This window comes from Rhinolophus sinicus, linkage group LG10 (assembly GCF_036562045.2).
Source record: "Rhinolophus sinicus isolate RSC01 linkage group LG10, ASM3656204v1, whole genome shotgun sequence".
NCBI lineage: Eukaryota > Metazoa > Chordata > Mammalia > Chiroptera > Rhinolophidae > Rhinolophus > Rhinolophus sinicus.
Window position 1 is genome coordinate 37,339,413 of NC_133759.1, and position 144,179 is coordinate 37,483,591.

Genomic DNA, 144,179 nt, shown 5'->3' on the forward strand with positions numbered 1-144,179 from the left:
CTCCAAAGTCAAATAACTTTGGAAAACTGTTCTGTGTCTCCCCCTTGGAGATCCACAAAGCACAATAGTATATTAAATTCTCTACGAAGTCCTATAGTGAAAAAACTTATTTGGTTCTTTGCAGCATTTCCAAAACTTGACTACAATAGAACCTTTGGTTATGAAGCTCTTATTTCATCTCTAAAAAGTTTTACATCAAACAAAGTCTTGGGAAAGGTGAAATAAGGGGAAAAGAACATGGGCATGGTTTGCAAGTAAAAGACTTGGTTCTGACTCACATTTAATAGTTATTTGACCCAGGCAAGTTACTTAAGGACCTATTGGAGTAGCCTTTGAACATGGGTATAAGCAAGAAGTGATGGCAACTTTCAGGTGTTTCTCAGAAGTAAAATGAAGTTATGAAAACAGTGTTTTTTAAAGTACCAGTAAGACATTTGTAAAACTTACATACACTGAGGCCTAAAGCAAATCTGAAAAATTTTAAAGGATTTAGTGTTTTTGACCACAATGCAATTGAGCTATAAATCAATAGTAAAAGGATAACTATATTTGGAAATTAACTAATGTTATTCTACACAAAATAAAATCTACAATGGAAATTAAATAAAATATCTTGAACTGAACGATAACAATATTTCATTCAAAACTTGTGGAAGGCAGTTAAACATCTATTTATAGAGAAATGTATTTCCTTAGAAGAATATAAAGAATGAAATTGATGAACTTAACATCTCAAGACACTAGGAAAACATAGTCATCAACAGCAACAACAAAATAAACCCAAGGAAGTAGAAAGAAAAGCTTGTATAGTAAAGATAAGAGTGGAAATTAATGAAAGAGACACCAAACATAAAATAGAAGGGGTCAGCAAAGCTAAATTTGGATATTGAAAAGACTAATAAAATTGATACTGCCCTAGTTTTTATGCAAGTACACATAAGCAATGTTAGGAATGAAAAAGAGGGTATCAACTTCAGAGCCACAGACATGAGAAGAAAAAAGAGGGAAGATATCATGAACAACTTTATGATAAAATATTTGAAAGTTTAAACAGAATGTATGAATTCTTATAAAAACACAACTTTTCAAAATGGATATAAGAAATAGAAATTCTAAGAGTCATATAATGATTTTAAAAATTGAATAAAAAATATTTCCATAAAGAAAACACCACAGACAATGTCTACTAAAAATTTAAGCAAGAAATTACATTAATCTTATGCAAGCTCTTCCAGAGTATAGAAAAAGGGTGGAGTCTCCAACTCATTTTAACAAGGCTAGCATAAACTTGATAGTAAAGCCTGACACACCATGAAAAATGAAAATAACAGGCTGATTCCACTAATAATCATAAATTAGAAAACTATAAAACGTAGTATTAACAAGCTGAGTCCAGCAATGTATAGTAAGTATAAAACATCTTGATGGAGTTGGGCTTATTCCAAAAATGCAACATTATTTTAAAATTTGAAAACCAGTCAATGTAATTCACTAAATTAACAGAAAAGAGGAAAACCATATGATTATCTCAATAGATACAGATACTGTACAAAAGATACATAAAATTCCATTTATAATTTGAAAAACTATCAGCACACTAAGGGAACTCAATCTGATGAGAGGCATCTACTCAAACTCTTTAATAAACACCATACTTAATGATGAAATATTGAATCCTTTCATCCCCTTTCCCAAAGATCAGGAATGAGGCAAAGATATCCACTCTCCCCACTTCTATTCAACATTGTTTTGGAAGTCCTAGCCAGAGCAGTAGGGTAAGAAAATAAATAGAATGTATAAAAGGAATAAATAAAACTCAGTATTTAAAGAGGATAGGATAGTATATATAGAATATCCAAAATAATCTGCAGGTAAAATATTAGACTTAATAACAGAGTTTAGTTGCCACAACGTACAAAAATTAATCATGTTTCTATATACCAGCAGCAAACAAAATATAAAAAGATACTACTTTAAATGTATCAAGAAATATCAAATACCTAGAAGTAAATCTAACAAAATATGTGCAAAAGCCTCTATGGAGAAAGCTATAAAATATTATTGAAAGAAAATAAAGAAGTTCTAAATAAATAGAGAGACATATAATATTGGAAGACGCAATATTGAAAAATTATTAGTTTTCAAAGTGATCTATAGATTTAATTCAATTCTAATGAAAGGCCTAAGCGTTTTGCTTTTGTGGTTCTAAAATGTATATGGAAATGCAAAGGGACAAGAGCAACAAAGACTGTCTTGGAGAAAAACACCAAGTATACAGTGCTTCCTCGAGCCTTATTATAGAGCTACTGATATTAAGACAATGTGGTACTGGCACGAGGATAGACAGATACAGTGATGGGAGAGATTTGAGACTGTGCATATGTGGACATTGATTTATGAAAAAGGTGGAGAAAGGTCTCTTCACAATAAATGGTGTTGGGAAAATTGGGTATTTATATGAAGGAAAAAAAGAGAAACTTTTACCTCATGTTATGCACAAAAATTAAATCCAGATGTGCTGTGTATCTAAATGAGAAATGTAAAACAATGAAGCTTTGGGAAGATAAGATAGGACAATGTCTTTATGAATTTGGGGATAGTGAGAGTTTTCTACATAGGCCATAAAAATCACTAAACATAAAGAAGAAGAGACTACATTAAAATTAAGGACTTCATGGCTGTCCCCTGGCACCTCTGCTTTTCAACATAGTGTTGGAAGTCCTAGCCAGAGCAATCAGGCAAGAGAAAGAAATAAAAGGCATCCAAATTGGGAATGAAGAAGTTAAACTGTCACTTTTTGCAGATGACATGATGCTATATATAGAAAACCCTAAAGACTCCACCAAAAAGCTATTAGAAACAGTAAGTGAACACAGTCAAGTTGCCGGCTACAAAATCAACGTACAAAAGTCCATTGCATTCCTATATACTAACAATGAAATCTCAGAAAAAGAAATTAAAAAAAACAACAACCCAAATTCCTTTAGCAATTGCAACAAAAAGAATAAAATACCTAGGAATAAACTTAAAACTGAGGATGTGAAAGATTTATATACAGAAAACTATAAGACATTTTAAAAAGAAATTGAAGAAGACACAAAGAAATGGAAAGACATTCCGTGTTCATGGATTGGAAGAATCAACATAGTTAAAATGGCCATATTACCCTAAGCGATATACAGATTTAATGCAATCCCCATCAAAATCCCAATGGCATTTTTTAAAGAAATAAAACACAAAATAATCAGATTTGAATGGAACCACAAAAGACCCCGAATAGCCAAAGCAATCCTGAAAAAAAGAACAATGCTGGAGGTATCACACTCCCTGACTTTAGCTTGTACTACAGGGCAACAATAATCAAAACAGCATGGTATTGGCAGAAAAACACACACACAGACCAATGGAATACAATTGAGAACCCAGAAATAAACCCACATAAATATGGACAGGTAACTTTCAACAAAGAAGCCGAAAACATACAATGGAGAAAAGACAGCCTCTTCAATAAATGGTGCTGGGAGAATTAGAAAGCCACGTGCAAAAGAATGAAACTAGACTGCTGTCTGTCACCATGTACCAAAGTTAATTCAAAATGGATCAAAGACCTAAACATAAGACCTGAAACAATAAACTGCATGGAAGAAAACATAGGTACTAAACTTATGGACCTTGAGTTCAAGAGCATTTTATGAATTTGACCCCAAAGGCAAGGGAAGTAAAAGCTAAAATAAATGAATGGGAATATATCAAACTAAAAAGCTGCTGCACAGCAAAAGAAACCACTGACAAAATAAAGAGGCAATCAACTGAATGGGAGAAGATTTTTGCAAACAATGCCTCTGATAAGGGACTAATATCTAAAATATATAAGGAACTCATACAACTCAACAACAACAACAAAACAAACAATCCATTTAAAAAATGAGCAGAGGACCTGAAGGAACATTCCTCCAAAGAAGACATAGAAATGGCAAATAGACATATGAAAAATGTTTAACATCACTAATCATCAGAGAAATGCAAATAAAAACCACAATGAGCTATCACCTCACCCCAGTGGGAATGGCTATCATCAACAAGACAAATAGTAACAAGTGTTGGAGAGGCTGTGGAGAAAAAGGAACCCTCAGACACTGTTGGTGGGAATGCAGACTGGTGCAGCCGCTATGGAAGGCAGTGGAGGTTCCTCAAAAAATTAAGAATAGAATTACCATATGACCCAGCAATCCCTCTCCTGGGTGTCTACCCCCAAAATCTGAAAACACTTATCTGTAAAGACATATGTGCTCCAGTGTTCATTGCAGCTTTATTTACAGTGGCCACAACATGGAAACAACTGAAGTGTCCTTCGATAGATGAATGGATAATCATCTCCTTGCACTTGACCTCGCCCTTTATACCTCTTCATCTGGCTATTCATTTGCATTTTTTACAATTTCTTTTATTTAGATAAACTGGTAACTATGTGTTGCCCTGAGTTCTGTGAGCCATTATAGCAAATTATTAGACCTGAGGAGGGGGTCTTGGTAACATTTGATTTGTAAATAAGTTGGACTAAGTGTGGGTAAGCTGGGGGACACACTATTTGCAATTAGCGTCTGAAGTGGGGACAGTCTCATGGGACTGAACCCTTATAGTGTCAGAAGTGAATTGGATTGTAAGACGCCCAACTGGTGTTGGAGAATTGGTTGCTGTGGGAAAAACACCTGCCTATTGGGTGGCCAGAAATGTTCCCTGAGTGTGTAGATGAAAAAGGGTTTCTCCTTTCACGGTGCTCTAGGGTAGATATAAGCATGCTTATTTACAGCTGTATAAGCAAATTGTGGTATAGTCACATACTGGGATATTATACAACAATGAGAATGAATGAAGTTATGTATAAGAAACAGAATCTATTTAAAACATACAAGGTGGTCGCTAGAAGCCATACGTACTGTATAATTCCATATATTAATACAGTTAGGGTGAATAAAAAGGAAGGCTATGATTGGAAAGTGATCTGTGGTGGTTTCTGAAGTCCAGGCAAGGTTCAACTTTTGGGTTTGGGGGAGACACATAGATCCTCACTTTATAGTAATTTGTTAAGTCAAACTTTGATGCTTTAAGCATTTCCTGAATGTGAGTCATATTTAACAATACAAATGTTTTAAAAGTCCCAGTATGTTAGAAATGCCTATTTGGTTGACTAAGCCAGGTGGATTGTAGAAAGTGAGAGGCTGGTGGATTGTAGGAGGTGGGGCCAGGGGATCTTGCACAAATTTGATCCTCACAACATCCTTATAAGCTGGGCATTGGCTGCCTGTTTTACAGGTGAGTTATCCGAGACTCAGAGAGGTTAAGTCACTTGTCTGCGTTCACACAGCTAGCTTGTAGCTGAAGCAGAATTTGAGTGTAGGTCTGGGTCTGTGCCGGTTCTGCTAAATAACACAAACTCCGCGGAAGCCTCTGTTTACAAGTACCAACAGTTGCCAGGAATGTCATGACTGCAGTTGACTCAACCTCTGCTAATGGTAGGTGGTCTGACAGTGCTATCGTTGTCTGTAGCATCCGGGCTCGGTGGAGGTTCTGCCTTCTCTTTTCCACCACGCCTGTGCCTGGTCTGTGGCAGGGCGCAGCGTGCCTCTCTGTCTCATTCCTCTCACTCCCCAGACTCAAGGTGAGGAACGTGCTGCCTTCCTAAATGGAGGCATCTTCCAATCCCCGTGGAGCCCCTACCTTCTAGAGCCGTTGTTTTGGAGATCCAACCTGACCATGTGTTTATAAACAACCTCGTGGCAGGTGGAGCCTCCCCTGGCTGGTGAGGCCTGCCTGACACGGATTATACCTGTACTTGCAACAACAGCTTCCTGCCCAGCAAAGCCTTCCACACAAACCCCTGCCCCTTGGCCCTTCTGTTTGTTTTGCTTTGCACTGACCTGAAATGGATACCTTCTTGGGTCCCTGCAGCAGGATGGACAGCAGTTGGGACTTGTGGGGACAATGGCTGTGCCCACCTGTAGGTCAGGGGTCAGGCTCAGCAGGGCAGCCCTGTCAGTATTTCAAAAGCTGGGGCCTCAGTCCTGTTGGGCTCCCCACAGGTGTGCCTGGCTATTCAAGCCCCTGTGACCAGGATGGGGGTGGGGCTGGCTGTGTGTGGTGGCTTATTGGGATTACAGCCCAGTCACAGGTGTCCACTCAATGCCAAGGCAGGGAGGTGGGGCTGGGGCCTCATATGGGTGAAGCAGTGTCGGGGAGCAGGCAGGGGAGCCTGGGTTTCCCCAGAAAGAACATCCACTTGTCACAGACTGTACCTGGGTGGCAGTTCATGGGACCACTTGCCAATTCTTGGTCAGTGTTTTTGAGATGAACTTCTGGAAACTTTATAAATTTGAATATATTCTCTTTAGTCTAATGAGTCAATACTTATGACGTGGTTCTTTTAGAAAAAGGGGAAGGAGAGGGTTGGAAGAGCCGTGTGTGTGTGTGTGTGTGTGTGTGTGTGTGTGTGTGTGTGTGTGTGTGTGTGTTTATGAGTCTGTATAGATTGGAAGGGGCTGGTGCTGAAAGAATCAGAGGCAAGGCCAGTGGAGAGACACCTTATTCATGTGTTCACACAAGAAACATTCACTGTGCCCCTACGAATTGCCAGGATTACTGAGGTACAGAGATCCTGCCATTCATTCATTCATTCATTTTGCCAAGGGACCAACCAACCAACCCGCATTTCTGAGTGACTTATGACCCAGCTTCTGGGGTAGGCACTGGTGATACAAAAAGAAACAGACAGTTGTAGCCCTCAAGGTGTCTCAGTCCTGTGGTAGAGAAAGAAAATATAAACAGATAATTGTAAGTGAGTATAAAACAGATCTATCAAGTGATAACACTGTCTGGGGAGGGGTGCCACAGAGTAGACCATAACTGAAGTAGGTCTTACAGGATGAAGACCTTTTCAGGGAGAAGGGCGCTGGAGGTAGAGTTGTATAGACTGGCGCGTTGGGGGGAGCTGCTGGCTGGTGGTTAAGGTGGGAAGGAGACTGGGGGAGATTATGCAGTTGTTGGAAGGCTAGGAACGTGAGTCTAGAGCTGACCGTGTAGGGTTTGGAAAGTAGTTGTGCTTAAAGTTTGGACTTTATCTGGAGGGTAAGTGCAGGCAGGACTAGGTTTTAAGGATAGAAGTGACCTGGCTGTATTTGAATGTTGAATGTGGAAGACTCTCTCGGGCAGAGGTGGAGAGGATAGGTTGGAGGGGGGGCTGACTGCAAAGGGATTGAGAATTGTTGGAAAGCAGAATTTCTCCAGGGAATGATATCTTTTTAGACCCCTGGGTGAGAAGGTGAGGTAGCAACAGGATGGTCTGTGTAGTCTCTGAGGAGCAGACTTCTGAGGCCCATACGAAGGCCTGAGGCAGGCCGATCGGGTGAGAATAATTGTGTCTGCAGCTGAGGAGTCTGTGGGGACAAGTCGGTGACCCTGGAACCTTAATAGCCTTAACTGGGTCTGCTTCCCAGCCTCCAGGTAGGACAGAAGGTCACTGCCTGCTTTTCAGGTGCCTTTGGGACCTTGAGAAGCCCCATGCCACAGCAGGACCAGCCCGTCCCTTCTGCCGGGTGTTTCATTCAGCAGGCCCTTTGCTAAGCACTGGGGCTATGGAATGAGCAAGGTTAATAATTTCCTGACCGTATAGACTGGCAGTCTAATTAGAAATACAGGTAATTAAAGGAGTGATAATGCTAATGCTAATACTGAAATTCATTAAGTGCTTACTGTGTGCCAGGCAGAACTCTAAACACTTTATAAGAATTAATTTTAATCCTTATAATAACCCTTTGAGGTAAGTACTGTTATTATGCCCATTTTACAGATGAGGTAAGTAAGGCACAGAGTAACTTTCCCATGTTCACACAGTTTGTAGGTGGCACGAGCTAAGATATGAACCCCAGTCTGTCTTACCCAGAGTCTGTGGTCTTAACTGTTGTGCAACACTACCACTTCCTTGGGAACCACCCCACTTAAACTTCCCCAGTGTTCCCCAACAGCTTCAGACTGATGTGCAAATTCCTTACCTGCCCGCCTGCCCCAAGCGTCTTTATGATCCAACTGAGCCTGGAATTTCAACCTCACTCTGCTCCTCCTCACTCAGCCCTCCTCCTCTCTGCTCTTGGTTCCCCATGCCTGCCATACTGTTCCACACAGCCCTGCCTTCATCCATGCTATTCTCTCAGGAGGGAGTGAGAGGCAAGTGAATTCATCTTCCCAGGCCCAGATCAAATATCCTGTCTCTGAGGAGGACCTACTGACCTCTCCGGTCAGAGTTAAGTCATCTCTTCCCTGAGTGCCAGCATGCTTGGTTCATTCATTGATTATAGCCCATTATGTAGATTTGCTGTGTCTTCCCCTATCAACTGTCAGCTTCGTGAAGGTAAGACAGAGTCTGACTTATCTCTGTATCCCACATGGGTTTCAGCAAGCTGCCAGGTAGCACATAATACTGAATAATTGCCGAATTAAATTAAACAATGAACATCTTTTTCCTGCGTGCCTACTGTGTACTCAGAAGAAATGACCACCCGATCGTCATGGACTTGTATGCATATTAAATAACTGATCAATCCTGGCACCTTGTTCTTCTAAGGGTTGTGGTGGCTGTGATCTTCCTGGGGGAAGATCTTTCTTACCTATGCCATTTTATAGGGAAGACGATTAAAGCACAGAAACCTTAACTAAAGCACACAGCTTGTCCTCTTTACACGCACACACACACACACACACACACGTATATAAAATTAAATTTATTGGAATTCCATTGGTCAATAAAATTATATAGGTTTCAAGTGTACATTTCTATAATGCACCATCTGTATATCACATTGTGTGTTCACCACCCAGAGTCAAATCTTTTCTTCCTTCACCATATATTTGACCCACTTTACCCTTTTCTACCCCCCCCCCCAACTTTTCCCTCTGGTAAGCACTAAACTGTTGTCTGTTTGTTTGTCTTGTTCGTTTGTTGCTTTCAGTTTTATATCCCACATATGACTAAAATCATATGGTTCTTAACTTTTTCTGTCTGACTTATTTCCCTTAGTATGATAATCTCAAGATCCATTCATGTTGTTGCAAATGGTAGTATTTCATCTTATAGCTAATTTATGTGCCACATATTCTTTATTCAATCATCTATCAAAGGACACTTTAGTTGTTTCCATGTCTTGGCCACTGTGAATAATGCTGCAATGAACATAGGGGAAAATGTGTCTTTGTGGGTAAATGTTTTCATATTTTTTTGGGTAGATACCCAGAAGAGCGATGGCTGAGCCATATGGTAATTCTATTCTTAATTTTTTGGGGAACCTCCATACTGTTTTTCATAGTGCCTGTACCAATTTACATTCCCACCAGCATTGTATGAGGGTTCCTTTTTTTCTCCACAGCCTCTCCAACGCTTGTTATTACATGTCTTGTTGATGATAGCCATTCTAGCAGATATGAGACGGTATCTCATTGTGGTGTTGATTTGCATTTCCCTAATAATTACTGAAAATGAGCATTTTTTTTTAATATATTTGTTGGCCGTTCATGTATCTTTTTGGGAGATGTGTCTATTCAGGTCCTTTGCCCCTTTTTAAACTGGGTTTTTTTGTTGTTGAGTTGTATGAGTTCTTTATATATTTTGGATATCAGCTCCTTATCGGAGGTGTTGTTTGCAAATATCTTCTCCCATTTGATAGGTTGCTTCTTTGTTTTGTTGATGGTTTCTTCTGTTGTGCAGAAGCTTTTTAGTTTGATATAGTCCCATTCATTTATTTCAGCTTTTACTTCCCTTGCCTTTGAGGTCAAATTCATAAAATCCTCTCTGAAGCCAAGGTCCATAGGTTTAGTACCTATGTTTTCTTCTATATCCTCTTTCCTTTTGAAGCAGCACCTGCCCCGAGGTGGCCAGCAGTTATCTGGCATACAGTAGGTGCTCAAAAAAGTTGAGGTTGAGAAGATAACAGAATCTATTCTCTTTGAGAAGATACTTTAATGTTGGAAAGCTCTCTTGGGCAGACATCTGGAGGATGGGATGGATGAGGCCTAACGGCCAAGGGATTGGGAATTGCCAGCTTGTTTGAACACTAGATGACAGACAAGCAGACGTTTCCCTGAGCAGATGATAGGACGGTGGCTTTGGGAGGACTGAAGAAGTGAAGGAGGGCCTCCTGGGAAGGCTCTTTCGGTGAACTCTGATGTTAACTCTGAGGTAGAAGAAAAGCAGGGCGAATGCTCAGAGCCCTTCTGCCTTGGGCTGGTCCACCCACTTGTATTCTCTTTCCTCTGTTACTGGAGGCAGCAGACATGGTTTGTGTCACACCCATATTCCTTGGGCCTTTCTAATGTCAGAGGGCTAGCAGGGACCAGACACTATAGGGCTCTGTAGGTCAAGGGTAGGGCTTTACTCTGAGATGGAAAGACTGGAGAGGTTTTGGCAGAGAGGAATGATTGGGTGGGATTTATGTGTTTCTGTGTGGATTCACACTGCAGAGGTCAAGGGTGGAAGGAGGGAGAGCTGGTGGGGGCAATTATAGTGATCAGGTGAGAGTGCTGTGTCGCTTGGGCCAGTCTGGTGGTGACGGAGGTGGTAGCAAAGTGGTTAGAGTCTGGATATATTTAGAAGATAGAGCCAGTGGAATTTAATGATTTCAAGGTTTTTGGCCTTAGCAATGGAGAGGTTATTTTTTATTATTATTATTTTTAATTTATTGGGGTGACAATTGTTATTGAAATTACATATATTTCAGGTGTACAATTCTGTATTACATCATCTATAAATCCCATTGTGTGTTCACCACCCAGAGTGAGTTCTCCTTCCATCACCATATATTTGATCCCCCTTATCCTCATCTCCCACCCCCCACCCCCTACCCCCCTTACCCTCTGGTAACCACTAAACTATTGTCTGTGTCTATGAGTTTTTGTTTCTCATTTGTTTGTCTTGTTCTTTTGTTGTTTTTGGTTCATATACCACATATCAGTGAAATCATATGGTTCTCTGCTTTTTCTGTCTGACTTATTTCGCTTAGAATATACTCTCAAGATCCACCCATGTTGTCACAAATGTTCCTATATCATCTTTTCTTATGAGAGGTTATTAACTTAAGATGAAAAGACTATGGAAATAACATGTTAAATTTGAGCTACCAATCATCTCATCAAATCTTCATAACTTCCTGCCAAGCATAATTATTTTCATTTTGCCAACAAGGAACTCAGAATTCTATTTTTCTCCAGGTCACACAGCTAGGGGGTGTGGAGATGAGACATTTTAGGCCTGCTTCACGTCAAAGTCCCTGTACCAGCCACCATGTTTATTCTATTCTGTGGGAAGTTGGCTTTCCTATTATTTGTTCTAAATCTCCCTCTCTCAAGCTTCTTCTCCCACCCTAGAGCCCCCCACATTATGGAAAACCTCTCATTTTACGGTACTGCTGTTGTTTCTCCCACCTCACTTCTCAGTGGCTTTACCCACGTCTTGATGAGTTTGAGACTTCACAGGCAGAGTTTTGTTTCCACTACTTTACATGCCTATCGTTGTTCTGTCTGGCTTTTCCCACCTCATTATTGGGCATGGATTTCTTGTCTTTAGTTCCTGGTTCCAGCACAGGAACTCACCCTGATTCTAACATTGTTTGTGGGGGAAATGCCATTTCCATTGCCATGGTCTGTTTTGCACCCAGTATCCAGAAATGCCCCAGGGATAAATGAAGGGCACAGGGGTATACAGAATCTCCTAAAGAATCTCCCAAAGAGGGGCCATGACCTCTTGGAGTAATGGCTGATTCCGGGTCTGGGGCAGGAAATGTACCAGATGATCCAGCATCATCTTACCACATCAGAAAGAAGGAAGGCATCAAAGATGAATGGAGTTGTGTCAAAAGTATAAATTAACATTTCAAATATTGCTATCAGGAAAGAAAGAAAAAATTCCTACGGTATGTGCTCCACTGGCTAATGGATAGGATGCTGTTGCAAAAAAATCTTAAAATTTGAAAACGTCAACTGAATTGCAGAGAACTGACATGCAAATGGACCTAGAGATTCAATTACACTCAGTTCCCCTGATCAACCCTCTTTATCCAACTCTGTAATTGCATTTTTATGGCAGCGATCATGGCAGTAAAATCATTTCTCAGCTGTGCCTTGCCGTTGTTGATTAAGAGTATTGAGCCTTGAAAAAGTATTCTAAATATAACATCTCTGAGGGCCACTTGTTGACACTTCAGTGAACAAAGGGTTTATTCACCTTAATGAGTTTTTTGCCCTTAGTCATGGCATGGTTGATATTTTCCTCTATGAAAACATCAACCTCAAGTTTGAAAACCTAGACCAACATCTTCTTCCTATTAACCAAGTACATATCTGTATGGTAAAGCAAACTTTCAAAACAACTGTTGATTTTATTGTAAGGTGGCCCTAAGAGACAAGTATTCAAACTGCTAAGTTTTCTATACTACATTTCAGTGAAAACTTTACCACTTAGAACTCAAGAGCAGATTTTTTAAAAGTACGCTCCATGTGTGACTCAGGTTCAAGAAATATTCGTTGTGTGCAATAGTCCACGGGGCCACTGTTTTCTGCTATTTTTCCCATCAGAGACTTGGCTCACCTGTTCCGGGATCTGAGCTGCTTATTTCCAGTTGATACTGATCTTTTCAGACCTACACATCTTGTTGAAGATACTTTCCCCTGTTATTTCACCATCAACCATTTTAGAAATTGACGTCTTCATGGACACTCAGAGTTATGGTGAACAAAAACAGTAAAAGGGCCAAATCATTCATATCTGTGTTTTCATAGCTGCAGTCTCCCCTAAGTCATTTAAACCTGTCTTTTTGAACCCACTAAAACACGTTGGTAGACTGAGCAGCTCTGTAAGGATACCCTTTGTAATTCAGCTGTATCAGCAGTGTGGTCCTATCTCCAATGAAGTACTTTCCCATCTCCTAGGACTCAAGCTGCAACTTCTGAGGCATTTCTGAAACAGACTAAAGAAATCTTTAGGCGACTCTTTAATTTGCTTTTTTAGTTGTGCTTTTCATTATATTGCTCTTAGTCAGGTCTTCTCTATTTTATGTTTTCAAATTATTTAGTGATTTTTCTTTTTTTTTTGCTTTGAAATTGCATACTTGACTTTTTTAATGTCTTTGCAGTAGAGATGGTTTTATATCATTATTTCGTGTGCTCATCTGTAACTCCTCTAAAATAAAACTCCACTAAAGCAAAACCCACTTCAGCTCACTGTTCGGGTATTTTAGGGAGTTGCTCACTACCAGTTCACTAGATGTGGTTGAGGAGGAGCGCTGGCTCTGCTAGCTGTTGTGGTCACGTGGTGGGCCTCAAGGTCAATAGCACATCTAGTCTGAAATTGCCCCAATCGCTTCATATTTTCAATGGTTATAAGTGTATGCTTCAGATCTTCTATTTTTAACCACTGATTCATGTTCTAAGTTGAAAACATAACTTAAAAATTACTGTACTTTAAAATAAGAAATAAAAAATAACCCAAACCTCCAAGACTTCTGGTTTCTTTGTGTTTGGGGAAAATTTGCTGTGGTGGAAAATGGAAAGATGCCCAGTGATGTTTGTAAACAGAATCCGTGATCAAGAGGAACAATAACAGGTGACTGAACAGATTTGGGAGGACCGTGGGTTTTTAAAAAATTTTTTTTCCTGTAGTCAAAGTGAAAATAAAACTGGTTTCTAAGTTGGCAAATTCCTTTTTCCGGACTATTTCAAAGACTTGCTGAGAAAACACGTGCCCTGCCCAGCCCTAGCCTATGGCTGAGACATTGGCCAAATCTGTTGTTGCTGATTTAATGAGAAGGCATCAGCTTTCTTCATAACCAAGACAACTGAATTGTTGTAGCTCTTACTGCACATACAGCTTTCCTGTTACTACATAACCTTTGGGAAAAATGACATGGATCAACAGAGATCAGCGGTGTCTCGCTGATTTTACCTGTGCCTATACAAGGTGTGACAATTAAGTTGGTGAACTTTGTTGCAACGATGTTGATAAACTTTTTTTGATATCAGACGGATTATTCATTATGAATTTGTACCAACTGGACAAGCAGTTAACCAAGTTTACTATTTGGAAGTGCTGAAAGTCTGCGTGAAAAAGTTGGATGATTTGAACTTTTCGCCAACAGTTCATGGCTCTTGCATCACGACAATGCACTAGCTTACACGGCACTGTCTGTGAGGGAGTTTTTAGCCAGTAAACAACTAACTGTATTGGAACACCCTCCCTGCTCACCTGATCTGGCCCCCAGTGACTTCTTTCTTTACTTGAAGATAAAGGAAATATTGAAAGGAAGACATTTTGATGACATTCAGGACATCAAGGGTAATACAATGACAGCTCTGATGGCCATTCAGAAAGAGTTCCAAAATTGCTTTGAAGGGTGGACTAGGCGCTGGTGACGGTGCCTAGCTTCCCAAGGGGAGTACTTCGAAGGTGATCATAGTGATATTCAGCAATGAGGTATTTGCACTTTTTCTGGGATGAATTTGTGAACTTAATTGTCTGACCTCGTATGACACAAACTCTTTTATTTGGGAATTTGCTTTAAACACATTTAAAAAATTTTAAAAATAACACATGCTCATTGTGAAAACTCAAACAATACAAAACTCTATAAGCAAAAAATGGAAACTTTTTTTTGTCCCATTGCTTTAAACACATTTAAAAAATTAAAAAAATAACACACGCTCATTGTGAAAACTCAAACAATACAAAACTCTATAAGCAAAAAATGGAAACTTTTTTTTGTCCCATGTGTACTCCTTAGGATTAACCACTATAAATAATTTGCTATTTATTTTTCCAGATCTTTCTTTCTATTTCTCTTTTTAAGACACACAGAAACATGAAAGTATGTAATTTTAACTTAAAAAATAAGTATAGAGTCATATTATTATTATTATCATTTTTTTTTTAAAATAAATTTTATTGGGGAATATTGGGGAACAGTGTGTTTCTCCAGGGCCCATCAGCTCCAAGTCATTGTCCCTCAATCCAGCTGTGGGGGGGCGCAGCTCAACTCTAAGTCCAGTTTCCATTTTCAATCTTTAGTTGCAGGGGGCACAGCCCATGTGGGAATTGAACCAGCAAACTTGTTGAGAGCTCGCGTGCTAACCAACTGAGCCATCTGGCCACCTCTCCGGAAGCTCAGTGGCAGCTCGTTGTCTTCAATCTAGTTGTGGAGGGTGCAGCTCACTGGCCCATGTGGGAATCGAACCGGCAACCCTGTGGTTCAGAGCTTGCGCTCTAACCAACTGAGCCACCTGGCCGCCCTAGAGTCATATTATTTTGCAACTTGCTTTTTTTTACTCAACTTTATGTCTTGGCAACTCTTTTTATTATCTGATTTATATCAGTGTACCAAAATGTAACCATTTATTTACTCATGTACACTTCTTTCCAATTTTTTACTGTCACAAAAAAATCCCCCAGTGAACATCCTTTGCGTGTATGTTTTTATGCATTTTCCTGAACAGTTGTGTGGGGTAGAGTCCAAAAATGGAATTGCTGGGTCAATGCTTGCAGATTTAAAAAACTAATAGATGCTGCTAGATTTTCTTCTATTAGGTTGATGCAAAAATAATTATGGTTAAAAGATTAAAAATAATTGCAAAAACCGCAATTACTTTTGCACCAACCTAATAAAATAGTTGTATCTATTTATGTTCCCACCAACAAAGAATGATAACATCATTGTTCCCAAACCCTTGCCTTCCAGGGTTATTATCAATGTTTAATATCACCAATCTGATAAGAGAAAAATGACATTTTTTGTATTGTTATTTTAATTTGCAATTATCTGTTCATTCAGGAGGCTGAACCTATTTTCATACGTTTATTAGCAGTCCTCAACTTGGGATGACTATACCCTCCCCCTGCCCCCCCCAGGACATTTGGCAGTGGTTGGAGACGTTTTTGATTGTTATAACCTGAGGGGTGGGTACTACTGACATTTGGTGTGTACAAAGGATTACTGGCCCCAAAAGTTAGTAGTGCTGAGGTTCAGAAATGCTGGTTTATTAGCCATTCGTGTTTTTTTTCTGTGAATTGCCTACTTCTCCCACACTATTTTTTAAAATTAAATTTATTGGGGTAACATTGATTAATAACATTATATAAATTTCAGCTGTACAACATTATAATTCTACATCTGTATAACCTATTGCATGCTCACTACCCAAAGTCTGTCTCCTTCCATCACCATGTATGTTCGACCCCCTTTACCTACTTTACCCTCCCCCAACCTCCATCCTTTCTGGTAACCATCATTCTGTTGTCTGTATCTAAGAGGTTTGTTTGTTTTGCTCATTTGTTGCTTTTGGTTTAATGTTCCACATCTGAGTGAAATCATATGGTTTTTGTTCTTTTCTGTCTGATTTATTTCACTTAGCTTAATACTCTCAAGATCCATTCATGTTGTCACAAATGTCAATATTTCATCTTTTTATGGCTGAGTAGTATTCCATTAGCTATGTACACTGCATCTTTTTTATCCAATCATCAATCAAAGGGCACTTGGGTTGTTTGCATGTCTTCGCTATTGTGAATAATGCTGCAATGAGTATATGGGTGCATATATCTTTACAAATAAGTGTTCATATTTTTGAAGTAAATATGTTGGGAACTGTTTAAATTCTGAAGATCTTAATCATTTTTTATTATGTATATTACAAACATTTCCCCCATCTGATATTTATACGTAATTCTGTTTTTGATATCTTTTGTACTGAAGAATTTAAAAATGTTATGTGGGCATATCTACTTGCTTTTTCCTTTAGGGCGTCTTAGTTTTGTACCATACTTGGAAAGTTTTCTTATCTCAAGCGTATCTAAATATACTCCTATATTTTTATTTTCGTATTTTCATAGTTTTATTTATTTCAATGTTTAGTTCTTTAATCTACCTGGAATTTGTTTTTGTGTAAGTATGACAAAACTTTTAAGAACTCTCTACTTAAAAACCTTTCCCTTTCAAATCTATAAGTAAGATAGAAGTATATTCTTATAAGTAAGTAAGAAGATAGGTTTATCCAATGGTGCCCTCTGAGTATACCTTCAGAGGGGACAAGTGAAGAACTAAGAGACAAATTTAAACTCTCAAGAAGAGCCTTGAAAGCCCTCCAAGATCTGTCTCCAAACCTTTTTTCTAATTCCTTCCTACTATCTCCTTCAGAAAGCCTTCCCGGATTCCCCAGCTTGCAAGGATGCTTTTTGCCTGTTGTCTCTCAGAGCACTTTATTAAGGCATGCTGCTTCCTGTTCCGCCCAGTCATTTTGCTTTGTTATTGTTATTTTTTAAGGAAACGCTTTCTGTTTCTCCAGCCAGCCAGCTTCTGGGGGGCGGTTCCAGTGTATCCCACGTCAGTGCTCCTGCACATGGTAGGTGTTCAAACACATGTTTTCTTTCTCAATGTTTTCTTAAAATTGGCAGGACATCTGAGTTTGTGTGTTGGGGGAATGGGGAGCTAAGACCCTTTTCTGTTTCTTTGAAGGAGGGAGGAGCTGGGAAGGGGTCAGTGGAGGAGCTCTAGCTGGTTTTGCCTTAACTCTCAGTATGGCCTTGGGAAGCTGTTTCCCTCTTTGTTTCCTACTCTGAAAAGGAAAAGGACTTTAGAGATGGTAAATGTGAACTTCAGGAGAACTGGAACTGTGCCTCGTTTTGCTCCACAGTTTCCCTAGCCCCTGGTACAGCACTTGACAATTACTAATCATTTGCAGGATGGATGGATGGATGGATGGATGGATGGATGGATGGATGGATGGATGGATGAATGGATAGGCGTGCCTCTTGTGCCTTCACACCCTGTCCCAATCCCCTGCCAGGCATTGCTTTTTTTCTTCTAATTCGGATGTAGCTGTGGTGTGTGTGTGTGTGTGTGTGTGTGTGTGTGTGTGTGTGTGTGTGTGTGTGTGTATGGCTGCAATAGACCTTGATAATCAGTTAGTGTTGGTGCCAGAGAGGAAACCTGTGTGCCAGCTCTGGTCAGGAGTCTCCCAGTTCCTGCAGGGTCCTGCCCAGGAGGCAGGGGATTGTTTTGTGTGTTCTGTTCCCTGCTCCCCCAGAGGGTAGAGGTGTGGGTTGGCACACACTGTCCCAGGTGATTTTGCAGGTGGGTGCTGCTCATCCCAGCAGGGACCGCTTTTCTTTATGAGCTTGGATTTCTCACAAAATCAACTTGCTTCAAGGGGCCCCCAGGCCTGGGCTTTTTGTAAGGAAATGGGAACAATTAATGGGCTTATCTGATGAAAAGTAATGCTGCTAATGATTTATTAATTATCATGATCCTTATCTTTCCGCTTCTTATTAATCAAAGATGTCCTGGAGCTCTGGGGCTCCACATGAGGGGAGCAGACCTAGATGCAGCCTTGGGGAGGGGGTGTGGGCTGGAGCCAGGTGCCCCTAGTTTCCCTTGATCCTACTCTGGACCACTCCATCCTGGAGTTAGGCCCCCTTGTACTGTGGGCAAGGAGAGATGAGAGGGGCAAGGGAGGATGGGCACCACATTGGATTGAGCACCTCCTGTGTGCCAGCCATCATGCAGGGTACTTTATATCTACATCCTCATTCCAAACCTACAAAGGAGGAATTATTGTTGTTATTGCTTTAGATGAGGAAACTGCGGCCAACAGATGGGAGGGAGGTTGCCCAAATTATACTGTTAGAAAGGGTGGAGCTGGGATTTGAACCTGGGTGTGTCTGAGCCCTGACTGATGCCTTTCAACTGGGAAGGCCTAGGTGAGAATATAATGTGTCTGGAGCAGCACCTCTGTGCAAAGCTGAGCTGAAGGGCCAGCTCAGCTCTGGGGTCACAAGAGGGTGGGGGTCAGACACAGTTCTTTCCTTGGGCCTCCAGCCTTTGCTATCTGATGAATGAATGAGACAAGATTCATCAGGTGTGCCCTGAGCCCACTGGCCCCCTGTGCTCAGGCGCCACTGTGCTCAGGGCACACCTGCATGGGTGACCACTCTTCCCAGGGTTCAAGCTTGTCCGCAGGAGGTCAGTGCTGGTGGCAATGCTTCCTGGGGACAGGGATGTGTTTGGATCTTGCAGGTTGAGTGGGATTGGATAGACGGGGCACTGTGAAGAGGGCAAGGGAAACAGCTTGACGAAAGTGAGACGGGGCAGAAATGACCATGCTCATTGAACAAAGAGGTAGCAAAGAGGAGCCCAGACTAACTGCCACTAGGGAAGGGAGGGAGTCCTGGGGGGAGGCAGCCATGGTAGGATGGGAGGAGGGTCCATTACCAAGTTGAGGCCTAGGAGCTGGCGGCTCCTGCCTCCTATGACCCTGTTCTGACTCCAGTGAAGCCAGCAGCAGATACATTATGTGGTCAAATGCTAACCTGTGAGGATGTGAGTGTGTGCGCGTGCGTGCGCACACATGCCTGAATGCTTACGTGTGTGAGTGTATGTATATGTGTGAGTACATGTGTTCATATGGATTCTATGCAAGCATTTGAATAACTGGCTGGGAATGTTTTATGTGTCTATGTGAATGTGCAAACGTGTGTGTTTGCAAGAGTGTGCATTTGGGTGTGTTTTGGTGTGAAAATAAGTGTTAGGGCGAGAGGGCACTCTGTGGATGTGTGTGAAAGTGTATGTGGATATGTTAGTGTCTGTCAGTCCTTGTTCTTGTATGAAGGTATCTTTGTGGTTTTGCTGTGGGCTTTGGGCAACATAAGTGCTTGTCTGTTGTGGCAGAAGAGGCAGGTGGAACTGCAGGTGGGCAAAGAGGAAAGTGAGAGGGTGCTGCGGGACCCTGGGGAGAGGAGCTAAGAGGCCTGCCCTTTATGGCACTTAGCTGACGGGTTGGACCTGGAGCCAGGGCAGTGCCACTCAGGCAGGGAGGACTTCAGGTGAGACCCCCTAGTCTGCCCGTGAACTGGGAGCCTCTGCGGCCTTGGCCTTCTGCTCGGCTGTTGGACACCCTGGGGGACCCCAGGGCAGGGAGAGAAGGCGACTCAGGTGCTCAGAACCACCATCTTTGGGCTGTGACTCAAGCTAGCCCTCCCTCCCTCCCTGTCGGCCCATGATGGCAGTGAGGCTCCCCTCCCTGCCTCTGTGGTGGGGTGTGAGTTACCACATGGCCTTCTTGGCAGAGGGGAGCTGTGTGGTGTTGGTGTGATGTGACACCCAGGACCCCTGGGTGGGGAGGTCAGCCATGGAACGGTGTGCTGGGTGATGTCCTCCTTAGCCTGCCTCAGTCCACCTGTGCTGGGTGACGGTCCTTCACTCCTGAGGTCACCTCTCTCAGCAAACCTCTGTCCCCCATGGAGGTCAGCTGGGCCAGACCCACATGGCTGAATCCCCCTTCCTCAGGAACACCAGTTGCCATAATGCCCAGCCATCAAAACATTCCCCAGGACAATAATCCCCTTTTATTCAGCAGAGTGCTTAAAAACTTCATGAGAACTCATCTTGTGGAGAAGTAGAAGGCGGGGTAAGAGAGGTGGTGGGAGCAGGACCCTGGGGCTTCTCCTCGTGGTCATGGGCAGGCCTGCCTTCTCTCCATCGAGGACCCTCTGGGCGTCTTTTCTTTCTTACCTCATCTGTCCTCCCTGCTGGCTCTGAGGCTGGCCCCGCACTTCTTGCATCCTGCTCTCAGCATTATTGACTCTGGTGGAGCGGCCCCATGGCCACTGATGTTCCCAGCCCAGGTCGGGTCCCCACCCCTGTAAGGCTCCCCACACTGCTTTGCCTCTGGCCCAGAGGTGGGGGTGGGAAGGGCTGCCGCCCCGCCTGCATCCGGGTGGGCCTGGCTCTCTTCAAGCAGTTGGGCTCCAGCTGCAAACTCCCAAACACATACTTTGGGAGGTCAGCCTAGCCTGCGGCTGGGGCATTCCATTATTCCGGTGACACATCTTTGAACATGCTGCAATTCCTGCACCCCCAGCTCCGGCCCCAGTCCCAGCCGCAAAGCCGTCTTAGTAGATACGAGCGGAGCGTTGGAGGAGTTCTTGGCCCTCGACTAGTTCCTGGGTAGAAACGGGAGGTGCCGGTGCAGGGGGACTGTGCCTGGAAGCCTCCCAGCACTGTCATTTGGCCAAAGCACTGCCCTCAGTTCTCATTTTCAAACACAGACATAGAGATTCTTAATACCTGAGCATGGGAGACATTTTCTATCATTTCCTCCAGTAGGGGGAAGACGAGGGAGCCCTGGAAAGGGATAAGCCAGTACTGGCCTCCTCTATGATTTGTATTTTTATTTTTCCTTGATTCATCCCTATCTCTACTTCTGAGTCCAGCAGCCCTATCTATAAGAAGTCCTTTCCAGATGGTTACTTTGAAGTATTAAAAATGGCACCCAGATCAGGTGGCCAGGGAAAAGGATCCCGGATGAAGATCGTTAAGTCTGTTTTTAGCCCTGCCTGCTTTATTCTGGGGGGCAATCAACAAGCTCCTTAACCTCTCTGAACCCCAGTTCCTCAAGCTACCACATCACCACTGTCAAGTTCCCTTCCTGTCTGTGCCTTGGGCCTTTGTATGCCGTCTCTCTGCACTCATGGGGACAGGGTGTTTGGGGACCCTGCTGCCTGATGAGCATGCAGATATGCTGATGTGAGGATCGCCAGCCCCAGCCGTGAGCCCCTGGCCAGACTGGCTGCTCCTACATCCATGGGATGCAGAGCTGAGGCTGGTTGGGAAGCAGCTCCTTCCCCAAAAACTCATCATCTGTTGTCTAATAAAAGGGCTAGACTTCTGGAGTTGACTCACTACAGTGGAGATGGTGTCTTTCTTCTTTCAAGCAAAGGGAACTCATTTAATAAACACTTGCTATCTCTTGGGTGCTTTACATGCTCATTTCATCTTCATCACCAAACAGGTATTTGTGCTTTCAGTTCACACGTAAGGAAAGTGAGGTTAAATCATTTGCCTGACATTGTCCACGACGGAACTGGCTGGAATAGGATTTGAACTCAGATCTGTCTCACTTTGTCCCTCATTGCTTCTTTGGGACTCTCTGATACCCTATGAAGCTGTCCCTTGAGAAGAGAGAGAGCACTTCTGTCTGCTCCCATGGTGTCTTTGCCTTCTCCATCAGTGCTCTGTGAGCACCCATTCCAGCACCTCTTCGGTCCCAACACATTAGGGTTTCCTTGAGAGCTGGTCCGCTGGACTGGGAGAAGTGTTGGCCAACTTCCTCCCATGTGGAATTAGGGGAAGAGAGGTCATTTCTGCCCACAGGAGTAGCGTTTTAAAAGAAAAGTCTGAAGAAGAAGGTAATTCTTAATCTAGGAGCAAGATACTCTTTACTGGTAGAATTTTAGGCAGCAGAAAAGGCAAAAGGGATTGATTCAGACAATGTGACCTTCCAAGGCTGTCACCTCCATCTTCATGGAAAGCCAATCTATTCCTGAACAGACTGGGTTGGCTTCCTCTAACTGAGTTCCAGGAAACTTCTTTCCACTGTTTCTTTCCCACCTAGAATTCTCATTCACATGCAAAAGTCATAGTCAGTCTTAACAAATAAAAAAGGACACGGGGAAGTTAAACAATGCATATATCATCATTTATGTAGAGAGTTGGGTCCTAGTGCTGCTTCCCAGCTGGGATTCTGGTGGCTTTGGGCAGTGCTCGTCCCCTCTCTGGGCTTTAGTGTCTTCACATGTGAAATATGATGGTTGGACCATTCAGGACTGTCTTATTGGCAAGTGATAAAAATCCAACCGAAGTAGCCGAGGCAGAGAAGGGAATTGTATTGGTTTGTGTGAGTGAGAAGTCCAGGGTAGCTCCGGCTCCGTGCATGGGCAGACCCAGGGGCTCCCACATGTGATGGGGTCTCAGTTTTTGTGTCTCTGCTTCCCTTCAACTGCCTATCCTCTGAGAAGACCTAACAGAGAAGAGAGCACACTCTCCTTGTCACTCTAGCAGAAGCCTGGGGACTAGGTCTAATTGACTGTGCTTGGTCACTTATCTCTGAATCAATCTCTGGCCGGAGGTGGAACATGCTGATTGCCAGGCCTGGGTCATGTGCCCTCTATTGGCTGGGCAGAGATGGGGCCCTCCTCATTCAAACCACATAGCCTGAGGGGAAGGGAAGATTGTTGGCAGAAAAGAGAATGGGTGTTGGGCAGACCCCAACCACTGACACCCAGCACTGCTAGGTTAGTGGTTTTTTATCTCTGCTCTGGGATCCTAGACCTCTGAGGAGGAACTTGAGGGATTTTTATAAATAGTAAAGTATTTTCCAAAAGTCAATAAAGATTTAAATGATTGGAGGAACCTGTTTATCACTTTTGGCTGCTTTCATATTGAGAGTTCACTGAAGTTTTCACTTTGATAAATCTTTTTGATTTTGCTGATAAAAGAAGCCAAGAAACCATTGGGCTAGAGGATGTCTAAGGTTTCTCTTTAGAACTTTTGAGTGGATTTTATGCCAAACAGAGCACTTTTCTTCAGTGAGGGGCACATTTAAACAGTGGATCTCCAGGCCTGCTTCCTGCTCCCTTGAGTGTCTCCTCTCTTCTTCTGCTGAATGACCCTTCTGGCTTGATTAGCTTGCTGTTGAGGTAGAGACAAAACTGCCCTCCCACTTCCCCCAGGACTCACCTACTTCTTGCTTCACAAATGTTCTTGTAGATGCAACAGGAAAATACTTTCAGTATAAGAAAAAATAAGGTGCTGGTTTTTGCCTTTGTCGTTCTAACTGCCGAGTTACTTGGGTATAGATGTACTTTGTAAATGCCATTTTCTTGTCTGCATAGCATGGGGCCTAAAGAAAGGAGCTGTTGGGTGGGCCGCTTCTAACATATGGAGGCCTAGGGCAACAGTACAAATGGAGGTCCTTATACCACATATCTACATAGTTATGTTATAAATTTAGTTAACAAAGTTAAGTAAAATATGTTTTTCCCCCCTCTATCTTCATAAATGCTCCTTTGTAATGATCTAGAAGCTGGATTTGAAATTAGAATTCTCAGACTCCTAGGAATTCTGGATTGGAACATAGCAGCATAGGGCGAGCCAGCCCCCATGGCCCACCCCTGTTCTCTTCCTACCTGGGCTTGGCCCTGCTCTAGTAGGGGTCTTGCATATAGGCATGTGGACACTCTAGTCGCTGTTCAGGCTCTGGAGACACCCTCACTAAACAGCCACTGTTGGTCATCTCACAGGCCAAGAGCTGCACACACAAGGGGCTCATCTTGCCTTCAGAGGACAGAACCAGGGAAGAAGGTCACTCAGGCCCTGCAAGGAGGCTCAGGGAATTTCAGAGCAGAGACCTGGGGACGTGGAGCGTGCTCTAGAGGGGCATCCTGTGTGGGTGATCATGTCCTGTTGGACCTATGGACTCCTCGCTCTGGTATCAGGGGTACTGCCAGAGAAGGGCCAGAGCCGCGCCATCTAAAGTAGGGGAATCAGGGTCCAGAGGAGGAGCCCCACTTGCCTGAGTCTTAGAGCAGTCTGCTCAGGTGGGTGGGAGGACTTGGGGTGACAGAGCCTTGTCCCTCAGAGAGCAGAGCCTCTGAAATGGAGACCCAGGAACTGCGATGACTGTCAATTTTGGGGGAGTGACCCCTGACGGTTGAGTGTTACCATTCATCGTTACCAGTTACGTCCAGGGCTTGGATTGTGTATTTACAGCTGTCCACAGTAGCTGGGTCTAAGTGAGCTGCTAACAGTCGTAGAGGAACAAGATGGTAGATTGGTGGCTTCAGCTGAGGTGCCAAAATCAAATGGAGGTTAAATACCAAAGTAAGTGGTGAGGCAGTCCAGGATACGTATATGTTTTTCAAAGGGAATATGGAGACCTGGTTTCATAGTCCATATTCATATGGAGACCTGGACTCTAAAAACTCTTCGTCCTGAAAGGAGTTAGAGAAGAAAGGTGTATTTTGATGAGGAGGATTTTAGAGAAAGTCGCTGGAGTCAGTGAGCCCTGAGCGGGTTGGTGGGGGATGTCTGCCCTCACCTCAGACTGGTGGGAAGGGCTTCTAGGCTCACTCAAACAGCCCAGAAGGATCAGGTGGCCTGTGGCAGTAATTGGAGGGTCTGGGAAATATCAGGTCAGGGTTTGTTAGTGCTTCCCATGGACTAGACTGGGCCACATGCACAGGAACCTGCCTGGAGCCATTTGGACTGCTGCCCAAGAGGTCTGCCTGAAAGAGGGCTCTGTAGCCAGCTTCACCACATGTGGAGTCCAGACCATAATCCCCTCAACGTGTCTGCGGGCAGAGGCTGCTAGTTGCCGCCACTTTCCACTCCACCCTTATTCCACAGCGATAAGATTTGTAGCTGGGCATATGACTGGAGAGTATATCTCTTAGCTTCCCTTGCAGCTAAGGAGTGACCTTGTCACTAAGTTCTCACCAATGGATTGTGAGCAGAAAGGATGTGTGAGGGCTGTGCTGGTAATTGTTTAACAACCAGCTCTTTAGGGAAACTAAAGCGTAGTGTTTGCCAGTGTTTATGGTGTAAATACTCTAACCACGGCTGCTTTCAAGCTACAAATATGAGTGGGGAAGAGATATGCACAATCATCTCTTGGGGCCAGTGGGATCCAGCTCCAGCACATGACTGGAGCGACTTTTGGCTCATACCCTTGAAGGACATGGGTGTGCCCTCTTTGCCCCTTCTTCCTCCGTGATGGCTGAAATGCAGACATGGTAGGCAGCCATCTTGTGCCAAGCAGATGAGGGCAACCCTCCAGGGATGGCCGACCAACAAGAAAGAAAGAACTCAGGCCCTAGTGACTTTGGAGAGCAGAGAGGCCATTCCGGTTCAGACGTTTATATCAGAGCAAAATAAACATCTATCTGAAGTCATTTCGATTTTAGGGTCTTCACAAAACACAACTAAAATTATTTAATTCACACAGGAGCTCATACAGACGGAAAGAAAAGTTGTCTTTAAGTATGTCTGCTTCCGCCTAGCAACACACACCTCTCCTGAGAATAGGAAGGGGACACCACGTTTAGGGGCCAGCATGCGAGAAGGGGAAATTGAATGAGAACAAAACATGGACTTTCTGTCTCAATAAGTCATGTTGCCCTAATTGCTTGTAGATTATATTTCCACTAGGCTTTAGGTTTCTAGAGAGACTCTGATCCTCAGAAAGTGTACCTGGTCACACCCTAGACATCAGAGATCAGTGACAGATGTGGGTTTGGCCTCATTTCGCTTCATGGTGAGAACAGGCTCGACCCTTTCTTTGTGTTAACAGAATTCAGGCGCTGTCCCTTTCCTGTCTGGGTCTGTCTTTTCCCCAGGGGATGGCATTCTTGACTGAGGTCTCAGGGCAGCTCCACAAACACAGCTCACGTTCACCCAGCAACCCTGTGAGGTTGGAGGACCACGGACCGTTCTTGCCACTTGGCAGATGAGCAAACCCAAGCTCAGACCATCCATCTTGCTCTGGCAATCTCTTGTTTAATAGTTTAACTTCCTTCACTGACTGTGGCAAGTGAAGATCTTGTTGGTGTGTTTGCTGTTAAGAGTCCCAGTGCCCAGCTCAATGCCTGCTTGGGGGCTGGCTCTCATGACTGTTCCCTGAATAAAATAAACCCTCGTTTGGTGGGGGGTGCAGAGGATTGCAGAGCTCAACCTAGAACTGTGGTTTGCAACCTGGTATGCTTTCAAATGCAAGAATTTTTGGCAGCATAGAGGAGATGTTCAGAGATTCAAAACAACACTGAACAAGCCAGCAGTCACGGTGTCAATTACTACAGCAGTGTCCTTGCAGGGCCCTGAGGCGCCCCGAGCAGACTGCTCTTGACATCTTTTGTGCCATGTTGCTTTATAGGTGTGCCTAATGGTGCCTGTAACTCACAGGCACACTTACTGTGGGGGTCAGTGGATGCTCCATCTTTCTTTCATGCCAGCTTGACAGACAACCTCCGCACCGCTTACAGCCCTTTCTACTTCTGGTCAGACAACCTACCCAATTCTGAACTCACCCAGAACTTGCTCTCTTTTTATAATTGAGCTATTTCTTAAGCAGGTTATGGGTTAGACCGGTGGTTCTCAATTGGTGCTGATTTTGCCTTCCCAGGGGACATAACGTTGTTGAGACACTTTTGGTTGTCATACCTTGGGAGCAGGTGCTATTGGCTTCTAGTGGGTAGAGGCCAGAGATGCTGCTAAACATTCTATAATGTACAGGACGACCCCTACAACGAAGAATTGTTCATCCTGCAATGTCCATGTACAGAGGGTGACAGAGCCTGGGCTGGATTTGCAGCCGTCGGGGATGGGAGCCTCAGCAGAAGCTACAGCAGCAGGGGCAGCAGCAGGCCCTTGGGTGGTCAGAACCAGCCCCTCCAAGCTTGGTCACGCGCGGACCTCCTTGCCAGGGCAATCCTGGGAACAGTCACCCTTAGTGGACAGTGGCGGACTCTGCTTTGGTTCAGGAAGTAGCCTGTAAGTGATTCTGACCTACCTGCAGCTGGTAGAAGTCTCTTTAGCACCACACTGCCTGCAAGACCATTTTGAAAGCTGTACCAAGAGGTGAAAAAATGAAACAAAACAAATAAACAAAAAATCCCCCAAACTACCTGCCCTTTGGACCAATAATTCCTTTTCTAGGAATAAAGCCAAAGTAAATAATTGGAAAAACACATAAAGATGTGCTGAGGGATAGTCATTGCATTGTTATTTATATTAGCAGTACATCTGTAGGGAATTTAAATATTACATTTCAATACCTCCGTGTGATAGAAGGCTATGCATTCATCGGCAGAGAGCTGAAAATGTGACTACTGTGGCTTTAACAGATGGGTTTATTTGTTACCCAATAACAAGAAGTCCATAAGTAGGCAATTCCAGGATGGTGCAGCCCAAGGATATTAAGAACCAAAATTTCACCTAGTTTTCTGTTTTCATCCTTAGGTCACAGGAGGGTTACTGCTCCTCCAGTATTACTCTAGCATCCCAGAAAGGAAGAAAGAAGAAAGGGCAAGAAAGGCATGAAGGAGTCTCTTCCTTTTTATAAACTCTACCAGAAGACTCACCTAGTGAGTTGTGCTTTAATCTATTGGCGAGAACTGTGTCACATGGCCATCCCTGGCTGCAAAGGACTGTGGGAAGGTAAGAATTTTTGCCTCTTTAATAAGGAAGTTAAGGGAGTAGGGGCTCATCAGACCAAATAACTATTGAGGAGACCGTCTGCTGTGTCTGCCACAGCAAAGAAGACTAGAAATTTTTAGGTAACATGAAAAATTTCAGGCAATGTAAAGTTTAGTGAAAAAAAAAATTGGATACAAAACTGTAGCTACAATATTATTCCAATTTCTAAAACAAATGATATCTACTCCCCACAGTTTTATTGAGATATAATTAACACAAAACATTGTATTAATTTAAGGTATACAACATAATGATTTGATATATGTATATATCATGATACGATCGCCTCAATAAGTTTAGTTAACATCCTTCACCTCACATAATTGCAAACTTTTTTGTGTGTGTGATGAGAGCTTTTAAGATCTACTCTCAGGAACTTTCAAATAAAAAGTTCAGTGTTATTAATTATAGTCCCCATGCTGTATATTACATCCCCAGGACTTATTTATCTTGAAACTGGAAGTTTGTACCTTTTGACCACCTTCAACCCTTTCACCCACCCCCAAACCCTACCTCTGGCAACCAACAATCTGTTCTCTGTTTCCATGAGTTCATTTTTTTTAGATTCCACATATAAATGAGGTAATACAGTATTTGTCTTTCTCTGTCTGACTTAATTTACTTAGCATAATGTCCTCAAGGTCCATCCATGTTGTTTCAAATGGCAGGATTTCCTTCTTTTTGATGGTCAAGTAATATTCCATTATGTGTATATATCACATTTTTTTTTTTATCCATTCATCTGTTGGTGCACATTTCAGTTGTTTCCATGTCTTGACTAGTGTTAACAATACCTGAATGAACATGGGGTGCAGATATCCTTTCGAGACAGTGATTTGATTTCCTTTGGGTATATACCCAGAAGTGGAATTGCTGGATCATATGGTAGTTCTAGTTTTAATTTCTTGAGGTTTACTTTTTATCATAGAACAAATCTGGAGAATTTACATGAAAATATTAAAGGGTGATTATGGGGATATATATATATATATATATATATATATATATATATATATATATATATATTTAAATTACCTTTTAAAACAAAATGAGGTGTTTTTTTATTTTAATCCCAAACTGGCCAATCTTTTTTTTTTTTAATTAAAGTTTATTGGGGTGACAATTGTTAGTAAAGTTACATAGATTTCAGGTGTACAATTCTGTATTACAGCATCTATAAATCCCATTGTTTGTTCACCACCCAGAGTCAGTTCTCCTTCTATCACCATATATTTGACCCCCCTTACCCTCATCTACCACCCCCTCCCCACTTACCCTCTGGTAACTACTAAACTATTGTCTGTGTCTATGAGTTTTTGTTTCTCATTTGTTTGTCTTGTTCTTTTGTTGTTTTTGGTTTATATACCACATATCAGTGAAATCACATGGTTCTCTGCTTTTTCTGTCTGACTTATTTCCCTTAGCATTATAATCTCAAGGTCCATCCATGTTGGCACAAATGGTCCTCTTTCATCTTTTCTTACCGCCGAATAGTATTCCATTATGTATATATACCACAAATTCTTTATCTGTTCATCTATCGAAGGACATTTTGGTTGTTTCCATGTCTTGGCCACCGTAAACAAAGCTGCAATGAACATTGGAGTCTTTATGCACACGTGTCTTTATGCATAAATATTTTCAGATTTTTTGGGTAGATACCCAGGAGAGGGATTGCTGGGTCATATGGTAATTCTATTCTTAATTTTTTGAGGAACCTCCACACTGCCTTTCATAATGGCTGCACCAATCTGCATTCCCACCAACAGTGTATGAGGGTTCCTTTTTCTCCACAGCCTCTCCAACACTTGTTACTATTTGTCTTGTTAATGATGGCCATTCTAACTGGGGTGAGGTGATATCTCATTGTGGTTTTTATTTGCATTTCTCTGATTATTAGTGATGTTGAGCATTTTTTCATATGTCTATTTGCCATTTGTATGTCCTCTTTGGAGAAACGTCTCTTCAGGTCTCTGCCCATTTTTCAATTGGGTTGGTTTTTTTGTTTGTTTGTTGAGTTGCATGAGTTCCTGTATGTTTGGGATATTAACCCCTTATCAGAGGCACTGTTTGCAAAAATCTTCTCCCATTCAGTTGGTGGCCTCTTTATTTTGTCGATGGTTTCTTTTGCTGTGCAGAAGCTTTTAAGTTTGATATAGTCCCATTCATCTATTTTAGCTTTTACTTCCCTTGTCTTTGGAGTCAAATTCATAAAATGTTCTTTGAACCCAAGGTCCATAAGTTTAGTACCTATGTTTTCTTCTATGCAGTTTATTGTGTCAGGTCTTATGCTTAAGTCTTTGATCCATTTTGAATTAATTTTGGTACATGGTGACAGATAGCAGTCCAGTTTCATTCTTTTGCACGTGGCTATCCAATTCTCCCAGCACCATTTATTGAGGAGTCTGTCTTTTTTCTGTTGTATGTTTCTTGCTTCTTTGTCAAAGATTATCTGTCCATATTTATGTGTTTTACTTCTGGGTCCTCAATTCTATTCCATTGATCTGTGTGTCTGTTTTTCTGCCAGTACCATGCTGTTTTGATTATTGTAGCCCTGTAGTACAAGCTAAAGTCAGGGAGTGTGATACCGCCAGCATTGTTCTTTTTTCTTAAGATTTCTTTGACCATTCAGGGTCTTTTGTGATTCCAAAAAAATCTTATGATTTTTTGTTCTATTTCTTTAAAAAATGCCATTGGGATTTTCATGGGGATTGCATTAAATCTTTGTATTGCTTTGGGTAATATGGCCATTTTAACTATGTTGATTCTTCCAATCCATGTGCACAGAATGTCTTTCCATTTCTTTGTGTCTTCTTCTACTTCTTTAAAAAATGTCTTAATAGTTTTCAGCGTATAGGTCTTTCACATCCTTGGTTAAGTATATTCCTAGGTATTTTATTCTTTTTGCTGCAATTGCAAAAGGAATTGTTTTTTTAATTTTTTATTTCTTTTTCTGAGATTTCATTGTTAGTATATAGGAATGCAATGGACTTTTGTACGTTGCTTTTGTAGCCAGCAACTTTACTGTATTCGTTGATTGTTTCTAATAGCTTTTTGGTGGAGTCTTTAGGGTTTTCTATATATAGCATCATGTCATCTACAAAGAGTGACAGTTTAACTTCTTCATTCCCAATTTGGATGCGTTTTATTTCTTTCTCTTGCCTGATTGCTCTGGCGAGGACTTCCAACACTATGTTGAAGAGCAGAGGTGATAGGGGACAGCTCTGTCATGTTAAACTGACCAATCTTTACCAAAAAGTCTGAGACCATATGCCTTCCCAGACTCATGGACTGCTGGGATTTGGGGTGTTGGCTGTGGGCATCAACACTCTCAGGAGCTGGGCTGGTCTGGGGATTCCAGAAAACTCCTCCACCGCCTCTGTCCTGTGCTGCTCCTGGGATCTCTCGTGTAGAACTGCACCCCTTTATTCTGTCCACAGACTGATGTGCCCCCGTGGAAATGTCTCACACTAAGCTGTGCTCAGGCACTATATTAGAAGGAGTAGGAATCCTGCATCTCCTTGAGAGGTACGGGCCTTTGACCTCGGGAAGAGGGAGTGAGTCCCGGAGGAATGGAGAAATTTGAAGACCAGGAATGAGGAAAGCAGGCAGGTAATGAATTGCCCTTTTGGTCTTGGCTGGGGCTGCCTTGAGTTGAATGAATGGAGGAAGCAGCAGGCAGGAGAGGTGGGGTGGGCACTTACGTCAGGGTTGGAGACCTGGGTCTGAGCCTTAGTTGGAAGGGGAAAATAATAGCAATAATAGTGAGGTGAAGAGGTCGCTCTCATTGAACATGTCTCGATGTTGCATGAATTTCTCTGCTACTCATCTGATGTTCACAACTCCCTGAAAGGATGCTTTTTTAATTTCCATGTCAAATAGAAACTACACAAGGCAACAGAAAAATGGCCATGTGCTCTATAGTTGTGCCACCTGGGTTCAAGTTCCCCATTAGTAGTATGACTTGGAAAGTTACCAGACTGCTCTGTGCCTCAGTTTCCTCTCTGTCACACAGAGATAATAATGCATCTACTTTGCTGTGGATAATAACCGCTTCATTCATTCCTGTATTTGATACATTATGAAACAGAATTTCCTGGCTTCTAGCAAAGACCAAGGTACATACAGTAAACCTTCCTAGAACATGTAAAGAAAGTCCAGGGGGGAACTTGGCAAAGCATCTGAGGGCAGGGGTCCCATACCACCCCAGGGTGGGAAATGGGCCCTAGGAAAGGCTGAGAAGGCACTTGCCTCCACATGGATGGACCCTTCCTTTCCCGAGGCCTCCCTCCCCCCCAATGCCTCCTTAGCTTCAGATGGACCTTCCCTGGGGACAGACCAGGTGTCTCTGAGCCATCCTAGACCTGGTCACTCCTGGAACGAAAGGAATGCTCCTTGCTGCCCTCAGGTCCCCCCAGTAGTTGCTGACTTTTGTTCTCCGCATCCTGTTCCCTTGGGCTCAGAGATGTCGGTCTGGATGACAGTCCCAGAGCCCCCCAACCTGGCCTTTCCCAGTGCCCTGGATAGGAAATCAGATGGAAAGGGACATTTAACAGTCATAGGCATCAAAGGTACCAAACTGATGGCGAGTGAGACAGCTCTGGGGAAGCCTGGGCTTGCCCCAGCCCGGTCCCAGGACTGAAGGCCACAGGGACAACTTCCTCTTGTAGGACACATGGCCACATGTGGGTCAGAGCTGCCATTCACAGTCTTAAATTGCCCTACAGGTGCTGGGCAGTCCCTGAGGTTGGTTAGGCCAGGCCCAAGATGCTTTTGAGTTGAATGAAAATAAATGTGGTGGGAAACTGTTTTTTTTTGCATTTTTGAGAAGCTGATCAGAAAGCCAATGTTTAACCCAAATGAGGAGTACCAGGTTATCGAAGGCAGTTTGGCATTTGGCTGAAATAGTACCAACTCTGCATGGTCCGAGGGTTTAGCCCATCATAGTCACCAGTGCTAATTAGTACTGATGCCATCCCGGATGTTGGGAGGAATAATAAGAAGGGCCCTTTATGCTGACAAGGTGATGACCCTTAGATTGAGTGACCCCTGAGATTCTTTCTGTTTCTGAGATTCTAGTACTGGTTCTGAGCTCTCTGAGGCACACACCTGAGCATGATGGGGTTCTAGAAACCAAGAGGTTAACATGACTCATCTGCTTCGGGTAGCATATATACCTGGGGATATCTGATTGAAAGTTAATTAACTGGAAAGTAATTAAAAACATGATTTTTCTTTTGAAACTTAACCCAAGTTCTACCTTGGATAGCTTGAAGACTTTGCCATTCTTTGTAAATATACTGGCCCCTCATTTCCCCCCTAACCCCTTCAAAATTACCATAACAAAAAGATCTAGCTAATTCACATTGCATTTAACCCAAAGGAAAGAATTTTGCATCATGGAATTTCATGCTCCCACCCCTCCTTTTTGCAGACCAAGGTGGTGTGGTTCCCACTAGTTGGGGAGGAGGTGGATGCCCCCGTCTTCCGATGGTGGTCCCTGTGAACACTGAAGGCATTAGCTAAGGCATGGCAGCAGTGGACCGGATTGTCACTGTTGTCACAGCCCTGGTCCTTCCCCCTGCCGGTGTCTCCTCCTTCAAACTGGCTTCCTTTCCCAGCACGGGTTGAGGAGCTCTAGGTGACCGTGAGGCAGCTCCTGACACAGGTAGAGAAGATCTCTTCTGTTTCTGGTCATGATCGGGTTTGGATGTGCTGCCTGGGATGATGGCAGCCACTTCTTGAGGCAGCTTCAGGACAAGGCAATGCCAAGAATGGATAAGCAGAGAATGCAAAAGCACCTGCTCCTTGATGTTGTGCTTTCCCACCTCCCCACATTTGCTCAGACCTTTCCTGCCACCTGGAATGCCATCCCTAGTCTCAGTTTGTTTAAAGCCTAGCTGTGGTCCAGATCTCAGTTCTAGCACTTTCTGACCTCCCAACAGAGGGGACCTCTGGGCTCCCCTACCACGGGCGTTCTCAGGAGGTCCATATCTAGATCTGATACCTTCCTGCATGCACTGAGACGTCCTGGAGGGCAGGGGCTCTCTAGCCCACTTTTCCCCTTTCTAAGGAACTGTATTTTATGTGACAACCTTACAGGGCAGGGAGGGTGAGAGTGGCTGTCCCAGAGCAGGGGGTTTGGACTTATACTGATGCTGTTGCCAGCCGGGGAGAAGGTACGCTAGAGGTGCTGGCTGCTATATTATTATGGGCCAATGACTACAGCCTGGATGTTTGAGAAAGTGTTTGACTAGGGAATCTCTTCTCCTACTCCCAAGCCACTCTCCTGTCCCAGAGTCTGCCCATGGGCTCCAGGCAAGAGTACTGAGGTGCATCCCAGCCTCCTCTGTGGCCCTAGCCGTAGCTGATGGGAGCTGACAGGCTGCCTAAAAACACACAGCAGCCTGACGCCCCACTAATCTCCGCATCATCTGTGGGCGAACATTTCCAACAGAGGTGGAGGAGACGATAAAAGGAGCAGTGTTCTTGCACGCAGCACTTCTAGTGAAGCGTGTTTGCATGGTGATTCACATCAGCTCAGTTTAATATCCATAAACCCATGCCGGCAAGGATGGGAGCAGCCTTGTGCCAAAGCTTTGCAAATGTTCTGGACTTAGGGGAGCGCGGCCAGTGAGCAGGCAGGCAGGCTGCCTTGCCGGCTGGATTCCTGCAGCTTTGTGCCAAATGCGATGTTTACACCGCACACCCTGTGGGGTTTCCTGAAGCCTCTGGCCCAGCTCCTCGAAGTTGCCACACCTAGGCAAAGTCTTATCCAAACAGCGACTCTTGGAGTTTGCTCCCAGGACAAAGTTGTTGGACTAACTGCTTCCCACTGCTTGATTGATGGGTCTGACAGTCAAAGGACCCTGCTGCCCAATGATAGTGGGTATCCACGGTGCTGGCCCGAAGGGCGTCCCAGGCATGATGAGGGGGCCAGGAGGGATCCAGGAGGCATCGCTTACTCCATCATTCTTCCCATAATGTCCCCAGAAATGTTCAAGAAGCAGAAAGTGCTCCCTGAAACAGTAAAAACGATCCCTGCTCTCAAGGAGCACTCCGGCCAGTTGAGGGAATAAAGGATAAAACAAACGGAGAGGACAGTTGCAGGACAATATGTGGTGTGGGAAGAGAATGGCATGGTCTCTGAATTCAAGGAGTGGGTTGGTGCCCCACTGAGGTTATCAGAGAAGCTTTGTGGAGAGAGGGACATTTGAAGGATGGGCTATTTTCCAGTGTTGAGGTGGAGGGGTGGGGCAGCAACCAGGTGGGCCCTTGACCGCATGTGAGCCTGGGGTTGGGATCTGAGAGAAGGGATGGTGGTAACGGAGGAAAATGTCCAGCCCAACGCTTTGAAGGTGGAAATATAAAACACATCTAGCAAGACTGTCTGCTCCAAGAGGAGCTGCTCATCCGGTTTGGTGCAGTTTGGACATCACCCTCTTTCCTGTGACACGCAGGTAGGAGCCACCTCATCCAGGCATAGTACTTAGCAGTGTCTAGAGGGAGAAGCTCTTTAGGTTGAGACTTTACAAAGACCACAAATGGCACAGTTGCTGAACATACCGCAGTCCGCTATGGGATTAATTCCCAATGGCTCAAAGTGATTTTATGTCCACATTCAGACCTTCCTCACTAGGAACTGGTGGTGGCCTTGAACTAGCCAAGCCCAGAAAAGAACTCTGATCTGGTCTGGGCAGGAGGTCTTGTCCTCCAACTTCTGCTGACCCTCTTTGGTTGGTCCTGTGATAATTTGTGCCTAGATTGCAGCATCTGAAGGTGTTAGTATGTTTATTAGTTTCAGCAGGTAATTCTCGAGCCCTGCTCATGAAGTTGTTTGAAGTTTCCTAAAGTATGGTGTGATCCCAGAGAAGAAAGGGTTCAGCTTCCTAGGTCTGGGCTGGGAGGGGCACCTTGTATGGTGGGCTTTCCTGGACTTCCACATTACTCAGCAAAACTCTCCACCCCAGTCTTGCCTCCCTTCCCCCCCCCATAAGTGATGTCCATCTTCTGTATCCGATTGTCAGTGGGAGGGAGGCGAGAGAGTAGGTGAATGGGGCCTGAAGGATCCATTCTGAAAGCTGAGGTGGCACCTGGAGGTCCTGGGGACCTGCTTGGAGGAAAGGGAGAGGAAGAGGAGGTCCTTTTCTGATTCTTTTCCAGGCACAGTTGAACCATCTGACGCTGGGGAGGCTGGCGATGGGGGGAGATCTGGGTTCCCAGAGAAGCCAGCAGCTTTTTTCACCAAGGGCAGGGAGACCAAGAAGTACAACTCTGGATTTAATGCCTAGGTAGCACCAACATTAACACAAAATGGGTAAATAAAAACTGACACCAAGATAATAATACCTGAAATTTTTTGATTGGAAAAAGGACACTTCCTCTCAATCTCTGGCAAGCTAAGTTATTTCAGTAAAAGACCTTCTCTGACACTCCACCAATCTCATCATATAGTGTTTCTGTTTCTACATAGACATTCCCAAGGGGTAATAACAATCCCCCACATCTTTCATGTTAAGCACCCTCCAGAGCATTCACTGTGATGTGAATTGTGGGATTACTTGTGCTCAGTAGATGTAGGAAAAGTATTTGATAAAATTCAGCATCTATTTATGATAAAAGCCCAAACTAAAAATGGAAAGAAATTTCCTCAATCTGATAAAGGTTATCTACAAAGATACCCATAGCTAATATAAAAAAACCCCTTTGAGATGTTGGAAACTTTCCTTTTGAGGTTGGAAGCAAGACAAGGATGTCCGCTATCACCATTTCTGTCGCCATTGTACTGAGAGGCCTCGCCAGTGCAAGAAGACATAAGGATTGGAAAGCAAGAAGTAGACAGATCTTTGTTTGCAGATGAAATGATTGCATATTGGAAAACCCAAACGAATATATAAACTATTAATAACCATTAATATAATTAATAAGCACATTTAGTAAGACTGCTGGGTAAAAGGCAATATACAAAAATCATTTGTATTTCTATAGCTAGTAACCAGAAATTGGAAAATGAAATTTAGAAAGTGATACTGTTTATAATTGCATCAAAAATTAAATATATAGAATAAGTACAGTTAAAGATGTATAAGACCTCTACACTGAAAACTATATAACAGTGTTGAGAAAACTTAAAGAAGAGCTAAATATTAATAAATGGAGAGATGTTTCATGTTTATGGATTAGAAAATTCATAGGCGGCCGGATGACTCAGTGGGTTAGAGCGTGAGCTCTGAACAACAGAGTTGCTGGTTCGATTCCCACATGGGCCAGTGAACTACGCCCTCCACAACTAGACTGAAGACAACAAGCTGCCACTGAGCTTCCGGAGGGGCGGCAGGATGGCTCAGTTGGTTAGAGCGCAGCTCTCAACAACAAGGTTGCCGGTTCAATTCCCACATGGGATGGTGGGCCGCACCCCCTACAACTAAAGACTGAAAACGGCAACTGGACTTGGAGCTGAGCTGCGCTTTCCACAACTAGATTGAAGGACAATGACTTGGAGCTGATGGGCCCTGGAGAAACACACTGTTCCCCAATAAAAAAATAAAAGTAAATAAATAAATACCTTATTTAAAAGAAAAAAAAAAGCCCTGATTCCAGCGTTATTGCGATCTGGTCTCAAATCCTGCTCTACTATCGACCTCAGGCACGTTGCTTCAACAATCTGAGCCTGGCTTTAAAAAAAAAAAGTACACTTGAAACCTATATAATTTTACTAACTAATGTCGCCGCAATAAATTTAATAAAAGTTTTTTAAAATGCACAAAAAAGCACATTTGTCAAAAAAAACCCCACAAACAAACCAGCATTTAAAAAGCAAATAAACAAGACTTTGATTGGGAGAAGATATTCACAATACATATATTATATAATAAAGGATTTGTATCTGGAATAGATAAAGAACTCCTTTAAATCAATAACAAAAGATAGACAATCCAATTATAAAACGAGCAAGTCTGCCATGGCAGACAAAGAGACACAAACAACAACTTGATAATTCCAAGTATTGACAAGGTTGTGGAGTGAATGGACACCTCCTATACTGCTCGGTAGGAGTATTAATTGGTTCAACCACTTTGGAAAACTATTTAGCATTATCTGCAACAGCTAAACATACGCATATGTATGGCCAACAATTTTACTCCAAGTTACATACGCAAGTTAAAGACAAGTACAAGGTGTGATCAAAACATATGGTGAATGCAACTGCTGAGGGCCATCCAATGGAAAGGCAGGGATCTTCAATACTGGAAGTGGCACATCGAACCTTAGTAACAGTGTGTGACAAGTTTCAACTTGTTCAGTGCAGTCAGTGGGGTGTGAGCTACAGTTAAGAGAGGTGTGTTTTAAAGTGTGTCGTAAATCATGGATCATGAACAATGCGTTAACATGAAATGGGCAAACGGTTTCATCCATGTCACACGTCGCTTCTGGTACGGCAATTTCTGTCAAATAAAAACATTATGGTGTGTCCTCATCCACCTTATTCACTGGATCTGGCACTGTGTGACTTCTGGCTCTTCCCCAAAGTCAAAATGACCATGAAAGGTAAATGTTTTGAATCGATTCAGGACATCGAGGCAGCCACGACAGTGCAACTAAAGACACGCGTGAAAGAGGACTTCCAGAACTGCTTCAGAAAGTGGCAAGAATGATAAGTATGTTTGAAGCAAGGGGGAGTGTTTTGAGGGAGATTAATGGCAATGTGTCTTTTACTGTAATACATTTTTAAAAATTTAAATATTCACCATAGTTTTTGATCACACCTCATATAACAACATTCATATCATAACATTCATGATAGTGCAAAATTCAAAAAACCCCTAACTATCCATCTACAAAGAAGATGGATAAATGAATCATAATATATTCATACAATGAAATACCATACATCAATAAAAAGAGAATGAGCTATTGATACACACAACAGCGTGGATGAATCTCATAGACGTTACCTTGAGCAAAGAAGCCAGACATTAGCATCCATGCAGTATGATTTCTATGAATGTCAAAGAACAAGAAAAACTGCTCCATGGTGATAGAAATAAAAGTAGTAGGTAGCTCCACTGGGACAGGGAGTGCTAACTGGGACAGAGCACGAGAGAACTTTCTGGGATGCTGGAAATGTTTTATATCCCCATCTGGATGGTTGTTCCACTGGGTGGACAAAATTCAAGAATAATGAACTAATCCCAAGACTTGCATTGCCGATGACAAAGCTCCAGGATGATATATTTGGGTATATGTGTAGGGGTGGTACATGATCCATGGTTAATTTTCATTATTCATAAAAGTGAACTTCTAAAATGTTAATAGATAATATCCAATTACCCCCACCCCCGCCACCCACAAAAGTCTACATATTTGCGCCTCCGCCTCCTGTGTGAGACTGGGTGACTCCAGTTAATAGTGATGATGCCTCGCTTAGGAGTGAACTGCCACAGGACTCCTGACAACATTCCTGATGGTTCATCTGCATGTGTGATCAGCCCCTGAGAGGGAATGAGGAAAGCAGGACAGGAATCAGACTCCATGGCCTGAAAATGTATCCCTTACATCAGTTTCAGATACATGAAACCTACATACCTGATGGATACCCCTAACAAGAAAGTGAGGGCTGGGCCTCTGAACAAAATGTCTCTTTGGGAAAGAAAAGCATTTTCTAAAGGGGAAAGAATGAAGAATGAGGGGTCACCCTTGGGATTAACAGAGATTTAAGCAAATGAAGAGTTTCGTTTATGTGTTTAAAGATTTACTTGCTCTCTTCTCAAAGAGACCTTAAACAATTTGACAAGATCTATTAAACTGAAAACTGCCTTTATCCATCAATTCAGGACTTCCATTTCTAAAAATACTTAAGGTGGTAAAATATATATACAAGTATGTATAGCATTTGTTGCAAAAATGAAAAGAACTTGAATAATCATAAATGTCCAACAATAGGAGAATAAATAAATAAATTTCAATACATCCATATACTGGAATACTATGCAACTATGAAAAATGTTGAAAAAATATTTGAAGTCAGGAAGTGGATGTCTTTAGTTTTGATCTTTCATAAGACTGATTTGGCTATTTATAGTCTTTTGTGGTTGAAATATGAATTGCCAAATTGCTTTTTTTCTATTTAAGAAATGCTGTTGGAATTTTGTAAGGATTGCATTGGATCTATAGAAATTTGGGTAGTATGGATATTTTAACAATATTAATTCTTGCAATCCATGAATGTGGGATGTCTTTCCATTTGTTTGTGTATTTTTTTATTTCTTTCATCAATATTTTATTGAAACAAGTTGTCCATGTTCTAGTCTTTCATTTCCTAGCTAAGTTTATTCCTATTTTATTCTTTTTGGTGCTATTGTAAATGAGATTGTTTTCCTAATTTCCTTTTCAGATAGTTTGTTGTTCATGTATAGAAATGTCAGTATATGTTGATTTTGTATCCTATGACTCTACTGAGTTCAACTATTAGTTCTAACATTTTTTTGGTGGAGTCTTTAGGGTTTTCTGTATATAGGACCATGCCATCTGTAAACAGGGACACTTTTACTTCTTCCTTTCCTATTTAGATGTCTTTTATTTCTTTTTCTTGACTAATTGCTCTGGCAAGGGTTTCCAGTACTATGTTGAATAGAAGTGATAAGAGTGGGCATACTTGCCTTGTTCCTGATCTTAGAGGAAAAGCTGAAAAATTTTCACCATTGAGTGTATGTTAGCTATGAGTTTTTCATACAGCCTTTATTATGTTGAGGTATTTAAAAAATATATTACAAAGCTACAGTAATCAGGACAGTGTGGTACTGACATATAGATCAGCGGAATACAGAGCCCAGAAATAAATCCACACATTTACAGTCAAATGATCTTCGACCAGGTGCCAAGAATACACAGTAGGGAAGGGATAGTATCTTAAACAAATGGTGCTGGGAAACTGTATATCCACATTCAAAAGAATGAAATTGACCTTTATCTTACACATACACAAAAATCAACTCAAAATGAATTAAAGACTTAAACATAAGACTTGAAACTAAAAATCTTAGAAAAAACATAAGGAAAATCTTCATGACATTGGTCTTGGCAGTGATTTCATGGATATGACCCCAAAAGTAAAGGTAACTAAAACAATAAAAAAAGTGGGGTTACAGAAAACTAAAAAGCTTTTGCACAGCAAAGGAAATAATCAACAAAGTAAAAAGGCAACCTACAGGATGGAAGAAAATATTTGCCAATTATATGTTTGATAAGGGATTTAATCTCCAAAATACATAAGGAACTCTTACAACTCAATAGCAACAAAACTAGTAACCTGATTAAAAAAATGGGTTCAGGACTTGAATAAACATTTCTCTGAAGAGGACATACGAATGGCCAACAGGTATACAAAAAGATGCTCAACATCACTAATTATCAGGGAAATGCATATCAAAATCACAATGAGGTATCACCTCACATTTGTCAGGATGGCTATCATCAAACAAAAGATAACAAGTATTGGCAAGGATGTGGAGAAAGTGGAACCCTTGCAAACTGTTGGTGGAAAGGCAAAATGGTGCAGCCACTATGGAAAACAGTATAGAGGTTTCTCAACATTTAAAAAAATAGAACCAGCAATCCAACTTATTTATTCAAAAGAAATGAAGTCAGGATCTCAAGGAGATATTAGCACTTCCATGTTCACTGCAGCCCTATTTGCAATATCCCAGACATGGAAACAATCTAAATGTCCATCCACAGGTAAATGGATAAAGAAAATGTGGTACACACATACAATGAAATACTATTCAGCCTTAAAAAAGAAGGAAATTCTGTAATACATGACAACATGGATGAACCTTGAGGATATTATACTAAGTGAAATAAGCCAGTCACAGAAAGATAAATACTATATGATTCCACTTACATGAGGCATCTAAAATAGTCCAATTCATAGAATCCAAGAGTAGAATGGTGGTTGCCGGGGGCTGCGGGAAAAGGGGTATGGGGAGTTGCTAATCAACGGGCATAAAGTTTCAGTTAAGCAAGATGAGCAATTTTTAGAGATCTGCTGTATGACATTGTACCTGTAGTCAACAATACTGTATTGCGCATTTAGAATTTTGTTAAGAGGCTAGATCTCAGGTTAAGTGTTCTTATCAAAATAAAAAAGCACACAGCTTTTGTTTTCAAAGGAACCCTAGGGAAAAACAGCATTCGGTGCCCCTGTTCTCCCCATCTGATGTCTCTGGGACTTGGGAATGTGGAAACCCTATGCTGATGACATCTGATTGGGAGTGTTCGGTTAGGTGGGAGAAAATATGATGGCTCCCTGCCATCACCCCCAAAATCCTCCCACCTACAGAGGGAAAAATAAGAACCAGAGGCCCCAGGCACTCCCGGGAGGTCTGGTCCTGACAGCTTCCTCCCGGAACAGTGAGCTGACACTGGATAGTCTGCAATCACCCACCAGTTACTCTTCCGGTCCAGGCTCAATCAGCTTGTCAGGGCCCGGGAAATGAGGTGGGGTCTCTGGATGTGCAGGTTCCGGCTGGACAACCTCAGAGTCCCTAAATGCATTCCAGCTCCCCAGGTTCTGAACCAATTGCTTTGCCCCCCCTGTTTTTAAAGGGATGTTTAAAAAAAAAGGTGGCCAACTGAGTTCGTTGGTTTCAATTTCCTTTGCCTAAAGATGTCATGTGTTGTGTTTATGCTGGTGGTCTCCAATGCTGGGGTGGCTGCGGTCACATGCTTGTTGGGAGAGAAGGGGCGACTACTGGAGAATGTCTGCCTTGCACTGCAGTTTAGTCTCTCTTCCCAAGGCTGATTTAAGCTGTTACATCATACTTCCTAACTCTCTGTCTGCTCTACACTGGCTGCTGGAGACAGCAGTGAAGAGAAAATCCTTACCCTCCAAGAGCTCATAGTTGAGTGGAGATGAGCATGCCTGTATCACAAGCAATAGTAGGGGTGTGGGATAACACAATGGGATGAAATACTATTCAGCCTTAAACAAGAAGGAAATCCATCATATGTGACAACAGGGATGAACCTTGAGGACATTCTACTAAGTGAAATAAGCCAGTCACAGAAAGACAAATACTATATGATTCCACTTATATGAGGCATCTAAAATAGTCCAATTCTTAGAATCCAAGAGTGGAATGGTGGTTGGCACCTGCCTCTCTGCTTAGTGGGACAGAGCTCTGGCTGGGGCACAGGACTCCTGGATTGTAGACCTACATCTGCTAGTTGTTGTACATCACTGTGCAAACTGGAACCAATCTCTTAAGTTCTGAAGGCCTCAGTTTTCAGCCATATAAAGTGGGAGAGAAGACTGTCTGTCCTTGCAAGCCCATAGAGCGATCATGAGGGCAGAAATCAGCTGTGCAGGTGCCTGGGGTAAGGGGGAAATGTGGCTTAGGTGCTGATGTTTGTGTTTGTTCTGTTTCCTGCTGCCAGTGAACAAAGGGCGATGACTTTGGTGTCGGACTTGCAGAAATCGTACTTTGAATTTCTTTGTTTTTCCTAGTAGACCCAGAGTCCTCTGAAGAGCACGCTAAACACTAACACAGCCCCACTGCAATTCAAGATAAAGGTGTGGCTGGGCAGTGCTGGCTGGTGCCCAGCTGTCCAGAGGGAGCCTTTCTGGGAGCAACAGGTACAAGTCCACATGGGTTCAGGCTTGATGGTGCCCATCACATGGATGGAAGCTGGGAGTGGGGTGGGAAGAGGCTTTGCAGTTGTACAGAATGAGTCCTAGCCTATAATTCTCCTATTTCATAGTAGAGCCTGCATTTGTTTCCCTGTTCCTCTCCCTGCACCTTGGATGAGTATTGCAATGGCCCTGCCTGGGTGCAGCAGTATTAGAGGAAGCTGGAGTTCTTGGGGTGAGCAACGCTCCTGAGGTAACAGGATGAGGACTGAGGCGGCCGGAAGAGGTTGACTCTCAGGTCACAGGGGTCAGGAGGCAGGGCCAGCTGCCCTTTCCCAGGACACTCTTCTGCAGCCATTGGAACCCATAGACTTGCTGTTCTGTACTTTTCTCTCTCTTCTCCTGGCCCCTCCTCTCTTCTGTCCCTTCCCTTTCTTTTCCCCCTTTCCTCTCTCTTTCTCTCCCCTCTCAATCCCAATGCTGCACAGGTGTCCCACCATCTCCAGGGACATCAGCCCAGAGGCAGCAGCACAAACATCTGTGCCCATCTCCATTCACGACTGCTGTCTTTTGTTTACATTGTTGATCATAAGCGTAATAACTGCTTTACAATATTTGTCTGCTCATTCCAGCATCTGGGTCGCCATTGTCTTTTCTCTGTTGAACCGGTCACCTTTTCCTGTTCTTCATGTACATTGTATAATATTTTTTTATCGTTTCCTGGACATTGTGAGTGAAATAATGTGGAGGCACTGGACTTTGTTATATTCTTATGGAGAGTGTTGGTTTTTGTTTTAGCTGGTAATGAACTTGGTTGGACTCAAATTGCAAACTCTGCTTCTGGGGCAGCAATGAGTTCTTTTATCCTAGCTGGGCAGCTTCAAGCCTGCTCTGGAAGGCATGGGTGGGCACTCACCAGAGGTTTGACAGCGTTGATGCATAGAATTCAGGGCTCCTTGTCTTCAGTTCTCTCCTTTCACTTTCTAGCAGCTAGGGTTTCCCCGAGCTTTATCCGTTGGTTCTTTAAGCTGGAAAAACTATGGGTTTTCGCCACCCCACTCGATGCTCCCTGCTTAGTGTCTGCTCGAGCTGGCTTTGAACTGTCTTCAAGCTAAAAGCTATAAAAATGGGAAAGAGCCTGTGTCCCATGCCTTCTTTCAAATGTCAACTCCCCTCCAGAATCTGCCTGCTTTTGTTCACTCTCTAGTGCCTTTAGATAGTTGTATTTTTACTTTTATCCAGAGTTAATAGTTATTATCACTGGGAAGTTTGGTCCAATAGGAGTTTACTTGGCCGTATCAAAAGTGGAACTTCCTTCTGTTTTTCTATTTCACCATTTTTTTAGAGTGTGGCCTTCTTTTTCCAGATTGTTTCATGGCTGCAAGATGGCTGCTGTGGCTCAAGCCATCATGTTAACATTCCAGGCTGGAAGAAAGATGAAGGAGGAAGGGCAACATGGGGTTTCCAACTACATCAGCCACCTTTTAAAAGGTTTTCACTTACCTTCCCCCTAACAACTTTCACCTACATCCCATTGGTCAGAATTTAATTGCAAGATTATGAATGAAACATAATTATTAAGCTGAGCACATTGCTTTTCCCAACAGAATTAGAGTTAAGCTGGTGGAAAAAACACACACGGGAGAATGGCTCTCAGGAAGGCAGCTAGAAGCTATCCCACGTCATAGGGATATTACGAAGATTAAACACGTTAATATGTGTTAACTACTTAGTACCACTCCTGGAACACAGGAACCACTACGTAAATGTTGGTTTTAGTCATACTATAATTTTCACAATAGACGTAAGCCCTGATCATGATGGAAATCACAAAGAGAGACACTTAGCCCAACTAGGCATGGAGGGGTGACAGGGAAGCCTTCCTGGAGGCAGTGAACCTAAGCCAAATCTGAAAGACAGATAAACGTTAACCAGGTAAGAGAGGAGGGAGTCTCAGGCAGGAGGCGCGGCACTGAGTGAAGGCCTGGCCGTGAGCAACAGCCTGTCGTGTGTAGGATGTGCTAATATTCCATATAGAGCGCAGAATGGTGAGTGAAGAGACCTGAGAGGTCATCAGGACAAGGGCATGGAAAGGAGTGGATTCATCTCCACTGTTCAAAACGGTGCCCAGAATATCGTGGGAGACAATTTTACATGTGGTCAGGTAGCCATCGAGTTGGAACATGGGCATGTGCATACACACACGCACACACGTACATACACACACGTACACACACGTACACGCACCTAAGATTTCTATAACCCTGCAGGCTTCCCGTGGGAGAGAGGCCCGGTAGGAGGTGAGCCCTGGGGCCCAAGCACTGCAGACCTTCCCCTCTCTGGGAGTTCAAGGCAGTGGTGCAGGGCTGTGGGCTGGTGGTCACTGTGCCCCACTCTGAGAGATTTGGACTTCCCCCTCCCCCATAACTCTTCCCAAAGATAGGGACTTTCAAAAACACACTTGACAAGTTTGGTCAAACAGGAAGGCAAGAGCTGATAGTGTGGGAAGGAGGCAAGGCTGGGGGCTTTTTGCCTGGGCCCTTTCCAGCCTTCGCTTCCCGCCGTCAGTCTGGGTCTGGTGGAGAACGCACAGGTGCCCTGAGTGTGGGCCTGGGAGCGATGTGAGCACCTGTGCAGCAGACGTGCTTGGGCCCCTAGGTGTCCCCTCTGCTTCTGCCCTTAGCTTAGGGACGAAGTAGCCCCAGAGTGCCAGCGAGGGACTTCCCCTCTCTTGCTCTCTTTCTGCTACAGGCTCCTCCTGGCTCATAGTCTTTCTCTGTCTCCTGGCCCCTCTCTGTATACTTTGCTTGATTCAGTTCCATTCCATTCACATTTACTGTGTACCTATGAGGTGCCAGGGGCCTGTCCTGGGCCTGGAAGAGCTCTGCCTGGGAGGTGTGGTATGTGCATGGCGATGTGTGCATGTGTGTGTGTATGTGTGTAGGGTGAGTATTTGATATTAGATATTTGATGCTGGAACATAGTAGACCTACCTTGTCTTCCTTTTTTACTGTGGAGAAATATTCTGTGTTATGTTAAACTGCACTTTCGCCTATTCTTTCATCAGTGAGTATGCAGGTTGTTTCTGGGGCTTTGCTCTTCACACAATGCTGCAGTAGCATGCCTGTTTGTGCCCCCTTTGCACACATGTGCACATGGGCAAATGGCTCTAAGGGCCGGTCAGTGAGAGGGGAAGCCTATGGCAAGTGACCCTTTGATGCAATTGCGCCAATTTACACTCAGGTGACCTGTGACTATCGCAATGCTTTTTCCCATATTCTTGTCAACACTTGACCTTATCATGCATTTAAAGTGTCAGTAGAATAGTGTCCTTAGTTGCTTGCCCTCTGCATTCAGAGTCCCCTTGAGGAGACTCTGAGCTCCTCAAGGTCGGGGATTATTCATGTATTGCTTTACTTTGATTAAGATTTTTAAAAAATCCCATTTTCTTCCTCTATTGATTTAGAAAGTTTAACTTATCATTTTAGTGATTACTCTTAAAGTTTTAACAGGTACCTGTAATGTTTAAAGGTAATCACCCTCCTCCCATCTTCCATGACTTGCTGTTATCATTGTCCACTAATTTAGTTCCATATTATTTTTTATCCCAATCTGAGCCATTATTATCATTTAATAGAACTGATGCTTGTTTAGTATTGCCTACATGTTTACTATTGCCTTTGTTCTCAATTCCGACTTGTATACAAGATCTTTCTGGAACCATTTTCCTTCTTTTGGTCCTTTAATGAAGGCATGTAGTAGTAAACTCAGTTCTTTGTCTGATAGGCTATTGTCCTCTTATTCTTATTTTCCCCTAGTTTTACTGACGTATAATTCACAATTAAAAATTGTATATATTTAAGATGTACAACTTGATGATTCGATGTGTGTATACACTGAAGTATTTACCATCATCAAGCTATCGGACATAGCCATCATCTCACATAGTTACTGTGTGTGCGTGTGCGTGTGTGCGTGTGTGTGTGTGTGTGTGTGTGTGTGTGTGTGTGTATAACATTTAAGGTCTACTCTCAGCAAATTTTAAGTGTACAATCCAATATTGTTAACTGTAGTCACATTGTTGTACATTAAATCTACAGAACTTACCTAGCGTAGTTGAAACTTTGTACCCCTTGACCAACGTTTCCCCATTTCTTCCTCCCTCCCAGCCCCTGGTAACCACCATTTTACTTTCTGTTTCTATGAGTTTGATTATTTTAGATTCCACATAAAAGTGAGATGATGCAGTATGTGTCTTTCTGTATAGGGCTTATTTCTCTTAGCGTAACGCCCTCTGGTGTCATCCATGTTGTTGCACATGGCAGGATTTCCTTCCCTTTTTAAGGCTGAATAATATTCCCCTGTGTATATATATCCCACATCTCTTTTACCCATTTATCCATTGACAGTATTGCCCTCTTATTCTTGAGTGAGAGTTAGGCTGAGTTTAGAGTTCAGGTAGACAGTTCTTTGCCCTCAGCATACTGCAGAGGTCATTCCGCAGCCTCTGGCTGATGTGCTGGTTATTAGTCTGATTGTTGTTCTTTTCCCTTGGGCATTTTTAGAGATCTTACTGCCATTTCACTATGATGTGTCCACATGTGATTTCATTTTTATTTATCCTGCTGGACTTGATTGTGATACCCAAATCTCATGCTTCATGTCTTTTGTCAATTTTGAAAAATTCTTAGCCATTATTTTTCAAAGATTGCCTGTCCCTAAAGCTCATCTTCAAGATCTCCAATTAGACATAATTTAGACCTCCTCTTTCTATCCTCCATGTCTCTTAGTGTCTCTGATATTTTAATCTCTTCATCTCTGTGCTGCGCTACAAGTCATTTCTTTAGATCTGTCTTACATGGATTCTGTATTCAACTGTTTAACCAATTCCATTGGGCTTTCAATTTCAATGATTTGAGTTTCTGTTTTAAGAAGTTCTATCTATCTATCTATCTATCTATCTATCTATCTATCTATCTATCTATCTATGCATCCAACAGGCCTCGTCATTTTTAATAGTCTGTTTCTTGTTTGAGTTTTCAGTTCCCTGTTTTACTTTGTTCGATATGTTAAACTTATTTCATATTCTGTGCCTATTCCAGTGTCTCAAGTCCTTCTGGGTATGATTCTACTATTGGTTGTTTCTGAAGATTTCCACTTACAGTTCCTCGTGTGTCTTATGCCTTTTGGACGGTGAGCGCTATTTGATTGCTCTAAGCCTGTAGGGAACCTAAGGGGCCTGTGTTGATAGTGTGCTCCTCCAGAGATACTTTGCTTTTGCCTCTACCAGGTGTTGCAGGACACTGCTGGCCTGGGGCCGCTTTCATTTTTTGACTTAGGGTTTCCGGGACTGAGCTGGCAGTGTAAATTTGAACCCAGACCTGCAGAGTGCAGAGGCTATGGTTATGAATTGTCAGTGGAGTCTTTATTATTTTATTTTCCTTTTCTCCACGTAGATCTGAACTTAAAGTCAAACCTTAGATGGAAGATGATCGAGTTTTCTTGTCTCCTTTGATGGTGGGCAGATTTTTTTTCTAGTCCGTCCTTTCACTGATGATGTAGCCCTTCAAAGGCCCCAACTTCTATGTATGGAAGAAGAGTGTAATAGAGATCCAGTCATATATATGCCCAAGGCCTTGTGTCCTCTGTGGCCGATAAACCCTGAGACTCCAGTGTGCTGATACCAGCAAATGCCCAGGAGCTGCCCTGGTGCAGCACTGGCTTTCCAGGCTGGAGGCCTGTCTCCTCTTCGCCTCTGACATTTGGAGAGTCCTTGTTTTACTACAAGTTCAGCTCTGCATTTGAAAAGATTGTTTGGTGTATTGCATCCAATTTTTTTTTTTAAACTAGATGTTTGTTAGTTAGTTTGTTTGTTTTAGAATATCGAATCTACAATACTGCTAGGAATAGAAATCCTTATCAGGATTTTGAAGTATGCGTAGGAGTTCAATACTGACTATGCCAGTCTAACACCTAACCACTGCATCTGTAATTGTTTCATATTGCAGACACGTTGCTCAGCCTATTATAGCTCTTAGCGAATTCCTCAGACTTGGTGCCTGGTTCTAGGCCAAGCATGGCTTCCTGCTGCAGAGTGTTTGCATGGCTCAGCTCATTCTGACCCTGTTCTAAGCTTCCCTGCCTGCATTTCCACTATTGGCACTCTTGCCATCACTGTTCCAGGTGACAGTAAGTGGCCCCTCAGCGCAGGGGTATGATGTCCTCATAGCTCGCCCAGCTGGCAAGGTCCTGTCCTCGTTCTGCCTCCTCTGTCTTTCTGGAGACATAAACCTTAACCTCAGGACCTTGGGTCCCTGCTGGAATGCCTGTCCTGCCTCCTTCCCACACCTTGGAGCCAGGCTAGCATCTTGAGATGTCAGGTAGCACTGGAGATATCACACTCAGAGGTTTGTTCTCTTAGAACCTTTCTAGAAAAGAGACCTTTCATCTTCTATTGACTATTAAGACTTCAGTGTGAATGAGCTTATCAGACACTGTGCTCATGGTAATAGCCAGTGTTTATCGAGTTCCTCCCATGCACTAAGCATAGATCAAGATATGGTCTGGAGTCTAGAGCTGCCTAAAATGGGTTCCAGGGTGCAACAGGGTTCAGATGACCCTGCGGGCTTGGCAAGGGAAGTCATCACTAGCAGGGGAGGGGGACAGGTAGACTTCATCATTCATTCAGTAAACAAACACTCCTTGAGTACCTACTGAGTGCCAGGCTTGTGTTGGGTGCTGGGGATACAGATAAGAATGAGGACTGGCTTCAGGGAATGTAGAAGAGCCTAGAAAATCCCTGCACATCACCCAAGAACGTCTGCCCTCGGCCCCCACTCTACAGATGAGGTAACTGAGACCCAGAGGGGGTAGGGAACTGGCTTAGGGTTCCACAGCAAGTACCTGCATCACAGAGATCGTGAGGACCACCATGAGGAAGGAGTCTGAAGTGAGGGAGGCCCTGCAACTTTCCACTTGCCTGGAAGCCACCTGTCTGCAGGTGACCTGGGCTATAGTATGGAGGCCAGGAGCCAGCCACAGATTTGCTCCCTCACGGTCCTGTGGTGGGCACCTCTGTGGCTCGCAGAGGCTGCCAGGACGGGGGTGAGGCGGGGGTATCCATCCACTACCCTTCAGTCTCCAGGCAGGGAAGGCCCCTGGGGACCTGAGGAGAAGGCTCTGCTGCAGCATGGGGCCAGGGAGCCCTTCCTCTCCACCCCTTAGGAAACCCACGGGACAGAGCTGTCCTTATCAGACCCCAGCTGTGGCTGCCTTGGGCTTGCTGGGCTGTGAGTGAGGCTCAGGACGGGCTGACACAACCGAGAGGAGATAATTTCAATCTGCAGCCTCCAGATTGAGGGAGAAATGTAAACACAGGCTGCTGAGCCAGAAGCTGTGTGTGTGTGGGGGGGCTGTGTGGCCAGTGGGCACCCTGCTGGCTAGCCCTCCTCACAGAGCCCACTTTGTGGGGAACTTGAGTTGATTTTCCATGACCTGGTCCTTTGCAGGCATGCGAGGAGCAGTTGCTTTGGCCGCAGAATTCCCTACAGGCAGAGGTCACCATCAGTGAGCCTAAGTGGGGAGAGTCCTGGCCTGACACCAGACAGAGCTCCATCCAACCCTAACTCTATTTCACAACTAGCTGTGGGACATCCTTCAGCAAGGCACTGGAGTCCTCTATACCTCAGTTTCCTCATCTGTAAAATGGGGATCGTATTAGAACCAACCTCCTAAGTGCTTGATATTTATTCATTCTACAAATATTTATTGGGCATCACCTAAGTTTCAGACACTATTCTAGACATGGTGGATACAGCCATGAACAAAACGCAAAGCAGAGACTGAGAGTGAGGCTTCAATGAGATAATGTGGCACAGATGTTTGACACCAGCCCTGGCACAGAGAAAGTGCTCAAAAGATGGGAGTTATTAGTTGTGGTAGTTGTCATCATTAGTTAATTCATTTGAGCCAGTGTAGCCTGGGTCCATCTCCCAACCTCCTCACTCCTCCACGAGGCTAACTCATGCGCAGCCTTTAGTACTTAGGTGTTCCCTCCTACAAGAAGCCTTCCTTGATGTCCTGAGGCTGGATTATCCCCCTCCCCATTCCATCCACTTCTCATGCTTCTTATGGCACTTATCACAGACCATTGTCACCATCAGCTTCCCCCTCTGTGTCCAACCTGGCTATGTGCTCCTCAAGGCAGGACTGGGCCTTGTCCCATCTCTGGTTCCCCAGGACCTGGCACACTAGATGCCCATGAGATGTCTGTTGATTGAATGAATGATTGTGAGTCCTAACCATACTTCTGACTCTCAGGCACTTTGTTTGCCCCACAGAGTCAGGGAAGGGAACTTCTTAGCCCATAACTGAGAATCGCTTATGGGGAAATCACAGGTCGGCACTGCAAGTTTCTGTACATGTGGGTGTGTGACAATGACCACTGGTATTTACTGAGTGCTCGCCACAGCTGGATACTGTCAGGAGCACTTTAGGTAGATTTAATCTTTAGGCCACTCCTAACAGACAAGAAATATTATTTTCCCCATTTTACAGATGAGGAAATGGAGACCCAGAGAAGTAAAATATCTTGCCCAACGTCACGCAGCTAGTAAATGTGGGTGGAGTCAGGATTTGAACCCAAGTGCAGCGCCGCTAGGGCTGATGCTCTCGGCCCCTCATCCTATGATCTCCCAGGGCTGCGTGTGGGTTGTGGCGTGTGGACAGGTGGGCATGCCAACGTGTGGCTTGTTCCAAGTGTATCCTGAGCAGCTCCTGTCACCCTGGATGTGTTCTGTCTCCACACGGGCTTGTTGCTGGGTGTGGCAGAAAGGAAGGAGCTGTGGCTTTCGGTCCAAGTGACAGAAAAAGGTAGGCTGGAAGCATGGATTGTCATGAAACCATGAGTAATAGATGACTGGTGTGGGCTGAGAAGCCATCTGCCTGCCTCTGGGGGGACCCAGTGAGATGGGCTGGGAGCCCTCACGCCTGGAGGGGTGGGGGCTGCTCTGGGTCTGAGATGTCACAGGTTGGCATAGCATATTTATTTACTGGCTAATTTTAATAATTTTCAGGCAGGGAATCTCTGGGGACCCCAGTGACATGCTGACAGGCACAGTGTCTTTCACCAGTTCTTCAAGGTTTTGATTTTGTTTGTTTCATTTTTTTCCCAGCTATGGTCAAAATGATGCTTAGGAAATTGATGAATGCCTTTTGGCCAGAGGAGAGGCGCTCGTGTGAATTGTGGGTGTCGCCGTTTGGGTGCACGGATGTGTCACAGTCAGGAAGTGCTCTTTGTGTGTCTGGCTTTACATGTTCCTGGCAGGGGCTCTGCCTTCACTGCTCATAGAGAAAGAAGCTTCCTTGATGCAGACTGTCATTTGTTCATTCAGCTAACATTCCCAGAGAAGCTTCTGGGCCAAGCCCTGTGCTGGGCCTCTGGGATGGAATGGAGAATGAGAAGTGGGTCCTGCCCTCAGGAGCTGACAGTTTAGTGGGAGAGTCAAGTCAGGAAACAGATGATGACAGCCCAGGATGTGCAGGGCTCTGCTGGAGGGACGCAGGGAGGGTGTGCTATGGAGCAACTCCTAATGCAGCCTGGAGAGGGGCAGCCTCAGAAAGCTTCTGGAGGAGGTGACAACTCGGCTGGGGTTTGAAGGATGCATTTAAGATAATTAGGGAAACTAAGTGGGGGAATGCTGTAATGGATGGCAGATAGTGTAAATTCCTGGTAGGGAGAGAGGGTCTGCTGTGTTCAGGAAATACTAGGTAAGTTTGGTTTAGATGGGGAGTCGCGTGCGCGCGTGTGTGTCAGTATTTGTGTGTATGCATTTGTATATTGGGGAAGGTCGTGACTTAAGAGTTGTATTGAGTTGAGAAAGGTGAAGGGATTAGGAAGTACAAATTGGTAGTTACAAATAGTCATATTTTGTAAAATACAGTATGGGATGTAAAATACAGTATAGGGAATATAGTCAATAATATTATAAAAACTAAGTATGTACAGTGTTAGATGAGCCCTAGACTTATCGGGGGGAATCACTTCATAAATTATATGAATGCCTAACCACTGTGTGGTACACCTGAAATTAATATAAAATAATACTGAATGTCAACTGTAATTTAAAAAATATATAGTCACAGGATGTAAAGTACAACGTAGGGAATATAGTCAATGGTATTGTAATAGCTGAGTACGGTGTCAGACGGGTAGTAGACTTGTTGGGGTTATCACTTTGTGAGGCGTGTAAAAGTCTAATCACTGGGTCGTTTCATACACCTGAAACTAAACAAAGCGAATTATATTGAAAATTTCTATTTGCATGTTTTCTGTGAAAAACTTTTCTGAAGTGTATGCATGGAGAACATTTGATCATTCACACTTTAGTGTAAACAAATTCTTTTTCGAAGAAGCTTGCACCCTTGAATGAGAATGGGTACTGAAAGACAGGGCAGGCCACCCTGTTCGCAGTTGTCACGCTCCCTACTGGGTCACATTCCATGCAACTCTCAAAACCCTTCTGGAACCTGTTGATGTTTTCAGCCTGTATCCCCTCTGAGGTGTAATAATCTTGTCTGCCCTGCACTGTAGGAAGCTGAGAAACCTGTTAGTTGTTCCACACTCACCTCTGGCTTAACGCAGTGGGGAGGAAGGGACCCTTCTCACAGAGACGTGCCGTGGGCAGGACCCAAGGGTCCAGGGCCTGAGGGAGTGAGGGGAGGGTGCTGACCACACTTGCCCAGCCCTTGCTCACTGTCGCTGTGCCCAGGCCTTGCCATGCTCCCAGCTCTGGTGCCCTTTCTTTGACAGATTAGAACAACAGATCACCCCATTCAGAGGGAGCTCCAATAGCCCAAACCATGTGGGCTCCATGGTGGGGCAATGGTGTTATTTGCTGAAAAGTGTACTTTTTGGGGAGAGAGGAAGGTATGTGAAGAGCCATGTCCTAGCAGTGTGAGTCCTGCCTGTGGAGGGCTCAGGGTCCACTGTGCTTGCCAGCCTAGCCCTTTCCACCCACTAGCCACTTGATCAGCTAACTGTCCAACCTCCTGGTAGACGTAGCTCTGGTCAACACTGGTGGGCCTGTGGCAGGCATGTCTCCAGGGTGAGTACTTGGAAGTTACAGCCCCTTGGCAGTAGCAGGAATAAAACCTCTCCAAGTGAGGCCACCTCTGTGAGGACCTGAAGGTTTCCGCTCCCTGGACAGCAAGCCTTGCTCTCAGAGCAGAGCCAGCCTTTTGAGGAGGCGGGGGCTCAAGGCCAGGCCCTGAGCGCCTGAGGGCAGGGCCAGGATGGAAGCATGTTCTGCGCCAGGCAGGGTGGCTGCTTGCTGGGGACACAGTGGAGGATTCACTGTCAGGTTGGACTGTTGCAACAGACACATGAAGAAGCTGCTTTGGGCCCCACACCTTATAAGATACCTGTGCATACATTGTCCCTTTTGATCCTAGAACAAGCCTCAGTCGAATTAACTCATTACAAAAGGGAACTTGTCCAGGGTCACAGCTAGGAACTGGTGAAGGCAGCTTTTGAATCAAAGCCTAAGCCCGTACTCCTCCATATAGTGAGTCTTTGCTTCTAAGAGGCATTCACTGGCTGCTGGTGTTCAAAGCTTGTCTAGGCTACTTTTATGCAAAGTGTACTTGGGCCAATTACTTAACTTCTCTGTGCCTCAGTTCCAGCATTAACGATAGTACTTACTTTTGGGATCCCAGTGAGGCTCCAACGATGTCATACTGGGAAGACCCAGAGCAAGGACCAGGTGATTGTGACTGCTCCCCCTGTGATGGCTGCCCGGGCTGTCAGTAGAATTGCTGAGGTTAACCTGGATAGTGGAAGAGCATGTTGGGGGCAGGTGTGGTCTTGGATTGGGTGGTGCAATGAGCCTGGGCTCTTGGGCCTCCCATAGGTCCCCACTCTTTTAAGTCCCAAGAGACAACTTAGACACTGGGATCCATCAGCCACTTTTCCAGAGTCACTCACCTGTCAGAAACAGTGAAGGGACGTTGAAAACATTGAGTAATTGGTGCATGGCCGGAAGCTGGGTGTGGCTGTTCAGGGACCTGCCAGACCACCTGGCCTTGAGAGGTCAAGAGTCATCAGGGAAGGTCATTCTGAAGAGGTGAACTTAGTGTAGTTTTTATTAAAGAAGTGTCCTCTTACATTCCTGTGGTTGGGGAGCAGGGTCTCAGACCTCGAGTAGTCTGAGAATGGGGAACCGTACATCCCGGGGGCCAGCATCGCCCTGGTTTTGCCTGTTGTCCCAGACTAATTATTATTAGTGCCCCTTTTACTGTTAAAGTGTCCTGATTTAGGTAGTAAATTATACAGTCATCCTATTGTGACCCACAGGCCAGACCTGATCCCTCAGAGCTGGCTGCCCACTGAGTGTGAAGGTGTGTTAGGGAAGCTCCCTTCTTCCCTGGCAAGGCCTGCTCCTGAGGGGCTCCCAGGACGTAGGCTGGATGAGGCTGGTCTGGGAGACGTCCAGTCACGGCACTTGGGAGCCTGGGCAGCACACCCCTTAAACCTGGAGAGTGAGGGTGGGCTGGGGGCGGGACAGAGTTCAGTCCTGCGGGCAGCTGGAGGCCTGGCCCGGCAGCTGGAGACCCACACTGCTTTGTCCCCTGGGTAGGAGTTGGGAGATGTTAGATGGAAGAGATATGAGATATTGGCTTAACTTTTCCATTTTCCTAACAGTAATGATAATAGTAATCATGAATACCTTTAAATAAGCCCCATCTAAGTACAAGGTGTGTGTGTGTGTACATGCACATATGTATAAAATATTAATATGTTATACATATTGTATATAACATACAGTTGATCCTTGACTAACTTGGGGGTTAGGAGTGCTGACCCCTGGAGCAGTTGAAAATCTACATATAACTTTTCACTCTCAATAGCCTACTGTCAACTAGAAGCCTTCCCGATAACATAGTCAATTAACACATATCTTTTATGTTATATGTATTATATACTGTATTCTTACAATAAAGTAAGCTATAAAAAGAAAATGTGATGAAGAAAGTCATAAGGAAGAGAAAATACATGTACAGTATTTATTGAAAAAAATTCCCATATAAGTGGACCTGCTGAGTTCAAACTGTTGTTCAAGGGTCACCTGCGTGTTACCGTGTTTCCCCGAAAATAAGACCGGGTCTTATACCATATTTCCCTGAAAATAAGACTGGGTTTTATATTAATTTTCACTCCAAAAGACGCATTAGAGCATATTTTCAGGGGATGTCTTATTTTTTCATGGACAACAATCTATATTTATTCAAATACAGTCATGCCATCTTCTGGAACATTGTCATAATGTACTAAATGTGTCCGTCTGGCTGACGATCGTAACTGGGGCTTATTTTCAGGGTAGGTCTTATTTTTGGGGAAACACGGTAAACATACACAAACACACTTTTAAATAGTCCAGTGGTGCAGGGTGAGCCAAAGAAGGGAAGGGACATTCTTCACGTTACACCACTGGTAAGTGGCAGAGCAGGCTTCAGACCCAGGTCCATTTGACCTTGGAGCCAGTGCCTTTTGCCCATCCACACACCACCCTCTGTGCATCAGAATTTGGCATGCCGCTTGCACAGCCCTGCAGGCCTGTCTGGGATTGGATGATTAGGATGTAGGGGAAGACAGGCTTGCTGGGGGCCTTTCTGTCCCTGTCTGTCCCTTGCCCTCCTCGGGCCAGCTCCACCAGGGAAAGGCCAAGCTCGAGGCCACATGAGGAGTTCCCAAGCTGTCTTTCATCTAGTCCCGCAGTGATTTGTTCAGCATGCAGTGCAAATTTCCCTGTCTCAAGACATGGAATCTGGTACAGCTTTGCCTGGATCAATGTCCAACCCCTTTCAAGTTTTGGAGAAAGTTACTCCTCTCCAAAGTTCAGACCTGCCAGACTCAATAACTCCACAAAAATGCTTGGATGAAAATTGCTCCAAGCAATCCCAGCGGAAAGCCAGCACCTCACCCCTCGTTTAAAGTTATGATCCTTATCGTAATTAATTCAATAAAGAAGTAATGTGCTTCAACCTAGGCAGAGAGAATAATTTTCTGTCCTGACTGGTATAAACTTTCAACTAGGGACATTTAAACTCTGGGTCTGAGCTCTCGCAGCAAGTAATAAATTGCAGACCCAGGCAGGGCTGCAGAACCCCGTTTAAACTGCAGTAAATAGGCTGCTATTGAAGAGAGGAAGATTTGGATTCGGGTGGGCAGCTCCAATAAATAGCAGAGTGTTGTTTATAAACCCTGTAGTCCTGGCTGGCCTCTGCTTTGAGACAGGCAGTAGCATTTGCTTGTTGAAAGCGCCAGAGCGTTTGATCCTCACACTCAGAGGACCCACCTTGAGTCTTGAATCTAAAATCCATTTCCTTTCGTAATTGAAAGGTAGGATTAGCCTGGCTTCTAAACAGACTAACACATTCTCAAGTGGAGATATTGACTTAGAGAGTATGCCAGCCCAGCCCACAGATGCATTTCCTATTCTTTCCTCGAGGTTGCAAGGATTAAAGTTCGTTCTGGGTTTGCGTTGAACATGTTCAGAGTAAAGAGGCTCCTGTACTGTCCCAGAAGCCCGTTAGGTACAGAAATGACAAGTTTAGCCATCAAAGTCTTGGGAAACAAGTTAAAATAGAAGGAAAGTCAATTTTAATCAAAAGAGCTTTCAGATTGCATATTATGGAAAGAGATGAATTCAATATCTATTGTTTTCTGAAAATAATTCAATGATGGGGAGGCAGGATTCTTTAAAGTGATTAAATTTGGGAATATCAAGGTGGTTGTCTCACTATTCTTTCGTTCCTGCCTTAAGGTTTTGGATACCTCCTTTGTAAACAGACAGCGAGCATGCATTCCAAAACTCAGGAGGGCCTTTCTTGTCCATTTTGTGGGGTTGAACATAATGGGGTGTTATGGGTCTGCATTTCTCTCTCTGGCCTCAAGCTGGTGCAAAGATGCACTGTGACCAGGCTCCCTGCTGTGGCAACCCTTCCAAACCACGCTGGTATGTGGAGCACTCTATCCAAGACAAAGAGCTGGTTCTGGAGAAGTGAGTGAGCATGCTCATGGATGTTATCCATCAGAATACACAAGGTGCACACACACGAGACAGCCTAGACTCTTTCCATATCATAAAGAATAGGAAGGGCTGCCTCCGGGCAGGGAGGAGAAGCAGCCCTTTGAAACCTAAGTGGGGAGGAGAATCCAGGTGCGAGGATGGCCAGCTAATTAAATATATCAGGTCTGGGTACCACCCTATGTCCTTTTTGGAGCATGGAGAAATAGAAATAAATATGTGGATAAATAATAATATAAGAGTAATATTAATAATTCCGTGCCATACACATTGACCATTTTCTGTGGGTTTGCAAAGAAAAAAATATAACTTTGTGTGTCTTACTTGTATTAATGTCACCCGTTCAAGGCACAGAGTGTAAAACTTAAAGCTGATATTACTTCAGCTCTTGACATGGACAAATATGTTCAGTGCTGGTGATTCTGGATCTTTTTTTCCCAGTCAATGTTTTTTAAGTGAGGAAAACATCCAGTTTATGATTTGTAATGCTGGATGCATAATTTAAAAAAAAGAGCAACTCAACAATAGATAAGTACTCAAGGCTGCTTAGTGTCTGCGTTCTATTTCTGAGCATCCCACCCTGACTGCTCCTGGCCCTTTCGTGGTCCAGCCTGTCTGGGGTGAAAGAGCTGGAAGGACTGTTTTCCCTGGGTCTCCTAAGTGGCTCAGATGTCAGCAGTGTCTGGTGAGTTGTGCATCCCTGTCTCCCCAGTGAGAAGTGGCCTTAAAGATTTTCTGGGGCTTCCTCTCTTGAACCTGGGCCAGCACTACTCAACGATTTCAAACAAACCCAATAATGAGGCTGAAAATGGGCACAAGAAGGTACCCCGGGATAAAAATGCAGGTTAGAGCAGCAACTGAAATCCACAAAGCTGGGGCTCAGTTGCTTTCATGACACACGCATTTGAGCCAGCATGTTTGACCAACGCTCACAACCCCTGCCCGCGCCCCCTTCTACCCCCAATCCCTCTTGGATTGATTAAATTGGCTCAAGATGACACCAATAATTGGCTCAAGATGGGGCTTCGACAGGCCCAATGATCCATATCTTCGCATTCCCTAAAATCAGTCCTTTCAGCTCTGTGTTGGATTTAGGATGGTTTACATTGGCTCCGTCACAAACATTTTAATAAAGTCCCAGAGAAACCGCAAACGGGTGACATCATTGGATGGTGTTAAAAAAAAAAAAAAAAAGAGTCCCATTTTGTAAGAGAGAGGCTGGGCCTCTGGAGTGTGATCACGGTCTGTCCGCCCCGCTTGGTCATTTGACAATCATCCTCTGTAATTAGGACCATAATATTTAAAATGGGGTGCGGCAGGCGGGGGTTGGAAAACGGCTGGCAAAGGACATTAGCCTAATAAGTCAAAAACAAGTGTGAATATTTTGACATAAAGTAGCTAAGAAGATGAATGGCCAGAGAGGGTGGGTGTGCCTCCTCAGGACTGAGGGGCTCGCAGCCTGGACGCGGGTAGAGGTCCTTGGAGTGTTAATGTAAGGACAGCCCCCGTCCCCTGTCCCAGGACACAGAGACAGGACGGCTGGGTCCTGGAGCTGAGGACTCAAGGGCTGGAGAGGGGAGAAGGCCAGAGCCCAGGGATTCTTGTTAGGAGGGCTTCTTCCTGAGGGGTAGACTAGAGGGGATTTTCATTTTCTGCTCTATTCTATTTATTTACCTTGAACTTTCACTAAGGGCTTATATGAGTTTTATAATAAAAAAAAATTCCACTATGCTTTTTCAAAAATTAATGTAGCAATTGTGATTATGTCCAGTGATCATAATTATATCTTAGACCGAAAATGTGGGGACTAGGGAATAAAATGCACTATGAATGGTAGTAGTGGTTCTCTCCACGTGGTAGAACTAGGAAAGCCTTTTATCTTATACTCTTCTGGGAATTATTTTTATAGTAGATAAAAAATTTCAAAGGAAAGTGAAACACTGAAATCTGAAGAAAACGAATTGGACTCATTTGGATATGGATTAAAAGATACACGTGCCCCCCTTCCCTCTGCAAAAAATGCAAGCTGCTGTTTCAGGATTGTATTGTATTTTAAAAATACATTTCACTCGCATGATTATGAACTTACAAGCAGCAAGATATTTTTAAATGGCAGAATCCAGCTTCCTAGCTGAGGAAGGGACGTGTGCCGCTATCCCTGCTTGTCGGGACCACACTGTCCGAGGTGAGTAGGTGTGCTGGTGGGCGCCCCCACTCCTGCTGTTCTCTCAGAAAGGGCTGCAGCATTTGATGTGTGTCTCCCTGCCAGCCTGCCGGGTTGAAGTCATGTCATAGATTTCCCAGAATAATCGATCCATTATGGCCATCACAATTAATTGACTTTTCTGTGACTCAGGGTCAATCTGATGCCAGAACTTACCTTGATCACTTTTTCTAGTGAGAGATTTCAGGATTGTTTGTTTCATTTCCTTTGTAAACGTATCCATAGTTTTATGGATCACGCTGGAAGGGGGATCTGGGCACCTTAGAGTCCATGTAAAAAATAAAAGAGAAGAGTGAAACCTAGACTATATGATGTGTATGCAAGAGTGCATGCCTATACATGTGTGACTTTTATTTTTTTTTAATGTATCTTTTAAAGACTGAATTTGGCCACGTCTGCTTGCTAATGCCAGGCCTCACCTCACTGATTGGGGGTAAGGCACATGGAAAATATCTGTTAGTTTAACTAAATATACCTAATATGAAAATTGTACCCTGTTCTTTGTGCTAAACAAATGCAGAAATTTGCAAATGTAAACTCACTGCTTTAACTCCTGTTTGACCCCAACATATTTCGGGGGTTATTCTTTCCCTCTTTTCCCTCAGCCTTATGTTTCTCAGAGAGAAAGTGGAAGGGAGAGTGGACTCCGGAATGAGACAACCCCATTTTCTGTTTCTTGCTGTGTGACCATGGGCAGGTCACCCAGCCTCTCCAAGATGGAGCTTCTCTCATCTGTAAAATGGAAATAACACCCATTTCTGAGGATCCTTTAAAAATTGTCTGACAGGACGGATGTAAAGCTCCTCGCACAGACTCTGTTTTGTCCAAGTGGATGGAGGAGGGTGATGTTCAGAAGTGGAGACTTTGTGGTGTAAGAGAAGAGCTTTGGATGGGGAGTAATGATCACTTTTAGTCACGGCTGATTCACGTTGGGAAAGTCTTCTCTCTGGAAGTCTGTTTTCCCACTTACGACATTTGGGAGGCAGAAGTATGGACTGTGTAGCGGAGGCAACAGCCTGGGTCAGGAGCCCAGCCACCCAGGTTCAAATCCTGGCTACGTGACCTTGGGTCCCTTCACTGCACTGTGTGAATTTCCTCTTCTGTAAAACAGAGTTGTGAGAATTGATGTGTGAATGTCCGTGCAGTAAGGCTTCCTGTGTGCTGAGTGTGCGCCAGTGTTAGCTTTGCTGTGATTCTTGCCATGATGTTCTCTTAGGTCCCTCTGGTTTGGTTCGTTTTTGATTTCTGTTTCCTTTGCCCTCAACATTTCAGGGAAAGGCTCATTTTTATTTTATTCTTCTACCTTAAGGTAACGGCAAACATATTGTTGAAAGAAAATAAAAGGTACTTTTCAGGCTTTAGTCTGTAATAACTTAGAGAAAAGGACCCAGAAAAAAAAAAAAATCAAGGATCCAGCACTGTCTTGATTCTGTACAAATGTTCGCCTCCTTCAAAGAGGCAAGAAGGCAAGTGCTGCCAGATCTGATTGTGCAGACCCGGAGGATCTGATCGCCCGTCACTAAGGCTACTAATCAAATTTCCATCCAATATGCTCACGCAGGATTTCCTGATCAAACACTTAAGCCTGCCCCTCTGCACCCCCATTAGCTAACATGTTTTATATGCAGAGGGGTCATCAAAAGTGTAATTGCCTTAAAGAAACTTAATCCTGCATTCTTGTCAACTCAAAGATAGCTAATAATTCTCTCTAGCTGATATTTTCCCAACATCAAGAGCACACCCGAAATTAGGGTCTTGTTCTTAATCTTCCTCACAGCAGATGTTGAAACCTAGGTGTACTGATATTTCACACGGGCCAGGTAAAAAAGATGACTTTTCTCTAAAATTAGTTGGCTTTTCTGGGAAAACAATAGGGCTGCCATAAAAATGCTAGAAGCCTGGAATAGGCTGTGAAGATCCAAGGCCAATGGTTTTTCAGAGTCGCTGTAACATTATTCTGGCCTCCAAGTTCAAACCTTACGTATGAATGTTTATGAGGATATTACATTTATTTTGTATCCATATTAATTCGATCAGCTAATATTTCGGCGTGCCTGCTAAAGAGGTTTGCTGGATGCCTGATGAGACAGTGCCTTACAAAGTGAAAGTACAGCCCCAGAAAGGGATTATGTGCTTATTGATTTTAATGGTAGCTCTTGGATATAATACAGGTAATTAAAACCATTATGTGATTGATACTGGTTATTAAGTGGATATATTCCAAACACATCATATGCCTACCGTTTCAGTATATTGTTGTGTTTTTATGACTTTTAATATTCTCGTTGGTTAGTTCATCAGGGAATTCTTTTCTTGAAAATTGAGATTTTTTTACAGCTCTCTTTTCACAAAAGTGTTTCTCATATTTGAAGCTGATTTTCTGATTCCAGTTCAAATAATCACTAAGGGCAAATGTGTTTCAGGTTATCTTTGCTGTGTTTTTTCCCCGTTTTGTGAACAGGTTGAAACTAGCTTTCGCCTGAGAAACTCATGTTGTCATATCCATGTGCAGACCTGTGTGTCTGCATGCACACGTGTGCCTGCACACACACACACCCACAGAGACACACCAAGGATACCTTGCTGGGATTTGTGGTTTGAATGAGAAAGGGCCCCGGTCAGGCTCGGACAAGCAGGTCAGGAAATTTAACCTGACTCTTTCAACCCTTGTCATCATTGGCAGGGTCTGAAAAGGCCAGGTTTGTCAGGACTCAAGGATCCTTGGTGTCTGAGTGGCAAAACCGATTTGAGGTCCTGTCTGTTCCGTCCTAACATTTGCCCCGGACTCCTCCACCTGGCACTGACTCTACAGGGCTTCTGTGCACAGTGCCCTGGTTTCTCTTGACGGGGGTACAGGGTGAGTGTGATTACCCCTGACTCCACTCTGGAGTAAGGTCAGGGGTCACCTGCCTGGATTTACTGGACTGCTTCGGGAGGACAAAGAAAATGTGTTCCTTGTGTCTGTGGGGGAAAGCAGAGCCCTCCACGAGGTTCCTGGAGAGGCCAGTGTAAAGTAGGCCCATATAACAGAGATTTAGGTACAAGGCTGTGTGGCTCGTCAGTGTCGTCAGGCTCTTTAGCAACCCCCACCCCAGTATAAAACCCAGCCCTGCCCACTACTCCACCCTGCCCGCTAAGGAAACACTGCGTGTTGGTACCCTGCAAAGAACACACACACGCACACAGTCACATCTGGGACATTGCACTCATGACTTCAGTGTCTGCATGGGTTGGAGCTGTGCAGGCAGAAGGGAAAGATGTTTCCCCTCTGTCCTGGATACCTCTGGATGGGACACTGGGAGAAAGTCCTCAGACAGCACGGAATCAGTCCTCCTGGGAGGCATCAGAAGGTGGCTTGGGAAAAGGGCTTTCTTCTGAATTGCCATCAGCACCTCCCTCCCAACCACCAGGAGTGCAAGCTAAGTAGATAAATACATTAATTAAATGATAAAGAAAGAAATTACCGTTTAAGTCAATTTGTTGTCTTGCTGAGCAACTTTAGCTCTAAGATAAATCTCCTAGCCACCTCCCTGTCTTCTTAACAAATTTCCGCCCGATCCCTTTCTGTGTAAATGGTGAGGCAGCCTCAGCTAACAAGTGTGTAGATTGGCCATTTCAACATATTTATTCAATACAGTCAGTCTGCATTTTGTCAGGCCCTGATTTAGGTGCTGGGCACACAGAGGTGAATAAGACATGTCCTAGACCCTACCGGCTTTCAAGGAGGTTAAATGCTCAGACCTGCCCTCGGGTTAAAAGGGTAGTTACAGGGTTCCCTACATCTGTATTTGCAGCAAAGACCTGCCGTGTGCTGAGCTACCATGAGAAAGCAATTTTTTGCCTGTTTTCATTACAGAAGGGTATGTCTTTATTTATTCCTCAACATGATCAGGTCTTTGAATTGGGCTCATTCCAGGCTGGGTGGGAGGGAGGCAGAGAAACAGTTCATTTCGGGGCAGTTTGGGCTGCTTGTGGAAAACCAGTTGTTACTTGATTGTACTGGATGATCCACGTCTAATTTGAGAAATTACTCAGCAATTTGATATTTTGCTACCAAAAATAATAAATAAGTTCCATTAACAGTTGAATGTGAAACTCATTTGATATGTTAATATGCCATAAACATGGAGCATGTCTGTGCTTGAAGAGCCGCTTACGGTAGTGATCAACCTCCCCATTTCACAGATGGAGACCTTGAGGTCTGGAGCGTAAGGGACATGCCCAGAGTGGCAGTGTGAATCATCAGGCAACATATTATGAGTGTTTCTATTCCTGGGGCATTTTCCAATGAGTTTATTGCTACAAATAGAATGGTCTCAGTTACCCTAAGCAGCCACATAACTTGACACAGCTCAGGAAGTAATTCCAAAGTCAAGAGTTTCACATATTTTTCAACTTTGTTTTTACTAAAGCGCATCTGCTGTTCAGCAACATCCTCACGTCTTTTAGGAGAAACATCTCGAAAGGACAATGGGAATATTTTCTATTTTTATAATGATGTCTGATCTTTTACCTTTGGGAGATGTGTATTTAAACCAACTCAGCTTGCCAACTTCCCTTAAAGAAAAAGTCATTAAATTTCCAATTGGAAATCTGAGCATAAATGAGAGATTTCAAATGAAAACAGCAAGGAATTCTGCAAAGGCATCTGATCGTGCATCATAGTCCCAAATCTTCTTTAAATTAGCTCTATGTCAAAAGGCTATGTGGTAAGACCTTTTCTTTTGTCTGATAAAGGAAAAATTGGAACAATATCGCTTCACTTTAGGATCCAGGCGGTCATTTGGTTTCATTCCAAGGAGAGTTTTTGTTTTTTTTAAACTTGGGTCTGTAACTGCACATGTGTATGACTTTAATCAGTTTCTCTCGTAGCTTTATTGCCATTTGTGCTTTCTCTACTTACTCACCTTCCCTCCAGTCAGATGGGTGAATCTTGTCTATGACGGGCATTTAGCTCCATTGCAGAGTAATATTTTAGCTGAATGTATATAACATTGCTTTGGCAGAAGAAAGTAAAGGTTCTTCTGAAAAGGCAGCTGGAGAGCAAGATGCGTTCATTGCCCCAGTGCCTCCTGGGGCTGTTCCTTATCAAAGTATGTGATTCCATATTAAAAAAAAAAAAGTGACCATGGAGAAACACTTCAAGACCCACGTCCCCATTAGAATCTCCTCCAATTTCACCCATTGTTTTCTCCTGGGATCTCAATGACCAAGATCATTCTTTACCAAGACTTGGAGCCTGAGTCGACCCTCCCAGAGACGCTCTGACCCTACCAGCTTTAATGTCATCTCCCAGCCCAAGATCGGGCTGGCCCCTGGATCCCTCCAGTCATGTGAGTGTCTCTGATACAGGGCTTAAATCAGAGGGGACAAAGGTCTTCGTGTCACAGCCGTCCTGGGAACCAAAGACAGTCTAGGTTGCAGCCAAGCCGTTAGGCTATGTCACAGACTTGCTTCTGGAACCTGCGTCATTCCTTCCTCCACTTGTGCTACCAACAGACATTTACAGGCACTATTCTGTGTCCAGTCCATGTCAGGAACCAGGCACCAAGCCATGGAACCTCATGGCTTGTTAGCAAATGTAATACGGAATAGACGTCACAGAACTGAGGAAAGGAGCCACCTTCTGAACGTCCAAAAATGGCCCAGTGTCCTTTCCATGAAGCAATGCCCTCCCTGTCACATCTGCCTCAGAACCTTAGAACACAGTGAAGCGTTTGGGGTTCTTGAACCAGTCGAGAAGTAATGAGACAATGTTTCAGACATTTAAACATTTAGAGCAGAACCCAAACTGTTAGATAATCATAGGTGCATTTCCTCAGAAAATTCTCCCTAACAAGAAGATATGTAGCGGTAGGTGTGTGGGATAGAGCCCAACCCAATCTTTGTTTTTTTTTCCTGTCAGTGTTTCAATAAATCTGTCTCCCCTCCCCTCCACTCCCTTCCCCTTTCCCTTCCTCCTCTTCCTTCCCTTCCTCCTCCCCTCCGTCCATGCCCCTCTCTCCTTTCTTTTCCTATTGTGCTCTAGGAACAGAACAATCGCACATTAATATGATTTTTATTCCTGTATATAGTCTCTATTTTTCTCCTCTCTGATAGTATCTAGGAATAAAAAGAATTCTTCCTAAGACTATGAGGTATGAATTATTTGCCATTTATTATTTATCACTGATTCATTGATATTTATTTTCAGCCAACTTAGTACTTGGTTTATCTTTTTAATTTTGGGGTATTCAAATTTAGGAAATTATCTTCTACTATTTCTTTATTTTTTCTCTTTCTTTGAATTTCTGGTGAAGAGAGTTGAGTTTATCTTTCTCCTCAACTCATAGCCCATTCATCCATAACTTCTCTCGTTCAATTTTACCATCTTTTTTTCTCTCATTGCTAATCTACACTTCCATTTCCTTGCTCTGTCCAGTGTATCTTTACTAGTGCTTTGGATATGTCCTCACCCTATACAGTGTTTTTGTTTATGTACATATTCTTCTTTTAATTTTTCTAGACCTCAAATGCAGAGAGTTCAGTTTATCAAACTCCTCAGTTCATGAACACTTTCATTATTTGTCTATTCTGGGTCCCTTTCTCCTTTTTTAAATTCCATTTTGTTTCCTCAACTACTGCATTCTCCTTTTTCCTTGTCCCTGGACATTTCTGTGTGCTCTTATAAAACATATAGGGTTGTTTATCGGTGAAGATTTTTTTATTATTATTATTATTACTATGTTTCACGTGTACAGAGCAACATAGTGATTAGACATTTATATACCTCACAAAGTGATAACCCCAACAAGTCTATTACCCATCTGACATTGAAGTTGTTTTCAGTTCATACATATGACACTTCACTGCAGAGCTTATATGTCTTATGCTTTTCACCAAGCACTGGCTTTTAAGGATCTGTCCATGTTGCTGTGTGAACATTCAGTCCTTAGACGTGGTACAAATGCCATTGCTTTACTTACGACATAGCACCCCATCCCCCAATGAAGGACACCTAGGTTGCCTCTATCCCCACCCCACCTCCATCATCATGATAATGAACATCCTTACACATGCCCCCTTGTGGTCCTCTGTGGGATTTTCTTGAAATATACAGAGGGTGCCAAAAACATGTACACACTTTTTAAGAAAGGAAATGACTATTAAAATTGTAATACTCAATATATACCGATAACAAAAGATGAATACAAGTCACATTTGACTTCTGCAATTACCAGAGATGCTCAGAGTGGTTACCATCAGCGTCGGACACTTCTGATTATGGTGAACCTACTGCTTGAGCAACATTGACCAAAGTATCTACTTGTATACACTTTTTTGGCACCCTGGTATACCCAGGAGTCTGATTTTTGAATCATGGGGTTATAGACTTTCTTAGTTGAATTAACTAGTTCCAGACTTATGCCCCAAATGTGTGTCCCACTGCATACTCCTATCACCAGTGAATGGAAGTTGCTGTATCCTAACATTTTGTCAACATTGACATTATCCAGTTTTCTAATTTTTGTTAATCTAATAAGAATATAGGAATCTCTCTTGTTGTTTTATTTGTATTTCCCTGATCATTAAACATTTAAGTGATATCAGTTTTCTCTTTTTGATTGCCTGTTCAAGTGATTTTCCCATATATTCCTGGTGTTTCTGTTGATTTTTTTTTTTTTTTTTTAGTTTTTGTTCCTTATACAGTCTACAAATTAGATCCTTGTTAATTTGATGCATTGCAAATATATTCTTTCAATTTTCTGCCTATAATGTTGTGTGCGATGTCTGTCAGTGAAGAAAAATCCTTAGATTTTTATTCAGTCAAACTTTGATTTATTTACTTATTTATTTATTGCTTTTGTTTGTGATTTCTGAATTTTATTATCCTTCTCTAGAGTACAGAGGTTTGTTATCTACTACGTATGAACTTTATGGTTTTACATCTTGCTCCTGGGCTTTTAATTCATCTGAATTCCATTGCCATGCATTGTATTGGGTACAGATACAGTTTAAAAAATTCTCCAAAGTGAGTCCTTTCTCCATCTTCTAAAGAGGGCATTTTTTCTGCATTAATTTGTGATGCCATCTTTATATCAAATTCTTATATACACAAAGCCAGGTCTCTGATCTCTTTCATCTGTGCCAGTGTCCGTTTGTCCTTGTACCAGCAATGGAACGCTGTTACTGTTACAGCCTTGTAGTATGTCTTAATAGCTGGTTGGGTAATTTCAAAATAGTTTATTTATGGTCCTTTATTATTCCTGATATATTTCCAAATAAACTTATTATGCTTTTTAAGAAAACGTCTTAGAATTGTAGTTGTGATTACATGGCATTTTAGATTATTTAAGGGCAGCATCAACATCTGTATTATATTGGATGCTCCCATCCAAGAGTGTGTGATGTCTATTTATTCCAATCTTCTTTTATACCCTTCAGTAGCGGTATTGGGCATTCTTTTTATTTTCTAGATTAAAATGTGTTTATTTATTTATTTATATTAATCTTTATTAAATTTATTAAGGTGACACTGGTTAGTAAAATTATATAGTTTTCAAGCATACATTTCTATAATACATTGTCTGTATATTGCATTGTGTGTTCACCACCCAGAGTAAGTTCCCCTTCGATCACCATATATTTGACCCCCATTACCCTCTTCTAACACCTCCGCTCCCCCTTTACCCTCTGGTAACCACAGAACTGTTGTCTGTGTCTATGAGTTTTTGTTTGGGTATTGGACATTCTTTACTAAGATAATTCTCAGATGATAGTTTTATTGCAATCCTGATGGCAGTTTTGCCTTACATCTTCTAGTTATTTCTGGTTTAGAGGATGCTGTTGAGTTTTTGCAACTTGATATTATATCCGAGAACTTGCTAAACTCTCTTTCAGTTTTAATACTTGTCTATTTACTCTGTTGGTTCTTCTTGCCTGGGGCTTTTGAAAGTCCAGGTCTTTGAAATATTTAGCAGTTGTTGTGTGTTTGCGAGTGCATGTTTTAGATTTACATAAATGATGTGGTGCAGACTTCTTTGTGTTCCTTTCTTTTTTTGTCACTCAGCACAATGTTTCCAAACAATATCCCTGTTGTATCTTAACATGTTTCCTTTTGCTATCTGCATAGTGTGCCACCATGTTGTCTTTATTTTCTTAGTGATTAGATCCTAGGTTGGCCCCACTTCCTGCTGTGAAAAAAAATGCTGTGATAAGCATCCCTATAATGCTTCTTTATGGAGCTGTGTACTGATGTCTCTAGAGCAGTATCAGGACTGGAGTTGATAGATATAGAGAATATGTATACTGAATTTCACTAATTGCTTCCTGATTGTTCTCTAGCATTAATGTACAACTCTACCTACCCATAGGTATTAAAACAGGGTTTCATCCCTTGTTACGCCGTCACTGTCATTTGTTATTTTTTGATTTTATAATTTTTACTACTCTGATGGCTCTCTTATATTTTGTTTGATTGATGTTTTTCTAATTACGAATGAGGTCAAGTACCTTCAAAAAAGTGTTAGTCATTCAGGTTTGAACTGCCCTCCTTGATTTGCAAGGTTTCCTTTAAAATGCACATATAAAGTTTTGCAAAATCTCCTCCCAAACTGCCACTTGCCAATTCACTATGTCCAGGGTATCTTTTGTTGCGTATTGTTTTACCAGGATAATTCCTGGCTACTTTGTTCTTTCTTTCTTTCTTTCTTTCTTTCTTTCTTTCTTTCTTTCTTTCTTTCTTTCTTTCTTTCTTTCTTTCTTTCTTTCTTTCTTTCTTTCTTTCTTTTTTAATTAAAGTTTATTGGGGTGACAATTGTTAGTAAAGTTACATAGACTTCAGGTGTACAATTCTGTATTACATAATCTATAAATCCCATTGTGTGTTCACCACCCAGAGTCAGTTCTCCTTTCACCACCATATATTTGATCCCCTTTACCCTCATCTTGTACCACCCCCCCACTTACCCTCTGGTAACCACTAAACCACGTGTGTCAAAACTGCAGCCGTGGGCCAACTGCGGTGCGCAATCCATTGTTAATTGGCCCGCAGCAAATTCCAAACATATCTTTAGTTTACTTAAATAAACCAGGTGAGGCAATACGTACTTCACCTCGAGTGAGTGGCCCGGCTATTTGTGTGTGCTCTTATAAAACATATAGGGTTGTTTATCGGTGAAGATTTTTTATTATTATTATTATTACTATGTTTCACGTGTACAGAGCAACATAGTGATTAGACATTTATATACCTCACAAAGTGATAACCCCAACAAGTCTATTACCCATCTGACATTGAAGTTGTTTTCAGTTCATACATATGACACTTCACTGCAGAGCTTATATGTCTTATGCTTTTCACCAAGCACTGGCTTTTAAGGATCTGTCCATGTTGCTGTGTGAACATTCAGTCCTTAGACGTGGTACAAATGCCATTGCTTTACTTGCGACATAGCACCCCATCCCCCAATGAAGGACACCTAGGTTGCCTCTATCCCCACCCCACCTCCATCATCGTGATAATGAACATCCTTACACATGCCCCCTTGTGGTCCTCTGTGGGATTTTCTTGAAATATACAGAGGGTGCCAAAAACATGTACACACTTTTTAAGAAAGGAAATGACTATTAAAATTGTAATACTCAATATATACCGATAACAAAAGATGAATACAAGTCACATTTGACTTCTGCAATTACCAGAGATGCTCAGAGTGGTTACCATCAGCGTCGGACACTTCTGATTATGGTGAACCTACTGCTTGAGCAACATTGACCAAAGTGTCTACTTGTATACACTTTTTTGGCACCCTGGTATACCCAGGAGTCTGATTTTTTGAATCATGGGGTTATAGACTTTCTTAGTTGAATTAACTAGTTCCAGACTTATGCCCCAAATGTGTGTCCCACTGCATACTCCTATCACCAGTGAATGGAAGTTGCTGTATCCTAACATTTTGTCAACATTGACATTATCCAGTTTTCTAATTTTTGTTAATCTAATAAGAATATAGGAATCTCTCTTGTTGTTTTATTTGTATTTCCCTGATCATTAAACATTTAAGTGATATCAGTTTTCTCTTTTTGATTGCCTGTTCAAGTGATTTTCCCATATATTCCTGGTGTTTCTGTTGATTTTTTTTTTTTTTTTTTTTTAGTTTTTGTTCCTTATACAGTCTACAAATTAGATCCTTGTTAATTTGATGCATTGCAAATATATTCTTTCAATTTTCTGCCTATAATGTTGTGTGCGATGTCTGTCAGTGAAGAAAAATCCTTAGATTTTTATTCAGTCAAACTTTGATTTATTTACTTATTTATTTATTGCTTTTGTTTGTGATTTCTGAATTTTATTATCCTTCTCTAGAGTACAGAGGTTTGTTATCTACTACGTATGAACTTTATGGTTTTACATCTTGCTCCTGGGCTTTTAATTCATCTGAATTCCATTGCCATGCATTGTATTGGGTACAGATACAGTTTAAAAAATTCTCCAAAGTGAGTCCTTTCTCCATTTTCTAAAGAGGGCATTTAGAAGACCATCTTCTAAAGAGGGCATTTTTTCTGCATTAATTTGTGATGCCATCTTTATATCAAATTCTTATATACACAAAGCCAGGTCTCTGATCTCTTTCATCTGTGCCAGTGTCCATTTGTCCTTGTACCAGCAATGGAACGCTGTTACTGTTACAGCCTTGTAGTATGTCTTAATAGCTGGTTGGGTAATTTCAAAATAGTTTATTTATGGTCCTTTATTATTCCTGATATATTTCCAAATAAACTTATTACGCTTTTTAAGAAAACGTCTTAGAATTGTAGTTGTGATTACATGGCATTTTAGATTATTTAAGGGCAGCATCAACATCTGTATTATACTGGATGCTCCCATCCAAGAGTGTGTGATGTCTATTTATTCCAATCTTCTTTTATACCCTTCAGTAGCGGTATTGGGCATTCTTTTTATTTTCTAGATTAAAATGTGTTTATTTATTTATTTATATTAATCTTTATTAAATTTATTAAGGTTACACTGGTTAGTAAAATTATATAGTTTTCAAGCATACATTTCTATAATACATTGTCTGTATATTGCATTGTGTGTTCACCACCCAGAGTAAGTTCCCCTTCGATCACCATATATTTGACCCCCATTACCCTCTTCTAACACCTCCGCTCCCCCTTTACCCTCTGGTAACCACAGAACTGTTGTCTGTGTCTATGAGTTTTTGTTTGGGTATTGGACATTCTTTACTAAGATAATTCTCAGATGATAGTTTTATTGCAATCCTGATGGCAGTTTTGCCCTACATCTTCTAGTTATTTCTGGTTTAGAGGATGCTGTTGAGTTTTGCAACTTGATATTATATCCGAGAACTTGCTAAACTCTCTTTCAGTTTTAATACTTGTCTATTTACTCTGTTGGTTCTTCTTGCCTGGGGCTTTTGAAAGTCCAGGTCTTTGAAATATTTAGCAGTTGTTGTGTGTTTGCGAGTGCATGTTTTAGATTTACATAAATGATGTGGTGCAGACTTCTTTGTGTTCCTTTCTTTTTGTCACTCAGCACAATGTTTCCAAACAATATCCCTGTTGTATCTTAACATGTTTCCTTTTGCTATCTGCATAGTGTGCCACCATGTTGTCTTTATTTTCTTAGTGATTAGATCCTAGGTTGGCCCCACTTTCTGCTGTGAAAAACAATGCTGTGATAAGCATCCCTATAATGCTTCTTTATGGAGCTGTGTACTGATGTCTCTAGAGCAGTATCAGGACTGGAGTTGATAGATATAGAGAATATGTATACTGAATTTCACTAATTGCTTCCTGATTGTTCTCTAGCATTAATGTACCACTCTACCTACCCATAGGTGTTAAAACAGGGTTTCATCCCTTGTTACGCCATCACTGTCGTTTGTTATTTTTTTATTTTATAATTTTTACTACTCTGATGGCTCTCTTATATTTTGTTTGATTGATGTTTTTCTAATTACGAATGAGGTCAAGTACCTTCAAAAAGTGTTAGTCATTCAGGTTTGAACTGCCCTCCTTGATTTGCAAGGTTTCCTTTAAAATGCACATATAAAGTTTTGCAAAATCTCCTCCCAACCTGCCACTTGCCAATTCACTATGTCCAGGGTATCTTTTGTTGCGTATTGTTTTACCAGGATAATTCCTGGCTACTTTGTTCTTTCTTTCTTTCTTTCTTTCTTTCTTTCTTTCTTTCTTTCTTTCTTTCTTTCTTTCTTTCTTTCTTTCTTTCTTTTTTAATTAAAGTTTATTGGGGTGACAATTGTTAGTAAAGTTACATAGACTTCAGGTGTACAATTCTGTATTACATAATCTATAAATCCCATTGTGTGTTCACCACCCAGAGTCAGTTCTCCTTTCACCACCATATATTTGATCCCCTTTACCTTCATCTACCACCCCCCTCCCCACTTACCCTCTGGTAACCACTAAACCAGGGGTGTCAAAACTGCGGCCGTGGGCCAACTGCGGTCCGCAATCCATTGTTAATTGGCCCGCAGCAAATTCCAAAAATATCTTTAGTTTACTTAAATAAACCAGGTGAGGCAATACGTACTTCACCTCGAGTGAGTGGCCCGGCTATTTGTGTATTTTACCGCATACAGCCCGTGGTAAAAAACGTTGAAAAAAGTTTGGACACCCCTGCACTAAACTATTGTCTGTGTCTATGAGTTTTTGTTTCTCATTTGTTTGTCTTGTTCTTTTGTTGTTTTTGGTTTATATACCACATATCAGTGAAATCATATGGTTCTCTGCTTTTTCTGTCTGACTTATTTCGCTTAGCATTATAATCTCACGATCCATCCATGTTGTCACAAATGGTCCTGTTTCATCTTTTCTTCCCGCCGAATAGTATTCCATTGTGTATATATACCGCAACTTCTTTATCCATTCATCTATCGAAGGACATTTTAATTGTTTCCATGTCTTGGCCACCATAAATAAAGCTTCAATGAACATTGGAGCACACGTGTCTTTATGTATAAATGTTTTCAGATTTTTGGGGTAGACACCCAGGAGAGGGATTGCTGAGTCATATGATAATTCTATTCTTAATTTTTGAGGAACCTCCACACTGCCTTCCATAGCTACTTTGTTCTTTCTGCTACTACTATGAATGGCATCTTGTTTTCTGTTATGTCTTAGGTGGTTGTTGCTACTGTAGAGGATAGTATTGATTTTCGGAAATTGGTCTTATATCTGACAACCTTGCTAAACTCTTTTGTTATTTCTATTGTTTACCCAATTTTGTTGCACTTTCTATGTGGGTAATCAAATTGTGTTATATGCAAATAATGAGAATTTTGTTTTTTCCCCTTCCTATCTTTTACCTCTTATTTCTTTCCCTTGTTTTACTCTGCAGCCAGGGGGTGCTAGTTCTAGATTGAATGTAGTTAAAGCAGTCACTGTGGGCGTCATTAATTGGCTGCTGATGTTAGAGAGGATGTGTCTAAAGGTTTTCCATGGAGTGTGATGTTTACGCCATGTTTTAATCTATAGTCATTGTCAAGGTAAGGAAGATCCAGCTCTTCCTAGTTTTCTGAGGACTTTTATCTTAAATAGTTAGACTTTTATCATAAATAATTAGGTTGTACCTAATGATACAGTCGTGTGATTTTCTTCATTAGTCCATTAATGTGTGTATACATTAATTTTAAAGTTTTATTTCAATATAATGTATTCTTTTTAATACACTTTTGGATTCAGATCATAGCTGTTATTAAGGACATTATTTTCTTTCCTTATAAGGTCCTTATCTGGCTTTGGAATTATGGATAAATGATTGCAGCCTCATAAAATGAGTTGGACAGCCTTCCCTCTTTCTATTTTCTAGAACAACTTGTATAATACAGACTTTAATAATTTCTTAATTGTGTTGGCCTCTTTTTAAAGCCATCTAAGCCTCAGATTTTTCTTGGTACTTGAAGAGGGCAGTAGTGCAAGAGTAGTCATTCATTATCTCATTTCTATTTCTTTAATGGTCATTTTATTTCCAGTTTGTCTTTTCCCACATTTGGCACTGTAAATTCTTTCCAAAACTTTATCATTGCCCTATAGATTTTTCATAATTAAAAATTATTTTAATCTCTGTTGTAATTGTAATTATATTTTCTTTTTCATCCTACATTTTGGTCATAGTTTTCTTTTTTCCTTTATTAGTATTGATGAGTTTGTCAGTTTTATTAATGTCTTTGAAAAAACAGCTTAAATGTTTTGTCTCGTTTTATTTTGTTCTCTATTATTGACTTTTGCCTTTATTTTTTTCCCTCATACTATTTTCATTTTTCTTTTGGAGACTATATATATATACACACACACACACACACACACACACACACACACACACATATATACGCATATATATGTATATATATGCATATATACATATATACACATATATTTATGTATATATTGCTTATATATAATATATATGTTGTTATCCCTCAAGCTTCTTCATTTGAATGCCTACTTCATTTGTAGTCTGATAACTGTATTTAAAGCTGTACATTTTTTTTTCTAAGTACTGTTTTAGCTGTGCTCTATGGGTGTTAGCATGAAGTACAATTCAGATGAAGTATTTCATAATATTTAACTGTAAATTTTAACCTTTAGTTGTGCTAATATTTTTTCTGCTTCATATGTTAGTTTCTGAGAAGGGTGTATCAAAATTGCCAACTGAAATTGTTTACTTGTCTATTTTTCCCTTGCCCTTGTGAATCCCTGAGGGTATTAGTTACCTACACTGGTGAGGTGAGGAGTTAGGAATTGAGGAGAGAAGCATCTGTGCCTCTCCTGATGTGTTTGGACATCGGGAAGATGGGGTGGATGTATCTCAGAGTGCGGGAAGTCTGGAGTTAATGTCTCCATCTGTACCCTGGTACCGCTGATTTGTTAAGACCTGGTCCCCTCAAATTCTGCCAGCCCCTGGGTTGTGGCGGTGAGGAGGGGAGGAGAGGATGCAGACGTCAGCCAGTACTTCTTCAGCTGCTGTTAACTACTCCACATCCCAGTGGAACTTGAAGGCCGTCTTGGTAGTACCTGGCTGCTTTCTGCCTCACAGAAGTCAAGGGAAAGCCATGTTATTCTCAGAGCAATGTGGGAGAGAGAAGAGGGCAGTCCAAAACCTCTTCCCTACCCTGTCTCCCTTCCACGGTACTTGGTCATTTTATACTCCGAGGTGCCATTTCCCATCCTCCTTCTCCCAACACACTCACCGTGATAGAACTGCCCACGTATGTTGCCCTGAAGTGGTGCAGTAATCTCAGAGTTTATATATCAGTTTGGAAGTCTTAACACCCCTCTTTGACTTTTGGGGTTTCTCCAGGGATGGGTTCCAAAGAATGAACATGTGTCTGAGTTGGTTTGCCTCCTTACAAGGATGCTGTGTCTTTCACTTCCTCTGTAATTCTTCCTTCCCACCTCCACCCCCTGTTTCTTTCTTCTGTTCACTTCTCCTGTAATTCCTATTAGACACTGGAATTTATACATGTGTCTTTGTTATTCTTTTTAAAAAGTTGAGGTATAATTCACATACAACATGTTAGTTTCAGGTGTATAACATAAGATTCTATATTTGTATATGTTGTGAAACAATCACCTCTATAAGTCTAGTAACATCCAGCACCTCACATAGTTAAAACATTTTTTTTCTTGTGATGAGAACTTTTAAGATATACATTCTTAGCAACTTTCAAATTTGCAATACAGTATATTAGCTTTAATAATTAACTATTAATTTTTTGCACTTTCTCATGATTTATGCTTCTGTCCTAAATTGCGAAATCAGAATAATCTTTTAGCACAGTAATTTACTTCTCAGCTTTACCCTTTCTGAATTTAGTGTACTTATTGAAATTTAATAATTTGACAATCATATTTTTCATTTCCAAAACCTTTGATTGTCTTTTTTTGTTTACTTGTTTCACAGATGGATATCCTTTGTTTTTCCTCTGAGGACATAAATATACCTTTTTTTTTAATTGGGGAAGGGGAACAGAACTTTATTGGGGAACAGTGTGTACTTCCAGGACTTTTTTCCAAGTCAAGTTGTTGTCCTTTCAATCTTAGTTGTGGAGGGTGCCATTCAGCTTCAAGTTGTTGTCCTTTCAGTCTTAGTTGTGGAGGGCGCAGCTTAGCTCCAGGTCCAGTTGCCGTTACTAGTTGCAGGGGGTGCAGCCCACCATCCCTTGCGGGAGTCGAGGAACTGGCAACCTTGTGGTTGAGAGCCCACTGGCCCATGTGGGAATCGAACCGGCAGCCTTCAGAGTTAGGAGCATGGAGCTCTAACCGCCTGAGCCACCGGGCCGGCCCATAAATATGCTTTTAAAGCTGATTTCCAATTGTCTGTTAATTCTCTTTCCTTAAATGTTGTACCTTTCAAATATATGGTGATGGAAGGAGAACTGACTCTGGGTGGTGAACACACAGTGGGATTTATAGATGATGTAATACAGAATTGTACACCTGAAATCTATGTAACTTTACTAACAATTGTCACCCCCAATAAACTTTAATAAAATAATAATAATATAATAATAATAATAATAATAATAATAAATGTTGTACCATTTGTTTAGTCTGGTGCCTTTCTTATGTTAGTGGCTCTGTAGAGTGTATTTTCCCTTGTTTTTAAGATTCCCTATCTATTGATCTTGAGATGCTGTTTGTGCTTCTCCTATGCCCATGAGCCTGCTTACTGTAATTTCTCTTTGGAGGGAGGAATAAGAGTGTGTGTGGGGTAGAGGGAGAGGTGTGTAAAAATGGAACGCACCACAGATAGGATTATCAAGACTCACCTTCTTACCTTGTCTGAGCTCCTGGCTTCAGCTTGGGGGCTAATGCTTCTGCTGCCTGAGGCTTGGCCCAATGGCTGGGGTAAGGGATCCACTTGAGTGGCTGCTCCAAATGTCACACCCCAAACAATCATTCTGATGGTCACTTCTTTCTGTTCCCTGTCCCAGAGCTACCTTTGAGCTTGGAGCACCCCCGGAGTTGTGCTGTGTTTCACAGTGGTCCACAGGTGAGTGTCTTTGACTGGTGTTACTTCCATTGGTCTAATCCCATCTGTGTTTTCCCTTTCAAGAACTCTTCTTAATTTCTGTTGATCACTAGAACCTCTTCTCATTCTTTACTGCTCTAATATGTGTGTGTGTGTGTGTGTTGATCTTTTTTAAGGATTTGTGGAGGGATAGGCTGACACATGTGCTCCATGCGCCATCTTGATGCAATCTGCTTAGACTATTTCATTATTTTAAAAATGAATATATTATTTAAATACTTTTCTTGAATATCAAGTAGATAAAAATTGCACAGAAGAGCAACCCAGTAACTATTAAATATGGACTAGCTATGAATTGATCTATAAAACTTGAGAACCAAGGAAGGTCACTTTTCATGGGTTGAGGCTCCGCCATCCTGAGAGGTGCAGGATCCCGGACTCTGGCCACCCTGGAAGCTCATGGTGACAAGAACTGTTGTCTGCAGTTTCCATGGCAGCTGCCCAGACAGCTCTGGGAAGACCCTCCAGATCTGTTCAAAGGCAGCAGCTCTGCGGACTCTATCAACTTCCTGCCGTCTCTGCACAGCAAGCTTGGCCACAGGGATGTTCTCTGAGGCCGGCAAGGACACAGAACTGAGAACTCAGAGAGTGGGCAGCCCTATGGCGACCCCATGGCCTGTCACTTTCAGGGTTTCGTGCACCTGTGGACTTGAGTCCTCCCGCCCGCAGAACTCTGACCTCCCTCTCCCAGGATCTCTCCTCTCCCACCTTCTCTTCCTTGCCCTTCTTCTCCTGCTCTTCCTTCTTCTCTCTCTCCTCCAGCTCTTCTCCCTCTTCCCTTCCTCCCCTCCTCTGCCTTTCATCTTCTTGCTTCCTACCGCCCCCTCCCTCCTCTTCCTCATTATGCCTTGACTGTCCCCATAAATGTAGACCTTTAAGAACAAAGCTCATTTGATCTTGACTCCAGGCAACTTCTCTCTTTATTTTTCCTACCACACAGCTCTAAAATCCTCATGGGAGAAGGCCAGCACTCCGAAGCCTAAGGCCTGGCTATCTGCCCATGAGAGGCGAAGGCAGCATTCCCTTCATTCTTTTGCCGATGGTTTCACCACAGCTGAGGTGGAGATATATGGCCCCCGTTTCTCTATGACTCCCCTGCCACACTCCTGTTGCTGGTGTTGTTGCCGTGGGTGTGCTTCAGGCTGCCCAACGCCACCCTGCCCGTGGGCACGAGGCTGTTTCCAGAGGCAGCAGACAACCCAGAGGGGCCCAGCCTGCCCCTTTGTCTATTGTTGTCTGTCCCTATCTAGTCACTCAAGGATGAGGTCTCCCCTTCACCTCCCTTCTGGGATTCTGAGGGTCCATCCTGGCTCAACAGAATAGGTAGAGGCCTGGTGTAGTGGAAAGGGAGGAGAAGAAGAGAAAAGAGGGGCCAGCCTGAGGGAACAGGCCATCTTGGGGACACCTCAGGGCCTTACGACCTGCTGGCCTTTCCTTCCAGGACAGCCAATAGGGAAGGGCCTGCCGTCTTCACAGCTAGAGCATCCTGAGAGAAGAGCTGAAGAAGTCTCGCCTTTTTATGGGGGAAGAAGTATGACAGTCTGACATCCACTGAGTTGGGGCACTGATGGGTCTGGAGAGGTGCGAGGATCCAGGGTCAAAACTCCCCACTTCAGCCTTCGTCCCACTACCCTGGGCAGGGTGCTTTGCCCAATAATGGCCAGAGATGACAATTGCTAGGATTGTGCTAACCAAGTCTTCAGAGAGCCGAGGTGGCTGGACCTCTGGGTCAGCAGTGGGCCTTGGACTCTCCATCTCCACAAACAGCATCTGATTATCTGGGCTCTAGGAGTTTGCTCTGTGCCGTCCCTGCTGAGAAGCAAGCCTCAGGGCTCCTTCTGACCCCAGGCCCTTGAACCCATCTCAGTGGGGACCACACTGTTGGCCCTTCCCACTCCACTTCACAGGCACACGGGGAGGGATTCCTCAGAGGACTCAAAGGCTTCTGGTTATCGGTCTTGTGTCCCCCCGGCCTGACACAGGCTCTGATCCCCAGTAGGCCTTGGCAGGTGTTTGATGGCACGTGATTGCTGAGCCCAGCTGAGCACGGAGCCCTGGGCCGTGGGAAACAGAGCAGAAGCCCAGAGCATGGTCGCTTGTGCCAGAAGGTACCCTCTCACAGGTGTGGCCTCTCAGCACCCCCTGGCTTCCTTCCATCCCACTGCTGCCCCAGCACCTCCCTTGGGGACAGCCTAGGCGGGGTCCATGGGAATGTGAGGCTCTCCTGGCTGTTGTTTGCCTCAGCTAATCTCAAGAATGCACTTGTTTTCCCTTCTGGTTTGGGAAGTCCTCAGCAGCTTCCCTTCATGTCGATAGAGCTGAAGACGGAGGCCGTGGGAGCCAGAGGGCAGTGATCTCTGGCTCGTTCTCTCATTGGCTTCATTTCTCTCTTTACAATTGTTTCTGTTACCTCCCACCTCCATTTCAGCTTCTCAAAGTTCCCAGAAACCATGGAAATAAATGTGCTGAATTTTGGACACGTCAACCACCTCTCCTTCCTGTGAATCTTCTCACAGAGGACAATACCCAGGAGGTGTGATTATCTCCTTTTTACAGATGAGCCTGGAGCTCAGAGAGGCTGAATTATTGCTCATAGTCACACAGCAAGTAAGAGCAGAGCCAGAGTAGAACCCAGGGCCCTCCTCCCTCCACTCCAAGCTTCAGTTCCAGGGTGCTAACCTCACTGGACAGCTGCTGTCTGTTATTGGCCGTTTCCTTCACTGAACTGTTTGTTAGTTCCTTGAAAGAAGGGATCCTACAATATTCATCTTTCTATGTGCAGGCTTGGCCCAGTGTTTTGAAACAGAGGACACTCGTTGCCTTTGTGAGTCACAAGCTCACAAACATGTTGGTTGAATGACTGAATGACCAGTCCTGCAGATGCCTGTGCAGCCTCTTCACGCTCAGAACTGGTCTTTCTGGCTGTTCATCAGTTTCAGAGTGTGTCCTTCTCTGCCCAAACTCGGGTGCTGGGATTCCTTTGAGTGCTCCCCGAATTCCCTTCTCCTTGCTACCCCTTGTCTGGGTTATCACATTCCTAGCCCTGGGTTCAGTTACCCTCTATGTGCATGTGGCTCCCAAACCCATATTTCCAGCTCACACCTCTCCTCAGAGCTCCAGACCTTTATACGTTTCCACCTGAGTCTCTGGCAGACATCTCACCTCAACACTTCAAAAGCATTTATACCATTTCTTCCCCACCTTAGACACAGAGACTGGGGCCGTCACTTGCCCAGCTGCCCAAGCCTCAGACTCATCCTGGACAGTCTCTCAGCCTCACTTTCCCCATCTAGTTCTGCTTGGCTGGTCTCTATGTTCTGGTGCCACCCTTTGCTAATGCTCTGGATTACTCAGGAATTCCTACGTGATTCCATAAGCAGCAGTGTCCTCCTCCACTTCTACTCCATCCAATCTGCACAGAACAGTAGGAAAAGTCCTCTCAGCCACGTGTCTGACCATAGTACACCCCGTACCTAAAACTCCAGACTCCAGGAGAGAGCCCAGATCCTCCACGTGAGATCCAAGGTCCCGCAGGATCTAGCCTCTGCGGTCTTTTAATCTCAACGCTCTCCTACCCCAACTGACTGGACACTCAGCTGCTGAGCAGTCACCGCTCCTTGAGGCCTCTGGACATGGCGTCCCCCAGGCTGGGGTTCTCTTCCTTTACCTCTGCACCTGCCACCTTGTCAATTAGCCTTCAGGACCCAGCCTGGACATTGTGCCCTCCTGGAAATCAGTCCTGATCCTGAAAGCTGAGCATGGGGCCCCATCTGTGGGCTCCACTAGTCTTCGGGAGCCTCCCTCTATGCCTGGACTGTGGGCTTTGCCAGGGTGGGCACAATGTCTCCTGCATTTGTGGTGGTCCCAGCGCTTAGCCCAGGGCCTGCCCAGGCAGCCTCCATGATTGTCCACTGATCAGGCATGAATTCTGGCTCATTGGAAGGAAAACATGACCTCCTCCGTTTATATCTTGGCTTGAGCCAGTTGGGTTCATGATTCTGAACCCCACCCCCTAGCACCCCGTATCGCTGTACTCTGTTGTCACATCTGGCTTGTTCTGGGATAAGAATCCCCTCCTTGGGCACATTCCCCCCAGTTCACAGGGATCATCTCTTTCCTCAGGTCCTCAAGGACTATACCAGTGCTCAGTAGTTCCCGAGTCCCAATTCAGGGCCCTGGGAGAACTCTCCAAACTATACCTGAGGCCCAAATTCGCTTCCTAGGACGTTTCACTGGACAGTTAAACATAAATAATAGATGTGAAATCCCTTGGAGAGAAAAAACATTTAGGTTCAGTTCACACTAAAGTGTAAATGGCCAACATAGTATACTTCCCTGGGAGTAGGTGTAGACAAGTGGGATATGGCCAGGAACAGAAATTCTCTGGCTGCATGAAAGGCGTAAGAACCCTTGAGAAAGGAAAGGAGCACTGTCAGGCTGCCTGGTCTATACCCTGTAGTGGAGCACTCAGTTCTCACTTGCGTTACCTACTGGTGTGTGTGTGTGTGTGTGTCCATCTCCTCGTACAACTCTTAGAAGGCGATCAAGTCTCTTGGTGGTCCCATCACCTCATCAAGGAGCTGGACACACAATGGGAGCCCAATAAATGCTTGTTGCTGGCCCAGGTCTTGGCCTATCAGTGGCTCCTGCTGGGGGCACCCCATCAGCCACCATCCCCAGGGGACTGGGAAGGGTGTGCAGCAGGAGGGGGATCCTTCCTGGTGTCTCTTGTGGCTCTGATGGGCTCCTTTCCCATGAACCTGCCCTCCAGTAGGCAGCCGCACTAATAATCTACTAGAGCAGCTCCCTAGGGGATAGGGAGGCTCTGTGGGGAGCGGAAGCCGGGAGCCTCCAGGGTCTTGGCCACTTTCTGGGTCAGAGCCCTTCTGGGGAACTATGAATTTCCTGAGGCATCTTCTTCATTTTTTTTTTTTTCCCCTTCTTCCACCTTCGGTTCAAACCATTGTTTCTCAGTCTAGTTTAGTTGTGGACGACACAGCTCCCTGGCCCGTGCTGGTGTTATGAGGTATTATGCGCCTTGCCCTCCCCCTCACCCCTGGCAGTCGGTCGCTTGCTGTCAGGTGGCCGCTCACAGCAGGGCAGCTTCTTGTTAGCTCCCATTATCCCTGGGGACTGTACACTCATTCAACAAATGTTTATATATTACGTATGTGCGAAACACCAATCTGGCTGCTGGGGATGCTTCAGGAAACAGACAAAAATCTCTGTCCATACTGAGCTTATATTCTAGGTTTTTGTTTTGTTTTGTTTTGTTTTTGGTGGTGGGGAGGGCAGCAGTAAATGACAAAAAAGTAAAATGTAGTTATGTATTAGATAGTCATAAGCAGTAGGAAGAAAAAAATAAAACAAGGAGATCTGAAATATCTCATGGGGAAAGAGTAGGAATTTTAGAGAAGGTGACCAGGGAGAGCCTCAGGAGGTGATTTTAAAAATTTATTTGTTTTTACTGAGGTAAAATATACCTACCATAAAATTGACCATTTTAACCATTTGGAAGTGTACAGTTCAGTGGTATTCAGTGCATTCCCGTTACTGTGTAACCATCGCCACGCTCCGTCTCCAGAACGTCCTCATCATCTTGTGCTGAAACTCTGTGCCCGTCAAACAGTAACTCCCCACATTCCACTGTCTGAATTTACCACATTTTCTTTGTCCGCTTACCTGGAAATAGACATTTGGATTGTTTCCACCTTTGGCTATTGAGAATAATGCTGCTATGAACATGAGTGTACACATATCTCTTTGAGTTCCTGCTTTTCATTCTTTTACGTACATACGCCCAAGTGGAATTGCTAAATCATGGTAATTCTATGTTTATTTTTTTGAGGAACCGCTATACGGTTTTCCACAGTGCCTGCACTGTTTTACATTTCCACCAGCAACGCACAAAGGTCCCAGTTTCTCCACATCCTCGTCAACACTTGTTTCCTGTTTTTTACAAAGTATATATAATAGTCATCCTAATGAGTGTGAAGTACCGTGTTTCCCTGAAAATAAGGCCTAGCTGGACAGTCAGCTCTAGTGCATCTTTTGGAGCAAAAATTAATATAAGACCTGGTGTTATGTTATGTTATGTTATGTTATGTTATGTTATGTTATGTTATGTTATGTTATGTTATATAAGACCCATCTTATTTTACTATAGGACTGGGTCTTATATTAATTTTTGCTCCAAAAGATGAAGTAGAGCTGATTGTCCAGGGAAACATGGTAGGTTTTATAGTTTTGATTTGCATTTCCCTAATGATTAATGATATTGGCCATCTTTTCATGTGCTTATTTGGCCATTTTTGTATCTTCTTTAGAGACTGTCTATTCAAGTCCTTTGCCCATTTTTGAGTTAATATGTTTGCTATTTTGTTGCTGAGTTTTAGGAGTTCTTTACATATTCTTGATATTAATTCCTTATTAGATACATGATTTGCAAATATTTTCTCCCATTCTGTGGGTTGCCTTTTCACTCTATTGATAGTGTCCGTTGATGTACAAAAGTTTTTAATTTTGATGAAATCCAATTTATCTATTTTTTTGTTGTTGCCTATGTCATATCTGAGATCACTGCCAAATCCAATGTCATGAAGCTTTTCCCCTATATTTTCTTCTAAGAGTTTTATAGTTTTAGCTCTTATGCTTAAGTCTTTTGAGTTCATTTTTATATATGGTATTAGGTAAGAGTCCAACTTCATTTTTTCACATGTGGATACCCACTTTTCCCAGTACCATTTGTTGAAAAAACCGTTCTTTGCCCACTGCACAGTCTTGGGACCCTTGTTGAAAATCATGATCACATGAGGGAGAAGGTAAATTTTTAGTAAAGACCTAAAGAAAATGAGGAAACTAGTTGTGTGGATATTGGGGGAAGAGAGTCCATAATGGGGAACAGCCAGTGCAAAAGCCCTGAGGAAATAGAGTGGGTGAAGGGGTAAAGAGTATGAGATAAGGTCAGAGAGGTGGGGGGTGGGGGAGCAAATCATGGAAAGCCTGTGGGTCACAGAGAGGATTTTTTTTTTGCCTTGAGCACAATTGGAAAGCTACTTATGTTTCCACCCTGGCTCCCATATTGAGAATAGACTTACGGACCTGGGGCAAAAGCAAGAGAACCAGTAAGGAGACCTCGCAGGCAAGAGAAGATGGTGACCTGGGCCAGGGGGTGGCAAGTGGTGAAAATCTGGAGGATAAAATTTGATGATAGACGAAATATGGTGATGGCAGTGGTGGCAGCTGGGGCCAGGATTGGGGGTGAGGGGAAGGGAATGAGAGAGGTAGATAAGGATGATACCCAAAATTTCAATTTTAGGAATTGTAAAAGTGGAGTTAACATTAACCAGAAGGAAGGGGAAAGACTGTGGCAGGCACAGGTTTTGGGGAAAGATCACTATTATGGTTTTGGATGTGCTAAATTTGGAGCAACCATCAGACCTCCAGCTGAAGTGTCAGGTGGGAAGTGGGAGGTGTGTCTGGAGTTCAAGAGAGAGGTCTTGGCTGTGGTCATGGAGCAAGCAAGGAGGCCCTTACCTTGCTGTGTGACTGTAGTCCAACCCCTTTCCCTCTCTGGGCCCCAGTTTTCTCATGGACAAATAAGGTGGCTGGATTCGATGCTGTCTAAACAACACCTTCCAGCTCTGGCGTTTTCTGATTCTAATTGGAAAGAAATGGAGCCAGGAGCTTGAGGATGCCTGTATCTCCTCCACAGACCTATTTCCCCATCCCTAGATGATTTCCTCTTAAGATCACCTCCCCCAACAGATTCTGCCCAGCAACTAAGACCCAGGGTTCAAATCTTGGAGAACATTGTGGGGAAGGAGCACAGCTTAGCTCCAACTCCACCCAGGCACTTTCTGGCCACTCTAGGCTCCTTCAGAAAGACAATACAGGAGCCACATAGGGAAGGCATGTGGGTGAGAAAAGGCCAACTGTGTAGTGGGGTGATTTGAAGTGTGGGCCAAATCCCACCTTAACTTCTAACCACTTTTAGCTTCGAATCTTTGCTTGTGACCAAAGAGAAAAGGAGAATCCTTCCCAAACTACTGACTGTATCTTTATTTAGTTTTGTTTATTTGTCCCCATAATAAAAGTAATACCAGCTAATGACTGTAAGTGGTAACTGTGCTTGAGGCATTGTGCCGTGTTTGACTAGCATTTTCTTATTTAACCCTTACACCAGTACTGTGGAAGTTTGCATCCCTCTCCTCACTTTAGCATCCAGGAAGCAGGGGCTCAGAGAGGTAACTTAACTTTCTGCAGGTCACAAAGTAAGAAAATGTTAGAGTTGAGGTATGTATAGCAATATATTCAATCCAAAAGAATTTAATAAAAATATGTGAGGAAATTAGGGCTAAGGGGAAAATCAAGATAGGAACAGAAAACAAGGCCCTATAACATAAGGTCCTATATAGTTGCTGAGAGTTAAATGAATATTGACTGAGTTTCCTGGCAACCAAGGCAAAGAGGGAAATATGATCAGATATAGGATTCCTAATATCCACAATATTAAAACGAATATTCCTGGTGTTGGCACTGAAAGGACTGTTGGAAGTCAGTTTCTGCTCCATGAGGACGGATGTGATGTGACAGATGATGATCTCAGCAACAACGTCCCTCAACAGTGACAGAAGGAAGTTTCATGAGGAGACTTTTCACAGTGTCCTTTGGTGGAGGTTAAAACTCAGCTCAGTTAAAGCAACTGCAGGGAGGAATAAACAGGGTGGCCAGAGACAGATCCTTGTGAAGAGGCTGCCTGTGCTGCAAGGAGGCCATCTCATAACCTCAGGCATGCAGAGCGCCCCACCAGGGATTCCAGATACCCAAGCACTGATGGAATAGGGGGTTTGGGGAGGTTCTTACTGCTTTCACAACTCCTTGCAGCCCCCCAAAGGCCAGTCCACCCTCCCTTTCAGGGCAAGGCTGACGTCATTCCCTGGGAACAGATATTCCTGTGGGAACTCTGGGCTGTGTCCCTCATTCAGTGCAGGGGCTGAGGAGCCCCAGATCAGGGGCTGTTCGCATCCATGCCGACGGTGTGCAGCCTCTAGGATCCTGATGCCCACCGCTGCCTCTCAGGCACACCTTCCCTGGGAGGACTTCTCCAGAGAGCTCTGGGCTGGGAGACAGGCAGTGACTTTGTCCTTCTAAAGCATGGCAGGACAGAGCCAGGTACCACCTTGCAGACTACTACTCCATAAATAATCATTTGAGGAAGGAAGGAAGGAAAGAAGGAAGGAAGGAAGGAAGGAAGGAAGGGAGGAAGGAAGGAAGGAAGGAAGGGAGGAAGGAAGGAAGGAAGGAAGGGAGGAAGGAAAAGATCGTCAGAGGAGATTTTGCACATTGTCATGCTCTCTGGACCCTTCTCCATGAATGTGGGCTTCTAACTTTCTTTCTTCATGCTCACAGCTCAGAGCAGGTACACTGTCTCTGGGAAGGGGGGCTGGTATCTTGGGAAGGAGGGCTAGCCTCTAGTCCTCTGGGGCTGTGTGTAGGTGGGGTGAAGGGAAGGAGGAGGTAGAGTCAGCAGATCTGAGTTTGAACCTCACTCCATGTGTCAACTGAGAAGCTGTGAAGGGGAAATGCCATTTCTCTGGACTTTTGTTTTCTATAAAATGGGGATAGCACTACCTACTTCATGGGGGGCTGTTGTGGGGATTAAATGAGGTTCAGCCCCTCCCTGCCACAGCAGCAGGTCAATAAAAGATTATTCTTATTAGGTGGAAAATTCTGGCTCAGCCATTACAAATTGCGTGACCTTGAGATATCGCTTTACTTCTCTGAGCCTCAGTTTTCTCATCTGTAAAATAGGAATAATAACACTTACAGTGCAGGACTGTTGGGAGGACTGGAAGAAATAGTGTATATAGCCCCTACCACAGTAGTGGCTGGCACATAGTTGGTGCTCAATAAAAGGTGGTTATAATTATTGTTATTATTGTTAGGGAACAAACTGTGTCTCATGGAGCGGACGTCTGGAGAAGAGACAGGTAACTGAAAGTCAGGGCAGTTATGAAACACTTCATGGACGAGGTGGCCCTGGTGCTCAGCCAGATCAGGTGGGGGTTATGAGGGTTTCAAGGAGAAAACTTTCACCCCAGGGCAGAGGGCATGTAAAGGGGCTCGGGGGGGCTGACCTAGAAGGGAAGGGAGCATTTGGAAAGAGAAGCAAGAACAAAAGTCTTTCTAGTCAGCTGTGGAAGCTCAGGAGGACCCAGAAAGGCTAGCAGAGAACAGGGGGTCGCTCAGGTGAGGCAAGAATTAACCCCATTCTACAGAGGTCAAAACTGAGGCCCAGGGTGGGCGGATGGAATAACTTGCTGAAAATAGTGACGATCTTGGCACTGGAATGCAGGTCTCTTGAGGGCTGGTGCTTAGGGTATATACTTTCCTGGGTCTTTAAATAACACAAAGACAGAGGCAGTGGTTGGGACCACTTAGCTGACTGGTGAAGAGAAACTGAACAACAGGGAGAGATTAGGAGGGGCGTGGAGACCAGCTAGGCTGTTTGAAATGAACACAGATGAGACTGTCTCTCTTGGGCTGTTATGGAGATTAATAGTCACAGACAGGGCCCTCACGCATCACTAGGGAGAGGATTTCAAAGACCCTTAAAAATCATTGGGAAATATTTCAAAAGGAAACCACTCACAAAGCAACCAGAGAACCCCTTTCCTCTCTGGGCCCCAGTTTTCTCATGGACAAATAAGGTGGCTGGATTCGATGCTGTCTAAACAACACCTTCCAGCTCTGGCGTTTTCTGATTCTAATTGGAAAGAAATGGAGCCAGGAGCTTGAGGATGCCTGTATCTCCTCCACAGACCTATTTCCCCATCCCTAGATGATTTCCTCTTAAGATCACCTCCCCCAACAGATTCTGCCCAGCAACTAAGACCCAGGGTTCAAATCTTGGAGAACATTGTGGGGAAGGAGCACAGCTCAGTCCCAACTCCACCCAGGCACTTTCTGGCCACTCTAGGCTCCTTCAGAAAGACAATACAGGAGCCACATAGGGAAGGCATGTGGGTGAGAAAAGGCCAACTGTGTAGTGGGGTGATTTGAAGTGTGGGCCAAATCCCACCTTAACTTCTAACCACTTTTAGCTTCGAATCTTTGCTTGTGACCAAAGAGAAAAGGAGAATCCTTCCCAAACTACTGACTGTATCTTTATTTAGTTTTGTTTATTTGTCCCCATAATAAAAGTAATACCAGCTAATGACTGTAAGTGGTAACTGTGCTTGAGGCATTGTGCCGTGTTTGACTAGCATTTTCTTATTTAACCCTTACACCAGTACTGTGGAAGTTTGCATCCCTCTCCTCACTTTAGCATCCAGGAAGCAGGGGCTCAGAGAGGTAACTTAACTTTCTGCAGGTCACAAAGTAAGAAAATGTTAGAGTTGAGGTATGTATAGCAATATATTCAATCCAAAAGAATTTAATAAAAATATGTGAGGAAATTAGGGCTAAGGGGAAAATCAAGATAGGAACAGAAAACAAGGCCCTATAACATAAGGTCCTATATAGTTGCTGAGAGTTAAATGAATATTGACTGAGTTTCCTGGCAACCAAGGCAAAGAGGGAAATATGATCAGATATAGGATTCCTAATATCCACAATATTAAAAACGAATATTCCTGGTGTTGGCACTGAAAGGACTGTTGGAAGTCAGTTTCTGCTCCATGAGGACGGATGTGATGTGACAGATGATGATCTCAGCAACAACGTCCCTCAACAGTGACAGAAGGAAGTTTCATGAGGAGACTTTTCACAGTGTCCTTTGGTGGAGGTTAAAACTCAGCTCAGTTAAAGCAACTGCAGGGAGGAATAAACAGGGTGGCCAGAGACAGATCCTTGTGAAGAGGCTGCCTGTGCTGCAAGGAGGCCATCTCATAACCTCAGGCATGCAGAGCGCCCCACCAGGGATTCCAGATACCCAAGCACTGATGGAATAGGGGGTTTGGGGAGGCTCTTACTGCTTTCACAACTCCTTGCAGCCCCCCAAAGGCCAGTCCACCCTCCCTTTCAGGGCAAGGCTGACGTCATTCCCTGGGAACAGATATTCCTGTGGGAACTCTGGGCTGTGTCCCTCATTCAGTGCAGGGGCTGAGGAGCCCCAGATCAGGGGCTGTTCGCATCCATGCCGACGGTGTGCAGCCTCTAGGATCCTGATGCCCACCGCTGCCTCTCAGGCACACCTTCCCTGGGAGGACTTCTCCAGAGAGCTCTGGGCTGGGAGACAGGCAGTGACTTTGTCCTTCTAAAGCATGGCAGGACAGAGCCAGGTACCACCTTGCAGACTACTACTCCATAAATAATCATTTGAGGAAGGAAGGAAGGAAAGAAGGAAGGAAGGAAGGAAGGAAGGGAGGAAGGAAGGAAGGAAGGAAGGGAGGAAGGAAGGAAGGAAGGAAGGGAGGAAGGAAAAGATCGTCAGAGGAGATTTTGCACATTGTCATGCTCTCTGGACCCTTCTCCATGAATGTGGGCTTCTAACTTTCTTTCTTCATGCTCACAGCTCAGAGCAGGTACACTGTCTCTGGGAAGGGGGGCTGGTATCTTGGGAAGGAGGGCTAGCCTCTAGTCCTCTGGGGCTGTGTGTAGGTGGGGTGAAGGGAAGGAGGAGGTAGAGTCAGCAGATCTGAGTTTGAACCTCACTCCATGTGTCAACTGAGAAGCTGTGAAGGGGAAATGCCATTTCTCTGGACTTTTGTTTTCTATAAAATGGGGATAGCACTACCTACTTCATGGGGGGCTGTTGTGGGGATTAAATGAGGTTCAGCCCCTCCCTGCCACAGCAGCAGGTCAATAAAAGATTATTCTTATTAGGTGGAAAATTCTGGCTCAGCCATTACAAATTCGTGACCTTGAGATATCGCTTTACTTCTCTGAGCCTCAGTTTTCTCATCTGTAAAATAGGAATAATAACACTTACAGTGCAGGACTGTTGGGAGGACTGGAAGAAATAGTGTATATAGCCCCTACCACAGTAGTGGCTGGCACATAGTTGGTGCTCAATAAAAGGTGGTTATAATTATTGTTATTATTGTTAGGGAACAAACTGTGTCTCATGGAGCGGACGTCTGGAGAAGAGACAGGTAACTGAAAGTCAGGGCAGTTATGAAACACTTCATGGACGAGGTGGCCCTGGTGCTCAGCCAGATCAGGTGGGGGTTATGAGGGTTTCAAGGAGAAAACTTTCACCCCAGGGCAGAGGGCATGTAAAGGGGCTCGGGGGGGCTGACCTAGAAGGGAAGGGAGCATTTGGAAAGAGAAGCAAGAACAAAAGTCTTTCTAGTCAGCTGTGGAAGCTCAGGAGGACCCAGAAAGGCTAGCAGAGAACAGGGGGTCGCTCAGGTGAGGCAAGAATTAACCCCATTCTACAGAGGTCAAAACTGAGGCCCAGGGTGGGCGGATGGAATAACTTGCTGAAAATAGTGACGATCTTGGCACTGGAATGCAGGTCTCTTGAGGGCTGGTGCTTAGGGTATATACTTTCCTGGGTCTTTAAATAACACAAAGACAGAGGCAGTGGTTGGGACCACTTAGCTGACTGGTGAAGAGAAACTGAACAACAGGGAGAGATTAGGAGGGGACGTGGAGACCAGCTAGGCTGTTTGGAAATGAACACAGATGAGACTGTCTCTCTTGGGCTGTTATGGAGATTAATAGTCACAGACAGGGCCCTCACGCATCACTAGGGAGAGGATTTCAAAGACCCTTAAAAATCATTGGGAAATATTTCAAAAGGAAACCACTCACAAAGCAACCAGAGGCCCGCCAAACAAGAGGGCGTATAGCTCACCAGGCGATGCTTGTAATCTAATTGCCTATGAGCAAGAGTTTAAAACAATATTTACGATGTGGAAAAATAGCTCGTGATTTGATTTGTACAGAAGAAACATGCCTAAATGAGTAAATTAGATTTTGATCTTGCTGGCTCCGGTCCTGTGGGTGAAGCCTAGCCCTTTGGAGGGGAGAGGTTCTCCTGCCCTCCACCTTCCTCCCCACCTCTCACCTTCCTAGCATGGTCCTGAGACAGCCTGCACCCTAATATGACATGTGAGGCCAGTGCCGTTCCCCTGATGGCTGGGCGGAGCAGCTGGGAAACCTACCCCCCCTTTTTCTTGGGCCTGTGATTTCTTCAAGCTCCACTGCCCCTCCTTCCCGACTGCTCCAGCCTGCTCTCTTTTCATCCCCACTAGTTCTGAGTCTGTGGCATACAGTTAGGCTTCAGTGAGATAGGGCTGGCTTATTTACACATTCGCTGGCTTGGATTACTTTTGCTTGGTGTGCTGTCTTCTGGGGCTGTTGCATGTTCCTTTCCAGCGTGGACTTGTTACTTTTTGGCCTTATTTAATGGAGGCTTCAGGACGGTATTAATTGCTTTTGCCTGCCCAGTGTCCATTCTCCTTCTTCTGGAAAGTACACCCCGATTTCCCTTGGGGTCACTACCCACCCCCTAGTCTCAGTCCCTGTGGTCTGGGCAGGGCTGACCAGGCTCCTTCCAGGCTTAGGCTCCAGAGTTGGGCACATGACTCAGGTCTGGCCAATCAGAGCACCACTCCCCTTGGCCACAGTCATTTGTTTAGGGATGGGCACATGACCCACACCAGGCCGATGAGAGGCTTCCTTGGGACGGCTGCTGGACCTACCAGGAGAGAGGCACATCTGTCCTTTGGAGTTGTTAAACTAGGAGAATCAAAGCCGGGAGCTCCTGGAGGCCATCTGGTCACTTCATGGGAAAACTGCCCTGAAAGTGAAGCCAATACATGTGAAATAGAGCTGAGGACTGTCGGTCCCTGGTCAAGCACCTGAATCCAGCCGTGGGTGATTCACACACATTTTATTCAGTACTTTATCCATTTTGTTTTGTTTCTGCCTGTTTGAGTTGGGTTCAGTCTTTTGCATGGAAACCAGTAGTTCTAACTTACACAGTCGGCATGGGACTGGGGTCCAGGAGTGATGAGGAGGTACTTCTAGAACTGAATGAAATTTGGAGATCATCACGATGGAAGATTTCTGGATATGATTCTGTGACTGAAGCCAGTGTGCCAGACTTTTCTTGACTGTCTGCTCTGTGTCGACTCTTGCTCTAGGTGCTGCGGACACAGAAAAGAATCAGAACCAAGCCAGCCCTGAGCAGCCCAGTCTTGGAGGGGAGGTAAGAGAGCAGCGTCTCATCACAGCCAGGGGCTAAGAGGAAGAAGTAGTTCCATGTGCTATGGAGAATCGCTCCAACCACAGGGCTCTGGGAGTTCCTTATGGTGGAGCAGGTAGGAGATTAGGAGAGTGATAGGGTTTTATGGGGTCCCCCCCAAGGAGGGTGACAGAGTGAATGGTGAAATTGGTGGCATTTTCAAGGCTGTCTGCTTGAGGAGCATTGAGGCCGCTTGCTCAGACCTCTGGGAAAGGGGCTCTGAAGCTGCTGCTTGGCACCGGACAGAGGTCTCCTGGCTGTCTCTCTTCCTGCCCACCCTGGCAGCCCCCTCAGCTGGGAGAGAAAGCACAACAGCACCGTGCTTGTCTGGGCACACGTGTGGGCATTCGGGGCCAGCTGAATGTGATGGGGCTTCCTAAGCACACGATGGGGCAGGGATGCAGGTGCCAATACTTATCTTCTGAGCCATTCACATTCACCATGAGTTCCTTACCCATGGCCTTTGTGGCACCAACAACAATTTTACGACGTTTGTTGGGTATTTCTGTGTGGCTGGCACTGTGCTGGGGGCTCTACACTCAACCTTTGTGTCTCCTGTTCACAGTGAATCACCTGCCTTGGCCTTAAAGGGAGGCTTAAAGCCCTGAACCAATTGTAGGGCTGTCTCACCCAGGTGAGAGGGTCTGCTTGACATCTATGGTGATGGCTTACTGTAAAGTAAATCGATCTGAACTCAACTGGTTCAGTCACCAAGTGCCCACTATTTACTGAGCCTGCTTCCCTCCCCACTCATCTGCCAAAGACAGAATAAGAAGCAGGTCATAGTTGGAAATACAGACACGTCCGCCATCATTTCATAGTGTGGGAGGCATGCAGTGATGTATGTAAGCATCCATCCATGATGAGGTACAGAAGCACACTCACAGAAGAGCAGGATTAATTCTGTCTTGGCAATCAGGAGAAGCATGCGGAGGTGTTGACGGCCAAGCAGGGCTTGAAGGCTGGGAATAAGAATTGTCCTTTGAACAGCAAGCTTATTGCATAGTAAAATCCTAACAGTATCAGGGCTGGCATTGAAAATGGCTCCCATCTGTCATCTCCCGAGAGGTAGATGTCATCACCCCATTTTACAGAGGAGGCAGTTGAGGCTCAGTATGCTTAAATAACTTGCCAAGGCACAGCAGGATTCAAACCCAGGCTGGGGAATGCAAAGTTGGGGCTATTTTCTCTATGCCTTACTTCCTTCTGGGTATAGGTGGCTTTTGTCATCCCATCGTTGAGTCTGCAAAATGGAACTTCTTCCTCTTTGCTGGGCTGCCACCTTCTGTTCCTCAGTAGATGCTGAGTGTCACATGCTGGGAGTGGTGGGAGAAGTACTCTCAGGCCTCCCCACCCCCACTATACAGGTAGAAGGGAGGCAGGCTGGGGAGAGAGCCGGGCTCCTTTCTCTCCGGCCTGGCTCTCCACACTGTCACACTTCTCTGATTGCGGGGATGGATGTCAGACTTCAAAGGCAGCAGCGCACCGTCTTTCCAGTCTCCAGCCCATGAGAAAGCGTCTAAGTCCCAGAACAAAGGCCATTCCAGACTCGTGTCACCTGCTCAGCACTTAGCATGGGGCTTAATTAAAGGAAACAGCTTCTTGGAGTGAGAGCGAGGAGTGAGTGAGAAAGTCGATAACACTAAAGACACCGCCATTAATAAAGCCAGACTTGCTGCTAATATCCCACTTGAATTCAAAACAGGACAAATAATTGGAAATCTGAGCAGGGTGAGTGGCGGGGCCAGTGGTACGGATGACAGAGGTCTGGCAGCTGTGGGAGACCTTCTGTGTGGGGCGTATGGCTGGGACGAAAGCTCCTAGAGGGAGTGATTCAGTCCTGGGGCCCAGTGTCTTGCTCTTTCTTATCCGATAGCCATAGGCTGACACCTGGAGAGTGGCAATAGCTCACACTGAATAGCACTCAAAATGTGCCAAGCACTGTTCTCAGTTTTTTTTTTTACAAATATTAAGTTAATCCTTAAAAAAATAATATATATACTGTATATTCTTTATATCTCCATCTGTCTATCGATCTATCTATCATTAATTAGCTACTATTCTTATCCCCATTTTACAGATGAGAAAACTGAAGCACAGGGGTTAAGTAATTTGCCCAGGCTGAGATGGGATTTTGAGTCTATGTGCTATGACCTCAAAGTATATGTGTCTAACCATTAGACAATACTACCTCCTTTGAGTGAGCTGGCCTCTTATCCCTGGCTTGCCGGTTAACTTTAGGCAAAGACTGCCAGTCATTCAGGCAGTAAACATCTGTCAGGTGTACTGCAATCTTAGCATAATGATAATAACCACTGTGCACGGTTCCTATATGCCAGGCACTAAATACTTTGCGTGTGTTATCTCCCTTAATCCCCCTGATAACCCAGAGGTGGGTACCTTTACTGTCTCCATTTTACAGGGTGGGAACCTGAACTTCAGAGAGGCTAGGCGACTTCCCCTTCGTCCCATGGCTAGTTAGTAGCAGAGCCAGGATTCAAACCTACAACTTTTGGCTCAAAGCGCAGTCCCTAAACCACTGTTAGTATCCAGTGCTTATTCTCACAGAGTCCTCATGTAGAGCCTGGGCAGGTGTGCTCATAGGTAGTTACAACACTGGCTGATGGATACTGCACACACCTTGACACATGTGAGTATCCCCAGAGATGGGCAGGAACCAGATATAGCCCACGGAGTACCATTCACTTAAGTCCGCAGGCTATAACCCCAGGACACTATTTCCACTTACCCCCTTCTCTTCTTTGTCTTTATCCTGCCTGCTTGCCCACCTGTTCATTCCATAGCCTTAAAGCTAGGGTCCGCTACCTTGGGAATTCTGTGCATTCTGGACCCTGTGTGGAGGAATGGGATGTATTTTGCATAGGAACTTGGTGCGTTGTGCTGACAGGAGACAGAATCCACACCTATTCAGGTGGCAGCAGAGTGGAATTAAAATGGCACAGACATTGGAGTCAGGCCTCAGTGTGACTCCTGATTCCTGAGCCTCAGTTTCCTTATCTGTGAAACGGGTCTGCAGGTCCAGAGAAAGGGTAGAGAAAGGCTGGCTCTATGGAGGCCAACTTTGCAACTAAGTTATCCAATTTGTTGGTATATGTTTGTTTGTAGTATTTCTTTTTTTTTTTTTTTTTTAATATTTTTAAATAAGTTTCAGGTGCACAAGACAAAGCTGTAGTATTTCTTATAATCCTCTTTGTTTCTGTAAGGTTGGTAGTGATGTCTCTTCTCTAATTTGTGATTTTAATTATTTGAGCCTTCTCTCTTTTTTTTCTTGGCCAGTCTAGCTAAAAGTTGGTCAATTTTGTGAATCTTTTCAAAGAATGACTTTTGGTTGTGTTGATTTTCTCTATCGTTTTTCTATTCTCTATTTTATTATATCCACTCTAGTCTTTATTTCCTTTCTTCTGCTTGCTTTGGGTTTAGTTTGCTCTTCTTTTTCTAGGAGAAACTACTGGAAAAACCCCTAAAAACTGTGTAACACAATATTGACTAGGGAGACTGGCTGAAGCCATGAAGCCAGTCTTTATAAAGTAAGATGCGAGCCACATATGCTTATTACTAAAAGGTAGCAGAAATAGTTCAGCAACTACTATCCCCCATCATTTGCCTCCAGCCTATGTAAAGGAATATAAAGATTTGAAAGGAATTCAGGAATCTTTGTGTCTTTCTGTATCCACTATTCCACGGAGAAGGGGAGGGGTTCTCCCCTCAATCAGGTTAATAGGACTTCAGAAGTACTTGCAATAATTGGGAGTGGACTGTCAGAAGGGAAGTCTGGCACTGGCCCCTGGCAGGATATTTGCTGAGCTGGAGAAACCTATGGGTTATCTTGCTGCATGAGCAGAGGGAAGGGCAGTAAGAGTGCTGATGGCACACGCAGCACTGGGGCTGATCATGAATATAGACTGCTGCCTGCTTCTTTCCAGGCACTCGAAGGGCTGGCTGGAGTGGCCCATGGTGGCAGGGGGAGAGGCAAGGGCAGTGGAAGTAGAGTAGCCTCACAGGAGAGTTTCCCGTAGGTCATGTGGACACCATGGGAGGTAGTAGGGCTCAAGCTGTCTAGATGGGACCTCCCTACTGGAGAGGGAGGCTGAGCAGTAAGAGGCTATGAGGTGGCTCACTTAAGCAGGTGCTAAGAAGGCGGTCAAAGAGGTCAGCCAGGGGTGCCTAGCCACCATTAGGGAGCTATACTGTACTGTGAGCAGGCATCTATAAGAGCCTACAAATGCATTCTCAGTGATCAATAGGATGGTCAGCATTTTGATGTCTGATACTGCAGAGGGCAAAACAGCCAGCCAGCCAGTAATGTCTTAGAGAGAACTGCAAACAGGGCTTTCTTCCTCCTTTCACTAGTCACCTATGTGTGCCCCCAGGACATTCAGCCCCTTCAGTATCCAGGTAGGCTCTATGACAGTGCTGTCAAAACTGCGGCCCACGGGCCAACTGCGGTCCGCAATCCATTGTTAATTGGCTGGCAGCACATTTCAAAAATATATTTAGTTTACTTAAATAAACCAGGAGAGGCAATACTTCACTTCGAGTGAGTGGGCCGGCTGTTTGTATATTTTACCGCATATGGCCCTTGGTAAAAAACGTTGAAAAAAGTTTGGACACCCCTGCTCTATGACATAATCAGCAAGTCCTCGTATGAGCTCTGTGTGACAAAGGACATCACACATGTGGAAGTTGAGTCCTGCCATGCCCCATTTGCTGTGCCCCTACTCCCCTGATGGGGAGTGATAAATTGGACATCCTTAGGGCCAGCCTCCCCACTCCAGTCAGGGCAACTAGGTCCCAGACGGGACAGGCTCTGCCCAGGATGATATGGGCAGGCTGTGTGAGAGGCTCCTGACCTCTCAGACTCCTGGAAATTAGGAAGCTGTGGCACTTCCCTATTCAGTCAACACAAGCAGCTCTAATTATAAAAGGGACTCGGGGTGGGGGTGGGGGACAGGGAGAGGATGAAATGTAGATGCTCTGAATTTCATTTTCATCATCAGATGTTTCTCAGGGAAAATGAGAGTTCCAGCCTGGACAGGGAAGTGGAAATGGCCAAAGCTGATGTCTGGAAGTGGTGGAAAATGCTGTATTTTAACTCTGTTCCCCCAGAAGTTATACTCATCTACTTGAAACTGCCAATCAACTTTCCAGCAAAGAAAAACACACACACACACCTCTGCACAAATGGCTTTGATTAGGCTTAGCTGTAGGTTTAAGAAAATTTAATCATCTTAACCTGTTTAGTCTTTTTCCCTGATGAAAATCATCAGTCAGATTCCAGCATGAGCCAGTTAGAGCTGAGCTGCTGTCAGCACCGTTGTTTATGTTAATACGTTATAGGCATGAAATGGAGGAAAGTAGAGTTATGAGAAAAAGTCCTGAATGAATTAGGAAAGTACGGGTATGTGGCAGGCCCCCGAGGCCAACAGGCTGGGGCTTTGAAAAGACTGTTTATTTATGAGCTTCAACATAGAACCTCCTCTACCTGTTGGAAAGGATGCTGAGACACTCTAAAGTATATTTCTCTCTGTGGTCAGAACTTGGTGTCAGCAGAACTGAAGGTCTGGAACCCCGTAGACACCATTTGCTAGCTGCATGACCTCAGATAAGTTACTCAACCACTTTAAATGTTGGTTTCCTCATCTGAGAAATGGGGCTAAGAGGAGTAGCTAGCCCACTGGATGGCTTTACGAGTTAGGTGGCATGTTGGGTAAAGGGCCTGGTACTTCATGGCTGCTCAGTCAAATGCTCCAAGGCATAGCATTGTCCCTCCTTCCCGAGGCCAGCCAGCTCCTCACGGTGCTCTCTCAGGACCCCAGACTCTGTGGACATTGGCTGATGGGTGATTCCCACCGGATGTGAAGTGGTCCTGGGGACAGATTGAAAAGGCCCTGAATCTGGAGAATTTAACCCACCTCTGTTATGAGGACCTGAGTGGCTTTAGGGAAATCAATGCTTCTTTGGATTCTGGCTTCTCAGTTCTACCAAATGAGACTGCTAATTGTCCCCAATGTACACTCTCCCCTTCCTCCTAGAAAAAGCATCCTAACTGCCACCCAACTAAAGAGCCGTATTTTTCAGATTCCTTTTAGATAGGCATGGCCATGCGACTACTTTGGCCATTGAATTCCAAAAGAAATGTTACGTGAAACATCTAGAAAGTCTCATAAAAGAGAGGGAGCGGTATGGTGTCAGATGGCTACTAGACTTACTGGGGTGATCACTTCATAAATTATATAAATGTCTAATCACTATGTTGTACATCTGAAACTAATATAATATTGTATGTCAACTGTAATTGAAAAATTAAAAAAATGTAAAAGAAGATTTAAAAAGCAAGAAAAAAAAGAGGGGGAGAGGAAATAAGTAAATGTCAATATGTGAATAAACAATGGCCCATCCATACTATAGAAAATTACTCAGCAGTGAAAAAGACAAAAACGCTGATATATACAACAACATGGATATATCTCAAAAGCATTACGCTGAGTAAAAGAATCCAGACACAGAAGAGTACATGTTAAATTACTGCATTTATGTGAAGTTTTAGAACAAGAAAACTGATAATGTCAAAGTGGGGCATTGACTGCAAAGGAGCATGAGAGAACTTTATAGGGAGATAGAAATAGTCTATATCTCAACCGAGGTGGTGGTTACATGGGTGTTTAAATTTGTCAAAATTCAAACTCTATACTTAAAATGTATACATTTTATTTTAGGTAAATTATACCTCAATAAAACTTTTCTAACTAAAAAAAGTATGAGAAAGAGCTGGCTTAAGTGAAGTAAAAGCCAAAATAAATGAATGGAACTACATCAAACTAAAAAGCTCTGCACAGCAAAAGAAACCATCAACAAAACAAAAAAGCAACCAACTGATTGGGAGAAGATATTTGCAAATGAAACTCCAATAAGAGGCTAATATCCAAAATATATAAAGAACTTGTACAATTCAACAATGAAAAAAACAAAAAAAACAAGCCAAGAACTGAACAGACACATCTCCTAAGAAGACAAACAAATAGCCAACAGATATATGAAAAAATATTCAACTTCACTAGCTATTAGGGAAATGCAAATCAAAGCCACAATGAGATAACACCGTACACCTATTTGAATGGCTGTTATCAATAAGACAAGAAATAACAAATGTTGGAGAGGATGTGGAGTAAAAGGACATATATTGCTGATGGGAATGTACATTGGTACAGAGACTATGGAAACAGTATGGAGATTCCTCAAAAAATTAAGAACAGAGCTACCATATGATCTAGCAATCCTTCTTCTGAGTATCTACCTGAGAATTCTGAAAACACTTATTTGTAAGGATGTATGTGCCCTTATGGTCATTACAGCATTACTCACAGGGGCCAAGACATGGAAACAATCAAACTGTCCTTCAATAGATGATTGGATAAAGATGTGGTCCGTATACACAATGGAATACTACTCAACCATAAACAAGATGAAATACTGCCATTTGCGACAACATGGATGGATCTTGGGAGTATTATGCTAAGTGAAATAAGTCAGAAGGAAAAGGATAAGAACTGTATGATTTCACTCATATGTGAGATATAAACTAAAAAGCAACAAAAGAACAAACAAGGGCCGGGCCGGTGGTTCAGGTGGTTAGAGCTCCGTGCTCCTAACTCTGAAGGCTGCCGGTTGGATTCCCACATGGGCCAGTGGGCTCTCAACCACAAGATTGTCAGTTCAATTCCTCGAGTCCTGCAAGGGATGGTGGGTAGCACCCCCTGCAACTAAGATTGAACACAGCACCTTGAGCTGAGCTGCCACTGAGCTCCCGGATGGCTCAGTTGGTTGGAGCGCGTCCTCTCAACCACAAGGTTGCCGGTTCGACTCCCGCAAGGGATGGTGGGCTACGCCCCCTGCAACTAGTAATGGCAACTGGATCTGGAGCCAAAAAAATAAAAGAAAAAAAGAACAAACTGAAAAACCAAACTTATAGATACAGACAACAGAATAGTAGTTACCAGAGAGGAAGTAGGGGGAGGGCAAAGACTGTAAAGGGGGTCAAATATATGGTGATGGAAGCAGACTAGGTGAGTCTCCTTTCTCAATAGAGTATACAGATGTTGTATTATAAAGTTTTACACCTGAAATTTATATAATGTTATTAACCAATGTTATCCCAATAAATTTAGTAATAAAAAAAGAATTGGCTTGTCCACAGGTGTGATGACTGGAGCTCTAGCAGCCATTTTGTACAAGAAAATGAGGAAGACTAGGCCCCAGCAGCTGCCGAGCAGTGAACTGGAGGGAGCCTGGGTCCCTTTAGACTTTGTGGAATTGCCATACCAGACCTAGACTTCCTGCCTCTAGATTTCTTTTATATGAGAAACATTTATCTTGCTAAAGCCACTGTTAGTTTTTTTTGTTTTGTTTTTTTCGTGTTTCCTCTTCATTATGTGCAGTTGAATTCTTTTCTTTTATAGATTTCTTTTATATGAGAAACATTTATCTTGCTAAAGCCACTGTTAGTTTTTTTTTTTTTTTTTTTTTTTCCTGTTTCCTCTTCATTATGTTCAGTTGAACCAAGTCCTGACAGAAGGAAAATGCTTGTGGAGGAACAGAAGGGCCAAAAGGGAATGATTAGAATAGTCCTAAGAAGATTGTTACTACTATAATTATTATTTATCCTTTCTTCTTTCTCTCTTTGGTGTGCTTCTGAGGAGCTGATGGCAGGTGAGGTGGAGTTGTGGTTCTGGAACAGCTTTCCCTTGGGGCCATCTGACAGATTGAACCCAGCCTTGTTCCTCACCTCCCCACCCCTCTGCCTACTCCTAGCTCCTAACCCCACTAAGGGAGAAGTCGTCCTGAAACTAGAGAGTAGGTCTTGGAGACCTTTTATGCACATGTCTTAAGGGCCCTAGGATTTCTCGGAATGGTTAATAAGTATTGGCTTCCAATAAGTAAAGAATTCTGAAAACACTTATTTGTAAGGATGTATGTGCCCTTATGGGGCACAAATAAGTGTTTTCAGAATTCTTTACTTATTGGAAGCCAATACTTATTAACCATTCCGAGAATAAGTAAAGTCACCAGCTGCATTAGCCCCTAACAAGAGAGTCAGCCTGTCCTTTGAAGCTTTGAAGCCAGGCATTGACTTCTCCTCTCTAGCTGTGAAAGTCCTAGATGACATCTTCTTCCAATATAAGGCTGTTTCATTAACATTGAATCTGTTGTTTAGTGTAGCCACCTTCATTAATTATCTTAGCTAATCTTCTGGATAACTTGCTGCAGCTTCTACATCAGCACTTGCTGCTTCACCTCGCACTTTTATGTTACAGAGATGGCTTCTTTCCTTAAAGCTCATGAACCAATCTCTGCTAGGCTCAGACTTTTCTTCTCCAGCTTCCTCACATCTATTAGCCTTTATGGAATTGAAGAAAGTTAGGGCCTTGCTCTGGATCAGGCTTTGGCTTAAGGGAATGTTGTGGCTGGTTTGATCTAACTAGACCACTAAAACTTTCCCTGTATCAGCAATAAGGTTGTTTTCATTCTTATCATTTGTGTGTGCACTGGAATAGCACTTTTAATTTCTTTTAAGAGGTTTTCCTTTGCATTTCCAACTTGGCTAACTCTTTGGCACAAGAAGCCTAGCTTTTGGCCTATCTTAGCTTCCGGCAAGCCTTCCTCACTAAGTTTAATCATTTCTAACTTTTGACTTAAAGTGATGGATGTGAGACTCTTCCTTTTACTTGAACAGTTAGAGGCCATTGTAGGGTTATTAATTGGCCTAGTTCAAATATTATGATAGTAACATCAAAGATTTCTGATCACAGATCACCATAACAAATATAATAAGGAAAAATGTTGAAATATTGTGAGAATTACCAAAATATAACACAGAGACGTGAAGTGAGCAAATGTTGTTGGAAAAATGGTGCTGATAGACTTGCTCAGTGCAGGGTTGCCATAAACCATCAATTTGAAAACAAAAACAAAAACAAAAACAAAACCAGTATCTGCAAAGCACCATAAAATGAGGTATGCCTGTAGTCTGAAATCCGTACGCAGAGAATCTAAATGTAGTCATGAGTTGGTACTTCCCACAGGTAACAGGCAGAAACAAAGACAAATTATCTCTGTAGGAAGCCAAGTTCAGGCCAAGCTCAAAGATTTGTCATAGGTTATTCTGAGAAAGAGCTGGCTTAAGTGAAGTAAAAGCCAAAATAAATGAATGGAACTACATCAAACTAAAAAGCTCTGCACAGCAAAAGAAACCATCAACAAAACAAAAAAGCAACCAACTGATTGGGAGAAGATATTTGCAAATGAAACTCCAATAAGAGGCTAATATCCAAAATATATAAAGAACTTGTACAATTCAACAATGAAAAAAACAAAAAAAACAAGCCAAGAACTGAACAGACACATCTCCTAAGAAGACAAACAAATAGCCAACAGATATATGAAAAAATGTTCAACTTCACTAGCTATTAGGGAAATGCAAATCAAAGCCACAATGAGATAACACCGTACACCTATTTGAATGGCTGTTATCAATAAGACAAGAAATAACAAATGTTGGAGAGGATGTGGAGTAAAAGGACATATATTGCTGATGGGAATGTACATTGGTACAGAGACTATGGAAACAGTATGGAGATTCCTCAAAAAATTAAGAACAGAGCTACCATATGATCTAGCAATCCTTCTTCTGAGTATCTACCTGAGAATTCTGAAAACACTTATTTGTAAGGATGTATGTGCCCTTATGGTCATTACAGCATTACTCACAGGGGCCAAGACATGGAAACAATCAAACTGTCCTTCAATAGATGATTGGATAAAGATGTGGTCGGTATACACAATGGAATACTACTCAACCATAAACAAGATGAAATACTGCCATTTGCGACAACATGGATGGATCTTGGGAGTATTATGCTAAGTGAAATAAGTCAGAAGGAAAAGGATAAGAACTGTATGATTTCACTCATATGTGAGATATAAACTAAAAAGCAACAAAAGAACAAACAAGGGCCGGCCCGGTGGCTCAGGTGGTTAGAGCTCCGTGCTCCTAACTCTGAAGGCTTTCGGTTGGATTCCCACATGGGCCAGTGGACTCTCAACCACAAGATTGTCAGTTCAATTCCTCGAGTCCTGCAAGGGATGGTGGGCTACGCCCCCTGCAACTAGTAATGGCAACTGGATCTGGAGCCAAAAAAATAAAAGAAAAAAAGAACAAACTGAAAAACCAAACTTATAGATACAGACAACACTAAAACATGAGATGGAAGCTGAATAATAATGAATATCAACTATAATTTTATATCTATCTATATCTATATATCTATCTCTCTCTCTCTCTCTCTATCTCTCTATCTCTATCTCTATCTCTATCTCTATCTCTATCTCTATCTCTATCTCTATCTCTATCTCTACGTAGTCCGTCACAGGATGTGGGGTACAGCATAAGCAATAGAGTCAGTGGAACTATAACAGTTATATACTGTTTCCCCGAAAATAAGACCTAGCTAGACAATCAGCTCTAATGCATCTTTTGGAGCAGAAATTAATATAAGACCCAGTATTATATTATTATATTATATTTATTATATTATATTATATTATATTATATTATATTATATTATATTATATTATCTAGACCTGGTCTTATAGTAAAATTAATATAAGACTCAGTCCTGGAGGAGCCCCCATTTCGCTTCTTCTCACCCCCAGAGAGACCAGCCACAGCTCCTTGGCGTGGCAGGGACAAAAGAGTAGAAGCAGGAGCTTTGGAATCAGCCACATGGGGGTAGAATCTGGCTCTGACTCTTCTCATGCTGTGTGGTCCCAGGCAGGCCACTTCCTCTCTCTGCACATCTGTAGTTGTTCCTGGTTCCTCATCTGTAAAGTGGGAAGAATGATCTCACACATAGTAGGTGCACAGTCAGTGAAAGCTACGATTGCTGAAGGTTAGGAAGATCCTTTGGAGGTGAGCAGAGAGACACTCATGAGAACTCCAGAGGCCTGGACTGCCCACCATTTCCGCTTGGAGCAGAAGATCCCAGCTGTCAAGGACAGGGTCCAAGCAGAGGAGACCTTTAGGGTTCAGGCTTCCCAAGGCCACCTGTCCTGTCCTGTGGGAGCTAAGTGAGCAGGGTAATTGGTCCCCACCAGCAGAAGAAGAACTCAGTGGCTCAGAGAGGCTAGGTGGCTTGTCAGAGGCACACAGCCAATCTTTATTGCTAGGTAATACGAGGATCATAGTGGAATAGTCAATGCAACAGCCTCCTTGGACCTCTCTTCACGGCCACTCCTGCCTTCCTCTTCCCTTCCAAATCACCACTTTTTCACTCTCCTTAGCAACTTCCATTCCCTTGACGGTCTGTTCTCCTGAATTGCCTGATGAACTAATTTACTCTAGGATGTGAATGACTCTTCTTGCCTTTCTGTTTACTCCTCATAGGCACCTGTTCTTTCTAAAACATGAGATGGAAGCTGAATAATAATGAATATCAACTATAATTTTATATCTATCTATCTATATCTATATATCTCTCTCTCTCTCTCTCTGTCTCTATATCTCTATCTCTATCTCTATCTCTATCTCTATCTCTATCTCTATCTCTATCTCTATCTCTATCTCTATCTCTATCTCTATCTCTATCTCTATCTCTATCTCTACGTAGTCCGTCACAGGATGTGGGGTACAGCATAAGCAATAGAGTCAGTGGAACTATAACAGTTATATACTGTTTCCCCGAAAATAAGACCTAGCTAGACAATCAGCTCTAATGCATCTTTTGGAGCAGAAATTAATATAAGACCCAGTATTATATTATTATATTATATTATATTATATTATATTATATTATATTATATTATATTATATTATATTATATTATATTATATTATATTATATTATATTATATTATCTAGACCTGGCCTTATAGTAAAATAAGACTGAGTCTTATATTAATTTTTGCTCCAAAAGATGCATTAGAGCTGATTGTCCGGCTAGGTCTTATTTTCAGCAAAACACGGTACATTGTGAGAGGGGTAGTAGATTGGGGGACAGGGGTTATCACTTTGTGAGGGATATAAATGTCTAACTATTATATTGTTTTGTACACCTGAAACTAATAAAAAAAATGAATTGGAGGGGAAAAAAAAAAGAGATACCAAAGCAGTGAACTGCTAATGGTAGAATTACAGGTACCAGGGCAGGGAGGGATTTGGGGGGAGGCAAGGGATCTCCCCACAGTGTGCACATCAACTTAAATATTGGCTGAAACATAAGAAAATGATGGGTATTTTACAAGTTTTGGCAAAAATAACAATCTCATATGGTTCAACTTGGCAAATGCTGACACCCGTATTGACTGGCTTTTCAGGGGGAAAATTCTAGACCTGAAGGCCAGTGGGTCTGTGGCTCCAGTGTCCCCCTCCCATGGCTTGTGGTGCCATGTTGGACAAATCACTGTCTCTGAGATTCCAATTTTTCATCTGATTCCAAGGCTCACAACCCCTACCCATCCCCAGTGTGTAAGGTCAGTGTAAGTGTGAGCAGGTGTGGAAATTCCTGCTGCTTCTACATGTCTGAACCTTCTGCTCTGTGCTGCCCATTTCTGGGTATTTCTTTCCCAAGGTGGATGGCCCCACTTGGTTTGGGTGAGAACCCAGTTCCTTCTTTCCGCGTGTATTGGGCCAAGCCCTGGCTTGGGTGATGATGGTCCCCCAGAGACGGCTCAGCTGTGTACTCCCCATGGGTAGCAGCCTGATCGTGTGTACATTCCACTGCTGCCTGCCAGGTACCCCCTCTTGCTACCTTGGAGACCCCCACCTCTGGGCCTGAGACCCCACAAAGCTGCTTCTGCCCAACCTGGAAGTGTGCCCCTAGAAGAGCTCCCTCACCACCTGCGGCCTGCAGAACAGGCGCTCCTGGATTCATACCCTGCAGACCGCTGGCCCTAGGTGTCAGGAGTTCTCGCCGCTGTTTCTGGGCCCGGTCCTCACATGCAGAGAGCCTTACCCGAAACACCCCTTGCCAGGTGGTGCTTTCTCTTATGGCCTTTCTCTTGTTTGCAGCTGTTTTCTAGGCTGGACTAGAAAGATATATTTCTGGGTGGACATGAAGTGGGCTACTTTAGGCTAGTGGGTTTGTCTTTGCAAGAGGTAGAAGGGAGTTTGGGAGGTGAAAGGGAGTTGGGGGTGGATATGAATTGGGTGGGTAGAAGATATGGGTGTGGAAGGGAACTTTGAGAGTAGGAAGAGGTTTGGGGGGTGGAAGGGAATTGGGGAGATGGAAGGCAGTGTGGGGCAGCAGGGAGCTTGGCAGTGAGCCCTGGTGATGCGGAAGGATCTGACTTCTCCCCTAGAGGCTTCCATTTACTGAAATGGGTACCCCTCTCACCACAATGGTGCCCACCTTGCCATGGCGTAGCCGTGCTGATGGAGAGTGCCCAGGGGCTCAGCTGGGGAGGGGGTGGGAGAAGCCGCCTTCTCCTACGAATGAGTCCATTCAACTTGGCTCTGTCAGAGGGACCAAGATGACAGCAATAACTGGTGGTGGTGCTCCTTGGCTCCTGAGTGCTTACTCGGTGAAGGGTGCTAGGCCCAGGGCAGTTCACCTTGTGACAGTCCTGGGAGGGAGGCATGGTTATTATTCCCATTTAGAGTTGGGGACATTGCAGCGAAAGAGGGGCCACAACCTACCCAGATCTGAGGAAGGGGCTGAATCAGGATTTGAAATAAAAGACCACACTTTTTTTTTTTAAATGGGAGGAGTTTATTTTACAATGAAAGGAATATGACATAGTATTTCAATTCTAGCATACATATTTCATTTTAACAAGTCTGAGCTCATGGTATGTCCTACAATTTATAGCTCATTATGGTTTCATTGGAAGCAATTTTTTTTGCTTTTGTTATCTTAATAGTAAATAAAAATGGGGCACTTAATGACAATACCTGAGATTGAATGTCATTAATGTGTACATTTTTTCCTCTCATAAAAGTGGGATTGTTATGTGACCTGTTTTTTACTCAGTTTTATTGAGATAGAATTGACATATAACACTGTACTAGTTTAAGACATATAACATCATGATTTTATATATGTATACGAGTATATTGTGAAATGATCACCACAATAAGTTTATTTAACATCCGTTACCTCACATAGTTACAAAATTTTTTTTGTGTGTATGAGAACCTTTAAGATCTACTCTCTTAGCAACTTTCAAATATACCATATAGTATTGTTAACTATAGTCACCCTGCTGTACATTACATCCCCAGAACTTACTAATCTTATTACTTGGAAGTTTGTACCTTTTGACCACTTTCACCCATTGCCCACCCCCCACCCCCCACTTTCCCCACCCACAAGCCCCTGCCTCTGACAACCAATTGCCTCAGTTCTCTTTTTCTATGATCTCCAATTTGTTTTTAGATTCCACATATAAGTGAGATCATACAGTATTTGTCTTTCTCTGTCTGACTTATTTTACTTAGCATAATGCCCTCAATGTCCATCCTTGTTTTTGCAAATGACAAGATTTCCTTCTTTATATGGCTGAATATTATTCCATTATAAATATACTCACACCACATTTTCTTTATCTATTCATCTGTCAATGGACACTTAGGTTGTTTCAGTCTTGGCTATTGTAAATGATGCAGTAATGAACTTTGGGTACAGATATCTCTTTGGGATAATGATTTTGTTTCCTTTGAATATATACCCAGAAGTGCAATTGCTGGATCATATGGTAGTTCTATTTTTAATTTTTTGAGTAAGTTTCATACTGTTTTCCATAGTGGCTGCACCACTTTACTCTCCCCTCAATAGTACACATCCATATCCCTGCCACACTTGTTATCTCTGGTCTTTTTGATGATAGACAGCCAGTCTAACAGGTGTGAGCTGATATCTTGTGGCTTTGATTTCCATTTTCCTGATGAGTAGTGATGGTGAGTTCCTTTTCATGGCCATCTGTATGTCTCTTCCTCTGCTTATTTTTAATTCGGATCATTTGTTTTTTGCTAATGGGTTTTATGAGTTCTTTATGTATTTTGGATATTAATCTCTTATCAGATATATGGTTTGCAAATATTTTCTCCCATTCCATAGGCTGCCTTTTCATTTTGTTGATGGTTTCCTTTGCTGTACAGCGGCTTTTTAGTTTGATATAGTCCCACCTGTTTATTTTTGCTTTTGTTGTCTAATCCAAAAATCATTGCCAGGTCCAGTGTTAAGGGGCTTACCCACAGCATTTTTCTTCTAGGAGCTTTATGGTTTCAGTCCTTTTATATTCAAATCTTAAATCCATTTTTGGTTGATTTTGTGTATGGTAAAATACAGGGGTCCAGTTTTATTCTTTTGCATGTGGCTGTCCAATTTTCCCAATACCGTGTATTAAAGAGACTACCATTTTCCAATTATATGTTCTGAGTGTCTTTGTTATAAATTAGTTGACCATATATGTGTGCATTTATTTCTGGGCTCTCTATTCTGTTCCATTGATGTATGTGTTTGTTTTTATGCCAATACAATGGTGTTTTGATTAGTATAGCTTTGTAATATAATTTGAAATCAGGGAGTGTCATGCCTCCAGTTTGTTCTTCTTTCTCAAGATTGCTTTGGCTGTTTGGGTTCTTTTTTTGTGGTTCCATACAAATTTTAGGATTGTGTGTTCTATTTCTATGAATAATGCCATAAGAATTTTGATGTGGATTACATTGAATCTGTAGATTGCTTTGGGTAGTATGAATGTTTTAACAATATTAATTCTTCCAATGCATAAGCAGAGAATATCTTTGCATTTTTGTGTGTGTGTTCTTCAGTTTCTTTCATCACTGCATTATAATTTTCAGTGTGCAAATCTTCCTTGGTTAAATTTATTCCTAAGTATTTTATTTTTTTAATGCAGTTGTAAATGGGATTGTATTTTTAATTTCTCTTTCTTATAGTTTGTTGTTAGTGCATAGAAATACAACTGAGTTTTGTATATTGATTTTATATCCTGCAACTTTACTGAATTCATTTATTATTTCTAACAGCTTTTTGGTGAAGTCTTTAGGGTTTTCTATATATAATGTTATCTCCAAATAGAGACAGTTTTACTTCTTCCTTTCCAATTTGGATGCCTTTTTCTTGCCTAATTACTCCGGCTAGGATTTCCAATGTTGAATAAAAGTGGCGAGAATAGGCCACTTCCTGATCTTAGAGGAAAAGTTGTCAGCTTTTCACTGTTCAGTGTGTTAGCTGTGGGCTTGTCATATATGGCCTTTGTTATGTTGAAGTACATTCCCTCTATACCCATTTTGTCGAGAGTTTTTATCATGAATAGATGTTGAATTTTGTCAAATGCTTTTTCTGCATCTATTGAGAAGATCATATGATTTTCATCCTTCATTTTGTTAACGTGGTATATCACATTGATTGATTTGCAGATGTTGAACCATCCTTGCATCTCTGGAATAAATCCCAGTTGATCATGGTATATGCTCCTTTTAGTGTACTGTTGAATTTGTTTTGCTGATATTTTGTTGAGGATTTTTATATTTTTGTTCCCCAGGGATATTGGCCTGTAATTTTATTTGCTTGTTGTGTCCTTGTCTGGTTTTGGTATCAAGGTAATGCTGGCCTCATAACATGAGTTTGGAAGTGTTCCACCTCTATTATTTTTTGGAAGAGCTTGAGAAGGGTTCATATTAATTCCTCTTTAAATGTTTGGTAGAATTCACCAGTGAAGCCATCTGGTCTTGGACTCTTGTTTGTTGAAAGGTTTTTGATTACTGATTCAATCTCCTTACTAGTAATTGGTCTATTCAGATTTTCTATTCATGATTCAGTCTTGGTAAGCTCTATGTTTCTAGGAATTTATTATTATTTTCTAGATTGTCCAATTTGTTGACATTTAACTGTTCATAGAAATCTCTTATGATCCTCTGTGTCTTTGTGGCATCAGTTGTCCTGTCTTTTCTTTCATTTATAATTTTACTTACTTGACTCTTCTCTTTTGTTTTCTTGATAAGTCTAACTAAAGGTTTGTCTATTTTATTTATCTTTTCAATAAACCAATTCTTAATTTCATTGATCTTTTATATGTCTATTTAATCTCAATTTCATTTATTTCTGTTGTGATCTTTATAATTTCCTTTCTTCTACTAACTTTGGTAAAAGCCTTCAATTTTAACCACCGCTCAATCCTACTTTTCTGGCTAGGGAATGGGGGAGACAGCTATTCACCAAAGACTACTTTCTTCCTCTTTAAGAAAATCAGACAGACATTTTTTAAATTAAAGAAACGTTCAGCAGGGAACACCGGAGACCTCTTGGGGTGATGCGTGAGAGATTCTGAATTTTCTGGGCACCACAGGGGTGACAGAGTGGCTGAGAAATGGTCAGGCAGATCTGGAGATGTCCTACATCAGAATAGCAAGGCCGCTGGGTGATGATGTGCACTTGGGGAACAGAGAATGGGAAGTATGCAGACATGGCAACAGCAGTCACAGCATGGCCAGAGGCCAATAGACCAAGATCAGACAAAGGACATCCTGGACCAGTACCAGCACGGGGCAGAGGCAGCTGGAGGGGGAGGAGATGGTCCTTCCCACTAATGCCTGCAGCTTCCATCTCCCCTGGGGACAAAGAAGCTGGGAGAGAGGGGAGGAGTGCTAGATTGACTGGGAGTTGATTGAGAAAGTTCTGCAGAGATTGGGTCTCCTGTGAAATGGCTGGAGGGTTGCCTGTCAGCAGTGGACATGGGGTTCAAGAACTAAGCTATGTTTGGAAATACAACAAGGCACAACTTTGTCCACTGGCATCTGGGTGCAAAAATTCACACTCTCCTCTGAGTGTGTTTAGCTCCTCTCCTCCGAGGTAGGTCTCCTTCCCTGTTACAGGTGGGGAGCTGAGGTGCAGGGGGTGAAACTGTTTACCCAAGGCCACAAGTGGCTAGGACTTGAGCTCAATCTCACTGACTTCAAAGACTATTCCCTTGATCTCACTGTCTGAGGCCTGCTTCCTGGGGATCCTGGAACAGTGTATCAACAGCATCCCCAGCAAACAGATTCACAAACCCAGAGAAATGCCCCTGGCCTGCCTGAGGCCTGTTTCCCCAGCTGCTCAGCACCACAGCCTGCGGACAGAGCTGGAAAACGTGGCTGCAGGAAGCAAGACTGCCTAGGCCCCTTCCTCCCCTTCCAGTGCAGCACTGAGCACTGATTGGAGGATATTTCTGGAGGCTGCTCAAGAGCCAGGCCTCATGCACAAAAACACCAGAATGATTTTTCATCTGAAGGCCTGGAAACATGGTGGAGAAATCTTGATGAGTTGATCACGGAAGATGATGCAAATACCCTGGCCTTTGGTGCAGACATCTCCAGCCGAAAGATACCACCTTCCAGATGTGGTACCCTCTAAAAATAGCAGGTGGAGTCATCCCCCCTGGCTAATTGTTCTAAGTGGTCCCTCAGTGCCATCTGGAAGTGGGTCTCATCAGTGTACCAGGACGTCGCCCCAATTATCTGTGCGATGGCTCTTCAACGCCAGCCCCACAACAGAGGGGCAGCAGCTGTCTCTACTCACCCCCCTTTCCCGCTGGCACCCGTTCTGCCTCCGATGTGCACTGCACACCCTCACCCCACGGATCCTGCCAGAGGAAGCTATTTCCCCTGGAAGAAGATCCTGGGAGCCTCCGGAAAGCAAGATTCTGTCAGAACAAGGCAATTTTCCTCTCCCTGATGAAGATAGGGGCTGCCTTCTGTGTCCTTCACTCGGGAAAATGCAGGCCAGGTCACGCCACTGGCAGATGCTGCTGCTTCTGAGTGTGCGACATCCGCTCTGGATGGTTTTCTTGCCAGCACCTCTGGCAGCCAGGACAGGAGATGTGTATGTGGGCTGTCTCTTCCCTGGGTTATGGGCGTCTTAAGGGCAGTGCCCACCATAGGCAGGTCTGGGACAGGCGCTTGGCTGGGTACCTGGACCCAGCTGGTCTGGAACTTTGGGCGGGTCCTCTGCCCTCCTCAGCTCTGAGTTGATTAGCTGGTCTTCCTCTCTGTCCATTGGTCAGTTCTGAGGGGAGAGAGATGGCAAAGTTTTCAGAGGTCACCTAGTTCATGAGAAAGTGCTAGAAGTGATGGTTTTGGGGGGGTTAACCCTAGCACGTTGTTATCCCATGCTACCCACCATGCCCCTGTTCTGGTGTGGAATGGACCTCACCCCACTCACCCTACTCACATGCCCCTGAGGGGCACCCTTGGGCATAAATGGGAGGGGGGTGCTTGGGGTCCAGTTGTGGCAATTGTGGAGTGCTCAGGAAAGGTGTATGCAGATCTCTCCTGAAGCCCCAAAGGACAGGCGATGGCATAGCAGCTCCATGCAGTAAAGACAGCAGCACCTGTACTGGACACCTGGTTCCCACCTGCACACTGTTCTACTCCCACCTGATGTATTACCCCCACCAAGCTGCTCCTGGGTCAAATCAAGTGTTGGTCCCAGCTCTGACCATGTTACTAGTGAGAGGAAATGCAAGGGATCAGGACAGAACAAATGCAATTCAGACTCCTGTGGGGGTGGGGTCAGCTGGGCCATAGTCCCCCTCAGGTTGCCTAACAGAACTAAGCCCAGCTTGGGGCCAGGCTACTGGACGGGCTTCTCCAGAAACGGCTGGAGAAACAAGCCCCAGCCCTCTCTCCCTCCCCTGGCACTCTGGGTAGCCTCCCTCCATGAATATTTTCTGGTGGAATTATTCCTTGGTTTATCTTTGACCTCTACTGCAAACCAGGCTCAGTCTGACAGGCTTTGAACTCAAGTGCTTGAGTCTCCCCCACTGAGGCTGGGTCCGCCCAGCTGGATGGGGCTGAGTGTAGGACAGAGGTTGGAGTGCACGTTGCCGTTGCCGGAGGCAGAAACAGGGAAGGCCCAGCATGTGGACTGTGGAGGCAGGTGGGGACGGGAAGGGCTAGGAAAGCGGAGCAGGGCTGGTGTAGGCAGAATGCAGGGGCGTGTGGTGACCAGGCTGAGGTCAGACAGCTGCAAGGTATGGAAACCAGGGGCGAAGACTCAGGCCTAACCCCAGGGTCTGGTGGTGGGTATTTCTGGGCAGCAGCCATAGAAGGCAAATAACACAAGGTAGGTGTCAGGTCTGTGGCCTGAATGGCAGGTACTGAGTTTCACAAGGGGTTCTCAAAGCTTGCGTCACAGTGACATAGATAATTTGTTAAAAGACACAGTTCTGGGCCTCAGCCCTGAGTCTCTGACTCAGTGGGTCTGGGGTGGGCCCCAAAATTTGCTTTTTTAACCAGTTCTAGGTGATGCTGCTGCTGGTCTGGGGATCATATTCTAGAAGGACTGACTCCCCGCTCGCTGGGGAACAGGAAGAGGCAGGCAGTGCACGAAGGGATGCAAAGGGGGCCTGGGGTTTATTTTATCAGAATTAACCATAGGAGTAGTAACATTTGTTGAGCTTTTATTGAGTCCCAGTCACTTTACCTACATTATCTTACTGAATCCTTATGAGGACCTCGCCAAAAGGGATTCTCACCCCCATTTTCGAGAAGGATAAGCTGAAACTCAGAGTTGAGTCACTCCAAGTTCCTCGCTGGCCAATAGCACAACTAGGATTTGAACCCAGGCAGTCTGGCCTCAGAGGCCATGTGCTGGGCTGCACTACTCCCTGGAGTCTCAGGATAGGCGGGTAAATAGCTACTGACTACGCGATCAGTTCAGAGCCTGGAGAAACCCTTGTTCATGGCAGTGTCGGGGAAGGCCTGGGCATGACCTGGGCATGGCTGCCTCTGCCCCTGCTGCTGGCCCAGGCCAGGGCCACCCTAAGGCCAGCCACACTGACCTGAATTGTGGGACAGGCAACTAGAATGAGGGGTGAGCAGTGAGGCAGCCCTGGTTCGCATTCTGACTGCCCCTGGCTTGCTGGGCTGCACTGATAGTCCCTACCCTCTGGGTCAGCCTCTGCATTTATCAGATGGGGGTGCTGCAGAGGGCTGGAGCAGGCCCGGCCTGCCCTAATACCCAAGGGGCTCCACACAGACGCAGCCCCCTTGGGCCTGGGCAGGTTCATGATCCTCCGTGGGTTTCCTCCTGAAGCTGGGTCCATTCCACCTGTGTGGAGGGGCCACATCCTCAGAAGGAAGGGGGCCCTGAGTCCAGGCCCTGACTTTCACAGGGTGCCCCCCTCCCTCCTGCACTGCTGGGCCCAGCCAGGAGAGCGGGCTGGGTGCCCCCAAAAGGAGCAACTCTGAGGAACAGGGCTGAGCCCCCGTGTTAGCTCAGCCCTGTCTGATAGCATCAGCAGTGCTAAGATGTTGGCTTAGCTCCTTCCATGATTTTTTCTTTCAAATCTGTTTCTGAACCTCCTTAGCCTATATTTTATTTTTCAGTTAAAAGCACTCCTCCTGCCTCATCTGATCTATTTAGCTGTATAATTCCTAGGCTGAAGTCGTTCTCAATGATGTGAGCATCTCATGTGCATCTGGGTGTGCACAGGGACCTGTGGACATGCGTGGGGGATGTGTCTGCAGGTGTGTGTGGTGGCACGTGTGCCTGGGTGCACACAGGTCTGGGTCCACATGCGTGGGGCTCTGCACGCACGCTGCCTCACTGCGCTTCCCGATGAGCACTCACTTCTAACTGTGAGCAGATGTGCCTCACAGGGCCCCGCAGGGATCGCAGCTGTTTGGCTGCCAGAAAGCGGCCAGTTCTGGGGGCCCAGAAAGGAGCCGGGAGCATCTTGACCCAGCAGAGGAGCACCTTACCCTCGGTGCTGCCGCTGGCCGGAAGGCCTGCCTCTCCCAGCCTGTGCTGCTGCAGTGTGTGGGGGAGGCAAGGTCACCAAGCTGTTTATCAAGTCCTTTGAAATGTTTGGGGGCTGCCAGCCAGGCCAGCAGGGAAAGCAGTGCTTTCTGGGCCGGACTGGGTGGTGACCTGGCCTCACTCTTCTCTGGCCACGCACCATCCCATCCCATCAATGCAGTCGTCTGAGAGAGGCGGTCCCCTCCTCCCCATTCACTCCCTAATCTTATGGGAGTGGGAATAGCCCTGGAGGATGGAGGGGGGTGGAGGAGAGTGCCAAGGAGGGCTTCTGCATCCTAGGGTAGGCATGGGAGGGAGGGAGGAAAGAATGGTCTTTCAAGGGCCTGCATTTGTCTGCTTCCCTCTGTGGTTACAGGGCAGCTCTGATGTGCCTCTTCGCCCAAGAAAGACCCCTAAGGGAAAACAGAAAATGACAGAGAGTGAGAGGATATCTACTATTAGGTTGGTGCAAAAGTTATTGCGGTTTAAAAGGTTAAAAATAATTTGCAAAAACGGCAATGACTTTTGCACCAACCTCATGACACATCTCCTCCGTCAGCCCACCTTCCCATGCCCAGTGCCTCACATAGCCCTGGACACACAGTGGCACTTAGAAAATATTTATTGACTCTTTCATAAGTAGTAGTGAATGAAGAGGGAACGAACTATTCCTAGAAGCTTGGGGCTTAGGGTTGCTGGAGAAAAGGAAGATGAAGAAGCAGCAGCCAGAGAAATGCGACTGACGGGGAGAAGTGATGAGCTGAGCTGGCTATGAGGGCTCCCCGGAGGGAGGTCAGCGATGGGAGAGGAGAGCGGGAGAGAGCGGAGAGGAGATAAAAGCAGCAGCCAGTGTGAGCAAGGAAGTGTGTGTGTGTGTGTGTGTGTGTGTGTGTGTGTGTGTGTGTGTGTGGAGGGGGAGGGTTGCCCACTCTGAATCCCGCGTGAGTGCCGGTACCAGCAAGGTCATCCCCGCCAGCGGGCTTTATCTCTGCTTTCTCTCAGTAGTGGGGAGCTTGAAAATGGATGGTGGGGGCTAGGAGGCTGGTCTGGAGGTCTCGATTCTTTTCTGGGGGTAGGAGGTGCTGGTTCTTCCTCTGTCGCTGCAGAGAAGTGTGTCAAACCTGATGGGGGAGGGTGGGCATGGGGTGTGGAGCCCAGTGGCCATCTGGATGGTAAGGCCATGCTTGCTCTTAGAAGGGATGTGCTGCACTGAGCAAGGTGTTCCAATCATTATGTCACCCCATCATTGTCACCACATGTCTGCCATGGGCATCTGCTCGGTCCATTCTGCAACCAAAGAAACTGAGTCTGAGAGAGGCTAAGAGGTTACTTGGTAGGGGGAGGGGACAGAGATGGGGAAGAAAGGGACCCAGAGGTGCCTGATACCAGAGCCCAGGGGTCAGGACAGGGCAGGAAGGCTTCTTGGAGGAGGTGGAATTTGATCTGCTGAGACTTCAGTGACAGTAAATTGCATTATCTATAAAAACCAGTTGGAGCGAAGAAACGTCTTGTGTTTTCTTAGTCAGGAGAGATGTCCTGTCTTGGGCTGCCACGGCTGCCACCCTACATTAGGCTGCCCTTGGGCCCCCTGCATGGAGCAGAGGAAATTAGAGGCAATCAATGCGATTTCAAGGCAGCAGCTCCTTCGCAGCAGCCTGTGGCTATGCCTGTTAACCAGCCCGCAGCCTCACTGGCCTGATACCACAAGCAAATAGCCCCTAATGGGGACCAGACCTCCTCCTGCCCTCCCACCTGCCAGCCTCTGTGTCTGCATGCCTCCGCGCTGAGCTGAGAATGTTGCCCCTGGGACCCCTGTCCTGCCTGCAGGCCCCAGGGCCCCTTGCCCCTGCTGGGCCAGGCTAGGGGGTACGTAGCGGGCGGGTTAAATCCCTGCCAGTGGCCCCTACTCTGCAGGGAACGTGGCAGTTCCAGCCTGTGGAATGGGCATGGCAGGGCTCACCTCTGTCCCAGGCAGTTACAGCCAGGTCATCTGGCCACTCTAACTCCCATGCCTTCCTCTGTATGCCAGAGGGTCCAGGGATTCTCTCTTTGCTCTTTGCCAAAAGCACCCAGGGAGGCTGGGTGCTGGGATGGCTGGAGAGATTCTGCAGAGTATGTTGCTCCCATCTATCCAGGTCCTCCTCTTGAACCCCGTTTCTCAGCCTTGACTCGGGCTGTTTTCAGCTCTCACATAGGATTATTGGACTCACACTTCACCAGTCTTCCTGCTTCCGTCCCTCTGCCGCCTGCCCCCTCACCCTGACACCCTGCAGCTGCTGGGAGATTTTTCTAAAACGCATTTGATGGCATTATTTCTCTGCTTTACCATCCTCAGTGGCTCCCTGCTGCCTTAAGCATGAAAGGCAAAGTTTTGAACTGAGAGGACTACCCCTGGGTCCCCTTTCCTGCCCACTTCTCAAGCTTCCTCTCTTGAATGAGCCAGGACTGGGCCAGGGGGAGGGGGAGGCATTCACCTCCATTGCAAAATTTAACGGGGTGTCCCCCCACTCAATAATCAAGATAAATAATGTTTAATGCAGTCTTTTATGGAATCAAAACGAATGCAAAAATCCATGCTAAACAAAATATCAATAATTCAAATGACATGGACTGACGGTCAGGTTTAGAGTGAGGGAAGTGTGGTGAGCAATACAAGTGCACAGTCAGATCCTGTCTTTATTTGGGCCTCACTTGCTGGCCCTGTGTCTGGATGTGCCCTGTGTCTCCACCATCCAGCTGGGCCCAAGTAACAGAATCCCCAGGCCTTTGCAGTGCTCTCCCCTCTGCCTGGAATTCTTTCCCATCTTCCTTCACTGCTCTTCCACTGACTTTTAAAATTCCTCTAAAACTCAGCTCTGGCAGCCCCTCCCATATCCCCAGGATAGATCAGGAGCCCTTCTTTGTCTCCTAGCACCCCCTGTACCCCCCCACACCACCAGTCATGTAGCCCCTGCTCCTTTAGGGCAGAATGTTGACTCTTCATCTCTGCCCCCTTAAAGCCCGTTGTGGGGCCAGACACACATTGGGCTTGGATCATCTTTGGCTGACTGGCTGACTGAATGGACAAATGAACGAACAACAGAGCTGTGGGTCACATCCCACTTCAACTAAAACTTTAATGACCCAAAGCAAACAAAACCCTTGAGGTTCCTCAGACCCAGATGGGTCCACATGCTACCAGCACCATAGAATAAATGCTGCAACAGTTTGGTCCAGCAAGGGTGCTGGCAGCCTCTGAAACTCTTGGCAATGAAATTTCATCTATACTTAAAAAAAAAACACTCTTTTTTTTCACGAACAAAACTCTTCAACTTTCTCTAAAAGATAACATAGGAAGAGGGAGACAATGCAGGCCAGTCCTCTCCAAATAAGGCAAAAACCCAACTTTCCTTTATTTTTAGCAATGATTTCCCCAACTGCAAGAAGGCACAATTCCATGAACCAGCCTTGCAGAAACCCACCAACTTCCAGAAATGTTTCAACAACTCATAAAGATTCGCATGTGCATGAAGACCCAATGACCCCTTTTAGGGAAGGGGCCCCCCAGACAGCCTGAAACCCGAGTTGGGGCCCAGTTGCCCCATTCCCAGGACAACTCCCCAGCCAGGCTGTACAATGAGGCCCCCTGAGCAAGCCCAGCTTTGCTGCACTGAAGTTGCCCACCTCTCTTCAGCCTCCTGGAGAAATTCAGTTTTGCATTTACCTGAAGTTTGGTGGACCTGACATCAGAGCATCCTGGAAAAATCACATTTCCTGGAAAATCTGAGTAAACACTAAGAAAAAAATAGACTGTCAGCTAATTTCGTGGAGACCCACTGAGAGTCGAGCCCGAAGCAGAGGAATGGAGGAAGAGTATGTCAAGTACCTCACCGCGACTGTCCACGCCATCAGTGTCTTCGTCTTGACAGACTGGCCTGGTTCACGTAAACCTGTGCAGGAGCCACCTATGAACAGACTGGCTGGAGGCAGACGCCTGGGCTCTCCTCCTCTGCTCAAGCCAGGAGCTCTCAATGCCTGTTGACTCATCTGGAAAATGGGGATAACGTCAGGATGAGCTAATCAATGCAAAAGCCAGAAAGCCGCCTGCCTTGCTCTCTGTTTCCAATATGATTTTTATGGCCTCCAAGATGGTGTCTCCTTGTAATCTTTCTCTGAAACCAGCTCAGTTTTCTCCTAAAATTCCTCCGTGTTTGGCTAAGAACAATCTGTTTTCCCTACATTTGTCAAGCTGCTCGAAATTCCTAATGCTCGTTCATGTTCTTTCCAAGGGTTAGCAGAACACCCCTTGCTCGTCTTTCATCACACTCTCTCCGCACGTGGGGTAAAAATTGTACTTGAGTAGAACCCTGGCTATCGATGCCCATAAAATGGAGACTTTGGCGAGACTCTCTTGCATGGGGCAGAGTGGGAATGAGGCCGAAATGCAGGCCTGAGCATCTTTAATGATGTGCAGAAAGAGAGGGGCCTCTGCCCGCACGGGCAGATGTGCACAGCTGTTAATGGAGAAGCCCCTAAGACTGCGACCAGCACCGAGTAACGGATACCCTCAAATGCTTCCTAGTGGAGTTAAGAATTTTTTTGTTGATCGTGCCTTTGAACTAAGGTCATTTAAGTATACAACAGATGTTCCTCTGAGGGAAACAGACTTATAAAGCCAGGAACACAGAAGGGACCTAATGGTTTACTGGGGGTGGCGCATTGAGTTCATAGCAGTTTAACTCCTTTCAATGTTAAACAAAACAATGACGCAATTTTATGCACGATAAAAACCTGTCAAAACAATCATCCTGGGCAGTGGAGGTCCTTTCAGTCATTCTTCTAAAGATAAACCGAGGACACAAGTGACAGACATTTCTGGCTTTTCCATGTGGTTAGAGCACTTGGTGCGGCAGCCTCAGCAATTCAAGGCTGAAGCATCCAAGATGGTTGAAGACTGGAGCTTGGGGTAGAGGGAAGGGCCGGGCAGAAAATACAAAGGCAGAAAATTCATGGTTTGGGTGGCTCCCTGGCCGTGCTAGCTTTCTACAGGTACAACCGGCAGTCACCTGGGAGGTGAGATTGGTGGGGAGCTGGGCAAATCCCACTGCCTGGTAAGCCCCTCCATCATTGGCCTTCACATGTCATATCTCACCATTAGAACTTTATCAGTCAGGCCGCAAATATTTTTTGAGTGTGTACTGAGCATCAGGAACCTCCACTGGGGTTCAGCATTGCCCTCTTCAGTGTCTGCTATAGAAATGTTTTTCCTGGGAGGAATCCTGGAGCAGGGCAAAAGAGGACTGGATTTGAATTCCGATAGGAGTCTGAATCCTAGCCTGGCACTAATTAGCTGTGCGACCTTGGACAAGTCACTTAGCCCCTCAGAACCTTTATTTTCCTATTTATAAAATGGAGGGGGTCATACTCACACTATAAGACTATCAGGCTTGAGCGGAAGAATGGATGAAAATTCCCAGTATGGTTCCTGGAATACGTGTTTCACTTCCCTTCTCAAGGAAGAACGAGGCAACATCCCTGTCTTCAAGGAGCTTATAGTCTAGAGGGGACAAGGTCCACGTGCACAAAAGACAAGTGATTCTTCCAGGCCCTAAAAAATGTAGTGGCTAATGAAGGCCACAAGCATGTAGGTGCTTTGGAGGCTGAGCAGAAGGCAGGTCCCTTGGACTGGGTGATCAGGGCTACATCGGCCTTGAATTGGTGTTAGAAGACTTTGCAAAGGAGGGGAGCACACATTCAGTCTAGTGGAACCCAGTGAGAAAGGGAAGGCTGGGAATATTGAGGGCCCGTGAGAGACCCACAGTGAGGTGGCCAGTCTGGGTGAAGCACAGGCTTCAGTGGGTAACTGGTGGGAATTAAGGTTGTCAGGGAGGTGGGGTACAGATTGTGAAGAGCCTTGAATACCAAGCTGAGCTTTCTCTGGAGGCTGGGGCAGAGACCATGATAGGTATTTGAACTAATGAACGCTAAAAACATTTGTGTTCCAAGAAGATTTGTCTGGTCCGCGAATGGAAAAAAGCCTGGTGAATTCCTCCCTCTCCTGTGCCCAGAGCAGACATTGCTAATCAATCTCAGCCTGGAGGACGGGAGAAAATTTGGAAGCTGTTATAATATCCTCTGTATGTGGGGATGAAGGTGCGTCCTGGGTGAGGGTGTTCACAGTTATTTCAGAGGATAGATCTCTCTACTTTTTGTTTCACGACAAATGGGAGAAAGGGCTCACTGTGTCTGTACAATGAGTTTTGTCTTTGCTGCTCCTGGGACCAGATTCTAGTCTGGAACCTTCTCCCCAGCTTCCTGCCTCCCTGTGTTCACTGTCCCAAGCAGTCTCTGGCGCCCCCTGTTGGATCCCAGGTCGGAATCTGACAGCTGCAGCTGAAGTCCAGCCACCAGCCCTGGCCCATGGGGAGAGGGGGTGGGGCTGGCAGGCCTGGTCCATGGACCCCTGGGTGCACGTTTCAACAGTAAGCCGTGACTTATGGTTTCCCATCTTTACCCTCTTTGGGAACAGTGCACATCTGATATATCTGACTGTTTGGTCAGGATCTTGGCAGGCTGGGCCTCACTCTGGAAGGAGGGTGGAATTTTCCTGAAAAGACAAACCATTTAAATCTTCCAGGGCTTTCTAAAGTTACCGAGGTTCCAGAAATAGAAGGCAAGTTGGCTTCACATTGTTGTAATTTCCTTCTTGACTTGCATTTAGAACCAATTTTGATCCATGGATGGCAGCTCCGAGAGCTGAGTCCTGCCTCTGTAGGAAAGGGAGAAGTGTGGAGGCAGTTAGAGAGCAGAGGCCGTCCTTCAGCTGACCAGCCTCAATCCCACCAGGCCTCTTTGGGCCGGCAGCTTCGTTCCACCTACCTGGAGAAGCCTCGAGCAGTCTGGGGAGAGCTAATGCCTGGTTTCAGTCCTCCGTAATAAGCACCTCCAACCATGCACTAGTCACCCCTCCCCCTCACAGTCACCATCATCTCTTCTGGAGGACTGGAACAGCCTCTTTGATGGTCATCCTGACTCCCCTCTGTTCTCTTCTCTCTGCCCTGCACCGTTCCATGTAGCAGCTGGGTGATCTACTTAAAGAGTAATACTAGTAATAGAGGAGACTGATTTGGATGTTCTTTCCGGTGCTTTGCATTATCACTTCCATTGTGCCCATTTTATAGATAAGGAAACCGAGGCACAGAATACTAAATAGCTCACTTGAGACTACACAGCTACCAGTAGCTGAGCCAGGACCAGAACCCAGCTTCTCCTGCTGCAGAGTCCATGCATTTAGCCACCATGCCATATTGGCTTTATGGATGCCACAACTCTGCTGAAAGCTCTGGCTTTCCGTTACACTCAGAATAATACTCAGTCCTTCCCAGGCCCTGCAGGGTCTGCCCGGGGCCTCACCTCTGATCTCTCTCAGGCCATTTCCCTCTTCCTCACTCTGCTTTGGTCAGCCTGGACTAGGGTTGCTGGATAAAATACAGAATGTCCAGTTACATTGGGACTTCAGATGAGCCATGAGTACTTTGGGGATATAAGTATATCCCATGCAATGTTTGGGACATACCTATACTGAAAGTATTTGTTGTGTATCTGATATTCAAATCTAATTTGTATGTGTGTGCATGCATGTGTGCCACTAAATCTGGCAACTCTAGCTTGGACTTGTTCTATTCTCCGACTGCTGAGTGTACGCCAGGCCCTGCGCTGTTCTTTGCCCTTTGCCGGCAGTGTTCTTCCCACACTCTGCCTGGCTGGCTCCTCCTCGTCCTTCAGGTTTCAGCGTGGGTGGCCCCTCCTCAGGACGCCTTCCCTCATCACCAATCTAAAGCAGGCTCCTCAGAGCACTCTCTTCTTTCGCCATGATTTAGAATTACACATATAACCTCCATTAAGCCTGCCTCCCCCACTGGGCTCTAAGCTCCCCGAGGGAAGGGACTGGTGCAGAGAGCCAGCAGCAGCCAGGCCGTAATGCTTGTTATGTTAGTCAGTATTCCTGTTTGCCTGTGCTGGTCCCTCCTTCTGGAAGACCTCAGTCTTCCCTCGCCCACCTGTTCTTACAGTACTTGCCATTTGGTTGATTCATTGTTGATGATAATCCTAGGTGTGTCTGGAGTTGGGCTAAGGAGGTTCTCAGGAGCTCAGATCTAGTCCTCAAGGAGCTCATGTGGACTGAAGGTGACATGTGGGGACAGTGAGCTCTGGTCAGAGTGTAAGTGCATGGGTACTGGCCTGGATGATATGTTGTGGGGAGAGTGCCCTCCTAGAAGACTCCTGCACCAATTGCCCTCACCCTCACCCCCGCCCTGTCTCAGGCGAGCTCTGTATAGCCTTTGGCCACAGGAAGGCCTGGTGACTTCCCTGCCCCATGACTCCTCCAGGGCAGAGGCCCTGCTCGCTGGCTCCATCTGCCCAGCTCCTCCTAACACAGCCTGAGTCACAGCAAGTTTGTTTATTTCTTAGAATGCCTCGGGCTGCAAGTAGCACCATCCATTACTCACGCTACTTCAGTTAAAAGGACATGTCTTGTTGTCAACCACAGGAAGCCCAGACACAGGGCAGACAGATTCAGCAACCCAGTGACGGCTTCAGGGAGCCGGTCTCCTTGTCCCTCTGCTCTGCGGTCCTGAGCACGGGTGCCCTGCTAAGGGAGGTTCCCTGGGACCACAGGTGCTCAGCAATGGCACGTGGTCTGTGTGCCACTCTGTCCTTGTGCCACAGGAGAATGAGGGAGAGAATCAGCTCCACAGCCATGACACATGTGTCCTTATCCTCAGGTAGGGACAATGGCCCACTCTGGACAGGTGCCAGGGAAATGCCCTGTTCTTACTAGCTTAGGGCAGAAGTTTCCAAATTTCTTGGTTGTAGTATACTTAGTGCCTCCGTAATTTTTCACAACATCCTAGGCCAAAATACATATCTAACAGTTCTCCTTATTAACTAGTTAGGTACAAACAATTTAATAAGTATTTGTATCCTAACAATTTAGTGGCCATTTGAAAAGCAAAACTCGTAAATTGAAAAAACTCTTTTTATACCATTCCTAATGAACCACAATTATTTACTAAGGGATGTGTGTGCCTGTTGGACACCGTACAACGTCTGAGACCTGGGAGTTAGACTGATGCCACATTCTTTTTTCCTAATTACATTGATTTTCGTTCAGTACTTGCTTTTTATGACAACGACCACTGAAAACTGGGCTTTAGACAGATAAGGTGTCAGTAACGGTAAACACGTGAAGTACCTTGAGCTAGTAGTTCAAATGATTCTGACAGAAGTCAGTGTATTTCCCTCGAAATTTAAAATGCTGCCGTGAATTCACCGGCAAGCATGAGGAAGATAAAGGCCTGAACAAAACTGGGGTTCTGTTTGGAAAGAGAAATGGAGGCTGGATAGATAACAGGAGCCACTGAAGTGGACGTTAATGACTGTTGCCTGAATGTTCAATTTCACGGCCGTCAAACAAAGGAGAAATCCTTTCTAGCAGCTACTTGCTGATGCTCCCCACTGAGAAACACAGTTTACTGCTGTGGAAATGTTGTTCCTATTACGCAGGGTCGCTTCACTTGGTTTCTGTAGGTGACTTTGTTCAACATCAGTAACGGGCTCAGGGGTTCTGAACCTCTTTTTGACAGGCTGGTGAAGCCGGTGAGCCCTTCGCAGAAAAATGAGGTAGAGGCGATTTGTGTTCACATGTTGCTTGGCCCCTCATTCTCTTTGTCATTTTAGGCACATGATCCTGAGCTCTGTAGAATGCCAGTAGTCGCTCCCACCCACTCTCCCCCATGAGGCTATCCTGTCCTGGAAGCGGGTTCCTATCGCTGCTGAGAAAACTGACTGTGGTGCTAAGGACACCCATTGCCCAGAGCTGTGACCCCTTCCTCATGAGAGCCTGGGCAGCCCCTGAGCCAACCACCCCCTCATCCCGGGAGGCCCTGATTGGCCCAGGGCTGGATGCCAGGCTTGGGGCTGGCCCCTGACAACAAGCACAGTTCTGATCATGGCTCTTTCTCTCCATCCTCAGCCCAGAGAAGAGGATTCTGTCCTGATCTGATCTGTCCACCACCGCCACCACTTATGGCCAGCGATATGGATCTGGCCTCTGTCTCACCAAAGCCCAAGGAAATGTCTGCAGGCTGAGTCAGTGAGGCCCTCCCTCAGCCTCCAGGTCCAATCCCTCTTGGCTACCGCACAGGCTTATCAGAGTCCAGTGTCCTTGTTCCCCAGCGAGTGGGTTCAGACAATCTCTTTCCGGAGATTATGTTCCCAAGCCTCTGTGGCGGCTGGGGCTTTGATAACCACCTGGCGAAGTGGCCTTCAACTTCCCTCCTGTGGAAGCGTCATGTTTCAGCGGCCTGCCTGAGGGACGCTGCACGGCCAGACCTGGCCAGGCAGAGATGGGTCAGGCAACTGCCAGATAACTCCCGCCCCTTTGGGCGGGGAGCGTTTTTTGCTCTCTCTTGACTTTGCTTTTATCAACCTTAGAGGACCCCCTTCCGTTATGTTCATGTTTTCAGTCCGCAGCAAGCAAATTCGACAGCATCAAACCCTTTATGTAGTATTGAGTTTGGGCCAGTCAGTGTTTTGTTTCGTGTTTTTGTTTTAAATATATAATTTTTCAGTATATAATTACATTCAATCCTCATGCTAACTTGATAGGTAATTTAATTTCCTTCATTCTCCCCCTCCAACTATGAGCAGCGGGCAAAGTCAGCTCAGCTGGCTACGTGGAGAAGTGACTCGGCCAGAGAAGTAGCACCCAGCCCCAACCCCAGCCACACATTGCTCCCTCGGTGACAGTGAGCTGCAGGGCTGCTCGTCCTCCACACCCCACACACCAGGGCAGGGCAGCAAGTTTCCCAGATCAGTTCAGAGCATCAGCCCCTCTGACAGTCGCTGAGCTTGTGCAGTGCCCAACAGGCACACACATCCCATTTACAGATGATGGGATTAAGGCTTTACACCGGTTCAATAACTTGCCCTCGATCTGTGCTGCTGGCAAGTAGCAAAGCTGGGATATGAGTCAAGGCAACTGGACACCCCAGTCTGGACCACGAACTCATACTGCCAGCCTGTGGCACAGGCTGGGGGACCTTGGGGACCCTCCAGTTCAACCAGTGAAGACCCTAAGGCCTGAGTTCACCTAGCTCACTGGTGACGGTGGCTCTGGAAGCTGCTCTTCTTATCTTCTGGGCCCAGATCTCTTTCCAAAGATGTTGAAAGTTTTTCATTTTGTGGGGAAGGTGGCCTTTGAGGACAGGGAAGAAGGGAGACTGTTTGGTACTTGGAAATCCCAGAATTGATAGTGGTGGTAAGATTACTGGATTCGGAGTGGCAAGGTCTGTGGTTGAGGGGTCCTCTGTCTCTGGCACTGAGCACAGAGTGTTGACTTGTGTGTTTATCAAATGTAAACTGGTTCAGCCCTCCCATAGGTGATTGGGTAACAGAGACCGAGAACCCTAAAAATGTTACTACGCTTTACCCAACAGTGCCACTTCTAGGAATCCCAAGGAAATCTTTTGGAATACAGGAGAAGCTTTTCATGTCATGACTTTTGCAATACCACAAAAAAATAAGCAAAGCTTGCAGTAGTGGGATGTCACATAAACCCTGGCTCAGCCCAGTGAAGGAAGACTATGCAGCCTCTAAAAAGGGTGTTTATCGAGAGTGTTGGACGAAATGAGAAAAATCCTGCTGATACAAGGTTAAGCCAAAGGGTGCGGTGGGGTGGGGGAAACTGGGCATAGAATGATAAATACTTTAGGATCTCAATTATGTAAAAAACAACCGGGGTAGGGGTGGGGGGAAGATTGGAAGGAAAAATCCCATAAAGTTGATTGCCTCTTTCTGCAATTTTCTGTTTGCACAATTTTCTACAGATTTAGCTCTACTTGTATAGTTGGAAAAAACAACCAACCAACCAGCCACAACAATAAATAGAAGTGAACATTCCTGGGCTTGGTGCCTCTCCAGACTGGGAGGGCCTGGGCAGCTCCAGCCTTCTCTGCTCCCAGGGCCCAGGGGAGGGGCAAGCTCAGTGACTGTCAGAGCAGCTGATGCTCTGAACTGAACTGGGAAACTCGCTGCCCTGCCCTGGTGTGTGGGGCGTGGAGGACGAGCAGCCCTGCAGCTCACCGTCACTGAGAGAGCAAAGTGTGGCTGGGGTTGGGGCTGGGTGCTACTTTTCTGGCCGGGTCACTTCTCCACATAGCCAGCTGAGCTGACTTTGCCCACTACTCATAGTTGGCCCCTGAAAGAAGGAGCAGGCCCACTGGGAGGGTGACCCAGCTGGCCAAGAGTTGAGACTTCCCTTCATCCCCTCGGCAAAGCCAAACAAAGTCTGTGCTGCTTGGAAAATGCTGTGCTTTGAGTGGGTAGGGAAAAATCAGAGCCTCTAGGCTAGAAGCAGTCTGAGTTCAGGTCTGGTTTTATGTCCATCAGGATGCCTCGGGGAGTCAGGAGAACCCTCCTACATGGCCCAGGACTCCTGGCAGGAACCAGAGCACTGGGCTTTGGTGGGTCCACCCAATCCAGGCTACAGTGCCCTCTGGACACCCACCTCGTGTGGCGCTGAGGGTCTAAATGGCTTATGCCTCAGGCAGGCCACTGGCTCAGAGTGAGTGGGCTGAGCGTGCACACAGGAGATGCTGGCCCCCAGCTGAGTGGGCTCCAGAAAGACCTGACTACATTAGCAATAACGGTAACTCCCATCTACTGAGCACTTGCCTCGCTGTGGTGGGACCCGCCCTGAGAACTACTCAGATATCCACACAGACGTCAGTAGGATGAACAGCTGGAGCAGCCTGGGGCCCGCCCCCAGTCCTCAGCCTGCCACCCGGGGGAACTGGCCATGAGCAGTGAGGCAGTGCTGGGAGGGGGAGTTGGCCCCCAGGAGAGCCATGGGGTGATGAGGAAGGCCCCACAGGAGCCAGCAGTGTGATTCCCTCCATGTGGCAGGGTTGACAGTGAGGCTTCACCCCCCCCCCCCCCACCTTGGAAACCTGAGCTCTCCAAGGCCCTCCTCTGGCCCTGAGATTCCTGCTCACCCCTGAGCCTCCTGTCCAACCTCATGCAGACTCATGGGCTAAGATGGCGTCTCCAGCAGCGAGTTGTGCAGATGTGCCCACGGGTCTCACGTGGGTTCCTGCTGACCCTGGCTGCCCTGGTCTTGGTGCTGAGTCTGACTCACACCCCTGGAGCTGTCTTGGGTTTCCTCCATTGGGTCTCATCAGGAGTTCTCTCCCTCTGTGGAGGCTGGGCCGGCTCGCTAAGCTATGCTTGGCATGTGTGTGGCCACAGGGGACAATTGTGGAGTTACTTGGTGCTGGTTGCTTTGGTTTTGTGTTTTGTTTGTTTGTTACTATTTCTTAATAATGCTTAGATCAGACAGAGATGTGGTTGTGCAAAACAAGTAAGACATTTTGGCTGTGAATAGCAGGAAAACTCAGTATAATGTTTCAGACCTCCTACCTGTTTTATAATAGTAGTTACTATTTACTGAGTGCTTACTGTGTACTTGACCCCCTCTCTCCTCATCATATTTCCACTAATCCTCAAAACAACCCCATGAAGTAGGTATTTTTGGATCATTCATTCTTTCCACAACTCTTGAATGAGTTGTTACTATGCTCCACATATTATCACCCCTGTTCTAAGTTTCAGTGACTGAGATTCAAAGAGGTTAGGTAACTGGCCTTAGGACTCGAGGCAAGAAGTGAAGGGAGGTGATGGAGGACAGACTGGTGGAAGTGGGAGGGCACAGCACTTGTGCCAGGTAGAAGGCAAGCATGACGAGTGGAGGGGCAGTAAGAAGCATGATTGTTACAGGCCAGGGCCCGTCGCGAATGCAGTGGGGGAGGGTGGGTGTTCTCTCCTCACCCCCAGTTGTATTGAGACATAATTGAAACACAGCAGTGTATAAGCTTAAGGTATACAGCATAATGACTTGACTTACGTATATTGTGAAATGATTACCACAGTAAGTTTAGTTACCATCCGCCATCTCATATAGATTCAAAAAAGAAAAATAAGATAACGTTTTTTTCCTTGTGATGAGAACTGTCAAGAGCCAATTCCCCCTTCCCCTACCTCCTGCCTCCGGTAACCACAAATCTGATACTTTTTTCTATGAGTTTGGTTTTTGTTTCTGTCTTTTTTTTCTTTAGATTTCACATATAAGTGAGATCACATAGCATTTGCCTTTCTCTGTCTGACTTATTTCACTCAGTATAATGCCTTCAAGGTCCATCCATGTTGTTGCATGTGATAGGATTTCCTTCTTTTTGTGTGTGGATGAATAATATTCCTCTGTGTGTGTGTGTGTGTACAAACATATCACATATTTGTCCTTTCATCCGTTGATGGACACTTAGGTGGTTTCCATGTCTTGGCTATTGTAAATAATACTGTAATGAACATGGGAGTGCAGAAACCTCTTTGACATTCCCTTCACATCATTCCCAGAAGTGGAATTGCTGGATCATGTAGTAGTTCTATACTAATTTTTGGAGGAAACTCCATACTGGTTTCTGTAGTGGCTGCGCCAATTTACATGCCGACCAACAGCGCACGAGTATCCCCTTGTCTCCCCATCCTTGCCAGCCTTTATTAGCTCTTGTCTTTTTGATACTAGCCATTCTAAAAGGCGTGAGGTGGTATCTCAAAGTGGTATTGATTTGCGTTTCCCTGATGATTAGTGATGTTGAGCACTTTTTCACGGATCTGTTGGCCACTGTATATCTTCTTTGGTGAAATGTCTATTCAGGTCCTTTCCCCACTTTTAAATGGGGTTATTTGCGGGGCCGGGGGAGGTGTTCTTCGAAAGATTTAACTAATATAAGATGTTCCTGCTCAGAAGGAAAAGCAGAGTTTCAGGCCCATGAGGAGAGTAGAAATTACCTGTCTTGGATTTTTTGCCCACCCACTCCCACCTGGGAAATAATACCTGGAGTTCCTTTCTGGCGAAATGCCTGTGCTCTTCCAATTAAGAGGTAACATGACATAGTGGCTAAGAGATCAGCCTCCAGGTCAGAGACTTGGGTTCTAGTCCCGGCTTAGCCACTTCTCTGTGCTGTGACCTTAGTCATGTTGTTTAGATCCTCTGCCATCTTATTTTTCTCAGCTGTTCAAAGGAGATAATGAGAATTTCTGTTTCATGCAACTGTTGTGAGGGTCAAGTGAGATACAACCCTTGTAAGTTCCAGTGTCCCTGTAGCTCAGACTTGGTACAGTCAGATTCAAGGAAACTCAGTCCAAGGGCCAAAAGTAACTTAAAAAATGTCAGTCTTCGTTGCATCCCTTGAAGAGCATCACAGTAAATCCATTCCGTACTCAACCACAATGATTCTCAAAGTCATTCTCCTCTTCCCCCCAGTTCTCCTGTGACCTGTGTCTGCTCCCCAAATCCTCACTCACCAAACAGTTTTCTGTTCTCTCCTTACTGATTAGCTGAATCCCATCATAACATGATGAATGGAGGGAACCTCTGAAAACTCCTACCTTCATCATTTTTGCCCGGTTACAGAAATAGTGCTTATAAAGCACTTAGCACAGAGCCTGGTTGTCGGTAAGATCTCAATGCATTTCTGTTATTAAGAAAAACTGTGAAAGCTCATAGTGATTGTTCAAAAGTTGGAGCTCAAAAAATATATTCAGCTAGTACAAACGGCACTTTTTCTCCTAAAAATATGAAATAACTGAAGACAGTTATTTAAATCTTGAAAACTGAAAAAAAACCTTTCCCCTAATGTTTTTAGTTCCATAGATCTGCTTCCTGAAACCCTGTCTGTGGATCAGCAAGGGAAATTGCCTCCCCTGGTCTGCTCTGGCAGGTTCTCTAGTTCCCGTCACCACTCCCCTCTTCGCTGAAACCACAGTGAGCACCACTGAAACTCTAGGGACAATTCTGAGAATTGTGAAACTGTGTCCACGTGGGTCTTATCCTGGAAGGAATTTCATGGCCCTTTGGCCTCCAGAATGGAAGGAGGGGCTGTGACAGCCACTGGGCTTGTCAGAGTGGAGTCTTAACTAAGAAGAATTGTGTGAGAACAGAGGAGAGATGAACAGTACAGAACATGAGTCCGTTCATTCATTCATTCGTTCATTCATTCATTCACCGGCTTTTCATTGAACACCTCCTGGTAACTGATTGTGGCAGATTATATTTTCCAAAGGTAGCCACACCTTTTCTTATAGCGTGACTATCACTTCTTTCACTGAGAAGTGAGGACCTATGTTTATTCCCTTTGAATCTTGACGGGTGTGTGTGACTATCCTGATCAACAGAGTATGGCAGAAGTAATGCAACATAGCTTCCGATTTTAGGTTATAAAAATGATACAGATTCCTCCTGTCTCTGTCTCCCTCTCTTCTGGGATGCTTGCCTTTGGCACCCAGCCACCGTGGTGAGAGGAAGCCTAGGCCACATGGAGAGGACCAGCTGAGCCTTCAGATAGTCCCAGACCCTAGCTGAGACCCCAGATGCTGTGGACAGGATGTCCTTGCTATGCTAAGAGCCTGGCCTCTGGAAACCTTGGGAGTAATAAGTAACTGCTGTTGTTTTTGAGTCAGTACGTTTTGGGATAGTTTGTTATGCAGCAATAGAGAACTAAGACATAGGCCCAGTGGGGAAGCTGCGCCCAAGGAAGGAGCGCTGTCAGGGTCTCTGGGGAGATCTCTAAGTAAATGAACAATGATTCTGGTGTTTGATAAGGCTTCAGCAGAGGGAAGCACTAGGCAGTGTGTCTAACTGCCTTGGGGCAGTGAGAATGGGGGCTCAGAAGTGCTTTTTGGAAGAGGTAACATTTCAACTTGATATGGAAGGGCAAGTAAGGGAAGGATGGAAAATGGGGCAGCGTGTGGGGAGGGGACACTCCAGAGAGAACCTGAACTGGTGTCCAAATCCCGGGGAAATGATTTGTCAGGCAGCTATCTGGCTTTGCTTACTCAGCACATGAGCAGAGACTCTCCAAAAACCGACCGTCACGAGGAGTCTCACAGCTGGCAGAGCCCCTTACATCTGCCCAGGGCAAATGAAACCAAGACCGCAGCATTGAAACCCTGTCCCCAGTGTCTCTGGGCCTGGGCAGGGTGTGAGGCAGTGCCCGGCCCCCAGACAGCGGTGGGGAGCGCACCCTTCCTCCTCGGGCTGGGCCAGCCTCTGAAGGGCCTGGAAACCAGTGGTGAGAGGCAGGGTCAGCAGTGGGCAGGTCCAAAATGGTCCTCTACTCAGAGGGGAAAGGTGTTTTTAACGCAAATCACAGCAGCGTCCGTGCGTGTAGGCTGAGGCCGATCGGCTGGGGCAGTAATTCCAGGATCTGGCTCCCTTCAGATGCTTTCGTTGTGGTCTGGCCACACTGCATGAACCACCCTTGTCTCAGTATAGTTTCTCCCAGGTTTCCTTGGTTTTGACCTGGGCTCTTCCTTGTGCCAGGAATGCCCTTCCTGCCATTGTCACCTAATCCCTGGCCTCAGGCGTCCCCTCCTTCGGGAAGACCTCAGAGCTATCCAGGGCTCCTCAGGACTCCGCAGCCGGCTCTGCCGCGGCCCTGAGATGTGGTGATGCTCTGACCTGTTTCCCTGTGTGTCTACCTGACTAGGCTCAGGATAGTGGGATCTTAGGTGGGTGGGCTTGTTGTATCCGTGCACGTGCAGTCTGTATCTGCTAGTTTGGTCTGTGTGCTGTGTAGGTATGTATGCCGTGTGCGTCTGTGACTGAGTGTCCGTGTGGCCTTCATCCTGATACGTCCAGATGTGTGTTTTCTGACCACATCTGCGCATGCATGCGTGTGTTTCATGTCTGTGGAGGGGGCCCCCTCTGGGCCGAGAGCAAAGGGTAGGCTGGTCACCATCCTGTCGGAAGCCAGCCTGCTATGTCTCCATGGAGTCTCTTGCCTGCCAGCCTCCCAACACAGCCATCCCAGCCCAGTAAGACACCCTGTGCTTTCTTTTCCAAATTTCTACTTGTGTCACAGACACAGCCCATGGCACTGCCTGCCCTCTGGCCCTCCTGCCTGGGTGGCGTGCATGTGGCTGCGGCCAGCATCTCGCCGCTCTCCTTGTGCTCAGTAAGGAATGGATTATAATTCCTGCGCAGGCTGCATCTGCAACCAACTTGAGGGAAATAATTGTTGAGCGAGTTGAAAGAAAAAAAAAATTGGAACTTCAATCCAGCCAGTCATCCGTGTCATTAAATTAGGCTAATCTAAATCCTCAGAGCCTAATTTAGCAGCCTCCGAGGCCAACTGAAGCCTTACCCTACATGGCTCTCTGGAGTTTCCATTGCAAAGTCCCCAGCAGAGATGAGCTTGGGGGACACGGTGGGCAGTGACCCCACAGCCTGAGGACACGCAGAGCCTGTGAAGGACCCCAGCGGCTGCTCAGGGACCCGGCTCAGAGCTGAGAGGCAGGCCCAGTTCTTGTGCTGCCCCTGGCCCTGCTCCTGTGTAAGTCATGCAGCTGCCCCAGGCCGCATTTGCTCTTGCCGGGCTCCCAGGGCCTTTTAGAGACATGGCTGGGAGAAGCTGGGCTGGAGGTGAGGCTGCAGTTCCTCCAAAGTTACCTTAGAGTTGCCGTTCCAAGCTGTGCCTTGTTGACACCAACCAATGGGTGAATGGAAGAAAGAATTAAGAGATGAATCTGTGCCATAAATCCAGCTTTTTAAAGGACTGTCATGAATCATTCCTTCACCCATGCAGACATTTAGTGACTCATTAATTCAACCATTCCTCCCCTCCTGTATTCATGCTTTTCTTAGATCTCACTTCCTCATTCTCGCTCTGATTTACTCCTTCATTCACAGCCCCCTTCCTCTCTCCCTCCCTAGCTTCTTTCCTTCCTTCCTTCCTTCCTTCCTTCCTTCCTTCCTTCCTTCCTTCCTCCTTCCTCCTTTCCCTCCTTTTCTTGCTCCCTTCCTTCATTTTCATGCTTTGGGGAATTGTCTGGTAGATGCTCATTCCAGTGGCTGCCCAGAAATGAGAAGAACTTGGGGCCCGCTACCCTAAGGCTCAGTGCCCGGGCTGGGCTCTGAACTCGCTCCTCTTCCTCTCTCCTTGCCGCTGGCTCCCCACTGCCCCCTTGCTGGAGCACATTTCCTCTCTGCTCTCCTCCCTAAGGGGCCATGGGAGCTGATGGTGGGCTGGTGGGTACGCCTTTGCCGAGGGCACTCGGGAGGAAAGGTGCTGAACTGACCTGATAAATGAACCAACAGGGATGTGTGGCCTGGCCCCCCTCCCCCTTTGATCAAAAGCCTCTGAACCTCTGATGACATCCCATGGCGTATTCCTCTATTAATCAGAAAAGCCTTGACAGATGTAAGCAATTTGTCTTTGGAGAGGACTGGAGGGGGGCAAGGGGAGGGAGCCCGCTCCAGCCCCGTCAGCGTCAGCGTGGAGAAGATGCTGAGGGTAAGTCTTGAAATGGGGGCTGAATTCATGCATACTAAGAAGGCAGGAGAACCCAGAGCCAAGCAGATCAGAAAGAGAAGTGTTTTCATTTCAAAGCATATTTCTTCCTTGATTGAATAGGGCCCCCCCACTACCGTTACCCAACCATTGATGCTGGAATGAGGCTGGGCTCCCAGGGTTAATCCCGCCCAGACCCCTTCAGGGCTCAGATGCTTGAGCAACAGGGACGGGTGGGACTCAGGTATGGATCCTCTGACAACAGAGTTTTACATGCTCTCAGTGCCCTGGGGCTGTTTCAGGGCCTGCCTGCGGTCATGGTGAAACTCAGCTTTCAAATCACACCAGACACCGAATGAACCCACCGTGCAGCAGGTTCTGCGCTGGCACCAGAGATGCAGAGCGGAAATCATCTCCACCCTGCAAACGCCAGCTTACACCACCAGGCACATAAATACTGCAGGAAGTGGGTGGGCAAAGGAGAAAGCGTACCAGATAGTGTGGTCACAGAGGGAGTCACCAACTCAGCAAGAGAGGACACTTCCCGGAGGAGATCTGAGCCGGGTCCTTGAGGATGAGTAGACCTGCTCACATGAGAAAGGCCTTCCCTTGTTGGTCCGTTTGGAGAACTTCTCCTCAACCTTCAAGACCCAGCTTGGACCTCTTCCTCTGTTAGCCTCTTTTCCTCACTAATTTTTGAGGTCAGAAACTGTGTGATTCGTCTGTGTGTCCTACTGGCCAGCCCAGGGCCTGACACAGAGAAACAGCCGGTGCTCCCTGAACTGAGTGGAGTGGAGTTGCCGACAGTGAGAACAGCATGTGCGAAGGCGTGAGGGCAGGTATGAACCCACATGGGGGAGCACAGAGAACTACAGCCAGTGTTTGCATCAGTGCGGCTGTGTCTAAACCATGTCTGTATCAACAGGGAAACTGGAAACTGAATGGCGTTGCTCGGTTTTCACTTGGATATCTGGCACGATACAAAGGCGGCCTAAAGCTCTGACTGCAACCGAGGAATATATACAGTCTTATTTTCATTGTGGGAGAGAGAGAGAGAGAGAGAGAGAGAGATCCATGAATCTGTTTAGATGCTTGAAACATAGACTTTAAAACTTGCTCTTGCAAATTTCAGAGACAAGAGCCACAGCCAATGTTTTGATCGTTTGCCTCCTTCCCCTTCCAATAAACACCTAACATTCTTTGCCAAGCTTTCTGTGGTCGGGATTTACAGATCTGTGACTCACCCAAGTGAACCAGGGAACATGAAAAGATGTCGCTGGGGAGAAATATGCAGGGAAGGATGAGAGAGGTCAGCGCCTCCACCAAGCAGGACAGACTCCCACAGCTTTTCCTAATAAACAAGTTTCCAGACCCTTTGAATTCTTCCGGAGAGGAGAGGCACATTAGCATTCACATGGAGAGGAGGGACATCGTGGACAGTGACCGTGTGGGCCCTGGGCCTCAGGGAGGGGGGTGAAATCTCGGGCAGGAAGAGAACTGGGAGGCAGGCCGGGTTGGGAGTGGTGGTTGCTGACAGCCATCATTGAGCACCTGCTTTTTTGCCCGTCCCACAAAGGAGGCCAATTGCCTCGTCGAAGGTCACATGTCCAGTAAGTGAGAAGCTGGAGTCAAAGCTGGGTTTGTTGGTTCCAGGGAGTCTGTTGTTCTGGATTCCACTGTGATTTGGGCAGTGTGGGGTCTTTCAATAGGGCTGCGGCCTGGGGCCTGGGCCTGCGCTGCCTCCCCATGCCGAGTGCTGCTCACTGAACGTACCCAAGAATGCGCGCTGACATTGTGGCCCCCAGACTAGTTCCACAGGAGTTTGGGATAAGAGGATTTTAAATAGGATTTACTCCAGGCTTCTGGTGTCCTCTGAATGTCTCCATGCTCAGGACAAACCCTCTGCCAACCAGGACTGTGCACGTATAAATTCTGTTTCCCATGCCCACAGTGTCTGCCAGCTGCCTGACCCGTCTGTCAGGCCAGTTCTGCAGCCACCCCCTCCACACAGCCCTCCATGGCTCCTCTGGCCTTCATTTATTTCCTGGTCTCCGAGGGCCTGATATTAATAATGAAAAGCTCCTCTGCGTATAGACTGCTTGCCATGTGCGTGCTTCGTGCTCAGTGTTTTATGTACATTACCTGGATGGACTCTCCCAACCCTGCTCAGAGGTGGGTCCTGTTGTCTTCATCTCTCAGAAGAGGCCGTGGAAGCCCAGGGAGGTTAGCAACTTGCCAGAAGCCACACAACTGGAAGATGACAGAGCAGCAAGTTGAACCCTTATCTGTATGACTGGGGAGCCTGTTCCCAATGACTGTGCTCCGCTCTCTGCCAGCCGCCTCCCGTCAGTCAGCTTTCGTTCTCCTGTCTTGCCACTGTCCCTGTTCTACCTATTAATCCTCACTTCCCAGGTGTGAGGGGGATTTAAGCCCGTTTTCTTTACTGTGTGTTAAGGCCTCTTAGTATAGGATGGTCAGATCTCAGCACGTCGTTTCTGGAAGGTCACCCCCTGAACGAATGACCCGTTGTTACGTGCATCTGTGTACATGTATGAGAGCACACGTGAATGGGATTGTGTGCATGTGTGTGTGTGTGTGAGCCTGTGTCCATGCAGCATGCTGGTGGGGAGAGATGAGAGATAAGAACAGGGAGATAGTTTGGAAAGAAGTTAGAGTGACGGGCAGAACAGGCCTTCTGGGAGATGATCTCTGCTGCACCCACAAAGGACAAGAGCAGAGCAAACGGGGGGAGTCCCAGCAGGGGTGCAAAGAGACGGGAGGCCCTCGGACGAGTGAAGCCTCTGCCAGGTAGACACACACTCCTCTATGAAATACTTGGTCATGGCTGCCCGGCAGCCTGGTATAGATTTGTGTGGACTGATAGGGGAAAAAAAAAAAAAGACAAATTTTCCTCCAAAAGCAGGACCTGTCTTAATGATGAGGTGTGAAGAGATATAGCAATAACTGCCATTAGCGGAGCACTTCCTATGTGCTAAGTATGCTTGCTACGTGCATGAACGTGTGTAATCCTCAGACCCTTGCAACAGATATATTATGAATGAGGAAGCTGGCCCAGAGAGGTGAAGACACTTGTCAAGGCCACACAGCAGATTTATGAATATGAAAACATGAGTCAGAACAAGGATGGGTCTACCTCCCAGTGACTGGCACTGAGCCCTCCTGGGCGGTGCACGGTTAACCACCCTGAACCCAGGGGCTGAGGTTTGAGGCCACAGAGAAGCCTTCCTTACAGGACCAAGGGGCCTGGCCTGTACACACGGGCATTGGTACAACTGCAGAGTGGACCTGGGGGCTGCCAGGTCTAAGCTAGCAGGGGTGCCCCAGTGCCTCTAATCAAGGAGGGACCATATTTTCCCCAGAACTGGCATGGAGTATGTGTCAGCAATGTGGACAGAATTTTGCAGACCTTTGGATCTGAGTCTTGGAGGTCAAATATGGGTTCACCAAAGAGACTCCCATGCAAGAGCATGTTCCCACCAAGCTCGTCCTGCCTCTGAGTCACTGAGCAAGCCACCCCTGTCCACTCCCCAGTCTGATTCTCCCCCACCCATGAGGGCTGAGCTCCAGGCCCACCTCCTCCAAGAAGCCTTTCTCATCTAGTGCAGCCAAGATGGTCACACCCTCAGGGTGGCCCTGCCCCGGCCTATGTGCAGGATGATTGTGACCCAATCTGGGTGATGTGCTAGAAACACCACAGCCTGGAGGCCCTGCAAAAAACAGAGGCTGGCTGAAATGGAGAGGCAAAGAAGGGAAAGAGCCATTGTCATCTGCTAAACAAGCCTAGTGGGAGAGAGCTATCAATGACTTTCCTTTTGGAAATAAATTCTAGTCAAAGAGCTGCAACTAAGTAGGTCCTTGAAGGATGTACTGCTTTTAAAGTGCCTCTCAACGGGTATTCTAAAATGGGCCAGCTGGCTTTTTCTCTCTGAAATCTCTCCTATTCACTGAGGCAAAGCCATGAGGTTTGTGCTCCAGGGGTGGAGAGAGCTGGTGTAACCAAGAAGATGGAGATCCCTAGGGCAGGGAAGGAGGAAAAGCCTAGAGGAATCCATCAGGCTGCAGGGGGTGGAAAACCTCTTCCAGTATCAGGAAGGAGAAGAAGGAAGGAAGGCAGGGGAAGTGGTTGGACTGTGTCATCCAGCTTCCTCCACAAGTCCTGCCCCCATGAAACCCAAGACAGATGTGGTATAAGGAGATCCAGGTTAAGGCTAAGGGTATTTCTGATTTCAGGGCTTATTTATGGCTTTCATGGAGGTTGACTCCATGGAACATTTTGGAACTCCAGAGAACATTTTGGTCCCTCTTAGAGAAGTACTGTATCCAACATGGCGCCACTGCCCAGAAGACAGAGTCAGCGATAGCTGGACAGGCAACTCCACACACAGTGGGTGGTCTCCTTTGGCTCCTCTAGAGGAATCTGGCGTTGTTCCCACTGACAGATGTGGGAAGTAGGGAGTGGAGCAGCCAGGGGGCTGCCATGTGAGGGTCGCAGTGACCCCAGAGGAGAGACAGGCCTGGGGAGGCTGAGCCGGGGCCAGGTGGTACCTGTGTCAGTAACACCGGATGCAGCATCACTGAGGATGGGACCCGGGCTGAGGTGAGGGAGCCCAGTGGGCACTGGCCATACTAAAAGGAAGACCGTGAGTTCTCAGCCATGAGCTCCATCAGAGGAGATCAGGAGTGGGTCGAGAGAACAGCTCCAGGACTTATCTGTCACTTTCGTGAGACCCCTCCCTTCACCAAAAGAAGACATATAAGCTTCCCTCTACTCTTAGAAGTTCCTTTGAGAAGAAGAGGAAAAAGGAAGAAAGATGGACTGTTTACCTGAAAGAGATTGGAATTCCTTTCAGTGTTAAACCATGGGGTCCCCTGCTTCCCTCCACTGTCCTGTTAGAGCAGATCTATTACAGAAAATAAAAGAAAGCCTCACTTTGGGCACAGTCCAGAGTGTAACATGTTACATTCTTGACCGTGATATAAGCTTAATCTCAGGTTTGGCCATAAATTTATGCTGAGGGCATGGTACTCACATGTGAAGTTGTTCTTCTTTTCTCACTCTTTCAAAGAATTTACCATTTATCATTTTAAATACCCAGAAACAGAGGTTTTTGAAGACAGTTATACCCCCTCCCTCCTCCCTTTGAGTGGGAAAGTTCTTGCTGTGCTGCCATATCCTTCCATTCCAATTCCTGTGTACTCTCCAGTGTGCTTCCCCTCTTCTGTGGGAGAGAGAGGATAGAGGCCAGAGATGGGTTCTCCATCAGGCCCAGCAAAGTTTGTGTCCCATAGGGAGGGTACATGGTCACTGGAGTAGAGTTTACTGCATGGGGTGCCAGGTAGAGCTTTGTAGACTTCCTGAGATGACAACTGCTGGCTTAGCTTTTGACTGTAACAACTGAACTAAGGGTGACTTAGAACATATAGATACTTAACAGGAAGTCTGAAGAAAAGTGTACCCAAAGTCAGTTCAGTGACTCAAGGATGTCATCAAGGAGCAAGGCTCTGTCTAGCTCTCTACTTTCCTATCCTCAGCATGTCAGCATTTTCGTTACCGTGCATGTTGTCTCACAGTCACAACACAGCTGCCACAACTCCACACATCACATTCTCATACAACTGTATTCAAGTCTAGCTCATGTGCCTCTCTTTTCCAGTAGGAAAACTTCTCCCAGAAGCTTGACCAGGGGTGGCTCCTGTGCCCACTCCCCAGACCAGGTTCTGCACCCACCTTCCCTGAGATCAAGGCATCTATGATCAGATACTCAGGGTTCTGTTAGCAGGGGGACAGGTTGGATGACTTTGAGCCAGGAAACTAGCAGTATTTGCCAATGGTTCCAGTGGGACCAGGCAAGGAGAGGGAGCCAGGGCAGGAAGCCTCCTGTGGCAAAAGCTAAGAGGAGGCAACGAAGAGGATTTAAAGTGGGTTGATGCTGCACTGCACTGTAGCTGATGATAATGGTGGTGGTGGTGGTGGTGGTGGTGGTGGTGGTGGTGGTGGTGGTGGTGAAGCCACAGGTTATGGAGCCCTTACTACATGTCACACTTGATTTCTTACTTAGCGGCCGCACTGCAGCCTCACAACAGCCCTCTCTATTGTTTTGCTTACAAGGGAATTGAGGCGCAATTCCCACTTGCTGCCAGGTGGAGGCGCTGAGGTCATTATTTCACCACCTTGGCTGTTGATGTGGGCTGTTGGGAGCGTGTCAAAATAGCTGTTGTGTGTCTGTTTCTTCTTCCTTCCTCCCTCACATAGTCAACACATAGTTAATGAAGTCTCCTTTGTTAGATTCATCAAACATCCTCGCATTCTAGGATACAGTGGAGAGCGAGGTAGTGAAGGTCCCTGCTGTCACGAAGCTACGTTCTGAAGGGAAGTATCCACGATCATCCAGAAAGTAATCAATCCGTAGGGAAGATATTATAATGCAGGTTAAGTAGGACCTTGTGACAAATTGGTGTCACCAGCAGTGTCTGGGGAGAGAGCCTCGTATATATGGGATGGTCTAGTAAGGGCTCTGTGAGGAGGTGGTATTAGGGCTGAAACTTCAATGGGGAGATGGCACCGCTGTGTGACAATCTGGAGGAAGAGGACTCCAGGCAAAGGAACAGGAAGGATGCGGGCTTGGAGGGTTACAGGTAGTATTGGGAAAACAGAAGAAAGCCAGCTTGGCTGGAGCCCGACTGGGCAGGGATTGGAGGGTCTTGGAGAAGCATCTGGATATTTTTCTAAGTGACATGAGAAGCAGTAGGACGTCTTCAGCAGGGAAATGCATAGTCTGACTGACGCTTTCAGACAGGTACCCCAGTTCCCAGACCTCCTTTTTCCGTGGTATACATTGACACTCCCCGTTCCGTGGGCATTCATCCTGTCTCCCCAGGAGGGCTGCAAGTTCCTGGGCGTGAGAACTGAACTCACCTCCTCTCGCACCTGCCCGAAGCTATCAGCAGTAAACTAGAGACAGAGATACCAAATGTTATGAATAAATATTGAAAGTTCCTTTACCTGAAGGGAACTGAGAAGCAACTGTCCCGGGTGGAAAGTGGAGCATGAAGGCATCTGCTTCTGAAGTACTGGACTCCACCATTTCACACAGCAAAGCAGGCTCAGAAGAGACCATCTTTCTGCCCTTGGGGATGTTTCTCCAGGTTGGTGGGGGTTCCTCTCAATCCAGCTTCCCATACACATTTGGGAGCAGCCCTGGGTCTCATTAGGAGGAGGCTGTCAGATGATCTCAGCGTCCGGCAGATCATTCCTCCAATGAGATCTGATAGGTAGCAGACGTGTGTGCTGGGGGTGACCTGGTGAGCAGCTACCCCTCGCCCCCACCCGTCAGCCAGGGGGCTTCCCCCACCCGCTCAAGGTGCTCTCAGAACTCGGCTCTGAATACACGAAACATGAGGCCGTCCCCCTTAATCAGAGCTGACTTATGGGAAAATTAAACACAGAAGGACACGCCAGCTCCAGGGAAGGTTCCTTTCTTGCCTTCCTGGAGGCCCAGTCTGGCTCTGAGCACCTTCAGGGAGAAAGACTGACCCCGCTGTCAGCCAGAGAGCTGTGACCCCAAGGTGGCAGTTGCATCCAGATGATATGTTCGTATCGACTGGAACAAGGAGAGTAATAACAAAAGAAGAAGAAAAGGG

The 144,179-nt window shown here is 44.9% G+C and overlaps 1 long non-coding RNA gene across 1 annotated transcript; it reads left to right on the forward strand.

The window, feature by feature from the left end:
• Nucleotides 1-27,878: 27,878 nt before the first annotated feature.
• Nucleotides 27,879-94,280, forward strand: LOC141567115 (uncharacterized). Its single transcript, XR_012489509.1, has 3 exons — nt 27,879-28,070; nt 79,017-79,075; nt 94,213-94,280. It is a non-coding gene; the product is annotated as an uncharacterized LOC141567115 (long non-coding RNA).
• Nucleotides 94,281-144,179: the final 49,899 nt, after the last annotated feature.